This window comes from Mus musculus, chromosome X, assembly GCF_000001635.26.
Source record: "Mus musculus strain C57BL/6J chromosome X, GRCm38.p6 C57BL/6J".
Classification (NCBI taxonomy): Eukaryota; Metazoa; Chordata; class Mammalia; order Rodentia; family Muridae; genus Mus; species Mus musculus.
Window position 1 is genome coordinate 136,720,562 of NC_000086.7, and position 137,481 is coordinate 136,858,042.

Here is a 137,481-nt window from a genome sequence, read left to right on the forward strand (position 1 = left end):
TACCAGGTAGTCCCAGTCTTTCCCACCTGAGTGTCGTCTCCCCGTTGCCTTGGTGGCAGACTTGACAGAGTGTGTCCACTAGACAGAAAAGGGTAGTGCCTGCTCTGGATCTGAAGTGGTTTTAATGAGCTGGTGCTAGCTTAAGGCACAGGCTAGGATAAATACCACGGGTGGTCTGAGGTCAGGTTGCTCCATTTCAGAGTAGAAATGTATAATAAAAATAAAATAAAATAATGACATGCTTTCCGTACAGACAAAAGGGGGCATATCCAGAAAAGGGGCTGCACTCGGGTCTGCTCATTGAAAGCAGGATGGCTTCTGGCCTAGGGAAGGGGGAGAAATGCTCTGGCTCCCAGCAAATCAGAGTGAGAATAGAAACCACTTGCCAAATTCTGGAATGGAAAAGGGTATGGGAAATGGATGCTGCTGGTCATGTACATGTAGTTCGTGCACGCTGCAGTTCTGACACCACTGCTAAGCTTGCTGCCCGTTTTGATTCAGAAAAGGGTGGGTACGAGGAGGATTGTTGGGGAAGTGAACTGAATCCTGTGTAGGTGTCAGCTTCCTTTAGCAGAGGATGTGGGCATGTTGAGCACAAATGGGGAAAAAGGTAAGGGTACGGAATCGCTGTAGGTGGGTGTGAGAATGGCTGGTGCCTGATACTCCCTGGTGGGGAGGAGGAAGCTGATCATTTCCTAGACTGCATTCCCTACAATTTTGCCCCATCTCCTTGTTCCTCTTGGAACACACACACACACACACACACACACACACACACACACAGACACACACACACACACACACACACACACACAGAGAGAGAGAGAGAGAGAGAAAGAGAGAGAGAGACTTAGAGCAAAGGATTATTTTAGGTCCCCCACATGCCTAAGATGTATTAGTAAAGGTCTGTTAGGGACTTGGGTAATGGATGCTCACAACCTGAATTATTATTGATCTCTGTGGCAGACCATCACGAAAATCTCTTTCTCACTATACAATAGTCTCTTTAAGAGAGTCTGTTGCCACTATTCCTGGTATATTAACCAAGACTTAAAAAAGTGTCTTCACCCAATACCAAAGCCTAGAGGATAGGGATCTTCGAAATGTAGGAGAGGTAAACTATCAAGTGAGAAAAATAACAAAATATCCATGGGAATTCAAAGGGAAACACTTTCCTAATGAACTAAAACAAAAACCTGAAGACAGAATTATGCTTCTATAAAATAAGTAAAAATATGCCCTTTACTCGTGTATAACCCCTCCCTTCTCCTTCCTTTCCTCTCTCCTCTCTCATGCCATTTTGGGACTTGTTCGTCTCCAGGTCTCTGTCTTTATGGCTATTGCAGCCTGCCGTGTGCCGGTGGGGCTGGAATTCCTTCTGGAGTGAGGTTAGGTTTCTGGGCACGAGTGCCAGGTTTATAATAAGAAAGGGTAAATCCATCTCCTTAGCATTCAGAGGGAGCACTCTTACAGGAAGAACTTGCCAATCCTGCATTCCTCTGTATGCTAGGACTAGCCTTTGGGGTTCTAACCTTGAGGAGGCATCAGGTTCTTCAAGGCTGACAGCAGGGCTGTTCCACACAGATTTACTGAGAGGAGGCCAACTGTCTCCATTGAAGATCGGAACATGTTGCCCTTCTCCTCGTTGCCCTTTCTTCTTTGGGAATTGTTTTATAGGGGAGGAGAAATGCTCCAAGACTCCCTCATTAGAAACAAATGTTGGAACTGTCTTTAAATCACATTGGTGTCTCACTGAGTCTGACTAGACCACTTGGGATTACAGCAGATGTAGTTAGCCCTTCCTCTGAGTCCAGTAAAGTAGCCTCTAGAGTAACTGGCTAAAAATGAGGTTAGCCAGCTGACAAGAGCTCGTCCATCCCTCTCCTATCCATCTTGCTGTGAAGCTCAGAAGAACTTAGAATATGCCGTGACCTGTTTCAGTGATTCTCTGACGACTTGTCTCTGTATCTGCCTGGTGAAGACCATCTTCTGTCTGAGTCATCGACTGCTCAGAAGTACAAGAGACCCCAGAAAACTGAGCTTGCCTCTAAATTAGTGGGAAATGGTTGTAGCCTCTTGTTCAAACAACACGTGCACTGCCTGTAGAACTTGACTTGAAAAACAAGGCAATCAGACGATAAATTGGTATTTGAAATACTTCTTTCAAGTTCCTCACCACTTCCTTTCCCACGCAAAGGGCTAGTATCCCAATCACATGTCCAAGCACTGCTTTGCCTGCCCAAGTTCTTGATAGGAGATATTGGGGTCTTAGGATCTTAGAAAGCAGGGGTGTGGGGGAGGGTAGGGCGAAGCCATGTGTGCACTACAATCACCCTGACAGTACATAGAGAGGAAGATTCTATGATGAAGTCTTATCTAAGAACAGATAAGACTAATGCCCCTAGCCTTACTCAGCAGAAGGTATATGGATAACTGCAAGAAAAGAGTCCCCTGTAACTACCCTTACATAGATCACTCCCTAGGCTATTACCAATACCATGACTGAACACTACTAGATTGCTTGATGAATGTTTTCTTTCATGTTTGCTTACATTTTCTTTAGTCTGGTTCTGATTCTTATTACTGTTGTTTGAAGCTCCTTCTGCCTAAATTCTTCCCTCCATCTTTCCCAAGAGTGAGCTATGTAACAGTGCTTTCCCCATCTTCTCCTGATCTCCCTTTCTTTATCCATGAAAAGCCTCGTCCCAACTTCTCTTTGGTAGCTGTACAACTATATCTTGGCATATGCTTTTAGGAGGATCTGAAATGTAGAGGATTGGGGTACTTTTCACAGATAGTTTAATATTTTCCATTTCCATGTAGCTGTGCAAGTCTTCAGGGGCGGGATAGTGTAGTGGTTAAAAGTACTCAAAGGTAACTGTGAACTGGACTTAAGTACTAAGTCCTCTGCTGTTAGCTGCATCTCTGGCTTCTGAGTTGTTGCTGTCTTTGGTGGTGATGATTGAATCCAGAGCCTCGCCCAAGCTTAATGTGTGTTCACCCGCTGAACTACACTCCCACCTGGTTTGCTGCATTCTGAAATGGCCATGCTTACAACCCCTTAGGGTTGTTGTAACATTTAGATAGATCACTTAACTCCAACACATAATGTGCCATATGTGTCTTCTAGATAGATGAGGTCAGAGAGGGAGAAAAGATCCTACTAGGACTTAAAGCTTCCAATGAGTTTGGAGCTAGAGCTCATTCTAAACCTATGGAGCTCTAAGTATATATGCTCCAATGTGCTTTTAAATCTAGAATTTAAATTAAGGTTCAGGAAAACACATGACACCAATATGATAATTGTCATCTGCTATTCTTAACTCTCCGAATGAAATCTTATGATCATGTTTCTTTGCCTAAACATAATCCAACATATAATGTGTTCTGGAATACAGAAATGACATGGAAGATCATATCTGGGCTTTCCTTTTCTAGTCATATCATACTAACCCATGGATCACAACCCCTTCAGGTGGCCAAATGAACGACCATTTCACAGAGGCCACCTAAGACCATCAGAAAACACAGACGTTTACATTATGATTCATAACAGTAGCACAATTGCAATTATGAAGTAGCAATGAAAATAATTTGATAGTTGGGGATCACCACAACATGGGGACTGTTTTAAAGGGTCACAGCATTAGGAAAGTTGAGAACCACATAAAGGAAGGAAGAAGCAAACTTGGGAGGAAACACATGCTTGAGTGCAATGGCTACCTGCAGCATTTGATGTTCTATGTCGCCTTTCCCTTTAATTCTTGTAAGGAAAATTCTATAAAATAGTAATAATTCTGTTAAACCAGGAATAAATGGAACTCAGAGAGCTGTCTACAACAAGTCCTTAACCTAGTAAATTGTAGAGCTTGGATATTTTTCCAAAAGCCCATAATCCCCCCTACTTTGCCTTTTAAATATCACTTAAATATTAGATGATGACTTTCCAGGACCAGAGGCCTAGTTGGTTTAAATTCACAGGACAATATGTCAAATCTGAAGTTTCCTCTTATACATCAAAATGCAACCATTGTGAAATTAAATCCACATTTCAAATAGCAAGCCAGTAGATCTAAAACCTACAAGGAGGATTTGAAGGGCCAAGAACAGAGATATGAAGAGGGATGTTTTGATAAGTTTTTAATTTTCCTTCCTTGGGGTTTTGTTGGATGTTGGGGATGAAATCTGGGGCAAGTCTTCCACTGGGATCTATCTATCCCTAAACCAGTCTGAAGAGGATTTCTCTTGGATAGGCTTTTAAGGCTGAAGACTTGTGATGCTTTCTCCTTAACCCCACAGGTTCAGCTAAACATCTTGAAACTGAAATTAAGAGGCATAAGGAAATATTGTGTGTTTGTAGCATGAGAAATCGTATTGGTTAAAGAATGGAACTGTGTAGACGGAGTGCAGTGGACATGACTGTCTTGTGATCCGCCTGATTGTTCATCAAGAAGAAAAAGATACATGGATTTTCCTGTGTGCCAGAGATGGATCAGGGAGGAGAGCAAACTGCTTGGTATTGAAGCCTTCCAGAAAAATGTTTGGGTATGCTGTGAGTCTCAAGAGAGAACCTATAGGGAATGCATAGGTGAATGAGAAACAACAATAAAACATTTCTCTGTTGGTATACACATCTCAGTTCAGTAGCCTTTAATGAGAGTCTGCCTTAAGTAGCAAGTAGAACCAATAACTGTAAACCAATAACTTTGCTATCTGTCTTAGTTAGGGTTTTAGTGTTATAAACAGGCTTCATGACCAAGGCAACTCTTATAAGAACAACATTTAGTTGGGGCTGGCTTACAGGTTCAGAGGTTCAGTCCATTAACATCAAGGCAGGAACATGGCAGCATCCAGGCAGGCATGGTAGAGTCAGAGCTGAAAGTTCTACATCTTCATCTGAAGGCTGCTAGCAGAATACTCACTTCCAGGCACCTAGGATGAGGGTCTTAAAGGCCACACCCACAGTGACATACCTACTCCAACAAGGCCACACCTACCAATAGTGCCACTCCCAGGATCGAGCATATATAAACTATCACACTATGCTACAAGGCAAGAAGTTACAGCCCCTGCCCTGCTTACTTTCTCTTCACTACAGTGGTTGACAGTCCTGAATTTAAGTTAGCTAGGGAAGGAGGATAGGGCAAGAGAAAAACATTGGCACATCATTTTCCAGTGGAGGCATCATCTAAAGTTGGTGCAAGCTAAACAGAGAAGGTTTAATACTAAATCAAGTTCAGGAGGCCCTTTAGTATTTGGTACCGGGTATTCTAATCACTTAAGGCTCAATTTGTAATTTAACAAAAGTAATTGTACGGCTATTTGAAGAACAGAAAAGCATGGGCCTATCATGTTAACTAAGAGCTGAATGTCATGGAGTAAATGGATTCTTACAATTCCCCTTTACTTTTGAAGCCATCTGGCCAGATAAAACTGTATTATCTCTATAATTTCAATACAATAAAACTTGCTAAATTGGGAGTCAGGTAAGAATTTAGATATAATGGCCCAATTTTTTTTTTTTAATGAACAGGATGATTTAATTTAGGGCCAAATAAAGTACTCTGGGTCTTTCCTGAAGTTTCACTGAAACATAAATAAAGAAGAAACAAAGTATTCAAAATAACAAGAAACTACCATGAATTAAATTACATTGTCTGGCATTGCCATGTTAGTATCCATGCTGTTTTCCTTATAGTTCCTCTCATTTTCAGGATTATTAATTCATTGATGAAACCAAGCCACATGTCTGTAGACGGGAATGGAGGCACTGAAAAACAGCCAGTGAAGAAATCAGGGTTCATATGTCATTTCAGCGGCACAGACATGTAGGACCCAAGAAACACTGCTATAGCCCAGGGAGCTAAGTGCATCCACTCTTGACCAAGTGTCCCCTATTCAGAGATCTGGGAGAAAGGAACAATGATCTAAAGATATTGCATTTCAGAAAATGTGAAATGTATCACTAAATAGCATAGACAACTAATCATAGCAGGGATTATTCCAGGCCTCTGTGCCTGATAAGATCATAGGATGGATGGTTTGTGTCACTAGTAGAAAAGGGAATAACAATGAAATACATTTCCCACCAGTGTGTAATTTATTTAATTATTTTTTAGAGATTTATTTATTATACATAAGTACACCATAGCTGACTTCAGTCGAACCAGAGGAGGGCATCAGATCTCATTACGGGTGATTTTGAGTCACCATGTGGTTGCTGGGATTTGAACTCAGGACCTTCGGAAGAACAATCAGTGCTCTTAACCACTGAGCCATCTCGCCAGCTCTTATTTAATTATTTTTAAAGGTGTTTTGGAGACATGGTCTCATTATACTGACCTGGCCTGGTATTTTCTATATAAGCCTAGCTGGCCTTAAACTCACAGAGATCCTACTGCCTCTGCCTTGAATGCTGAGACTAAAGCCATGTACCACCACATCTGGCTGATTTATTTTAGTTATATATATTCATATATGTGGGTATGAACATATGAGTACAGGTATCTGTGGAGACTAGATGATAGTGTCAGATTCCCTGGATCTAGAGTTACAGATGGGGTCATAAGTCTCCAGGCATGGGTATTGGGAACTAAACTCAGGCCTTTTGCAAGAGCAGTATGAACTCATACTGCTGAGCTCTCTTCCCTGGTCTCTAAAAGCAATTTAAAAATGTAATACCTCTTTCATGCTTAAGTGTGTGAGATTAAACCCCATTCCTGGTAAACATCTCAACCGAAGTTTTAATAACAAATCCTGTGTATCATTTAGGATGCTTCATGAGTATCACTCATACAATGTTTCCTGCACTGGATTAGTCTTAACTCATCCGGTTGATCTAATGGTAACATATATTTTTGGCGATTTTATTGGGTTCTTATATCTCTACTTCCCTTCCAACCCTCATTCAACCCTAATCCCTTCCAACTCTCTAACATTAGGAGAGAAAGAAGGTTAGAGGAGAAAGGGGACATAGATCTCTTTAGACTACTTCCTTCTGATTACGGACATTTGTTCCTTGGGGCAAGTCCAATCTTTGTTGTCAGGATATCACTGACTTCTTGTAGTTGAACTGCAACAGCAACAACAAGCAGCAGCAAGAGGAGCAGCAGCCTTCACAGGCCCTTTCAGGGCTCTCTCATTTATACCCTCTTCAGAGTCCCCAGAATTAAACTATCTGCAGCTATCAAAAATCACGCCCCTGCTAGTGCACAAGGCAAATCATAGTCACCTGCTGTGAAGCAGCCTCTTATCCCATACCTGGGATTACAACAAAAACATATTCATATAAAACAACTGGGATTTTAAAGAAACCAAAACTCTTACTAGTCTAACCCTAGATCCCTCAGAGGATGTGAAGACAAATGATCTCCAAACCTGCCCATATAGTCACCCTTCAATCACCAACCAATTCAGAATTTGAATATCTTAAGCCATCTGATAAAAAGAATTCACCTATCTAAACAAGGCACTTGCAAACTTTATATGCCCCAGTACAGGGGAACACCAGGGCAAAAAAGGGGCAGTGGGTGGGTAGGGGATTGGGGGGGGTATGCGGGACCTTTGGGATAGCATTGAAAATGTAAACGAGGAAAATACCTAATAAAAAAAAACAAAACAAAAAAAACAAGGCACTTATTAAGCTACAAAGACTATACTCTAGTCATCAAAGACTCTGCATGTTCTTTGCACCAGGGTTAAAGAATGATGGTAATTAGGTAGTCAGTACAGTACATAGAATTATCAACAAAATGTGGCCCCCCATAGACTCATGCTTTGAATGCTTGGCCCATAAGAGGGGGTACTATTAGGAGGTATGGCCTTGTTTGAGTAGGTGTGGCCTTATTGGAGGATTATTACATATAATATATAGATATTATAACTGCCCAATTTCTTAATGAACAGGATGGTTCAATTTAGGGCCTAATAAAGTACCCTAGGTTTTCCTTGAATATTCTTTAGAAATTAAAAAAAAAAAAGAAACCAAGTATCCAAAATAACAAAATCAAAATATCCAGTAACAAAGTATCCAAAAGAACTCTTTTAATACCAGCACTCAGGAGGCAGAGGCAGGCAGATCTCTGTGAGTTTGAGGCCAGCTTAGTCTATCTACAGAGTGAGTTCCATGACAGCCAGGACAACACAGTGAAACTCTCCAATAAACAAAATAAAACTAACAAATAAACAAACAAAATACAACAACAAAACAATACACAAAAAAATGATTTACTTTGCCTAAGGCATATTTTTGTGTTCAGAACTGATTATTCTTCCTTCCCTTTCTCTCTTACCAAAAGATGTAATTTTGTCACTGTGGAGTCGGGCTTTGAACTTATATATGCTCATGCTACAGTCAGTAAGATACAGTCTCCTCCTTGCTCCCTCCTGATCAAGATCTAGAACTCTCAGTTCCATCTCCAGCACCATGTCTTTCTGGACACTGCCATGATTGACACATGATGATAAAGGACTAAACCTCTAAAACTGTTAGCCAGCCCCAATTAAATGTTTTCTTTTTTTTTCATTTTTTATTAGGTATTTAGCTCATTTACATTTCCAATGCTATACCAAAAGTCCCCCATACCCACCCACCCCCACTCCCCTACCCACCCACTCCCCTTTTTGGCCCTGGCGTTCCCCTGTACTGGGGCATACAAAGTTTACGTGTCCAATGGGCCTCTCTTTCCAGTGATGGCCGATTATCCAGGGATCCACCCCATAATCAGCATCCAAACGCTGACACCATTGCATACCCTAGCAAGATTTTATTGAAAGGACCCAGATGTAGCTATCTCTTGTGAGACTATGCCGGGGCCTAGCAAACACAGAAGTGGATGCTCACAGTCAGCTAATGGATGGATCACAGGGCTCCCAATGGAGGAGCTAGAGAAAGAACCCAAGGAGCTAAAGGGATCTGCAACCCTATAGGTGGAACAACATTATGAACCAACCAGTACCCCGGAGCTCTTGACTCTAGCTGCAAATGTTTTCTTTTATAAGAGTTGCTGTGGTTATGGTGTCTCTTCACAGCAATGGAAACCCTAATTAAGCCAGTCTCTTAACCTCAAACAACTGGAATTTTAGGAGGGCTAATTAACACATAGTATGTCTAGTCATTGCACAATGGTCATACTGGAACTGGGTTCTATTATTGTCTGACAAATATACTAAGTGAACACCTAAAAGCATGTTTAGGCAAACAGCTTAGTATCCATTAAAAAGGGGTGATGGAGATGACAGGACATTTTTTTAAAGAATTTATATCTAGGGCTGCATATAGCATAGACTTCTTTTAATCCCAAAACTTGGGAGGCAGAGACAGGCAGATCTCTGGGATTTCAAGGCTGTCCTAGCTAGGATTACTATTGCTGTGATGAAGCAAATGGGCAAAAGCAAGTAGGAGAGGGAAGGGTTTATATGGCTTAACTTCCACATTGTAGTCTGTCTTTTAAAGGAAGTCAGGACAGGAACTCAAGCAAGGCAGGCATCTGGAGGCATGGGCTGATGCAGAGGCCATGGATGGTGTTGCTTACTGGCTTGCTTCCCATGGCTTGCTCAGCCTGCCTTTTTATTTTTAATTTTTAATAACTCTTCTCTCATATACTACATCCCAACCACAGTTTCCCCTCCCTTCACTCCTCTAAGTCCTTCTTCCCCACCCTTCCACCCTCTCTACATCCACTTCTCCATTTCTCTTCAGAAAAGAGCAGGCCTCCCATGGATATCAAGCTAACATGTCAGCCTGCTTTCTTACAGAACTCAGGGCCACCAGCTCAGTGGTGGCCCTACTCACAATGGGCCCTGCCCAATGAATTACTAATTAAGAAAACGTGATGAATTACTAATTAAGAAAACGTGCTATAGGCTTGCCTACAGCCTAATCTTATGGAAGTGAGGGTCCCATCTCTCAAATGACTTTAGCCTATGACAAGGTGACAGAAATCCAGCCAGCACAAAGGCCATCCTGGTTTACAGAGCAAGTTTCAGGTCATCCAGGGCAACATAGAGAGATGCTGTCTCAAGAACTTATGTCTAAGATAAAGAAAAGCTACTTTTTAAAATTAGACTCTAAGTTAGTTTAGCTTTATTTTTCTAGTCCACTATTACTTATAGAAAAATCATAATGGATATCAACTATTTTATGGATTTATAACTGTGCTGTAGATATAGAACAGATTCTTTCTCACAATTTCCTCAATGTTGTTTCATCATGACGATAATGTAAATATTTATATTCTTAAATCTACCTATTTTTGATGGGCACTTTCCCAATAATCTAATATTCAGAAAGGGCATATCTGAATTGAGGGTATAAAAACCTCTATTTTAGGGCAGCAACCTTTGGTTTCATCAATGAAATGTCAACCATTTAGAATGTATTTTGTAGTAAAATGTAATGCAAAAAAAATCTAACATCACTCCCAGAAATATTTCCTCAATACATTTCTTGACTATATCATTCTTTCATTTATTCAAATGTTCCGAATTATGAAATATATATATATATATTCATTCCAATATTTATAGTCTGTTCCTCTATTGGTGGCTAAAATACTGTTTAACTGTGTGGCAATTTATACTGAGTTTTGCGATGCAGCAACTCCTTATTTTTTTTTTTTTAGTTTGGGTGTATTTTGCATGCATGTATGTGTGGTTCTCAGAAATGAAGTTATGGATGGTTGTGAGCCACCATGTGGGTGCCAGAAATCAAACCCATGTCTTCTACAAGAGCAACAAGTGGTCTTCGCTGCAGAGCTGGCTCTCTAGGCCCCTCCATACCTTTTTTTTTTTTTTAAGAATTTTCCCATTTGACATTTTACTTCCATTCACTCATTTTAAAACAATGAAAAAAAGAAACCATAAATTTGAGAGAAAGGGAGGGGTACATGGGAGGATTTGAAGAGGGAGCTTTTAAATTATAGACTCTAAAAAAGAAACAATCTTTTTAAAATAGAGAAAAGCAGCCCCCACCAAAACAATAAAAATAGGGTCCTTTTCTTATCAATCTGGGAACAAAATCACTTATATATATATTCTGATCTCACTTTATTAACATATATACTCATAATTCTATGGGTATATGCTAAAATATTAACTATAGTTATTTCTGGTATGTTAGACATCCTTGTGTTGTACCTGACCTCCTCCATTCAGCTCTTCTCACTCTGTATACACCAGGCTTCCCAATTAGAGACTACACGTAAGGTCTTCTTTGTCTGGCCTTTAGTTTGGCAAGAGGGAAGAGGACACTGTATGTTATGATATAGAAGTGAAACACTGAGTTTAGCCATTCCTTTTTATCTTGGCATCTCTTTTTTCAGAGTTTATATGTATATGACAACTGTTGTTAGATGGCCCTTTTTCCACTCAGGTGTATACCATTCCAAAGTAACCTTTGCCTAGGGGTACTAAATCCCATGGAATGGGCTGAATTTAAGTCACCTCCCCCTCATATAGCCCTTACAACTCAAAAATGCAGTTGTAACTTATTGAGGTATTTACAGAAATTGAGGCTTCAGAAAAGCTAACTCCATCAGCACCATAGCCCTTTCTGCTGCAGAAATGAAGAAACGTATTTCTGTTCACCCATCTATAGTAACTTGCTTTACCTGTACAAACTGAATATATAGTCCATGACTATATTCTCTGCCAAGAATTTGGGAAAAGACTTCAAGGACTCTGACTGGTCCTGTAGGATTTGATTCTTACTTCCTATTTGCCCTTTGTAATACTTTCCTAAATGTCAACAACTTGCTAAAAGCAAAAAATAATAGTTGGGGGTGGGGCGTGGCTGGGAAATTTGCACGTTAAGATTAGAAAAAAAACACGTATATTTCTGATAGAAGTTAACACATACCCCATGTTTCCTCTGCTAAGAATTAAAGCTTTGGGGCTAGGACCTGGGCATAGCTCATAAAAGAATGGCAAGAAGGGGCAATTAAGAGTACTTATCCTGGTGTAGAGGTCAGAACCACAGAAGTAGAGAACATCACTAACAAACCAGGCTGCTCCAAGTGTCACGTGTAAGCAATCTGCCCAGAGAAGCCACACCAAAGAGGGAAAATAACTTGACCTTAACTGCTACAGCAAGAATCTTTTAAAAAAGCTTTTGACTTTTAACTATGTGTCTGTGTGGTGGCATATACATGTCCACAGAATTACCTGAGATGGCCAGAAGGCACCAGATCCCCTAGAGCTGGAGTTACAGGTGCTTGTGAGTTACCAGAAACAAACTTGGGTCCTCTGAAACAGAACAGGCTGAGCAGTCTCTCCGGTCCAAGAAAGGAATTTTTCCTTTGAAAGCCAGTTTTCTTCTGTGCCACCCAAATACCTCGACCCTGTATTTGCTAGTCTCAGGAACATAAAAAGAACACCACACATTTTTTTTTTTGCTTTGAAATTTAGAAACAAGTTTTATTTAAGATCTGAAATACAATTCCTAAAATATCAACTTTTCAGAAAACTGTGGCTACACAATAATGCATTGCCTCTATCATGTTAGAACGTGCATTAGACTCAAATACAAAAACCAGGAAACAAATCACCATCCTTCAACAATTTGAGCAAAGATAGAATGAATGCCTAAGGAACAACAAAGATGGACTTGCAGAGGATGGGCTGTTTACAGACGTCAAGCACCATAAAAAAAAAAAAAGCACAAATGCATGGGTTTCCAGGTATATACATTAAGTTGAACCTTTGGCACTAGGAACCAGGGCATCTCATCACGTAGCATTAACACATATTAGAAAACTGTGTAGTGTCAAAGGGATAGAACCACCAGCATTCAAGCAATGTTGTCAACTAGGCAATAAAATGGTCTACTGAATTTCTTCTTTGTCTAATTACTGCATACACTGGTAGCAACTTTGAAATGAGGAAAGGAGCTGGGCACTCCTTTTATTTTCTGTCTACAACAGAACAGGAAAACAAACTGAAACATAAGCCCTGTTTTACACTGACAGTTTTAAAGAACATCAATTATACCATGAAAGGACTAAACAGAAGTGTTTACAGATACCAGACAATAGTGAGCGGTCAGTAGACCTTCACAGGGCTTTGCGATGATAGTCAGCAGAAGCCACTTTGTAATCACTGGCAGTAAACAGAGAGGCAGAATTCTTTGCCAGATACTTAAGGAAATCATGCAGATAGCCCAGCAATAATGCCAGGCTTTTCTCATCAAGGGGCGTATAGGCCAACATTGCCCCAATTCTCACGAATAATCTCAGGAGGTGTGGCGCCCCATAGATCTGCGACATCGGCGCATCAGGGTGAGCCAGCAGAATCTCAGCATACTGAGGCCTTTCAAACTTGTACAGCAGCTGAGTGCCCAGCATCACATTGAAATACTCTTTTATCCCTCCTACAACTTCATTAACTGCGTACTCCTTATTATCAACATTTCCCTGCGACTTCTTACAATTGGCATACTCCTCAAGAATGGCATCGACATTCTTTTTAGCAGGGAGCTGGAACAACTGCTTCTGCCTCGTAACCAAGTCCCAGTCCTCCACCAGCCACGGTTTTAATTCTTCAGGGATCTTCACCTTCACCTCCATCCTACTCTTGAATGCCTCCTCGCTCTCCACAGTGGGGTCAGCCCGTGCCCTTTTCTTCCGAGGGGGCTGGGGGACTTCACTGGTACTGCCTCCGTCTCCGTTGCCAGGAGCCTTCTGCTTGTTCTTCCTGGTCTTCCGCACAGAACCGGAAGGGGGGTTCTCAGCAGAGCGACCTCCCCATCTTCCGGGCAGGGCTGGATCGAGATTCTTTGGCTGCGAACCAGCTGACTTCTTTCCCGAGGCAGCTCCTCTCATCTTACTTCTCTGCATATTGCTTCGAGTTGGTTTCTTAAAGTTGTCTTCTTCAGCAGATTGTTGTCCACGAGTTTGAGAAGCCTGCTTTCTGGAACTCATTCAACCCTGTTTTTATTCCAACCACTGTAATACATAAAGTATTGTATTTGGTTGTTTACTATGGTGACTTAATGACCCATCAGACCACAACACATGCTAAAGTCTGTTGGAATATATATAGATTTTGGGTCCTATTGCAGAGGACCATCTGTAAGTGCTTTTCTGTCTTCTATCTCAAAATCCTCACTCCCACCCACAACTCTTGCCTCACCTAACAACTCAACAGACACACCCACAAATTCGTCTCTTGATGCTATTTAAAAGATAAGGATTTATTTTTAGAGAAAGATACTGTGACAAAACCATAGAAAAAAGCAGAGATGAAATCAAGACTTTGGAACAAGACTAAGAATTTGAAAGATATTTAAAAAAAAAGAATTTGAAAGAAATAAGGAAGTTGGAGGTAAAGTCTAGGTAGGCCTTGAGTACTGTGATGGCAACATACACAGACCTAACACCGAGGAACACAATGATCAAAGGTTAGAGTCAAAATGGGTTCTGTATGACTAAGCCCGGGTAGTTTTAGTAAAGTACAGAGTTTTAAAGAATTCGTTTGACACCATCAGTAAACAAGGCTAGTCCATCGATAGTTACATGCATAAAGGATCTCTTTTAGTAACTATTTGCTAGAAGAGATGAGAAACTGGGAAAGGAGTTAGTGACAACTTTCAGGCTTTAAGGATGGATGCTCTTGTATCACAAGTAAACTGCTTAGAGGAGAAAGGTACTTAGTTTTGGACTTTTATATCTGGAGAGTGCACTCAAACAGAGAAATGGAGATTTATTATCATGTAGCTTGAAGCATACACTATAAACCAGTGAACGTTTAAATAAAGAGAGAGAATTGCATACATAGAACTCCAGAAAAGATAGGGAAGAAAGTATTTGAGGAGTTAGCAAGAAAGAGACCACAGGTAAAATGGTGAGACTTTCATCGGAGAGTTAAGATTGTGACTTTAGAAGATAAAGAGGTTGAGTTTCAAGAGAAATAATGGTCAGTGAAAAGGAATTAAAAAACAAGCTTCCTGCTATGATGGCATGACTCATTCAACAATCCCCTTGACTTACACAATGTTCCTTCTTTCCCTTCCAAGGATTCCTAGTATTTCCTAGGATGGTCTGGAAAGATGAAGTGGGAATACAACCTAGAAAGGAAAGTAGGTATCTGCAATGAAGATGAACTTTTGCAAAAACATGTAAGAAAAAAATTGTAAATGTGCCTTAGATATATGAAGGAAATTAGTAAAAGAGCTTTTGATTTGCCAAATGGAGTTGAAGACATATATGTATGTATACTCTCAGTCTCTTTCATTTCATACACGAGGAACTATTTCTTCCTAGTTGTTATAGAATGTCATGTTACAGCTGAACAGCTAGCATAGTACTCCACAAACACTTCCACATGGGAATGTGGATAGTTCATTGAATTGGTACTTGCAATGAGGAACTGGATACACTTATTTATAGCTGCTTCAGTAGGGAGGATGATACAAATTATACATGCACACTACAGAATACCCAAATGAATTAAACAGAGGCCTATATATACTGACACGGAAAACTGTTTAATGTCCTTAGGTAAATAGGTAAGTAGAACAGAGAGGGAGCCTAAAATGGACAGGCAGGACAGGAAGAACTAAGCACAGCTCTTAGGAACAGTGTGATTCCATTTGCTTTAAATGTGTGCAAATGTATAAAACATGCGCCTGTTACATATCCAGGGTAGCCCCTCTCCCCCGAGGAGAGAATTGCTATTCTAGCTTTAATTTACTAAGGACAAAAGCATGTACAAATGGGGCTCCTGTTTACACAAGGGTTTGGAAAACCACAACCATTTTTCTTAAGAGACCAACACATTGTAAAACAAGCATTTCTTTTGAAGCTGTTGAGGGATGGGAATGTAACACAGTTAGGAGTACTCGCCTTGCTCATCAGCACTTACCAAGGAACTTGAGAATGACAGCTGAACTTATTTAAATAAGTTTTGTTCCTCCCCACTTACACATTTGAGGTAGGCACATATTATTGAATATTAGATCTCATCTTTAAAAAATCATTTAAAGGAAATCACATTCCCACGTTAAGGTTATAATATGCATCTTTTGGGCTATGACTAGACATTTCTTTTCACCCCAAGCTGATTTAGTGGATTCAGGTATAAATAACTATTTAAGGTCTTTACCATGGCACTAAATTGCTTACCCTTCAAAAACTCTATCTTATAAACCCATCCCCAATTTGTACATGTCTTTGTCCTTTTGAGTTGGCTCTTAGTAAATTTATCATTTTCTAGATCTCTTCAAATTATTTTTGACAAATGCTTTCCCTTGGAAGGCTCTTTAGTGTCTGATGTTAAAGGCTTTTAAAGCTCTTGGCCCCAGTGTTGTAGACAATGTTCTAAATATTTCATTACAAAAACTCAGTACTAGACACCAATACATAGATATATTAAAGAGCACTAGGTAAGTATCTCTGAAGGATATATTCCAAGAGGCCGTATTCAAGGTAGTTGCCTAATTGGTGATATAGCCCGATCACCAGTTAACTGTTTTAACTTGTATTCCTAGCCAAAACCGTGGCAAGTTAATTCTTCCATCTTCAAGCACACTAGATTCTACTAGTCCAATTATACCTCGAGTTTCAAAGACCTCTTCCGACCCCCCCCCCCAATTCCCCAATCCACTTTTTTGCTAATCTAACTTGTGGGGCATCTTCATTTGTATATGTAGGATTTCAAGCAACCTTTTATATAATCACCTTTTTTTCTTCCATAGGTATTTTCATTTCCTTTTGTATTAGGGTGCTTCTTATTTCACACTGACTCAGAAATTTTTTTTTTGTTGTTGTTGTTATAAGAGTTGAAGTGTGAGGCTGGAGAGATGGCTCAGCGGTTAAGAGCACTGACTGCTCTTCCAGAGGTCCTGAGTTCAAATCCCAGCAACCACATGTTGGCTCACAACCGTCTATAACAAGACCTGATGACCTCTTCTGGTGTCTGAAGACAGCTACAGTGTATTTACATATAATAAATAAAATAAATCTTAAAAAATAAGAGCTGAAGTGTGCTTAATATTGTCTTATGGACTGGGCCCACTTATATATCTCGATATTATAAAACAAACCTGGCTGGCTGCTTCTTTGTAACCTTTAGCTTTGTTTCACTCAGGGAAAATGATAGCCAAAGAAATGCCATAGAAATTAATTCCTATGCTATTTCTTAGCATGCTTTTAGTTTCTCCCAAATTTATAGCAATCTTTTATCAATGTTCACTACTGATCAGTCTATCCTTTTCTCAATGAGAAATGCTATTTTATAAATATTCATAAATGTATGTGGCTTAGAAAATTATGTTACTTTTAAGTCGCTCTCTTCCAAAGCTGAGGATGGCCTAGCCTAGAATTTACTCTAACCCTCTTGCTTTCCTACCACTGGAACTATAGGCATGAGCCACCACACCCATTTCTGGGCTCTCCTGATTATTCTGGTTGTTCTTGCAACAGTATCATAATGGTTCCATTATTACGGTTTAAAGATATTAATGTTGCTCTAGAATACTTGTTAATGCATATAAATGGTGGCTGACGTGGCATTATTTTAGCAGGAAAATACTGGGGTAACCCTCTAGTGACTTGATTAAATGTGATATACTCATAATTTGGAATATCATCTCAGCTAAAGGACTGTCACTGTGAAAGAAATACCACAAAAGTTAGATCTATGAAGGAACAAAGACATTCAAAGACTATTTGTTAAATAAACATAGCTAGTTATATATCAACACCTTAGTTTATACAAAGAAAATCATAAAACAACTTTTATACACATCTGTACACATTTTAGGCAAGATTTTAGTTAGGTCATCTAGAAGGAAATGAAGAAAATTAGTGACTGACTGTAGAGAGAACAAGGGGGAAATGAGAAAAACAAAAAACCCTGAGCCATATATCTGATTCATGAATTTTTGTGATGTGGTCATTCATGGATTTTACATCCTTTCACCTTTTACTTCAGTACCACTGTACTCAGATAGTCCCAAAGGTCCAAGGCAAGGGCCTTCTCTTTGAGGCTTTCCCATTTCAGATCTCTCTGGCCTCTGCTTTGCCAGTATCTATAGATCTACTATGGATCAACTCTCACTTATTCTCTAAATTGCCTCTCTGCCAGGAAACTGCCTTCCCCTTAAACACAGTCCTTACAAAGGAGAGAAATTAAGGCAATTATAGAATTCCTTTAAAAATGTCGCTGTGAAGAGACTGAGGCACACCCCTTCCTTTCATAGGTTCATGTAACCAGACTCCAATTGTACTTTTGTGTGTGTCACAAGCCCTTTAAAAGTGAGGGGGGCACATTAATTAGACCATGTTTTCATCTCTTGGTCTCTGCCTAAAATCAAGTACATATCAGCTTTCTCATATGGATACTGGAACATTCTACATGTCTAAAAAAATGAACATTGAGGAAAGATCTCATATCCCAGGCTAGATGCAAACTTCCTAGATAGCTGAGGTCAACCTTGACCTTCTGACCCCCCTGCCTCTATCCTCTAATAGATTGTAAGCATGTGCCACTGTCTGGGCCTGGTCTGGGCAGTGCTGGTGATTCAAACCTGGAGCTCCATGTATGCTGGGGAAGCAACTTTACCAACTGGGCTACACTCGCAACCCAACTGATGGTCTCCAGTCTGAACAAAGGAGGAAAATTACATAAAGATTGCTTAGCATGCTGGATATGGTAGCTAAAATTATAGTTCTTGGAAATTTCCTCATAAGGAAATAGCCTTAAAGCTATTTTTTAAAGATTGATTGGAAAAACCAGAAGTCTTAATTTCAGAAGTCAGTCCTAGTAGTTAATGGCTGCTTCTGGAAAATGAGAGAAACCAACAATATTAATTAAAAAAATAATTCCAAGAAAATATTATTTATTTCTCTACAAAAATGTGCTTTTATATATACATAAAATGTTTCATGACTATTAAAGCCATATAAGTATTATTACAGGAAATACTTTTATGAAGACATCTTGGAACAAAGGAAGTTTCTTGCTCAGAATTACACAGAAAGTCGAAGAGCCAGCAATCAAATCCATCAAATCTGTATTTGCTGTAGAGAAAAATAATGTAATATTTGGAAGTGTGAAGCCTTCATAGAGCACTAATTTTTAATTAAGAGAATAAGATTACGCATGACTATATTGTTTATCCTTCCCTTTTCAGAATTTAAAGCACTTTCTCAGATGGCAGCTTATTAATCTTCAAAATACTGCTACACATCTAAGAAGGTTGTGATATAGCTGGTCTGTAAACTGAGGCCAGAAGGAAGGCACTTACCCTGTATTCTGCAACCAGGAATGGTTCTGCAACCAGGGTCAGATCTCCTGATCCTTACTGTATAGCAAACTTAGCTTTTCTGATGATGACCTAGAAGGTCAAACAAAGAGATGGAAAAGGACATAAAAAGATATGAGATGGTGACTTTCCTTTCCATCAGTAAATAAAATTTTATCTCACACAAAGGACATCAAAGCTGATAATGTAGAAATTCTATTTTTCTTGTAGTTTTATTTTCAGATAAATGTACTTTCTTGTATGTTTATCAATTTTGGAAAAAAATTAATTAATTTCTATTAAGGATAATGTGAAATAAATAAAATTGTAAAAGAACAGCAGTACAAACGGCTGCGAATCCTTCATCCAGCTCCAACAATTACCAACTGAAGGCCATCTTGTTTCATCTGTAACCCCACCCACTGCTCCCCCCCCCACGGTTTTTTAAGCTATCGGGAAAAAAATGACTTCAGAATTCCAGAATATTTCAAATATATACCATGGGAAAAAAAGACAAATCCAGGAAACCCCATCTGCCCACCCCTCACTTTAAATGATTAATCTAGGGTCCTGATGATACCCCTCCCCTCGCTGTCTATCGCTGAAATTATCCTGAAGCAGACCCTAGTCATCCATGGATTTTGAAGCCATTTTCTGACATCATTTAATCCCTAAGCATTTCTATTTCTTTCCACAAAATAAAGCATTCTGAAAACAGAACCACATCGCCACCATAAGCATTAAAAAAATTAATAATTTGACACCGATTTCATTGAAGAATATTAATCCTGCATTTAAAAATCCCCGATACGTCTTCAAGAAAATTTTACAATTGGTGTGCTCGAATCAGGATTCAAACAAGGCCTACTCCTCGCATGTGCTTCAGGAGGTCGTTCTCAATCGCTTTCCCCCCCTACATCCTTTTTCTTTTTGACTTAATGTGGGAAAATTCCGACCCCCACATTCTATTAGCAATTATGAGCTAGCAATTATTTTTATCAGGAAGGCTTAATAAATGCCTGTCGTCATAATTTCTTCTAAGAAAGAGGATGATGTACAGAAAAAGATACGATATCGAGCAAATTTGCGTAATTTAAAATTTTTCATCGCCTCTAGAAATATCTTTAGTAACAATTGCTACTACCTTTCGGGGACAGGCTTCACACCGAATGCCTCACACGCACTATTTTACTAGGCACATCTGAATCCGCGTCTGAGATAGCTACTATTACCATTTTACAAACATGGAAACCGAGACACAGAAAAGAGCCTTGCCCAAGCTGGGCGTTGGCGAGCAGGAATACGAATTCCGCTTTTCCTGAATGAGAAGGCACGAGTTAATCCTATCCATAAGTCAAGAAGAAAAGAGGAAATCATCTACCCTTCCTCCCCACCCCCACCCCGAAACCTGAAACGAGAATCCAGCTCTCTCCAGCAGCCGACGTGTGATCACTGCTGCTCCTCCAACCGCCATAGTAAAGCCAGGTTTCTCTGGCAACTGATATCCATAGGCAGACACGTCACCCTGGAGGCGGGCTTAGCCCATCAGCCAATCCTAGCCGTCTTGTCTGAGTTTTAGAATGTTCCATACCCAGATGATTGGACAGCCGCCCCCACGTCAGCAGTGACACTCAGCCGCAGTAAAGGCGGGTGCTAGCAACCTGCTTCTTCATGCTTAGGGCCGACTGCAAACCAATTAGCATCCTTCTTCAGTGAGGGCTCCCGCCAATGGCGATGGTTCTTTTAGGATCTTAGCCCGCCCTCCAAGTGCGCTCCAGCCGTTGGGTCAGAAGTCTATAGGGCAGCGCGTTCACGTGGCCCGTCTTCACGACCCAGAGTTCCCCTGACCGTGGGTTTTTTTTTTCCCCCCCTCGCGCTCGCCTTCTCTCCTGCAGGGAGGCATTATGGGTTTGTGGGTCCGCTCCCCTCCCCCGCCCCCGCCCCGCTGGGAAAGGAAGTGCCGACGTGGCTGGCGGAAACAGGCTAGGCGGAAATGAGCTAAGGTTCCCGCGAGTGGGAAGAGCGAGGGCAGACCCGGGGCCACGCCCCCGAGCCTGTTGCGCAACTCGCGGACCTGGGGAGAGAGGAAAAAAAAACACCAACGCCCCCCCAAAAAAACCAAAGGCAAAGGAATGGTGAAGGTTTTGAGGTGTGAGGCGTGTGAGGGTGGTGAGTGCCACTGGGCGGATGCCTGGATGCTTTGGAGAAACGGGGTGTCTGCGCGCACGCGGGCGCAGGCAGGCTCGCGTGGCTGTGGAGTGTGGGTGTGGGCGCACAGCCGCCCTCGTGGCGCTGGCGATGATGGGTGTGCGCAGGCGTGCTGCCCTGGTGGGGACGGGAGGGGCCGTGTGTGAGTGTGTGTGTGTGTGTGTGTGTGTGTGTGTGTGCGCGCGCGCGCGTGAGCGTAGGCGAGGTCCCTCATTTTGGTGGATTTTTCTGCCTTTTTTATGTTTGCAAACTGCATTAATAAAACTGAGAATAACTAGGACAGTGCTAGTATCTAAAGGAAAGGGCTTCTGTAAGAAAAGGCCTGCCGATTTAATCAAATTCCTTTCTTTTCTTTGCCTTTTTTCGTTTTTTTGTTTGTTTTTGAGGCCTGTTGTAACTAGGTAGCCCTGGCTGGCCTGGAACTCGGAGATCCACCTGTCCCTTCACGGCCTTCGAGCGCTGGGATTAAAAGCATGCGCCACTCCACCCAGTCCGATTTAATTTTAGACCCTAGAGATGATCATTATTCCCACATTATAGTCCACCAAAATAAACTTCTTCCATGGTTAAGATTCAGAACTATATTAGTAACGTAAAAGGGCGTTTCTTTCAAGTTTCCAGTTGTACACCCCCTCCTCTCTGTCCCCAAGGCCTCCCCTTTGCCCTTCACCAAATTTACTGCGAATCTCCCTTATGCCCCCTCACCAGGTTTATCGCTAAATTGGCACACAAAATTTTAATGAAAACATAGGCAACTAAATTCCCCAGTGATAGAGACAACTCCAGTTTCCTGTGGGTGGTGAGCCTCACCTACCTTTTTTCCTAATCTCCAAGCGGAGTGATCAAATACACATTCGGCCAATTTTCCAGAAAGTTCACTGGCTGAGCAGTAAACCTCTTGAATCTGCCGCTAGATGTCACCAAATCCCAGCCAAAGGAGTTACTGCTTGGTTCCCAGGGATTGTGAGATTGATTTTTTTGCTCCACCCACTTCTTATTTTATGGGCTCCCTAATCTCTGGCTGACTCATATATATATCTTAAATTCCTAAAGATGAATAAGATCAAGTTCTGTGAAGTAACAGTACTAGGCAAGGAATTATATATCCGAAAATTCTGGTTAATTTCCTTAAGCAAAAAAAAAAAAAAAAAAAAAAGTCACCTGTTCTGGCACATCTTTTGTTTTTTCTCAGGATTGATAAATGGGCCTAAATTCTGATGCTAAAACCCTTCGTGAGCTGTGGCGCAGCCGCAGTATCAGCGCTTGGGAGGAAGAAGGGCCGCAAATTAAAGGCCAGCTTAGATTACATATTGAGGCCCCGTCACTACATAAATAAACCAATGAAAGAATATTCTTTTTGCTCACTTTTTTCCCCTCTTGAAATTTTTATCAGGTACGTGTGTTGGCCCCTCAGGTTTATGTAGTGGTTCTGTGCTGTCCGGAGTGAGAAGGTAGGTACTTAATATACCAAAAGTTATATTTTATCACGGTGAGAGTCATCACACAGTTAAAACTCTTAGTTCCTAACTACAGTTTTAAGCCTGTTCCCCCCTGAGGGAGCTCACCTGTGTGACGGACCTTACCTGAAGATCAGGCCTAGTCTCCGATGCAGGCGCCTAGGGAGACTCTCCAGCCACAAGGGCGGCTCAAGGTGTCTCTCCAGGTGTGCAGCGAAAGACCGATGCTTTCTATCTCCCTCCTTATATACTCACAGTCCAGCGGGCGTCATGGGATTCTTGTCCCGTGTCTGGTTATCTTAGCGACTGATGTCATTGGGGGCTGGTTATCAGGTACAGCCTTGGGGGTAGTGGAGTTCCTGACTAAGCTGTTTTTCGAAGACAAAGGGCATTTTCTCCCCTACTATTCTCGTTACAATTCCGAAAAAAAAAAAAACGTGGTTGTGTCTTTTAAAGTCGATAGTAAGTAGGAAAGCATTTCACTTAGGTTTCACAGCGCATAATGATGTCGCCTTGAGGGTTTTTTTTTTTCTCGATGTACCTGTGTGACCTGTGCATTTCGCGGCTAAAGTTCACCTTCATTTAGGTCTTTTCCCTCTGTTGCGGTTCACCCTATTTTCTATGGAAGGATCTCACTGAACTCAGAGTTTACTACATGGGCTATACTGGCTTGTCAGTGAGCTCCCAGGATCTGCCCATTTCTACCAACAGTCCCCCTTAAAATACGGGGGTTATAGATAGGTGCCCCATGTTCGGCTTTTATATACGTGCTGGGGAACTGAACTTAGGCCCTCATGCTTGAGCAGCAGACCCCCTACATCTCCCGAGTCAGACCATCAATTTTTAATATTTTCTCTATTTCAGATGTTGTTTTAAATCCTTCCCATAGGTATTTCTTTTTTCTTAACAAAATTCTACTACACTATAATCAGCCAAAAAAAAATAGGTTTTAGTTACTAATTATATGTATTTGTACACACGGGTGAAGGATTTTTAATTTTTTTAAATTTTACTGTTTTTAATTAGGCATACATCTACATGTGTGTATGTGACATGTGTTCAGAAGTCAGAGGCACTGGGTCCTCCGGAGCTGGAATTCCTGGCTGTTCTGAGACACCTGACATGGATGCTGGGAACCTAACTTGGGTCCTCTGGTAGAGCCGTCTCTCCAGCCACAACAGTGAAAGGTTGTCTTAAAGCAGTTCTCCAACTCAGACAAATCAGAAGCATCAGTAAAACCCAGTAAGTTATCAGAATATGAGATTCGTAGGCTCTACTTTACGGCTCATAAATCAAAGGCTTTCCGGGTGGGGCTTGGCAATCCACGCCAGTACAGATTGTTCTAGTGAATCCATGCACTCGAAAATTTGAGAACCACTGCTTTGGGCGGGGCGGGTGGGGGAGGGGAGCTAAAATGCAATACTTTTTTTTGTACACCACTAGAGGGTGCCATAGAATGTAAAGCCAAATGTGTTCTGATATACCCTGCATAGTATCAGTCTTGTTTTGCAGACTAAGAAATGTGTAGGTGTCACCATCAGTGTTCCCCTTTCAGAGTCTGAAACAAACTGGACGTTATATATTGTTCCCTGCTTTGACTGATGTTGACAAACCATTAAGATGATGATAGGAAAGCAAACCAAGTATGGCGAAGTAACTTGATGCTTTTGATGCATTTCCCCCTCTCTATTCTAGGGTATCACACAAAAGCTCAGGACTGTTCTCCTTATCTCTTACCTTTCAGTGCTCTTTCTATCCTGCAGTTACCATTTTTAGTCTATGTCATAATGTTTTATGTATGATAAACACAGTTTTGAAAACCCATTTATGGGTCACTCACTCTATTGCTCTATACACTCTAGTTCTACTAATAAGCTTATAGCTTAGGTGACACTTTGTGTTATTTTATAGTGATGAAAATGAGTTCTTGTATCCAGTTATTTCCATTCATATGTAATTTACAAGTAATAAATGAATACTTTTACTGCGTTACTAGATAATTCCTGGCATTTGGGATTCTTGTATTGAGCTTTCTAGTTCTCTGATTTAGATCCTATTTAAGTGATTTTGATTTTGATTTTTTATTTGTGATATATTGATGCTTTTTGACCCAAGAGAAAATGTGGAGAAGTTTTTCTGTTGTATTTTGACCAGTTTTGAATTTGACACCAGACATGTACCCTTTAGGCCTCCTCCTCTAAGTCATTCCAATGGTAGAATGTTGGCTCCTTTGAGCACTGTTAGAACCAGTTCAAGGAATTCAACATTGAGTGAAGCTGAACAAGTATTATGACACACCACATTGTGGTCCTTTTAGAATAACTGTGCATTTGAAAACAGATGTGTTTCAGATTTCAAAGTTATTCAAGTTTCAATTATTTCTTGCAACAAGTTCTCTTAAATTTTCTAAACTTTAGTGTCACCACCTATTACATGGAAAGAAACGTTTCATGATCTTAACAGCTACCCTGTATAATACCGTATGCAGCTAGCACATGTGGCTATTTTAAGTCAAAATTCATTAGGATAAAAAAAAATTGGTTCAGTATGGTTGTTCTGGCCACATAATGTTACTAGCTGGTGTCTAAATTTGGCTATAGATCATTTTCACCATCACAGAATGCTCTGCTGGGCTGCGCTGATTTAGGTGAGAGGAGGTGTATGTAAAAGAGCCTAGCATAGTGCGTTTCTCTTGACGGATGCTCCCGAAAAGGTGATTTTTTTTCTCTGTTTTTCTCAAGATCAGAGCTGGGGTACTTCATTTTATGGATAGGTTCAGGAGAGGGAGGAAAGCTACCCGAGGTACTTTAAGAAGGGGGTATGCCTGGCCCTGGAATCTACATGGCTGATTGCTGCTGCCGTATCCTAATAGGTTTAGCCTTGTGCTTTACTGAGTAGGATTGCAAGGGCAAGAGCGTGAATAGTGGGAATTGGTTGTACAGTCAGAGTGGTAAGGAAAAATGGCCTAGAGACAGTGTTTCCTGTATTCAAGGTAGCACAGGACTCAGCTTTTTCCATCCGTTATCTTAGCAAATCCTCCCAGAAGCCCAGAGAAGTTAAACAGTCACCTAAAGTTGCTCAACCAATAAATTGCAGAGCAAGGCCAGACTTGTTCCTGACTTTAAAGCCCAGGCTTTTTCCTGTTATGCTGTGTTGCCCCATTAATGTGAATGTCCCCCTGTAACCTTAACTTATTTATTAGTGGGATAAAACCTCAAGTAGATTCCTGACTTATCGTCAGTTCTCAGAAAATAAGGAATAGTCTTTAGAATTTACAGCCGCACTGTTGTCTTTACATGATTTCAACTGGAAAGGAAAGATAGCTTCATTTTGTTTGGTTCCGAGGCCCAAGGCCAGACAGAAACTATTTACGGTCTCAGCCTTCACAGAAAAGTCAGTGGCTCCATGAACCCTGTATTAATTTGCAAGGCTACCATTAGCTCATACAATGCCTTTGTGGTAATCAGAATCATAGGCCACCTAAGGGCAGACAAATTGCAGAGATCTGTGCACTCCAATGGAACAGGGAAAAAAATTCCCCTTTTCTTACCCCTGCTGACAACCTTACCCAGGCAGTTAGTTGAAAGACATGTTGGCCAGGACTTTTGCTCTCTTACTTGACTACTTTTGTATAGCATGTAACTTACCTGTCGGTATATATGGTTTTTACTTATATTACCTTGGGAATACCAAAACCTTCCTTGGTCTGAAAAGGTCGTGGTCAGTGTTGATCAGACAGTGTTTTATTGTCTATCCCCAGTGTCCTCGCATGCCTTAGAGTGCTTTACCCAAAGCTTTATTTGTTATCCTATCATATGTGTGTACGTGTGTATAATTTTCTTTATTTTACTTATAGAGATGCTTCATCTACATGTGTGTCTGTGCATCCTTTATGTGCCTCGTGCCCCCTGAGGTCAGAAGAGGACATATCAGAAGGAAACTTTGGAAGTATCAAGTAGAAGCGGGACAGATGGCTCAGCAGGTAAGAAAGCTTGTTGCTCTTGCAGAAGACTCGGCTTCAGTTCCTAGGCCCCATGTGGTGGCTCATAAGCATCTGTAAGTCCAGTTCTAGGGAACTTGACACCTTTTTTGTGAACCCCTGTGGGCACCAGATACACATGTGGTGTACATACATATAGGCAGGCGAAACACTCATGCACATACAAATAGATAAATCTTTAAAAGAAGTTTTTTAAAAATTGGTTCTGATTATCTTATCTGATTTCTTAAAATGATGATTATTTAATGTATAAGTTAAAAACTATTACAGCATTTCAAGGCCAAACAAAATGGCATTTCTATAATAAGGATGTCTTTTTTGTCTATTTATACTGCCTTAATCCATAGGAATTTCATTAAACGTGTCCTGCAAATTTTGCTGGATCTGTCTAGCCCATGGCAAAGCAAAAAATGGGAACAGTCAAGGGAGAAGGTTCGTCCTTTTAGGGTATTTCTTTTCTCTTCTGTAATTTAAATACCGCCTCATGGCTCTGTTTGACATCGAAAAACTTATTTCAAATGACCAAACAGCTGAGAATTGAACCTAGTCAGCGATGACTTTAGATAACCTTGAGATGCCAGACTTGCACAGGATCCCTTGTTTTTCTCCTCCTTAGTTAATAGTTTAGCTTGAATCGTGCCAAAATTCTGGTTTTGTCAGCAACACACTTGACTTAGAGGGATCATGTAAAGCCACCCATGGTATACATTAACTCAGAAAGATAAAGACGATTTTCGCCAGTCATTGTCGATGCCTGTAGTTTGAACTTTGCCTCACGTGGTTGCTTTGAATCGTTTTTTCCCCAGCTAAGTTTCTTATGTTGGTAATTTCCACGTATAGTCTACAATTTCCTAGAAGTGATAAAGTTACAGCTTTGGAAACTGTAATAGCTGCCATGTTTGAAAGAACAAGCCAGTTGTTCTTGAAAGGACATATCTAAGCTTTTTAATGGAAGATACTGGGTTGCTTGTACTATTTCCTTACTTTAGTTCTGAATGTTCCCTTAATAAAATAGTTCTTTAAAGAAGAAGTGATCAGTTATGGTTTAGACTACAAACATGGGTTTAGAAGACCACATATTAACCAAGACATGGAGTAAAATGTATATTTTTTAGTAGATATGGACCATGTCAGATGTAGGGAATGAGCCAGATTGAAAACAAAACAAAACAAACAAAACCCTTTTTATTAGAGTTTGATAAGGTCTCCTCAAAGGATCGTATCTTCACCAGATGCCATGGGGAGCTTTGCTGTAATGAGCTACTACTGTAAGCAGCATTTCACAATTATCAGGAAATTAGGACCAGAGAGAGGTTGAAAACCACAGAAAGAAACTTCAGCTAGTTGGCCAAATTACTAGCCAGAAGGCAGAACAAAACACAGGCAAATGGAAGCAAGGGGCAAGAAGGAGCTAAGAATGTATTGATGCTTTCTGCTTACCCTTGATGCAGAAGGCAAAGCTGGTATGGAAACAGGTCAGATTGTGGAATGTGTGACAGGGGGTGTCATTATCTATTTTTGGAAGATGTTTTTCCTACCTTGTTGACAGTTTTAAGAGTAGGACAACCATTAGAAAGCAAAGGCTGTGTGTGTGCACATGCACATGTGTGTGAAAGTGCAAGCATTTAAAGACCTTACTGCTCTGCTTAAAAAGGTAGATTCTACAAACTACACATTCAAATAGTGGTTTTGATCTACTTTCAGCAGTGTGTTACCATATGGATAAGTGAATGAGGGTGTTTGTACACTAGGGTGAGAGAGCAAATAGAGCTTAGGGTATGGGGACTTCGGAGGACATGTTCCTTCCAGGCCCTGAGGATGAGATAAGATGGTTAGTAATTAAGGACAGAGAAGCGAGTAAGAACAGCTCCTAAAAGGTACAAAGCTGAGATCCACCCAGCTGCTCCCAGCCTAGAGTTGCGGCTGGGACGTCGGGGAGATCCAGGAGGGTACAGCCAGCTTTCAATAGAGCTGGTCTGTGAAACTTGGCTGAGAGGACAGAGGAAAATTGATGTTTGCTCGAGAGTGGGACTGTCAGCTGTGCTTACTGCCTCATCAGGCTCCCAGCTGTAAACAAAAGTCCTGGCCCTTCATGGCACTGCAGAGCAGTCCAGGCTGGTGTAAGTCTCTGAGGACAGCTAGACCATTTTCTCATCCTGGCTGACAACCAGGAGACAGAAGAAACAATAGAAGGTAGAATGGGGGAAGGGGCAGAATTGCAAGGGGATGAGGAGCAGAGACTATTGGAAAGGAGTTGTCTATTTCAGATCTTAGGTCTTTGGATGAAATTAGTAGAGTTCTTTTGGGGATAGCAGACCCCTTTACTGTGTACATGTCCCTGATCATAGTAAGTTATGAAAGAGGTTTCAGAGACTCCAGTGTGTTATCCACCCTTTCATTTACAAACATACATGCTCATCACCATGCTATGTATCCTAGGTGATGCTAAACTAATAGAAGAGAACTCACATATTCGAAGGTTTTATAAGGAGTTTAGGGATATGTGTGAAGTTGAGTCTTAGCAATACCAAATAGAATTTTTGTTTGTTTGTTTTTGAGACAGAGTCTCATGTAGCCTAGGATAGCTTTGAACTTATTATGTAGCCAAGGATGGCCTTGAATTCTTGACCCTCTTATATCCACCTCTACGTGCTAGGATTACAGGCATGTAACACTATTCAGCAAATAATAGACCTTCTAAAATGCTAAGTGACAAATTTGGAATAGAAGTATTGAAGCACTGTTTCTGGCTATGATCCCAGAAGGTGGGATTTGAGAGAACATTAGTAGGTTAGACAAGATTTGGCTATGAAGAAAATACATCTGGAATTTCAGACAAAACAAAATTATTAGTAAAACTGAGACTTCCTCTGGCCAAAGCAGTAAGTTCATATGCCACATTTCTCACTCTCTTATACTTTTCATAATGGCTATACCAAAATTCAAGTCTCCCTTTAAGTGTCACTTCCTCACAGTGGGTCCTACCTTATCCCCAGGACCAAGTTGAGTATCTTGCTTTATGTTCCTATAGCACCCACTGCATTTGCCCTTCCAGGATGCCACCATTTTAACTTGATGAACTAAACTTTTTTTTCAGTGCATTTGTTCTCTATATTATAAGCTTAGAAGGGTTGTTTGATTGTATCTTCTCTTCCTCCTCCTCTTCCTCCTCCTCTTCCTCCTCCTCTTCCTCCTTTTTGAAAAACTCAAATGTCTGCCCCTTCCTTTGGAAGACTGTCCTACTCCTGCTTAGCTCTGGAGGCAGAGGCAGGTGGATCTCTGAGAATTTTAGGCCAGCCTGGACTACATAGTGAGCTCCAGGGCGGCCAGGGCTGTTCAGATAAACCATGTCAACAAACAAAAACTGTTTTACTCCTAACATCTCATTTCTTTGGATGTTTCTCTTTCGGTTCCTTTCTCTTCATTCAGGTTACAAGTCTCTGCAGTCAGGAAAGATTTCTAAGATATCATCCTTCCCAATTTCACCACAGCTAGATAGCCCATAATACCTGAAGTATTTTCTCCATTTTTCTACTTTTCTCTCTCTTGTCATACTATAGGAGCTCTGAGGAAAGGTTTTTTTTCCTTCACCGTGTTGTCTATGTATTTTTATAGTACTTAGCATGTGATGGCAAGTACTTCATGAACATTTGTGAATTAATCCAGAGGAGATGACACAATATTGTTAGGTAAAAGCCAGTCTAAAGGTTGATTGGATTCTTATGCATGAAGAGAAATCTTTGGAAGTTTTTCAACTGTAAGAGGAAAAAATTATTTTAAAATTGCTGTTTTATTTTGATAGTAGAAATTCTTATATATGTTAGGCAAGCACTAGGCTACAGTTCTAGCTCCTGAAGGACCACTGACCTTTGAAAAGAATAACATGAATGCAAACCTTGCCTTACTCAAGATATTTGCCTCCCATTGTCTTGTGGTTCCATGTTCTCTACCTCACTATCATTCCCATGACCCCTCACCTCCACAAACTGAGATTTCTCTATTAGTCCTCCTAACTAGAGAGATTGAGCAGTATTACCAAACACTCATGTAACTACAGGCACACTTGCTCATTCGGGCGCCATTCTTTTGCCTACCTTCATTTTACCAAGCATAGTACTGATAGCTACAGAGGAAGACCTTCCGTCACACTGGTCACTCAGTGGTTGCTTTAAATTCCTGGTGAAGGGATTTGCCTTACCTGGGTTCAGTGACGGACACTTTATAATACTAGATCCTGCAAAAGAAATTCAGTCTCATAGGTAGACCTTTTGTGTAACTGGAGACTCAGAGAATTGATACTTATGCCAGTTTACAACAAACTTTTCCCTTTCCATGTAGATACAGAATGGCATGGTATAGCATGTCTGGAAGGGCATTCGGGCAGGAGCTATTCCTTGTCCTTCTGAAAATGGTCTTACTAAGGCAAATGATCCAACAAGTTTTCTCTTTTTAAATCAAGCACAGTAGAGGAACTTACAGGAAAATGGCCTGGATTTAACAATAAACTAGAAGGCCTCCCTTATACTCTGAATAGATCCAAAGCAAGAGTATACTTTTAAAATAGCTTCCAAGGACAATTAGACATCCTCATACTGGGGTAGGTATTAATCCTAGGCTAGGGAATTGGACTGTTTTCATAACCACCTGTCCCAGGGTTAAGATGCTAGCAAATGAGGATGTCAAAAGGGTACTACTGCTGTCACCTGAATTTTTGATCTTAGCCATTCTGTCTGGTGTGAGGTGGAATCTCAGGGTTGTTTTGATTTGCATTTCCCTGATGATTAAGGATGTTGAACATTTTTTCAGGTGCTTCTCAGCCATTTGGTACTCCTCAGGTGAGAATTCTTTGTTTAGCTCTATACCCCATTTTTTAATGGGGTTATTTGAATTTCTGGAGTCCAGCTTCTTGAGTTCTTTGTATATATTGGATATTAGTTCCCTATCAGATTTAGGGTTGGTAAAGATCCTTTCCCAGTCTGTTGGTGGCCTTTTTGTCTTATTGACAGTGTCTTTTGCCTTACAGAAACTTTGCAATTTTATGAGGTCCCATTTGTCAATTCTTGATCTTACAGCACCAGCCATTGCTGTTCTGTTTAGGAATTTTTCCCCAGTGCCCAGATCTTCAAGGCTTTTCCCAACTTTCTCCTCTATAAATTTCAGTGTCTCTGGTTTTATGTGGTGTTCTTTGATCCACTTAGACTTGAGCTTTGTACAAGGAGATAAGAATGGATCAATTCTCATTCTTCTACATGACAACCGCCAGTTGTGCCAGCACCATTTGTTGAAAATGCTGTCTTTTTTCCACTGGATAGTTTTAGCTCCCTTGTCAAAGATCAAGTGACCATAGGTGTGTGGGTTCATTTCTGGGTCTTCAATTCTATTCCATTGGTCTACTTGTCTGTCTCTATACCAGTACCATGCAGTTTTTATCACAGTTGCTCTGTAGTACAGCTTTAGGTCAGGCATGGTGATTCCACCAGAGGTTCTTTTATCCTTGAGAAGACTTTTTGCTATCCTAGGTTTTTTGTTATTCCAGATGAATTTGCAAATTGCCCTTTCTAATTTGTTGAAGAATTGAGTTGGAATTTTGATGAGGATTGAATTGAATCTGTAGATTGCTTTTGGCAAGATAGCCATTTTTACTATAGTAATCCTGCCAATCAGTGAGCATGGGAGATCTTTCTATCTCCTGAGAGCTTCTTCGATTTCTTTCTTCAGAGACTTGAAGTTCTTGTCATACAGATCTTTCACTTCCTTAGTTAGAGTCACGCCATGGTATTTTATATTATTTGTGACTATTGAGAAGGGTGTTGTTTCCCGAATTTCTTTCTCATCCTGTTTATCCTTTGTGTAGAGAAAAGCCACTGATTTGTTAACAGTTGTGACAACTGAAGTACAGAATAGTTCAATAATTTGGTCAATGTCATGTAGTTACTGTGTTCTGGATTTTTCTCAGCCTTTGAATGAGCTTTTAGAGGAAGAACCTGAGGCTGAGAGAATTATCATTCAAACCTATGCTCTGTGTGGTACTAAAGCACCACACTGTCTTAAAACCAAAGTGTCATGAATAGAGCTAGTAAAATAGAGGGTAAGCTTACATATTCTCTAGATCCATTCTGTAAGACAAAATGGCCCCTACGTTTAGGTGATGGCAATATTTTCCCCTTATTTCAAGAAATTAATAGTGAGGTCTGTTTTTAAATAACACACTACACAGTACAGCACAGTAGGCACTTTTATAAAGCTTTGCACGTGTTAGCAGAGGATGAAAACAGGCCTACTCATATGACTTTTTTGGGTAGGCTTCATGTTAGTGGACTTTGTCTTGCCATGCGGAGAATTCTTTGTTTTTGTGAATTGGCTTAGAGGCCATTCTTCCCCTTGGCTTAAGACCTGCTAACAAGCTGTTCTGACTAATAAGCCTTCAGCCCATATTTGTAGCCCATAAATATTATTCTAGCTGGAGACTGTGCTAGAGCAGAATGTGAGGTTGGGAAGAACATTCTAATTCCTTTCCCTGCAGAGATGGCTGTCTCCTCAACAGAACCAACATGTAGAACATGGGGGAAGCCGATGGCTGTGCTGCTGAAATTCCCACTACTGGACTCATTTGTCACTGATGGTGTTTAGCTAAGTTGTTGGGATTCTAATTACAACCTGATCCCTGTCTTAATATGTATGGTATGTTATTAATGTTTAATAAGAACATTACAATTCTTTTTTTCAGTGATGTAACCTACAAGGTCATTTTAATTTTGTTTCTGTAGTACCTGAAGACCACATTGTGTGTACATATCTGTATGGACTCTTGGTTTTCTAAGATTTCTTCTGGATCTCTTTTTCTGTATTCAATAAATTAACAGAAAGGGAATGAACAAAACATATAATACAGTAAGTGGGAAGATAGGCTTTTATTCTAATTACACATATTGTGTATTATTAGGTGCCAGAGCTGTGCAGGCTAATGAGTTGTATAGAATGCATCTCTTGCCTTCAAAAAAAAAATGTATTCTACATTTCTCCCATTGAACCAGCGAGTAGCACCCTGTTTGCTGATCCCTGGCTGATTCCTGATCTCGATTGTTTATTTAGTGTTCCTTAACAGTGCGGCCTAACAAGATTAATCCCTGCATAGTGAAGTACAGTTTTTGAGATTTTAGTAGGCAGAAGTAATGAGATAAGACTAATAATGCCAACACTGATACAGACACTCAAGAGTGGTGGGAGAACACATTACAAAATCTAAAAGAAGTAACACATTCTGGGTACCATCGAGGCATTTAGATTGCTCAGCAAAACGAGAGCCTAACTTTCAATCAGCCTAATAGTTTAAACAGAAGAGTGTTCTTTTATGATAGGTGAGAAAATGCTTTTGGAAATGTTGAAGGAATAAATTTATTCAGTGTATTTCTTCCACTTAGAGAGCTGCTTTGGCTTGGCCTGTGAATTTGCAGAGAGCAAAAGGACCTGTTGTAGATTAAAGAAAAAAAGGAGGCAAAACCCCTGGCATTCCACAAGGCAGAACAAACTGTTAGGAAGATAGATACACCAATAGCCTTAACAACGGAGTAAATAAAGCCTTTCCTCTTGAAAAATACATTCATGAAATATTTATCTAATTAAATATTAACAAAGAATTAATGAAAATACCTGAAACACTTTGTCTTCATAGGACCCCGACACACCCCTTAAAATGTCTAAATCTTAGAATCATATCAGATTGATTTAGGCAGAAAATAGTTCAGGTCTCTGGATGGGTAAGTACTCTAGACAAGACTCTTATATTACCTTTTCTCAATTCATTGATAAGAAGGACCCAAGTTTAACAATTTTGTGATTGAACAGATTGCTAAATGTCAAACCCCTTCAGTGAGACCTAGCACTTCCCTAGTCTCTGTACGTATGTGGGAAGAATGACGAAAATGAAAGCCATTTGCTCTGGATCTAAGGTTGGCATTATGTAAATACTTCTCTGCTTAAGGGCTCCAGTGAGAATAGTACCTTCCACCTGGCATTAGCTCTGAGTGGCTTTGTGAATTCCTTTGGTCTATTATGTTGGTTGGTACTTTGGCTTCTTTGGCACCCAGCACCAGCTGATGCCCTGATCTGAGGCCCAGTTGGACAGGGTTTATTGCTCAGTACTGTAGCTGTCTCCAGGGCATTGTTCTTGAGACTTCCAACAGGGCAGATTTGTGCAGTTAGCCCATCTGGACAAGATCTGTAACAAGTAAAGCTCTGTGCAATAAGCTCATCTCCATAGTCCACCCCCACCATCCCCGCCTCCGGGCTGCAGCAGCCTGACACCCCAGCTCCATCAGGGACAGTATCAAAGAGATACTCTCTGCTCCTTTCAAAGGGGTTTTGCTTGTGGCTTCTCATCGATTGGCACTACCTGGGCAGAAATAGGAACATAGGGGCTCTCTTCCCTTTTCAATGTAATCTCCTCCTATAAACCAGTTTTTAACATTTGATTATTTGTATGAGAGTGCTCAAATGGCCAATAAAAGTATTTTCTAGATCTGAATATGGTAGTGCATACTTTAATCCTAATACTTGGTATGGTTAGACAGGAGGATTATAAGTCCAAGGCTAGCCTGGGCTGCAAGTAAGTTGTAGGCTAACTTTGGATATATATCAATACCTTTTCTCAAAAAAAAAAAAATCTAGGCCAAAGTACTTTCTTCAAAATCAAGGGAAACAAAAGGATATCTCAATGAATGCGAAAGGTCAGACAAATTCAGTATGTAAATAGAGAAAGAAGGCTGGTCTTCTCCTTGCACTATAACATCGGACTTGTTGACTTTGAGTTTAGAATTCTATGTGAAGCGATGAAGTTATGAGGGAGAGATGAAATTGAGACGGAGATGGGAAAAGAGAAGGAGGAGAGCTCTGATTACATACTTAGTTGTTTTTCTGGGTCCAGAGAAAAGGACTTTAATATTTTAAGATACTATTTGTTTGTGTATTCCAATTGCAGTCCTCATGCTTTAATCTTTCTCATCTTATTTTTGTGCTCTTCATGGTCAGATCACTTCAAAGAACTCAATGTACCAGGCCCTTGTGTCTCCATGAGACACAGCAACCCACTCTATTCTGACCTTTCCTGTGGCTTTACTGAACAATCCTATGGAAGAAGAAAGGGAAGCACAAAAGGGTAAAGAAACAACCCAAATTATGGCTCTCTGCCCTCTACGACTATTACCCAAGATAGATAGAACCAATGTTTGTTTCCCTAGAAGCCTAGGTAGGGACCCTATCCATGCCTACTTCCTCCTTAGTAACTTCAAAGCCTACTCTATTTCAGAACAAGGTTGTATGGCACTGTTATTTTCTTGCCAATAGGAGGTAAAGGAGAAAGAAGGTTCTGCAAAATAAAGAGAGTGGAGAAAAAGGAGAAACAAGAGAGCAGTAGTCTGTCTAAATAGTGTTTCTGTACTCCACTTCTTAGATTTTAGTATCTTTTATATCACCTTTCCTAATCATTAAATAAAATTCTTAAAGAATAAGCCCCTCCCCCTACCTTTTTCCTACCCAGCAGCATAATAAAACTTGTGGCTATGCTATTTGATTAGGGACTATAACAAATATGTCTGGAACCAAGAAGCTTACATAGATCTGGAAGGGTACAGAGTCCTGGGTTCTTGCCCCAGTTCTGAAAATGTTATCTTTTCTAGGAGAAGTGAACCTACTTCTGTTGGGCCATATAACATTTTCCTAGCCCAATGCAGCCTATGACTACATTGTTGTTAAGAGGTTCAAAACCTGTGTCTTTGTCTTCCTATCGGTAAGGATATCTGAGTAGGTCATTCAGGGCAGAATTTGTGGACTGAAAGGACAGTGGAAGGGAGAGCAGTGCCAAGTAAAAGCCAGGCTCTGAATACAAGTAGAAAAGATGCAGATAGTAAAACCAAGAATCCCACAGTCTAGATATTCTTCACAGAGGAGCCCCAGCAATGACAGAAAGTCATTTTGGCATTAGCCACGTAGACAAACAAAGGGAAATGGCAGAGTAAGCAGTCAATCTGGATGAGGGTATATAAGCCATGTTTGTAAGTACAGCTACTATTGGCACTAGGCAGTCCCCACATAGCTTGGGAACTGGTAATTGAAGTTATGAGTATGAGATCAGAAGGAACTGTTCAAGTTCCTGAGAGAGTCTGATGGAAGGGAAAAGCCCACCTGGGTGAAAGCAGGAAGCCAGCAACTGTACACTATAGCCTCCACCCTGTTCACAGTGCCTGGTGGATATCTTCTGACCTTAGTACTTTATAGACAACCCAATAGAAGATATTGAAGACAAGAAAAGTAAAAGGGAAGACAGCCCTGGAGATGGTGTCAATTCTCTTGGCTCGGTCCACATAGAGTTTCCTCATGGTTTCTCCTTCCTTTAGAAGAGGGGTTGGAGGTTGGGGACTATAAATGCTGGAACCTTCCATTGGACCTCCATCCCTTGCTTGTAAGCAGTGTCCTAGGCCATAGCCACGAAAATAGAAGCGGCTCTCTCTTATGATGTCTTCTTCCTATAATTACAAGAGATAAAAGGTGGTATGTATATGTGTGTATATATATGTGTATATATATGTTATATATAATATTTATGTATATTAAGCTATATGCTATGGTTTCATTTACAGCCATGCATTGAGTTCCCTTTGAATATGTGTAACAACATTTGGAGTCATCTAAAACCTACTGAAGTGCCAACATCTCAACGTCAAATTCTGTGACAGGTAAACAGAACAATAAAACCACCAGATAGTAAGGCTGAGATATTTTGACTTGATAAATTGATTTTAATTAATTTTAAAAGCTTTAGAAATAGTTTGTTTGTAGATAGTACATTTTAAAGCTAATTTTGAATGAAAGCATGGCGGAGGCACATTTTAAATACGCAGTAAGCAACATGACCATTACTACAATAGTTGGCTGACAACAGCTGGGAAGCAGGAAGCAAGGACAGGAAGATAGAAATCAAAGAAATTGAAGGGAGCAGGAGGAGGAAGTGGGAAGAACCATCCACAAGAGCTTTACTTCTGGAAGAAGCCCTCAGTCCCTCTACCCCACAACTTACTTACTCTATTTTCTCATTTTAGAGCAGATTTGAGAAATATATCCTTCAAATAGAAGATGATTATGTATATTAAAAGTGTTGAATGCTCTGCAGTAAAAGCTTCAGCTAAGAGATTGCCTGAAATGAAGTATCCTTTTGTCTGATTTCATCTACCAACTCAAGTGTGCCCAGCACTGAGGAGGTTCCCGAGTCTCTCATCCCCAACACTGGAGAAGTCCAAGGTAAAACAAGAAGAGTAAGCCACCCTAGCTACCTGACGTAGTTCTTTAACTTATAAGAACAAGGAATATATATGTATATGCAGAATGAGCACAAAGGTGTTAAACATTTTGTACAATTTAAAGGACACTGTGGGATGTATATAACAAGGCCTCTGCAGCTACAGAAATCAATGAAAAAGTAGTTGATGAGGTACTGGTATGGTTGGTAATAGTAACGTCTTAATTATGATATCACCCAAAACTGACCTGTTATGAGGACAAGCCTGAGCATCAGTGGCAGACAAACTCAGGCCACAAACCCTTTCTCTGCTGTCTGTTAGTTCATATATAGACAGATTCATTCCTATATTTCCAGTGGCAGGAACCATGCTTGGACCCTAATTGATACTCAGAAGCTGTCTGTTGAATAGACAACTGGGCTGATAAGCCACATGCTTCAGGATATGAGGAATGGAGTGGCTTTTTGTTCTTGGATGCCAATATCTTGTCAGGGTCCCAAACTAAAGAGTGTACTCAGAAAAGTATCTTGTTCAGTTATGAAATACTTGACAGGAAAAAACAATTATTATTTGCCCCACTATACAGTGGTTCAATAGCCTTTTGCTTCTGTAAATGGAGGAACACTTTTTAAAAATATTCATTATTTTTATTTGAGGTGTATGGGCAGTTGGCCTTCATGTATATCTGTGCATCATGTGTGTGTACTGGTGGGGCCCTGGAACTGAAGTTATAGATTGTTGTTAGCAGCCATGTGCATGCTGGGGATTGAACACAGGTCCTCTGGAATAACAGCTAGCCAGTGCTCTTATCCCCTAAGCCATCTCTGCAGCCTGTGAGGAACACTTTGAACACAGGAAAAAATTAACGTCTACCCACCAGAAAGCTTTACTGTCCTGTTCTTGAAGTATCGGGGTCTTCGTAGAGAATTAGATGTGTATATATCAGAGGCAGTTCACTATCCTGGCTTGTTAATCTTGAAAAGTTACAGTTTGGCAGCCTGAAGGCTCTGCTCATTTATCATTTTGGCCTTTTTTTAGTCAGAGATCTTTATTAATCGCACATGTATTGTATAATTAATATTCACACTCTTGCTACAGGGGAGATTTGCTGGGACCATTGGTATGCAGAATATCTCCTAAGGACTTAGAACTATGATAGGGGTAAGTAAAGTAAACAAATACTTGCTAGCATTGCAGTATAGCTGTACCGCACTGTAGTGCACTATTCACCTCGGCACCCAGCTACAAGACACAGCTACAGAGGCTAGGTACTGAGAAAACATTCCGAGCGAGGAACTTAGATCCAACTGTAATTGCTGTTTTTATAAATCCCATTATTTCCCCTTTTATCCAGTGAATCTAAGGAAATTGTGTGGAAATATTTCTCAGGCTAGAAGAAAGTAATTTTATACAGAAGAGAAAATATATCTAATAAAGTAAGCTATTCTTGGTTCTTTTTAGTTTTAATATGTATCTTTTTGGCTTGCACAGCAAAGATTAGTGCCCTAAAAGAGGCCTAAATTTGGATATTAGATACTTAAGACAAACTCTGAATGACGAGGGAGTGTCATTGGCTTGGGGAGGAACAACATGCCATTGAATATCCCTTTGCTCTTTCTATGGCTATTGAAAAGAGTTGAATTTGTTTCTACTTACCTAGGAGCCAAGTGCTGGAAGGCTAGAGAAGGAAGCTGGGAGATAATGCCCAGTGTAAAAGGTGGACTATGAAGACGGAATAGAGTAATAAATATGGAAGTGAGACACTCAGGGAGAAAAGATTCTGGACATGGGGCAGAACGCTCAATGGAAGACAGAGAGGTGAGCAGGGTTCTGAAAGTAAGGCCCTGAGAGGATTTGCTGGTATTTTGTAAATTTTCTAGTTCTTAAGTTACTGTATTGATAATAGCAAGGATTCTTGTCTATGCAGTTTGACAGCCTTTGCCTTTGACTGGTGTGCTCAGAGCCAGGGGCTAGGCTAACCCTGCAGGGGTGCTGAGAGTAAGGCTTTCACCTCTTCCTCTAAACTCCTTAGACCAGCTGCGAAGGCAAAGGGCATGTAAAACCATCGCCATTTCCTGCACTGCCACAGGAGAAGAGCAAGCACCATGCACGGGAGACAAGTGGTGGAGGAGGTGGTACTAGGAGCAAGATGAGTAGCACTGTAGTAACTGTAGTAATATTTGTTACTGGGACAGCGACACAAGTGTTTTAGGTAGGAAAGGGGCTCTGGAGTATTTGAAAACCTGTTCTTTCCTAGGAGTGCAAAGTTAAAAAACATTAAAAATCAAACTATGAATCGAAGAGTTTGGTACCTGGAGAAAAGTTTCATACAACTAAAGAAGAGGCAGAGATGATTATTTTAGGAAAGGGAGCATCCTGATTTTTTCATCCCCTAATTATGTACATGTTTTCCTACCCCTTCGATGAGGTAGGAAAATCTTATAGGCAGCTCTCTGGAAGAATGAGTCTTATTCAAAGATATGTAGTTGAAGATCAGTCCACTAGAGGGCTCACTCTTTGGGAACTATGAAAGAACTAAAGAGAGGAAAACTAGAAGAAGAATCTGTATGAGATAGGAGCCCCGTCTTCCCCAGAAAGGAACCATATCAAGAAATGTGAAGTCATATAGATTGTATGATCATTGGAAGTCATAATAGTGGTGTGCCAGGAGCAACTGAGGTGGGAGTTGAGAGTTAGGAGGAACAAAGCATCCTTGTATTACTATGTCTCAGGCTAAAGTCCGAGTGTGTGTGTGTGTGTGTGTGTGTGTGTGTGTGTACACGCGTGTGTGAGCACTCGTGCACATATTTGCGTGTGTGTGTTACTGTGGATCAAACGCAAGATTTATACATACGCTTGGCAAGCACTCTGCCACTGAGCTAGACCTGCTGCCCCCTAGAGTCAAGATTTTAACAGTGCGTTCAGGTAATTTGTTTTCTCTGCTCCAAGAAGTAATTTTGTGCTGTGCATTTTGGGTTTGAAGCCTCTGGATTAGACAGAAAACATGGAATCAAAGCTCGAGACACTGTCTCTGAAGATTAAGCAACCAGTACCAAGGCTTTCAGCTTTGCTCATAATTGGAGCTTGCTTGTCTCAGGGTAGCCTAAGCACCTCTGTTGTCATGACAACTTACCTAGTGCCTATTGTCTGGGCAATTGAGGGAAAACTGCTTCTGTTGTCATGACAACAACTTCCTCTTCTATCTCCCCTTGGTGATCACTCTGTTCTGGAAGAAATGGGGCTAACAAACAAGAGTGAGGAAGACCACCACCTCAAGCCTACCAACTCTGAAGTGCCTGATGCTCAAGATACATTCCACCAATCAGAAGAGGCAAGTAGTGGTCTTTCAATTTCAGTTCAAACATGGGGACCATCTTACAGTGCTCCATTTGAAAGGCACTGGTGTCTGACTCTTAGTTCTTAATAGAGGACGACTTAAAGTACCTTCCTTCTGTATGCGAGGAAAACCAAAAACACTATCATTAATTCTCAAAGCAATAACATCAATGTTAAGCCAATATATGGTTCTAATAGTGGCAAATATATTTTTGTTTGCTTGTTTTGAGACAGGGTCTCTATGTAGTCCTGGCTATCCTAGAACTTGATATATAGACCAGGCTGGCCTTAAACTTACAAAACCTTTAGTCTCTACCTCCCAAATGCTGAGATTATGGGCATGTGCTACCATGCCTAGCCTGGGCTAATATATTTTAAGCGTTTATTGCATGCATACTCTTAATTTCTCTACTGCCTTATAAGGGTTAATGTCTCATTGAATAGATAAAGGAAACAGTACCAGAAAAACTAAGTATTTAATTTAACTGTCAACAGCCTGGGACTAGAATTCCCAGGATTCCCAATTGCCTAGTCCTAGAGTCCTGGGTTGGGTTTATAGGAGGAGTAATAGGAAGGAAAGACTGCAAAGGAGAAGGAAAGTGGGCTCCACCCCTTCGGTACTCACCATACGCTGACGTCTCTGCCTTCTACGAAGTCTCATAAATTCCTTATGCTGACGAGAGACAAAATTGACTGCAGCATACTCAAGCAAGGCAGCAAATACAAAGAGCAGGCATACAGCCATCCAGATGTCAATTGCCTTTACGTAGGACACCTGCAACATCCATGAACAGAGAAGTTATCCTTTCTGGAGTCCTTCCATGGACTGTCCAGTGGATTTCTAATCCATATCAATTGCCTGCTATTGTTCAGTTTTATCCTGAAATTTCTGTGGTTTTAAAAAATTCTGTCCTGTTACATATCTTTATCTGAAGGCTACCCATCATCCTTCATCTTCCTGCAGTCTTCACCCTCCACTTTCATGAGCCTGTCCCCTTACTCTTTATTTCCCTTCTTTGTTATTCTTGCATGCCCGTTTTGCCTTCTCTCTCTTCCTCTTTTATTTCTTTTGATTCTTCTCTTTTAGTAAATAAAAATGATCAAATCACATTTGCTTGCCCTCTGGGATGCCCTGGGTTTCTCTTAGCCATGGGAGGTGTGTGGAGTCAGTTACGACTCAGAGAGAAGGGGTTTCAGCAGAGGTCACTTAGTTAAAAGGTGATACTAGGACTGGAAAAATTTGGAGCTTTGAAGTCACTGGCCTTGACATTTGCTTTGGTTCTAGCCTCACTGGCAGACTAGAATCTCCCCCGTTCCTGTTCGGCTGTTGACCCCGTGGGGTTTTCTGCTGCTTTTGCAAGAGTTACTGCTGAGGAGTAGGGTACAGTGGTGAGCTAAAGCTTCATCTCTCACCTTGGAGAGAACAGGGCAGGATCCTGAGGGAGTGCTACCTAGCCCTTCTCATGACACTTCAGTAATTGCAGGGCTCTCTGGGCACCCACTCATCTGCTTCCTGCCATGTTCCTCTTGTTACCTGCCTTTGGGAGCTTTGAAGAGCTTTTTTTCTCCCACTTGCCTGGTAAAGGTTGAACACACACAAACCTCCTCAGGAAAAAGGCTCAGCTGGATGGGTCTAAGAGGAGGGACAGAACTTCAATTTATTGAGAACCTTTCAGTTCCTTAACCGGAGGGATTTCCTGTGGAGTTTGAGCTCACTCCATATAGCTTCATATCAAGGGTAGGATTTGTGAAAGTGACTCCTTTTTACCAGCTTCTGTGTTATAGAGCACTGAGATTGCTGCAGACTCCAGCTATAGCAAAGGTCGCATGGGATACATTCTCTACTTACTGGCTGTCTCTGTGAGAGTAGAGATTGATAGTGGAGATGGCATCCAGGACTTCCTGTGTTACAGGCATAGTGCTTTACCAATAAGCTATATCCCCAACCTCCTATCTTATTGGTTTTTAAAAGAAAGTGTTCTACACACATGAGCATTTAGCAGTGTTTATAGGAAATTTTGGCAACACAATTTTAGAGTGGTCATAGCTACTGGCATCTAATGGGTAAAAGACAAGGGTGCTATAAAGCATTATAAAGCACATACCATTCCTCCCTCCAAACACACACACACATTTGTTCTAACTGACATGTGAAAGTTGGCAAACCCTGCTTTACTTCTGGGCAGCTCCACTGAAAGAGTAGGAATGGGTTACTCAGATTAGGAATTCCTTGGTGCAGTCTCCGATTCAATACCAATGAAGAAGGTATCCCATTTAACTGTCTATCTCCCAGACCCACTGGCCTCTCAAGGACGTCAGATACCTGCTATGAAGATCAGTAATGAGGCAATGATAAGGGATAGTCATGACGGGCTTTAGGCTATTAATGAAAAGGGCACCTTATGTATTTGTGGCTTGTTAATGATAAATGTGTCACTAATAAGGTTTTTTAAAAGATCACTGTGATCATATCACAACCCCTCCCACTACAGCTCTTTAGAGGTTCTCTATTAACCTTGTGTTCTAGATGTGTCGCACTTGCCATGGTCTTTGACCTCTCACTGCCTCTTCGGCCTCAGCGTGCCCCTTGTCATCTATGATCTTGCTGTAGTAAAATGTTTCAGTGTTTTTAAAGAAGTCTGTCTCTTCCTCTTTTCTCTGTGATCTGACTAACTTGCTGTTTAGCTTCCATCTTAGATAGCATATGTTTGAGATGCCTTTCCTGATCGTCCTAATGTGTGTTTTACTGTATGTGCTTGGCTTGCCCATAACTTTTTAGCATCCACCACACACCTGGCCAGTTCCTCCACTAGACTGAGCTTTTCCATGCCAAGAACTATTTTTATGTTGTTCTGTCCCCAATACTTGAGTGCTTGGCACACAATAAGTGTTTTGTTTTGTTTTTTGAATGAGCAGATAGAAGGTTTAGCAATGTGTTTGTCTCTGCTGGCTCCTACTTGCTGTCTCTGCCCTTCTTTCCTTTCTTTGCCTCACGAGCTAAGGGCAAAATATAGAGAATTGGAGCCTTCCTCCCTGGTGCAGCTTTATATCTTGTCATCCATTTAGCTTTTCCTGTCGCTGAGCCTCTTGCAGCTATGGAGATCAAGAGCCTGGCAAAGAGACAGAAATCAGTGCCTTTAGGGTGCTACACAAGGTAATGAAGGAATGCTTCCTGTAGACTATAGCGAAAGACTGCCCCACCTGAGTTCCCTTACAAAGAAATCCCTTATACTCTCTTCCTACACAATAGAGGTGTGTTTTGGATGGGAGTAGTGTTGCTATCAGATGCCTCTGGCCTGGCCTCATCAAACATGATGTTGCCCAAACTGAAGGATGAGCAAGATCTGCTTGGCTTGCTGGTTCCTTTGCTCCATGGCTCTACCTACCAAGACTGTTCATTTCAGGGTACATGGCCTGACTATTTTGCTTACAGACCAATGAGGCTATTAAAAAGTCATGAAAATATGACAAGAAGGTCCTAAATGTTGCAAACAACCTCTTGACAAAGTCTGTTTTTCCAAATGAGGAAACTGTGTGAAAACTACAAGCAGATGGACTGGACTCACTTACAGGAGAGGATGAGAAAGGAAATCTCTTGGCAAGAGGCATAAATGGCATTATCTTCTTGGGTTATGAAGAATCTTCTTACTTGACAGAGACAAAAACTTGGGGTAAGGCTCTTAATGCAGTGATCCAATAAAAAGCTATTATAGTAATGCAAGTATCATAGCCCAGGCTGGCTCTATGACTCTCCTCTAAGGACAGTCTGCCTCTAAGAGCCTCATTAACACCCCAGTGAATTTAGAAAACATACAGGAAGGGATCCCTGACTACTACTTCTTGGGTGCTTGATGTTAATCTGAACTTGACCACTGTTTATTTCTATAGGGGGGTTGGAATAACTTACAGGTTTCCTAGCAAATGAAAAATTACTAGGGGAAATATCTACTAGACTCCTAGATCCAATACTCACTCTTTTTTAACTCTGACACCTGATAATTGTAAAAATAATTAACATTTATTAAGTAATTATTATGTGCCAAACACTGTCCTTGCATGTCAATACATTAATTTATTTTTCACAGTAACCTCGTGGAAAGGGGTAGCATTCTTAGTCTCATACTACAGGCAAAGCAACTGAGAGACAATTTAACCAAGGTCATACTATTAGGAAATGAGGCTAGGATTTAAACCTAAGTCTGCCTGACCTACGCTACACTTAATCTCCCCTATAGCAATTTCATAAACCATCAATATCCACATTATACACTGCTTGAGTGTCCAGTGAAGAAGTCTTATATGGAACAAGGAATGAGAGGTTGTTATCTGAGGGCCAGGTTCCCAACAAATCAGAATAAGAGGGAATATAAGAGGCAAGATTCATTATGCTTTCATGACCAAGTACAGTATATAGTATGTGCTCAATAAATATTCGTTGAATGAAAAAAATGGCCTCACTCCCTGATTTGCTCAGAGCCTTGCTGACCATAAGGACTTTGAGGTGACCTTTAAATTCCCTACATGAATACACAATGCAGGGAGAACTGTTCTTAGTCCCATCAGCACAAATTTTTCTGCATAGTCAAAACATAAACAGGCCCCAGATGATCAGAGTCTACTGTCTTTAATTGCTATTATATTTGCAACCTCAAAATATTCTCCTTCCCCCCAAATAAATACTATATTTAGAGCACTTTGTAATAGCACCTTATTTGTTATAGAAAGAGGACAGAATTTAGTTCAAACCTCTACTGTCTCTTTGGTTCTTTCTGATCATCATTCACCTTGAGAAGGTCACTTAACCTGCAATCTGCATTTTTACCTGTACTATGAAATAATAGGACTATCTATGATAATGCTCTTTTGCATGCTTGTGTTTCCCAAAGAAAACTAAGTAAGGCAGAATTTCTAGTCGATCTGTAGCATTCATGTTGTTATGCTGTTTTAGAGAAGAGGAAATGTTGAGTGGCAGCTATTGCCATTTGCAGTTAAAAACCAAATGCAATGAATAGAGGAGCATAGCAGAGCATGCAATGAGTGGGAAATAGGGGGCTTGATGTCAGGCAGGTTCTTTTTGCATATCTCTTCACCTTAGGCAAAGAGGCCCTGGATCCAGAGCTCTGAGTTGTCATGGTGAGGACTGTGGTGATGCCAAGGCCTACACGAGCAGGGGCCGCATCCATGTTGATCCAGAAGGAGACCCAGGACAGGATGACGATGAGTAGGCTGGGGATGTACATTTGAATCAGATAGTAGCCCATCTGCCGCTCCAGGTGAAACTTTACCTCAATGCAAGTGAATTTTCCTGAGAAAAGAAATGAAGTATTTGGCTCTGAGTCTCCATACTGCAGCTTAGCCTGAGGGAGTATAGGTCAGGAATAGGGCAGCCCTGCTGAACCAACCTCTGGGATGCTCAGAGGATGCCCCAGATAGTGCCAGATTTCAAACTGTGAAAGCTCTCAACTCAGCCCTAAAGATTGCCTACTTGCTCCCAGAATTTTTACTTCCAGAATAAGATTTTTCATGTAACAATTACAAAAAGAGGACAAAGAGTAAGAAGGCCCCAGAATCAAATTCTCTGAGGTTGAATCTCAAGTTTCCACTTAATAGCTATGTGATCTTAACTAAGTCATCCAAAGCTTGTTTGTTTGTTTCTTATGCCTTTTGTTTTTGAGACAAGGTCTTTTTATGTGGTCCAGGGTGATATCAAATTTGGAATTCTCTTCTGAGCCACCACACCAAGTTCCACTCAAGTTTTTTGCACTAGATACTAGCTTAGAAACAGACTGATTAACTATAGCAACTCCATCATTGAGCTGTTAGAAAAGTTAAATGAAGTGCAGTAGTTCAGGTGCTCAGCACATAACTATTCCAGTTGTTAAAGCGTTGTTAAGAAGGGATTAGTTTGGACTTCATTTATATTATACCATTCTTCCTTGCACTTGCTCATATCCCAGAATCCCAGCTAGAATAAACTCTGTGTCTTAAGCAAGTGAGAACAACCATCTAGCATACAACTGGAAAAGATTCGCAACAGAGATCATCAGCTCTGGACCCTGGAAAGCAGGCTCCCATAGACCAGTGGTTCTCAACTTGTGGGTCGAGACCACTTTGGAGGTGTAATGACTCTTCTGCAAGAATCACCTAAGACCATCAGAAAACACAAATATTTACATTATAATTCATAGCAGTAGCAAAATTACAGATATGAAGTAGCAATGAAAATAATGTTTTGGTTGGGGGTCACCACACCTCGAGGAACTGTATTTTTAGGTTCACAGAAGTAGGAAGGTTGAGAGCCACTGTCACACAGTATCAGGAATCACTATTGTATTCTGCCATAAAACAATGCATCGGTTCTAGGCACACATCTCAGTGCTCTTCTTTTCCCCAAACCACCCCCCTTTACTTTATCCTGATTGCCATGGCTCGGAAGCCAAGAAAACAGTAATTTACAGCTTCTTTTAAAACCAGAGGCGTTTGATAACACAAGAGGAAAAGGAGACAATTTGTATAGCTATCTCTAAGTATCCACTGGGAGATGGCTTTCAAGATTCCCCTTACAAATACCAAAATCTGTGGATGCTCAAATCTCTTATACAAAGTGGCATCATATTTGTATTTAAAATATGCATACCCTTCCATATACTTTAAATTAGGTCTATATCATTCATTTAAACTGTTTATTTGTTTGTTTAGTGTGTTTGTACATATGTACGTTAGAGGACAACTTCAGTAGTTAGTTCTTGACTTCCACAATGTGGGTCTCAGGAACTGAACTCAATTCATTTACCCACTGTCTTAGTCAGGGTTTCTATTCCTGCACAAACATCATGACCAAGAAGCAAGTTGGGGAGGAAAGGGTTTATTCGGCTTACATTTCCATACTGCTGTTGATCACCAAAGGATGCAGGACTGGAACTCAAGCAGGTCAGAAAGCAGGAGCTGATGCAGAGGCCATGGAGGGATGTTCTTTACTGGCTTGCTTAGCCTGCTTTCTTATAGAACCCAAGACAACCAGCCCAGAGATGGTCCCACCCACAAGGGGCCTTGCCCCCTTGATCACTAATTGAGAAAATGCCTTACAGTTGGATCTCATGGAGGCATTTCCTCAACTGAAGCTCCTTTCTCTGTGATAACTCCAGCTGTGTCAAGTTGACACAAAACTAGCCAATACAACTGACCCCTTGTCAACTTGACACACAAACACATCACTAGTAAGCCTCAACCCTTACATTCTTATTCATCCCCAAGGTCTAAATAACTTTAAATGTCCCACAGTCTTTACATATTCTTAAAATTTCAATCTCTTTAAAATATCTCTTTTAAAAATCCAAAGTCTTTTTAAATTAAAAGTCTCTTAACTGTGGGCATCACTAAAACAGTTTCTTCCTTCAAGAGGGAAAATATCAGGGCACAGTCACAATCAAAAGCAAAAATCAATCTCCAACCGTCCAATGTCTGGGATCCAACTCACGATCTTCTGGGCTCCTCCAAGGGCTTGGGTCACTTCTCCAGCCATGCCCTTTGTAGCACACGCGTCATCCTCTAGGCTCCAGATGCCTCTACTCCACTGCTGCTGCTGCTCTTGGTGGTCATCTCATGGTACTGGCATCTCCAAAACACTGCATGACCCCTTCAGTCCTGGGCCATCAATTGCAACTGAGGCTGCACTTTCACCAATGGCCTTCCATGGCCTCTCACAGTGCCAAGCCTCAGCTGCTCTGCTCAATTCCTTCATGCCTTCAAAACCAGTACCACCTGGGTGACCCTTACACGTTACCAAGTCCAGCCAGAGCACAAGGTACAACTTTGGCTATATCTGGAACGCAGCAACTGTGCTCTCAGAAAACACTTCCCAGAAGATGTCACCTCAATGATGCTGGTCTCTTCTTAATCACCGCTAATTTCTTAGCTCCAGCTAACCAGCATCAATAGTCCCAGTAATGCAAAGTTTTTGCTTTAGTAGTTCTGGTATCTTGTTAATCACAGCTGATTCTTCAGCCCCAGCTAACCAGAACTACAGAATCTTCACAATCAAAACAGCAATGGCCCTGAAAAGAGTCTTTAATTTTCCCTCTGAAATTTCACAAACCAGACCTCCATCTTCTGCAGTGTTCTCAACGTTGTCTTCCAAGCTCCTACACAACATCCGACAGAGCTCTTAACAACGGATGGATCTTCAAGCCCAAAGTTCCAAAGTCCTTCCACAGTCCTCCCCAAAACATGGTCAGGTTGTCACAGGAATACCCCACTCTGCTGGTACCAATTTGTCTTAGTCAGGGTTTCTATTCCTGCACAAACATCATGACCAAGAAGCAAGTTGGGGAGGAAAGGGTTTATTCGGCTTACATTTCCATACTGCTGTTGATCACCAAAGGATGCAGGACTGGAACTCAAGCAGGTCAGAAAGCAGGAGCTGATGCAGAGGCCATGGAGGGATGTTCTTTACTGGCTTGCTTAGCCTGCTTTCTTATAGAACCCAAGACAACCAGCCCAGAGATGGTCCCACCCACAAGGGGCCTTGCCCCCTTGATCACTAATTGAGAAAATGCCTTACAGTTGGATCTCATGGAGGCATTTCCTCAACTGAAGCTCCTTTCTCTGTGATAACTCCAGCTGTGTCAAGTTGACACAAAACTAGCCAATACACCCACTAAGCCATCTTGTCAGCTCTATGATATAACATAATAATGATATGGAAAAAGTCTGTACATATTCACACAGATGAAATTTATGATGAACACATATCTTTGCTTTGTTCTTTTTTTATTAGAAATTTTTTATTTGCATTTTAGATGTTATCCCCTTTCCTAGTTTCCCCTCTGAAAATCCCCTATCCACTTCCCCCTTTCCCTACTTACCAGCCCCACCCACTCCCACTTCCTGGCCTTGGCATTCCCCTATATTGGGGCATAGAACCTTCACAGGACCAAGGACCTCTCCTCCCATTGATGAGCGACTAGGCCATCTTTTGCTACATATGCAGCTGGAGCCATGAGTCCTACCATGTGTTTTCTTTGATTGGTGGTTTAGTCCCAGGGAGCTCTGGGGGTACTGGTTAGTTCATATTGTTGTTCCTCCTATGGGGCTGCAAACCCCTTCAACTCCTTGGGTACTTTCTCTAGCTCCTTCATTGGGGACCCTGTGCTCAGTCCAATGGATGGCTGTGAGCATCCACTTCTGTATTTGTCAGGCACTGGCAGAGTCTCTCAGGAGACAGCTATATCAGGCTCCTGTTACCATAATATAGTCATACTCTGTACATAACACTGAATCTTATCCTTTTTTTCTATTTGTACTTTCCCATGAAGCTATAAGAACTGTAAAAATATCATGTTCATGACTGTATATTATTTTACCAAGTAGATACACTGCCTTAACTTACTTCTACCATGTGGGTGAATTTTTAGAACAATTCCAAGTTTTGTTTGCAATAATAGGAGAAATGTAACTAGAGCCAATGAATATTTTGTAATATTTTCTTAAAATATATTCTAAGGAGTGGAAGTCCTGTATAAATAAGCAGGAAAAAAATAGCTTCCTAAGTACTGTTTTTCACAATACAGTGTTTCCTGAACTACCTACACACACCATAAGCCTCATGATACTTGTTAGCCATGCAAATTTCTAGGCATTTCCTCTAGTATATATAATCAGGATCCCCGAGAGTTACAGCCTAGGAATCAATATTTTTAAAAGACTCCCTAGGGGAATGAATATATTGAGTAAAAAAAGCTTGGAAACAATTCATCTACATTCAAATTGCCATCCCCCCTCCCAAGTCTCTACCAATTTCTACTCCCAGCTGCAGTTTCTAAGTTCAAGGAACTGTTCCCCCCACTCCCACACAACTAAGTTGCTAAAGAAAATGAAGACCCAGCAACTCTTGGGAAAGCTGAAGTAGTGAGCTGTCCAGTTTGGAAAAAGAGTTCCTCTCCACTTCCCTTGCTCTACATGCAGAATAAGAATGTGTTCTGATGTTCAGGAGAGCTAAACAGTGGAGATAACTGTGGGAAGCATGCATACTCAGCTACCTTTTCCCTCAGGCCTGTTTCTTCTATTTGAGCATAACTATTGACAACTCCTAAATGTAGATTTCCTGACTTTCACACAGAATTGACCCTAGGAAAAATAAGACATTTTGGCTGTTCATTGTCACAGAGCCCTTTAATTTGCAGTATATGAGAGACATACAAACATGGATTGTAATTCTGAATCTATTAGCTGTGTGACAACTAATTCAAACTCTCACCTCTCCCTGTTAACTTTCTTTTTAAGATTTATTTTACAGTTATGTGTTTTTTCGTGTTTCTGAGAGTATGAGCATGTCTCAGTGCATGTGTTGAGGTCAGGGGACAGCTTGTAGGAGTCAGTTATCTCCTTTCATCAAGTGTGTTCTGGGGATTAAATACAGGTTGTCAGTTTTACCTACTGAGCTATCCCTATAGACTTTCTGTGTTCTTTCTTTGAAAATGGTGTTGATAGCATCCTCCACGATGGAATAAGGTTTAGGAAACATAGCTCAGCTGTTGAGACTCTAGTAGAACATGGTTGCCTTATCCTGTTGTCTCTGAACTTGAGACCTTCTAGTGCCTCACAGATAATAAAGACTTGCCTGATTCTTACCTGTATTGTAGTGCTTGGTACAATACCCTAGATCCTTCTCATCCCGCAAAATAAATTGGGGTAGAGTCAACCCCTCAGCCACTTGGACAGCAGGAGCATCTTCTAGCCACTCAAACATGAGGTCATTCATGGTGTAGCCAACTGCAAGTGACAGAGACATCAAAAGAGTTTCCGAGTGTGTGTTTGGGGTGAAGATAGAGGTGGAGTTAAGGTTAGCAAGGGTATGGAGTTGAGTGACAAGATTTGGGGTTTAGAAATGACATACTCAGCTTGGAAAAGGAAATGATTCTGAAGAGGGAATTTCCTCAGTTGTCTCATGGGCCTGTACTAAATGAGCAACTCAGAAAGATCCAGACTCCTCTACTAACGTGGATCTCAAGCTTGGGAAATGCTTAGAGAGAAATTACTCTGGCAATCTTGGAATGTAGGCCAAGAAGGTTGGAAAGATGTCAAGGACCCCAGCTGGGAACCTCCTGCCACATCTTAAGCCCAGAGGAGTAAGCATGTGTACTAACCACATGTCCTAAGCTGAGCCTCAGAGCCAGGGCTTCTGCCACTTTTCCTCAGGGAAGAGAGAACTATTTCTGTCCTTCCAGTCATGCATGGGAGAATGTGCATACCACAGACTCCTAGCCAGGGACTTGAATTGGAAAAAAATTGAGAGTTGATAGCTGAACATGCCAAGTTGCTCACAGATTGCTTGCAGTTCATGAAGGCTTGTGTCCCAGACATGACCGTATTCTCATGTGTAAGAGGAGACTGATGTTTACAGAATGTAGTATAAATCCTACTGTAGTTGTGTGACTTGAGGTGAGTCATCTACTCTTCTGTAAAGTGAGGCTAGTAGAGCCTGTCCCAACTAAGTTTGTAAAGTTGTTGTGAGGGATAATGGGATCCTGCTTGTGAATATGGTGTATGAATTCTAGAGGGCAGACAAAAGAGCACTTTGTTTGCACCTCTGTTCCCATGTAGTAGAAACAATGCTACAAGTTTTCTTCTCTGAGGAATATCTCCCGTCCTGATCTTACAGTTTTACCTCTTGAGCCAGGTGATAGGTGAAGAGTAAATGGTGACCCATCCTTGCCATCCTTTGGTGTCTCTGCACATTTGGCAGCCCATAAAGGTTGACACATTTCCCAGAAAGGAGACTGGCTGAGTTCACCTCTCTAGGCATTTTCCTATACCTGAAGCTGTCCTCTGATTCTTTGCAATCATTATCTGCATTCATAGAGAATTAGTTCCATGAATACTTTTATATATGAACATCTTCAATGTCTTAATTCTGAGAAAGTAAAGGTGAAGCTACTGTAGGGATTTCAGGAATAAATTTGGGCACAGGAGGCACCCTTCAGATAGTTTCCCATGGCCAGAAGCACATTTGTATACATGGCTGGGAGGTATTTTGTTCTTCAGCCCTATGGAATGGTCAGCCCAGCAAGTAATGTGGGAACACAAAACCCACACTGGGCTGGGTGTCAAGGAGCCTTGGCTTCTATTCTTATCCACAACAAGAACTGATTGTGTGTACTTGGGAAAATGTCTAAAATATCATTAACTAGCTGTTACTCCAGGCCTTGCCTTGTGATTCATTAGAAACACTTACAGCTTTCCAGCTGCATTGTACAGGTCTGTATGTCCATTGGGAAGTTCTTGAGGTCCATTGGGCAGGACAAAATGAGGGTCAATCTGGTGGGAACAGTAAAAAAGTAATGGCATCAGTTTGCTGTGTTCCAGCACTGTACAGCATGGACCGTCTTCCCACCCTTCTACCTCCATCTGGCTTCTTCCTCTTGATACAGAATCTCCTTGTTATACACTAGGTGCACCTGATGCTGTAGAGAACATTTCCATTCTTGAAGATGCGCAGTAACTTGTTGTCTGTGGTCACCTCATGGAAGTTGGCCCCTTTCTCATTGGCAAAGAAGAGGTCTGGTTTCCAGATAGAGTCGAGCATGGATGGGTCTAGGTCGAGAGAGTCATCTGGATATTCTCGGTAGGCCAGACGTGGGTCATTCCACTGCTGCCGCAAGAAGACATTTACCCGGTAGTCCTAGAAGGGTAGAGAGGAGGGCCTATCAGATTCAGTGCTTTTCCCAGGGGTCCAATAAAGCTAACATGAGCAGAAAGGCAATGAGCAGGAAATGATGGAGATGCATCTTGAGAGCCAATAGGCATTTTCCAGTGGAGAAAGTCCAGTTTGCGAAAATATGGCAAAGATGGGAAGTCATAAGATATTTATTTATATCTTACCTACTATGTGCCAGACTCACTGATAAGAGCTTATTGTTTACTTTTGGTAGGCCAGGAGGTTGAACCCAGGTTCTTGAGCATGCTGGGCAAATTCTCTATCTCTACCACATCCTCAGCTCTGAGTGCTTTCCTCGTACACACCATTTTATTTAAACCCTGCACCAATCTTGTATGGAGAATGGTTTCATGTTCTACCCTTTCCTTATGAATAACAACGTCCTGGGAAGATTGGTGTCCACCTGCTTAATACAGATAGTAGGTGCTAGAGGTGCAATTTGAACTCAGGTCTTTCTAATTCAAAAGCCTGTGCCCTGCCTCAGGTTTCTTCACGTATTTGATGAACATTTTTTAGGCTAGTTTGCATTTAGCTAGGAAAACTCTGGACTAAGAATAGCCTCTCAGTCATCAACTCAAATGTCCCATGGCTAAAGCTATGATCACAAAGCAAGAAAAGGGCAGCAGAAGGGAAATTCTTGCAATGTGGTAGCACACTGGAATAGGAAGACCCCTTACCATGGTGGTCTCAGTGACGGAGCCAAAACTGTTGATGAAGATGTTGCAGGTCACATTCACAGGTGGACCTAAGGGTAGCAAAGCATAGCCCGTTGGCAGGGCCTTCCAGAAATCTCAGTGTAGGTTCCTCAAGTCCCTCTCTGAGCTTCAGATCAGGCCACTGTGGAGCAAAGACTGATAGCTACACAGACCCACAGGCAATGGGGGTAGAGGCTTGTTTTGAGCTCTGAGATCTAACCTTAGACTTCCAGCCTCTTTCCTTAAGGGCATCGAGCAAGTACTGCCTAAGGAATGTGCCACCCGAAACAGTAAGCATGGAGGGGATGAAGTACGTGGACCTCTCTTACCTTTGAAATTGGGCCTAATCCTAGCATCATATCCAGATGTTCGTCCCATAAGCTTGTCCAAGAAATCAGAGGGGGACATAGGCTGGGATCCTTTGAGTCCAGATTTGACATCCTCTTTTGCCAAAGCCACACTGGATGGGAGAAGAAAAGAAGTTTGAGGATGGTTGCACAGCTTGTGCTTTCCTGCCCTCATCCCCCTTGGGTGGATTTGCCCAGCACACAGGAAGATAAGCGAGAATGATTCTCTGGTGTAGTAAATGAGAAGAGCCAAGCAGTTACGAGCTTACATGGCTGTCTAACAATAGTTCTGGGAAGTGGCTTTCACATAGGCTAAGTCTTTTTACTCTTAATTCTCACTACATGATATTAAGGCTGTTGTCTCCATTTTCCAGGCAAGAAAATGGGCTTAAGAGTTATAGAAACAGAGGAAGAGTGGATGGGGGGGGGGTGAGAAGGAAGGCCAGGGAGGAATGGAGGGAGGGAAACTGCAATCAGGATGTAAAGTAAGTAAGTTAGTTTACTAATTAATTATTTTAAAGGTAGTTACTTGCCCAAAGTCTCAGAACTTCTGAGTAACGCAGTCAGGAATCAGTCACTGGACTAAAGACCTACTTAGTGTTCTATTCCCGAAGACACTTTGAAAGCATTCAAAGAAGAATGCCATCTCACCCAGTGTGTTAATGTGGCCTAGCCAAGGATAGGAGGAGTTTTAGAAGAAGCAGTTTCTCTGAGACCTGATATCAGTTGCTTGGGCTTCCTGTAAGATTTCCAGGAGTTAGGACCCAGCTTCTTTGGGAGTAGGTCTCATTTCTGCCTGCCTGCCTGCCTGCCTTTTTCTACCCCCTCTCTCCCTCCCTCTTCTCTCTCTCTCTCTCTCTCTCTCTCTCTCTCTCTCTCTCTCTCTCTCTCCCTCCCTCCCTCCCTCCCTCCCTCCCTCCCTCCCTTTCTTTCTTTCTTTCTTTCTTTCTCTCTTTCTTTCTTTCTTTCTTTCTTGGCATAGCAAGAAGGTATGTTTAAGTGTAGTGTCATGGCCATTACAGGCAGGTGAATTCAACTATGGTAATAACCAGGGATAAATAGCCATGGGAGAATTTCCCAATAGAGTGATCATACTGAAGTAAACTCCCATCTTTCTCTACCTAAGATCTCGATTTGGGGGAGATGTGAGTATGTTTTGGCCTGGCATCGAATATAGCCTCTTTTCTTTTGCCAGTCTTCCTCCTAAGAACTGAGCAGATGAATCAGTGCTGCACAAGCATGAGGAACAGTGTTCAGATCCTCAGCACCCAGATAAAACTCTGGTAGACATGGTAACAACACACATGTAATCCCACCTCTGGGGAGCCTAGCTTTCTTGTAACAGACTCGAAACTGGATAGATATAGGTTCAGCAAATGACCCTACCTCAATATGTAAGATAAAGAATGGTCAAAGAAGACACTTGATATCAACCGTAGGCCTTTACACATATATGCATACATGCATGTCACTGTACACCCACATGTATTTGTGCCTACACATATATAAACATGTATGCATACATACACTTAAATTTCCCCAGTAATTCTGTGTTCTAGTCAGTGACTGGTGGAATCATTAAAGAAGCAGAGGTACCGCATTAAATGTTTCACAGGCTTTATCTAGGTTAGTTCTCATGTCAGTCGTCCCTGATTATCTCTGTTAAAATTGGTTCTTTGTATCCAGGAGACACTGTTCCTAGGACCCCTCTATGGATAATATATAAAGTGGTATAGTCTTTGCATATAACCTTTGTACATCTTCCTGTATACTAGTAAATCATCTCTGGGTTCTAATACCTAATGCACTTTAAATGTTATACAAGTAGCTGTTTAGGGAATAAAGACAAGGAGAATCCAAATATGGCCAGCACAAGTGCTAATAAGTATTTTATTTTGAGTCTGTGATGTTTGAATTTGAAGATGTGGACAACTGATGGGTAGGAAGACCTAACTGTACATAGACTATGAGACTGGGGATCTGTAAGGTGTAGGTGAAATGACTTCTCTAAGGGCCTATAGCTAGTGGTAAAGCCAGAATTCAGAACCAGAGCCAATAACTTCAAGACTTAATGTATCTATCCCAGTACTTGTCACAAGACAAGCAGCCCAGGATGTTCTATTAAAGAACCAGAGTGAGGAAAGGCCAAGACCTGTCACACTGACTTCTTAGAGTTAGATCTTGGATTCTGAAAGCAGGAGGAATCCCTTGCCCTGGGGACAGAGGCCACCCTGCCCACTGGCAGGAGAAGCCAGAGCAGGTGGCTTAAGTATATACTATGGAAATCCAAGGAGGTCGGTGGGGAAGGCAGACGTCTGTAGCTTCACCACAGGATATCCACACCAGCCAGGTGCTTCTGCTGCTGCTGCTGCTGCTGCTGCTGCTGCTGTTGGCCATCTGCCACCTGCCTGCTGGGAGGCCACATGGCCCTGCATACAGAGCAAGCAGACCTCTACTGTCCTCAGCCTCACTCAGGTCACCTCTTCTCTGGTCCCTGTCCTAGGACTCTAAGATAGGCTGGGAATCTTCTGTCTTCAGTCCCGAAGCCTGTTTTGGTTACCAGAATCTGAGATTATCTTGTCTAAAGAACTAAGACTAAGAATGACCATTTTATCCACCCTTTAGTTCCTGGAAAGTTCCTAACACTGACAGGACCTAGAAGGGTCAAGAACTGACAATCCCCATACAAGGTCCTGGGGTGGTATGAGGAGAGAATTTTGATTAAGCTGTGGGCTACTTGGTCAACCTGTAGCAGGTCACTACCCTTCTCTATGATCCATTTTCCATATATATACAACAAATAGCTTGAAGCTAGGATTCTCTAAGAGCCTATCTTGCTCTAATGACATCCACTTGTTCTTGGATCCTGAGGCAGCCTCCCCTCAACAAAGGTCAGCAAAGCCCAACCCAGTGTCCCCTTTATGTTTATATCCTGTCAGCTCCCTCTATGCTGCCAGTCCACTTTTAGCTGTTTTTTCTTTCTAAGCACACTGTCCCACTCTGTGCCCCTTCCTGCCTGCCATCATGTGTCCGCAAGCAATGGGGCTGAAAGTACCTCAGAAGCAAGATGCTCTGGGACACTCCTTGTGTTAAGAGGGAGGAGACACGGCTCTGGCATTCACTCTTTTCACTTTGTGAGGCGTTCCTTTGAAGACCACTGTAGCTGAGCCATAGCTATCTTGTCTATTCAGCATATCCTGTCAACCTAGACCAGCTCTTGTTAAAATGCAAAAGGAGCAAATAAATGGTCAGGGGACATTCAAAAGGAACCCCAAGAATTCTTTACCTGCAAAGCCAGGAAATAACTGCTACCTAGTGCCTCTCAAAAGGACAGTGAGCAGCCATGTGTAAAAGGGCAGGGTAATTGCTGAAAGCTAAGGTTCAGGCATCCCAGCTCCAACATGCTGTGGTCCCGTGGCAGTCCTGTACCACCTGCAGCCTATTTGGCAGGCATCTGGTAGAGGTTTCTGTCATTTTGAGAGGTCCAGCTGATATGGAGATAAGGTTCAGTTACAGGATGAATGACATCCATTTTAGGGCTCAGCTACCTAGCCCCTACCCAGGCCCATGCAGTTCACCCATACAGATGCTCCTATACCCTCAATGGGGCTGCACCACTGTACTGGACAGCTCCTGGTCCTGACTGAGGAGGGTGTGTCCTCCCCTGATGCCCTCCAGACGAGGTTTGTTTTTTCAAACTTAGAAGAAACTGTGGCAGCTGCCCAATCTGTTACCACCAGCCCCCAGTTAGTGTTTGCTCCTCCTCCTCACCCCACTGAACTCACCTGAGCAGGACCTTCCCTGGCAAGGTCCAGAGAAGAAGGAAGAGGCTTGCTGGAACAAGAGTTGTCATTCTGCAGGGACCTTGGAGTCCTTTCTCAGCTTGGCTGCCAAGGTGAGAGCAGGTATCCTGTCGGAAAGCCAATAGTATAGAGCCCCTCTCCAACTTGGACTGGAATAAAGAGCCTGTGTGGCTGGGCTAGGAGTTGAGCGCTCTTTCCTCTCCTGCTTCTTTTCTGCCCTGTCCTTAGCAGTCAGGGTCTAGAACTATTCCCCTGAATAGATCTGAACCTGACACAGATAACCCTACCAGCTCCGGCTTGAGCTTGTCTTAGACTGAGAAGGGCCTCAGCCTGCCTGCCGGTCAGGGAACCAGAAAAGATTCTCTTTGGGTAGCAATCACTCTCCAAACCCTGGAGAGTCCTGGAGGGGAGGGAGGAAAGAGACCAGTAGAAAGATGTTTCTCTCCCTCCCACATCCCCCTAGATGCACCCTCTGAAAGCAGCAATTTAAAGGCACAGTCGCCAGTAGCTGGAGTGGGGTTCCCAGCTTGTCTGAGTACTAGGGAGGAGCTTGGGCTGCTGAGCTGCCACTTGGGGAGAGCCTGGGGTGTTAGGTCCAGCCTCCAACTCTAACAGGAGGAATGCTAGCTCATGTGTAGTCAGTAGTCAGCCTTGTTACTCCTGTACCCAGCATCCCGCTTTTTAGCCTGGAGTCAAAGTGGAGCCCTAGAGTTAAAGACTTAATGCTTTTTCTAAGGGAATAAAGACCTCAGAAGGCCATGGGGCGGCCACAGGGTATCCTGAAGATGAAACAGGTCAGAGGTGTGGAGTCTGACTCCAGGGGCTGCTTTTCTGTATCCTCTGGATGGAGGCCTGGGGGATGACAGCCTACAGTCTGTCCTTCTCTTTACCTGCCCAGCTCTATGGTTCTCCTGTTCCCTTCAACCTGTAATGTGTGCATTCTCTTCCCTCCTTGGTTCCCCTCAGTCAGGTACTCTTTGTGGAGTCCTGTGACCTCTCAAAGCTCCTTCCTCCTCAGTGTCTGTCCCCCAGGGCTACTTGCGGGAAGGGACAACTATCCTGGGTGCTCCGCTGGGCCATTGGCTTTATCAGCCTTAGAGGAATCTCAGGTGGGCAGTGAGATTGGGGGCAGGCCGCAGGACCGAATGTGACCCTTCCTCCCTTGTTTTCTGCACGTTTGTCTATGGCATCCAGACGCTTAAGCAGCTCCACTGTCTCCCTCCTGCCTGCTTGCCCAATCTCGCCTTCTGCACCATCTAAGGGAGCACCAGGACTTGCCCGAGTACCCGTCCCTGCCTGCCTTATTCCATTCTCCTCCTCCTCCTCCTCCTCCTCCTCCTCCTCCTCCTCACTGAAGCTTCCATCATCCACCTTTCCCGTCTCAGTCTTACTCTGTTCCTTCTCTGCCTTTCCCTTCCCACGACTGTCTCCCTCCTTTCTTTCCCCCCTCTTTCATTGTTTTCTCTCTCTAGCTTTCCTGTATCTTAAATCTTTCACACTCTCCTCCTAAATTATAGCAGTGAGGAACTTTTTCTTCAGTGGAAACTCCCCTACCGGCTCTGCAGAGTTGGCGTGTGTGCTAGGGGAAGGGATCAGTACCATTGTACACTGGTTAATTTGTTGTCTGGCTGGCCGTAGCCTGTCCAACGTAATCAGAAAGAGGTTGGGGAAGATTGGATGCTGTTGCTCAAGGGTTCTTATTGCCTATATAGAGGGATTAATAACAAGGCATCCATGTGGAGAACTTGCTCAGCATCCCCCGCCCTTTTTTGCTATGTTACTAAGGAAGAAGATTTTTCAAATTACAGATGAAAGCCAAAGAAGAGAATTTTCAAGAATCAATGCTAAAATATTGATGAGTAAGCTCAGTCTTTGGAATTGGGACTGAAGAATGCGACATGCTTCACTGCTTACATGGTGGGCAAAAGCAAAATACTGATTGCCCTCGTAACATGTTTAGCCTCCCTTTTACCTGCTCACCTTTCCTCCTTATTTCCCTTAAGCATTACATAGCCCACTTTTAGGCAGAAACCAAACCTGGCACCTTTCAGGGTCCCGGGGAGCTGAGAAGGTTCCCACTTGTCTCTTTTCTGTAATTTCCCCATCCTTGACAACCCTGATCCTGTCTCTTCCTTTGCCCAAACAAACAAGTACCCCTACTTCTTTCAGGTTACAGGACAAGACCCTGCAGAATTATCTGGCTGTATTTTTCATTCCACTGATTTGTCTGACACTGTCTGTTCCGTCTTCCCAGCTCGGTTGTATTTTCACGTGTTGCCTACAGAATACCCTTTCCTGTATCCTTACCTGTCTGGACTCAGTGTTCTTGTTACTTTGTCAAACAAGTCTTAGGGAACACCACCACTGCCCTTAGGTGGGAGTCAGGAGAGCCTCCGTGGATTCTCCCAGATCTCTCTTTTCCATCTCCTCAGCATACCACACTCGATGATTTCCTTGCTTCTTCCCAACTCTGCCGAGAGCTCCCTGAGAGCTGAGAGATGTTACCTGACAAATCGATACATAGCACAGGATAGGCAACTAGGGAGCATGTTTTAAAAGATGCACCCTTGGCACCCAGATTCGCAAGTTTACCACCTATGAATCACTCTCTGTCAAGATAGAATGATAAGTTTGACATACAGAGAAAGGAGCAGCATGAAGCAATGGTAATAAGGAGAAATAAGAAAGCATTTTTTATTCCCTTGCCCCTTGGGTCTGTGGCCTCACATTCAGTCATCTGGAATTCTTGGCTAATGGAAGGCATAGTCCCCTGGAGACTGGTCCATTGTTGTAGGTCTCACCTCCTTTGTGCCCCATGGGATCACTGAGAGCTGGAAAGCATGGCAGGGTCAGCTTCCTGGGAGGACAGATTCTTTCTTATGAGAGGCTGCAGCAATGAGCAAATGTCTGGCTTGGCTGATGAAGAGGTACAGCTTTCCTAGGGTGCCCAGGGGCAGACTCTGGATAAAGAAGGAAGCCAAAACTGAGGAAGCTGCCACTTGGTTTTGGCAAGAATTAGCTGAGAGGCTAATTCCAAATTTGTTCTACCGACAAGAAAGCCGATTCTCTGAAATGATATGGGGGAAAGGTACAAAGTTGTGTCTAGCCTTGGCCTGTAACTGCTTTTCCTTCTCACTACCATGAAGCCCATGAATCCCCATGTTCTAAAAAGTACTGTATCTTTTCCAGTTTAGCAGTTGGATGCTACATTGCCATGAGAACTGGCTTTTGTGAGTCCTTGAGGTGGTATAGAAGTTACAGTAAACAACCTGTTTTTCATATGTTGCTTTGAAAAACATTACTCCCATAAGTATAGCTTTGTAAGTGCTAAAAGTGCATTAGACACATTTTCACAAATGTTTAATTCCACAAAGGGAAGCCATCAGTCTCAATCCTATACATTGGAAATTGCAGCTGCACCCTGCTGACAAGCAGAGTTGCAGAAACTTCTTTGTGAGGAGCAGTGTTTCATTATTGGAATGGGTATTGTTTGTGAATTCTGTGACTTCTGGGCTATACTTGGGGAGGCAAAATTGGAGAAGGGTTTAGCATAATTTCTTGAACCTATTCCAATAACCGGGGATGCTATGGTTTTGATACTTCCCATTTCCCTTACTGACGTAGAGAATGGACTGAGACATAACTCCAAAAGGCAGGCTGTATTCACAGTCTTGAGAAAACTCCCAGGCTTAAGCAAGTTTTGGAGGCAATGGGGTAGGTAGTTAAAAGGGGGTGTGTATGGAAATAAAAGACAGAAACCATTTTTTCTTAAATCTGCTGCTGCTGCTTCTGACCAGAGCGTTTCCCTTAGATATCCAAGGAACAAGGCTGTGTCTTTTTTTTTTCCTGTATGTGAAATTTTTCTTTTCAGAGTCATTTTCAACTTCCAAGGATGTATCAGTTGACTTGAAAGTAGGAGCTCTACTTCTGGTGCTTGGGAACATTGGCAGCAGAGGTAGGAGGCCCCTAAGCCCTCTAGATATTAGAAGATGGGGCAAAGAGTATGCAGAGTACAGTATCAGGGATGCCTGGAGTCTCAGATGGGGCAAGGAAGAACAAAACTGTATGTGTTAGATATGTTTGCAGTTCTCCCCAGTTGTTGGAGAGTGACTGGTTCAAATTCGATGCTTCAAAAATTTGACCTGCTTTTAAATTAACTATTTTAGGCATAGATTTTATAGGAATAACTTGGAACTACAAACTTCTGGGAGGACCGTGGAAAGCTTAGCTGAGTTCCTTAAGTCTTCAAAGACAGGGCAGCTCTCAGCACCAGAACAGCATCAGAGAACAACCTCTGCCTTTGTTGCTGGCTTCTGTAGTCAGTGCCCAGGATATACCTGTTTGGCAGTGCTCTAGCTAGAAGAGAGGTATTGACTAGCCCTGAGGTTCACATCGTTTCTCTCCTGCTACATCCTCAGGATTATCGTTCACTCCATTAGTCATGTGAAGGCAATTTACTGGCTGGGCAGTCGTTTGTGTAGGTTTCCCGCAGAGCTTGCATTGACTATCCTCATCTCTTGGCTTTCATAACTCCTTCACATCCATATTCAGAGTTGATAGGACCATGTCATGACTCTCCTCAGAGCTTATTTTGTTTTGTGTGTGGCCATGCCTGTGAATTTCTTATTTCTGTCGTTTGGGCATTGTTGATAATCTGTGGCTGTGTAAAATGAGAAGTCCTTACATAACAAAAAGGACAGAACTTGGGAAAATAAACATTTACTATATCAAGTGGATTTCATTTCTGCAAATTCATGTACATGTTCAACAAAGACGTATCGTGCAAATCATACTGCAGATGTTCTAGGTGCCAGAGATATGATAGTAAACAAAGCAGAAGTCTGTGCTCTTGTGTAGTTTGTACTCTAGTGGGTTAGTAATATAATTCCATTCCAAGAGGGTATCTGCATGGCTTATCATCAGGTCCAGGCCTGAGAGCCTCTCCTAGCATTTGAGCAGGTTACATATTACAATGGCATAGAAACCAAACAGCTTTTCAGTAAGCAGTAGTGAGCTTCATTTCCATCTATCGTGGAATATACCTGCCGGAACTGACATAGCTCATCACTCTCCAGAAATGTTCCCAAATGCTTGTACTGTCTTCAGTAATCCAGCCCTAAACACATTCTCACTGTGGGACCTCTCTAAATGGTTTCTAATAACTCAGGGCTCTGGTTTCTTTCCCCCTCCTTTTCCATCTTTATTTTTAGTTTTTCTGTCTGTCTTCCTTTCTTTTTTTTTTCACCATGATGTTGCCGATACTGCAGGAGTAGGTGTCAAGGAAAACTTTGCTTGGTGACTACATGGAATTATGTACAAAGTTGAATTCGCAGTAGCTTTCTCACTATTATAGACAGAGCTAAGTCTAAAAAAACCTGTGGGCCAAGAGTTAGAAATGTAATTGAATGAACATTGTATTAGCCCAGCCTTGTACTCTTGTTTGGCTCATTGTCTGAGTGTGCACATGTGTGTGCATGCAGACTAATATACAGACAGTCCCCTATTTCATAATCTAAAGGTGATACTCCTGCTGCTAGCAATTATCGTCCAAGAGTGACTTGCTGTAGGGGAAGAATTTGGGTTATGATGAGCAGACCTTTTGATTTCTGGCTGTGGTTTCTATATATACTGTGCTAATGAAGCCCCTTTGGCTGCAGTTACTTAGAATAATTAGAATCCCTAGGTAAGATGCCAAATTGAACCATATTTTGTACCAGAAATGGTTATTCATTTTGCAAAGTTATTGTGTATATGGCTCCAAATGAAAATTTTTAATAAAGATCAAGCACTTCAAAAAAAATCAACAGAGATGCTAATCAGACAACAGGCTACTCCAAACCTCAGCAGGTCACATACATCAGCTTTTGCTGCCACCACCTCCTGCAATGTCAGCAACATTGTTGTTAGACACTGAGTATTTCTCTGAGAAATCTGACTTCTCTCCCCATTGTCGGTTTCTTTCTGTAACCTTCACATTGCCTTTCTACCATGCATTACATCCCACGTGTTCTATAATCCCCTCACTTTCCACAGCAGTGTGCCCACTGCTGAGTCAAAGGCAGGTGCTCTTTCACAACTGCAAACCCAGTACAACTAGCCTCAATTATGGTTTGGTTTCAGGAGAGACAAATAGGATGCTGAGGTCTTGATATTTCCAGGCAACCAGGGGCACAGAGGCAGGAAATCTGTTCAGCTGTATTGTGTTAAGCAAGGAGACTTGGGGGACCATGTGTTTCCATGTATATCTCTAGGTCCCTGAAATGGTAGAATGGAATAGAAGACTCACTGAGTAGGGATGAACATGTTAGCAGGGTGGAGAAGTGCCCAGGAGGAAATTGGCAGTGAGCACAGGGGAGCTTATGCAGGTATACTAGAGGGAGAGAATTTCTTTTTTCCCTTTTGCTATCAGATTTTTTTTAATGGTTCTAATGCCAACAAAATGTTTGCTGTGAATTCATTCAAAATAAAAAAGCAGTCCGCAGCAGTCAGAAGAGAAAGATAAATAAGCCTCGGATTGGCATGCACGCCTGCGTTCTCAGCACTTGGGAAGCAGAAGCAGGAGGTTAGTATGTTTAAGGTCAGCCTGGGCTAGAGAGAGAGAGAGAGAGAGTATGAGGCTAGTTGTGGCAATATACCAAGATCCTGCTAACAAAACAAAACAGATAATTAAAACACACACAGACAAACAAAACCAACAAGAAACATTTCACCACCACCAGTATACCAGGACCCAGTCACCTGAAGAAGCTTTTAATCAGTACTGAAGTGGGCAGTATCTGGGGGTTTTTCGTTCATGGCAGTTGCATTAATTGAACCCTACTGCAGAATTTGGTTTACTATACCCTCCAAAGTATATTCCCCAAGCCGCTGGCCTGAGTGGATTGCTTTATCCTGTAGAGACTAAAAAGGAAGTGTAATTATTGTAAGAGACATTTCAGGCATTGTATTCAAATTATCAGGGGTGAAGAAGTCTTTGCTCCAGGTTGGTGGGATATGGAACAATTATCTCACACATTTCAGCATTCTGTTACAATATGACATGCTATATCATCAGTTCTTTCGTGACTCATTTTGCAGATGGGCAAACAAAGTCTCACTATACTATACATGTATATTTAGCTTCTTATACTTCCACTATTATTGCACTTTGATTTCCCCAAACACAACTATATAATGTTTACAAAATGACAAAAAATGAAGATAGACAATAGAAGAGATTTATAAAGCACCCCCTCCATAGCTAGTGGTCAGGAAATCCATAGCTATCTATGTTCCATTCTCCGCTATGTCTCTACTGCTCTGTACTAGCAAGCAGCTGTTCCAGAGTATCAGCTTCCAGAGATGAACTGGATTTTTCTGATGCCTGGCAAGGGTTAAGTATAACCTTTTCATTTAGCAAATCAGGCAGTAGGAAGTAGAGAATGTTTGATTCTTCTTGTGTATATCTCCAGTGGTCTTAGAGTGTGAGTGGAGACAGCATTCAACTTTTGAAGGAATCTAAAGCCACCCTGGAGGCTCCTCTACAAAGGAACTACACCTTCCAGCCTGGGTTCCCCAGAATGTCGTTGTGGAATACACCTTTTTTCCACAGGTCAAACGAGTTACCATGAACTCAGGAGAAATAAAGCCAGTCAGGCTTTGACTAGCTATTCAAGGTCAAGTGATAATAAACTGGATTCTTAATGTTTGCTTAAAATATGAAGGGCCAGTAGTCAGAATCAATGCCTGATTCCTTACCAAACTGCTGTGCTTAGTGATGACGTTGTCTCAATCCCAGTGAAGATATCCTTTCATCCACAAGATGAACCATGGATACAACTAACTAAGTTCTTCTAATAGTCTTCTTTTCTCTACAAAGTTCCAAGCCCATGATACTAGTTCTCTTTACTACTGCCTACTACCTTGCTATACCTCCAACCATGACCAGAAATGTCAGTACAATTACCTGTCCTCATAGGTGATTTAGACATGCCTTTTACCTTTGTTTGATGGCTGAAACAATGTTTTGGTGGCAAATGGGAAGAAAGGTTAGACTTCCCTTAACTCTTTCAAATCTTCATACAAAAATCAAGTAAGATGTAGCCAGATCTTGAAAACCAAATGCAAATCATTCTTTTTGAAGGCCACAGGTGTGCCAGTAAGTGAAAGGCTCGAGATGATCCGAGGATTTAGTGAAGATGTTAGAGGAGACTTCCGCTGTTTTGGTTCCTGCATTATCTGTTTCTTGTAATTGTTCCCTCCCAGCAAAAGCTCAAACTAGTCTGCTTTATGCTCTTTGACATTTCTAGTGTTTCCTTCTCCAGAATACACGCGTGTGCATACCTGTGCTATGTACTATACTTCATAGCCGTAGTCTCCTCTTGGTACAACACAAGTTCAGGAAATCTGGCCTTCCTGAGTTTCTAGTTTTTAGGAACAGGCCAAGGAAGGTATTTTATATTGAGTCACAAGTCAGTCAAATTATGCATCCTCCATTGTTTAAGAAGTAACTTGTTCTAAAAAAAAAATCAGAGCTGAGGTAAGAGAAGAGAAATAACAACAACAACAAAAAGAATTGGATGATCAATTTCCTGCAAATTTCTTGACATTCTTCCCATTTACCCAAACCATAGTGTGTGTGTGTGTGTGTGTGTGTACATGCCTTCTGTCTGTCTGTCTTCTGTGTATGTGGTGGTTTGAATGAGAATGACCGCCGTATGCTTGCATATTTGAATGCTTAGTTCCTAGTTGTTAAAAACTTTTCTAGGAAGGATTAGGAGGTGTGGCCTTATGGGAAGAGGTGGTACACTGGGGATGGGATTTGAGGGTTCAAAAGCCAGTGCCAGTGCCATTGCCAATTAACTTCTTTCTCTGCCTTGTGCTTCCAGATCAGATGTAAACTTTCAGCTACTGTTCTGATGCCAAGCTTGTCTGCCTGTTACCATGCTCCTCATCATGATGAACGTGAACTCATTCTCTGAAACCGTAAGCAAACCGCCACTTAAATGCTTTGAACATGGTGTTTCCTCACAGATATAGGAGGTAGAATTTTATATATATATATATTATGTGTGTTCTGTTTTTTTTGTGTGTCTGTATATGTGTATATACACATATACATAAACACACATACATATACACACACACATAACACACTCAGACACACACAAAAGAGGACACCAGGTATCTGGAGCCAGGGTTTCTCACTGAACTGGACTCCTACTATTTTGGCTCGGCCAGAGAGGTCAAGGATTGCCTGTCTTAGTACCTCAGTGTTGGGGTGACAGGCATGCACAGCCATGTCAGACTTGGTATGAGGGTGCTGCACAGTCAAGATCAGGTCCTTGTGTGTGTACAGGCAAGCACTCTTACGTACTAAGCTGTCTCCTCAGCCTTCTGAACCACTTCCTTAAACAGGACAACCATCTTTTGCAGCTATAGCATCCATTGTCTCAGTACTGTGATGACAATAATGTCTTGGCAGTGTATTTATCTAGCAACCTCCTCAATATGGTTTTGGAATTTAATATTGTGCTCCATAGTGGGCAGAGAGGCTCTTTAGCAACAAGAAGTAAGCAACCTGTAGCAATGTGCTTCCTTCTCAGAGAGACAAGTAGGTACTTGCTATGGGCAACTTTTGAGTTTCCCTGCTTTAAGAAAGCCCAACCTTACTAGGTATGGTGGTATAGGTCTGTAATCCTAGCATTTGAGAGGTAGAATCAGGTGGATCAGGAGTTCTGAGCTGCCTCAGCTAGATAACAAGTGTGAGGCCAGCCTAGACTACATGAAACCTTGTCTCTAAAAGCAAAACACAAACCAAAGAAAGTCCACCCTAAGAACACTGGCCAGTGTGTTGGGCCTTGCTAATTCAGGTCATAGCCTGCCCTTGTCCTGACAGCTCTCTTGAGCTCAGTGTGAAATAGAGGGCTGACTCCCTTTAACATCAGAGCTTCTCCTTCTCTGACCTTGCTGAGGGGAGACGGAAACCGCACCCTATCCCTGTGGAATGTCACGTTGCCTTGGGGATATTACGGGTTTAGCTTCCTTTCTCCCCCTACAAGAACCTGTCCAGCAAGCACCTGGATTCCTGGAATGCCTCTCCATGCAAATCCTGTACCCTAAGCTGTAAAATGATAAATACCTACCCTGGAAATTCCTAGCTTCTCCCCCCCAAACTATGTTGCCCTTGATTTACCAGGATTAAAGTAGATCTGCCTCTCTGCAGTTGATCCCAGGAATCATTCCCGTCATCCTCCCCTGTGCTGTTAGCTCTGTTCCCTTTGTCCTCGTGGCCTGGCAGCCACAGTCCCTGGGACAAGGGGGGACCACAGCCCAGTACCTGCAGATCCATTCTATGTCTGGGAGAATACATCACCCGTTTGTTATATTGAGAACTTTCTTATGTAGAGGGGATTCTGTCCCTACAACGTTGACTTCTGTCTCCTAGACACTTTATATGGCACTTCCGTAGCCATCATTTTCTTTGACTCATATCCTTATTCCTAGAAACAAGCTCAGAAATGACAACTAAACATCCAGGTCCAACAGACAGGGCTTTTGGCCCCTAACAACTTCTCAAGTATATGTAGAGCACTGAGATCACCAGAGCCCGGCTTATAGGGAACACTAATTGTATGCGTGCTTGTTGAATAAAGAATGAGTGTTTGCAGGAACTGTCTGAAAAAAGAAGAGGCTCACAGATAGGGTTCCTACACTCCTTTTCTGTGTTACTTCTCCATGTGCGTAAGCAAAAGACATGGTGTTTGGTGGTGGTGGTGGTGGTGGTGGTGGTGGTGGTGGTGGTGGTGGTGGTGTGTGTATGGGGTGCAGGTTTTCTTCTGTTTATTTTTGTCCAGAACACATTCTTCAAATAGTGCTGATTAGTGTATTTCATTTGACTCCATTATTCTCATTAAGTAAGTCAGGACAATATGCTCCTTAACTATCTTCAGAAAGTAGACAAAGTGGGCAGGCTTTGGGTAGCCCACTAGGGTTCAAATCCTCCTGCTATTTATTATGTGACCTTTTACAGGCATTCTAACTAACTCAAGTTCCTGTATCCCCAGTTTTGTCTTAGTTGTTTTGCTTTGTTTTTAGACAGGATCTTGCTATGTAGTTCATGCTGGCCTGGAACTCTCTGTACTCCAGACTGCCTTGGGCTCATGATCTTCCTGCCCTGTCCTCCCAAGTGCTGTGATTACATGCATGCAACACCATACCCCATTCTCTGCCCCTGTTTTTTAAATGAGAAAATAAATCACTCTCTCAGGGTAGGTGTAAATACTAAGTGGACTAGGAGATATTAACCACTAGAGCAGGGTCAGACACACGATCACTTGGTACATGATGATTCTAATGCTCAGCCCTTCTTTCCTTTCATTTGCTCTGTGATCTGAAATGGCTTTGCTCTAGGTGTCCGTAGCTTAGTGGTAAGAAGATACCAGAACCCAGAAGGTGGGCAGTACAAGGAATACCATTTAGAGCAATACTTACTAGGCCATTGATATTATAGCTGGTAAAGCATCCTGAATGAGGGTGTGGCTCTGGCAGAAGAGAGATAGAAATATTGCTAAGGATACAGAGGCCTAGGAATTGAGAGGACACAGAGAAAAAGGAGACATAGTGGGGAAAGGAAAAAGGAAGAGGCAGGAAGAAAAGGTTTGTAAATGATAGTGAAGGGGTAGAACTAAAAGATACTAAATTACTCCTGGAACATGAAGCATAAGTGAGGGATAATAAAATCAACATCTTTAATGACGAGAAAAACAAAGTAAGACCTACCTTGTTTCTGGAAAGCTCCTATAGAAAGGAGCAAGTGCTGGAGTCCTTTGGAGGCTGGTTACCGTGGTGATGCTCTATGTCTTCTATTACCTTGTGACTCTGACAGCAGATGGTTTCTTTCTGCTTTAGTTTCTATTATCCGGGCATAGCCCTTGGTGAAGTACTAGTGTTTCCATCTCCAACACATTTGTTATGCTCTGAGACCTACTGACTGTTGTCTAGCTACTTTTTGATAAGTTGCATGCCTAGGAAGACAATGGAGAAATGACATACTGGGAATCCAGAAGCAGAAGCCTTTGTACCTCTTTTCAGATGAACTGGAAGGCATGTTTAACAAGCCAGGCGCACGTCATGGGTGGGGAGATGGGAGAACATTTTGTAACACCTTCCTTTGTAAGATAAAGTAAGGTGAGCACTTCCCTAGAAAACTTGGATCAACAAACATTTTGGCTTGTTGAAGACTGAGGGATTTTCATGGAAACAGAATTTTCGATATTATTATAAAACTAAGCAGATACTAATCAAACCAGGATTGTTGGACCTCATATGGGGGAAAAAATCCCTAACTTTCAAGTAGACACAAAGATTAAAGAAGGCTCAAGAGGATGGAAGGAAAAGCCATCCAGAGACTGTCCCACCTGGAGATCCGTCCTACATGCCACCACCAAACCTGGACGCTATTGTTGATGCCAAGAAGTGCTTGCTGACAGGAGATGGATATAGCTGTCTCCTGAGAGGCTTTGCCAGAGCCTGACCAATACAGATTAGGATTCTTGCAGCCAACCATTCGACTGAGCACAGGGACCCCAATGGAGGAGTTAGAGAAAAGACCCAAGGAACTGAAGGGAACTAAAAACAATATGAACTAACTAGTATCCCCAGAGCTCCCAGAGACTAAACCACCATCCAAAGAGTACACATGGTAGGACTCATGCCTCCAGCCACATATGTAGCAGAGGGTGGCCTTGTCAGACATCCAGGGGAAGAGAAGCCCTTGGTCCTGTGAAGGCTCGTTGTCCCAGTGTAGGGGGATGCTAGGGCAGGGAGGTAGGAGTGGATGGGTGGGTGGGGGAGCACCCTCATAGAAGCTGGGGGAGGAGGATGGGATAGGGGGGTTCCGGAGGGGAGACCAGGAAAGGAGATAACATTTGAAATCTAAATTAATAAAATAACCAATACAAATTTTCAAACAAAAGAAGGCTCATGAGAACAGTTCACAGTTTGGCTGTGGTACACACATGGCCAGTGATTGGGTAGTTCAGTTTCTGCCATCACCCTTTCATCTTCATCTTACTCATTATATGTAAGGTGATTCTCAGAGTTCAAATACTGAAACCAAATGCAATGTGAAAACTGAAAACTTCCAGACCCTATTGTGATCTGCCTAATCCAAGTTTCGGTGACAGTGTAGCCCAGGCATCTGCACTTTCAAATCTTCCTAATGATAACGTCCACAAAATCTGACAGGAATTTAAATGGGGGAGTGCTTTCTAGACTACTGAAACCCAAGGGACACCCAGACAGCAGAGAACTTGATTTCCCCGATACAAAGGGTTTACAAACACATTGGCCCCAGAGTGGAGGCCTGCTATGCTCTCCATCTGTACTCCATTCCCCTCCACACTTGTCTGAATGTTGCTTTGTTTTTCATGGGAAGGAGGCTTAAATATCATCTCCACTTTCCTGGCCTCTCACTTATCTTATACCGTCTTTGTTTCATTGCACTAGTTGGAGTTTGTAATCCCACATCCCTGTGTACCAAAGTGCCCCTCCCTACTCGACTTGGACTCCACAGGGTTGTGGCCAGGCCTGTTTGTCTCACTCGTGTGCACTTGCAGCATCTAGCACGGGAACCATGACAGAGTTTACAAAGAAGCACTGGAGCTTATCTCAGCCTCTGGAATAATGCTGGAAGGCAGTGTTTCCATGGGGCCAGTCCTAAATGCTCTCTTTGCAAGGTCTCTAGCAAAACCACCATGCCCAGATGGGAAGATGGCTACTGGCCCAGTGTGTACTGACATGGGGGGAGGGGAGAAGGAAAAGAGTGAGACTCGCAAGACTGTTCTCTTCTCATGACACTAATCCCATCGTGAGGACCCCACACTCATCATCTCAGTGAACCTCATTAACCCCCAAAGTCTTCAATTTTAAATGTCAGCATTCTAAGTGACAGTAAGCACTTCAGCGAATGACTTTTATGTCCACAAAACCATTAATGGGTCTGGGAAGATTGTTCAGTGAGTTACAGTGCTTACATCACAAGCATGAGAATCTGACTTCAGGTCCACAGCACCTCCATAAAAAGTGTGGCATAGCTGCACCTTTCTGTAAGCCCAGCCCAGGGGGAGGCCGTGGAAAGAAGGGGATATTGTGTTTGATGGGCTGCTGGCATTGTAAATAAATTTCTAGGTCCAGTGTGAGACCTTGTCTCTAGAGAATAAGACAGAGAGCATTAGAGGACACTTCTGGCCTCCACATTTGTACCCCACCCCCCACATACACAGACAAGCATACACCACACACATACACATAAAAAGTGTAATAATGGGTTGAAGGGGGATAAAACAAACAAGAAACAGACCCAAAGAAAAAGTACAGGTAGAAAGCAGCCAGTGCTGGTCCCCTTCTCTATAGATTCCAGGGTTTAAAGGCAATTCTTATATTGTACCCAGAAGCACAGCAAAGAGTAAAACCAAAGTCTTGGAAAGGAAAAGAGGAGACCCACAGCTCCTGCTGGCCAGGTAAATACCCGAGGGCAGGGGACAGTATTCTGCTTGCTCTACCTCTTAGCTTGCCTACTCAGCATTCTTGGCCCCTGAAAGAATGCTCAGTTTCTTGTGTGCAGTCTGGTGACAAATGCGAGCACTGGTCCCCATGCAGAATTCCCAAGGCTGCATCCATTCTGAAGGGCTGCCTCAGGCAACTTGCAAGAGAATGTCATGTTCCCTCTGCAGAGACAGCTGAGAATACCTTGAAAGGTGAAGCTCTAAGGATCAAGGGCCTGTGGCCTCAGATGAGCATCCAGCATTTCTGAGTATTCACCGGGGCCCAGCAGGGGAAGCTGCTTTAAACATGTTTTCACCACTCTTGGAGGTAGGAGCTACCGTTGACCCTCTTACAGATGAGGAGACAGTGAATGGGTTGTCACCATCACACACTCGGGAACAGGAACTGGACTGTGATCCTCATGTTCTATCCATAGAGCTCAGGATCAGAACCCCTTTCTAAAAGTGTATGCTACTATCTCATATGTAAGGCTAGGACTCAGGCAAAGGGAGGCCAGCCGTGGTCCTGGATTCAGTCATCCAGTTAATGCTAGAGCTGTAGTCAGCAATTAAATCCCCCTGTCCTCTTCAGCATCTCTCCATCTAATGACTCCGGTGTCTCTACACTAGTGATAACTTGTCCTTGTGATTCCAGCCACATAGAGTACAACCAATCTAGATGGGCCACTGAGGTCTCCCAAATCTTTGGGCTACATCAACTGTGAGTGCGCTTGACTCTGGGACTGTGAGTCCATGGTGAGAGCACGCCTTTCAGTTTGGACCAAAGTACTGGAGAATAATCTCAGCCCCAACCAGTACCATGGTCAGCACACAGTTGTTTTGTGGCTGCCATCTTCCAGAGGTTCCTTTAGCCTTCCTTTCTTGCTTAGGAGACAGCTGCTAGCCCTGCCACCGTCTGTCTTCCTATTAGGCTTTCTCTTTGGCTAGCTTTGTGACTGGACCTAGACAGAGTTGGTTACCCCTACCCAGGGCCTTTAATGAGAAAGACTTGATTATACCCAGGCAGCAAAAATGAATAATTCAGCAAAGGAAGCCCAGGAATGTTAGTGTTTCAGAGCAGAGTCCCTTGAGAGTAGGAGAAGCGGAGACACACTGCATCTTATGGGGGTGGGGTGACAGAATACTGCTGGACTATTTGATAGAAGGGGTGTGTGTAGTGTGTGTGTGTGTGTGTGTGTGTGTGTGTGTGTGTGTGTGTGTGTATTGAAAACTTAGATTTGGTCCTTGTGTTTAGGATATTTATAGGTAGAAAGGTGCATTCAACCACCTCCAAGTTCTCATCTGAGACGCTTTGGCCAGACTCAGACTGGTTTGCTAGAGTTTAGAGCAAAGAATGAGGCTAAGGAACTGTCTGTACTAAGCTAAGTATCATGTCAAGTTTCCAATTAATGACGTTATTATCAATGGCACCTCCCTATCACCAGAGCTGCAGCAGAGGGAAGCTTTAGAGTCTTAAGGAACTTGAGTTTGGTGCCAGGGTCTGTCATTTAGTAGTCATACTGAGTTTGGAAAAATACTTACTATCCTTGAGTCTCATTATTTTTATCTGTGGAATAGAACTAATGCTTTCTACTTCTCAGTATTTCTATAAGTGTTGCATTGGAATGTACATATGTCCTAACACATAGTAATTGCTCAGTAAATGGAAGATTCAGCATATAGATGCTGTTGCTATCTAAAATGATCAGTAAATTGCTTTATATACATAATAGACTTAATAATAAAATCTTCACTAAATATTTATTGTATGCCTAGAGTACTAGAGACAGTGGTCAGCCAAATCATTTGCCTTTGCAGAGTCTAATAACTCTCAACAAGTGTTTGATGGAATAAAGCTAGATCTCACACATGCTTAGAAAGTAATATATGTAAACTGTTGAGGTCCTAGAGGTTATGTATGGTTGAAGAGATTGTTGTTTTCTACACTGTGAGATTCAGGTATTCACTTAGGCTGTGAGAATAGTATGTAGATTATGTCAGTCACTGGGGGAGGGGCACAGAGGAAGGAAGATGCATGTTTAAGGAGGAAGCTATGTCCGTTTGTAAATGGGGACATCAACTCCATTAAGAAAATAAAATAAGCAAGTGACCTTTATTACCTGGTAACATGAACAAACCTTCTAGGCTCTTACCCCTGAGGTTTTATTCCTCAACTTACAGCCTTGTTAACGAATCGGGTTTGGGGACATTAGGAATTAGACCATACCTCTTCAGTATAGGACCAATGGGAGTGACCCAAGCATTAGCTTCATGTCTGATTTATAAGTCAAAGGCCAGGTCATAGTGTGACTCAATGAATCTCTTGCCCCATGCCTAGTTTCAGCCCCAATCTCTTGGGCCAGGAGGTTACCTAAGCAATAGCCAGTAAGAATAATACAGCCTCTGACATCCCCTTAAAGAGGTAGCTCTCAACCTGTGAGTTGATACCCCTTTGAGGATTTAATGACCTTTTCACAGAGGTGGCATATTAGATATTTGTATTATGATTCATAACAGTAGCAAAATTACCATCATGAAGTAGCGATGAAATAATTTTATGGTTGGGAGTCACCCCACAACACAAGGAGCTGAGGACCACTGCCTTGAAGACTGTCCACCATGGCACATGCCTATCCGTCCATGAAGTTCAGTGCTCTATAATGGTCAAACAGAAGCACATGAGGGCCGTGGGAGTGGTGCCTTTTGGAACATTGGTGAAGGTCAAAGAAACTAAGTTGTCATGAATATTTCCAGAGGAATGCTTCTTCATTTCTTTTTTTTTTTTTTTAAACTTTATTTCCTCGTCTTGTTATGGAAGGAGCAAGTGGCTCTATGTGCTACAAAGAGCTGAGTGGCCACCACACATGGTGCGGCATTTCTCTTAGGCTGTAGAATCTTTCTTTTGAGATTTAGGGAAGAAAAATGGTCAGGGTTCATCTTCATCACCAGGACTATTGAATTTTGATACAAGTTAGCATTGGGGGCCCTCAGCAACTTCGCAAGAGAAATCCTTGGAGATGCTGTCTGACAGAAGCCTGCCATTCCTTACCTCAGTCTTCCCTTTGTTCTCTCTGGTGTTTCCCCCTTTCAGTTTTCATATATCCCCAGAACTGGCTTAATTTTAGCCAAGTATTGAAATCGTCCCAGGAAAGGCAGAGCAGCCAGCCTCTGCTCTTCACTGTCAACTGAGTTGAAGACTGAGGAAGCCTGGAGGCTTACTGGTTGCCATGGTGAAGAGTGGGCCCTGAGAGTATTAAGAAGCTGGGAGCTAGAGCTTTTTTGTTTGTTGGTTTTGATTAGTTCTGTTTGCTTTATACCCCGACTTCTCCTTCTTTTTCTCCTCCCCTGCCCCCTACCCCTCCAGAGTCTCAAATCACTAAAGCAGGAGATTACTAGGGGCAAAATCAGGTCCCAGGCTACATTAAACCCAGGCTGCCCTGCTGAGGATAATTGCAGTGCATTTGGCAATGCAGACTCTTGGGAGGGCCAAGTTTGGAATTTAAGTTGTTATACCTTTGTGCAGGCATGGTGCAGCATCCTGAGACAGAAAAGGACTCCTGTGGAAAAAGAGAGACAGCTCTGTTCTGGAACTTTTGGCCTGTGTTTTCATAGCCCAAGGGATTTGGGCTTTTGTTTTGTTTTGACAGCTCCTAGCATCTAGTCCACACAATTTTCCTCAATTAACTCTCTTCTCTCCCACTGCTGACCAGGTAGAACATATTTGTAGAGAAAGTGTGGGTTCTGGAAGAACCATGCACATATTATGTAATAATTATTGTTATCCCTATTATTATTTCATAAATAATTCTCCTCACTTCAATCCGTGTTTCTGAAAAAGGGAGACAGCTGACTCAGGAAGATTTTTGTGGACTGGACTGCAGTGAAAACTGACCTCGCTTCCTTTTTAATTGGTACCCTGGGGCTGAAGGAGGAGCATTATGAAGGGAAGGAAACCCTGGGCACACAGCAAAGGCGGATCATGGCATATGTAGGAGTTGCAGTGTCTCTGCTCTCTTGCATTCAGTGCTAATTGCATAATGCTACCTGGACTGGATGAGTATGGAAGAGCAAAAATCTCAAGAACCTCATATCCTTCGTCCAGCCATTTTTTCCATCCATAGAATGCATAGGGAACGGGCATTCTTTTTTAACTCTCCAAATGTGGATTCTCAGCTTCCAAGTTCCTTTTTTCATTTGCACCTATTTGTGAATTTGTGACTATATAATCTCAAATCCTTTTCTTGTATCCATGTTTATTATCCCTAATAGATGGCCTGATTCCTGGAGGCAGGTTTTGTACTATCAAATCTATCAGAATATCTCTTGAGGGATCTAAATAGCATAGGGAATATGTCTTACCTTACTGCTTATAGTTTGTGAGGCACAGGGAAGGCCTGTGCTGCATATAATGTGTGATATTAGAAAAATGTGTTTATTACATCGATAAAATAAGGCTAAATGCTTATCACTTGCTAGATGTAAAATAAATACTAGAAATAATGAAGACTTTAACATGAGAGGCAAAAGTGTACAATTTTTTAGTAGAAAATGTATGTGAATTTCTTTTCTGTTAAGGTTTAGAGGTTTTCCTTAGTGTGGAAGGCACAACCCATTAAGGAGAAGGGGATGAATTTTTTTTTACTGTAGTCTGTTAAAAGTAAATATCTCTGCTCCACTGAGGAAATAAATAGGCAAGAAAAAGGAAAACAGATAAAGAAAGCAACAAATGTACAAACAACTTAAAAGAGGGAAATCCGAATAAACAGAATAAGCCATTCCCTTTCATAAGCAGGGATAGGTGAATTAAAGTAGCTCCAGGATGTGATTTCATTCACATCAGACTGCAGAAGTATTTAAAAAGAATAATGTAATAAATGTTGGAAACATAATATGGGAATTGGGATCCTCATATATCTCTAAGGTTTATGCAAAAACATGCAACCATTTTGGAGTGAAATTTGGAAGTTTGGGGGGAATTTGAATTTTTATCTAACCTGTGACACATCAATTCTATTTCTGGTTATACACACTAAGAAATAAATTCAGATTACACTAAGTGGCTTGCATGAAAATGATTTTTGTACTTTATATAACGTAGATTGGAATCAACCGAAATATCCACAAACAAGAGAAAAGATGAGTAAAATTCAATATGGTGTGCAATGCCATAGTTCAAACAAACACATTAAATCCATACATATCGGTAGAATTAGCTCGATAATCCTTATACTACTGAAACAAACAGTAAGAGATACTCTGAATAATACTACTTATGCAATCCAAATAGACAACAGTATCCCCCAGAAAGTCCGTATAAATAGGAACAATGATTAAGAGGGAAATAAACAAAATTGAAGAATAACTAAAAATAAAATCAAATGAAATGGGCTATCAATGAACCAATAGTAATAGTGTGACTTTACCAGAGTTTTAATAATTGCAATCATGGAAGAAGGCAGGACAGAGAGGAGGAAGGAAGGAAAAGAACAGATAAGATACAATATAGGAAAATACTCAAAACAGTATCTGGTGCCAAGTGTTTGCTTTCTCCTCCTGCACCTCTTTCCTTCCAGCAATAAGTAGGAGTGAAGAGGGAGTAGGAAAAGCGGGGTCCATGAAGCCAAGCACCTGGTAGCTTAGTATATGTCGTGCTGCCATAAAGGGGGAAACTACCACAGACTGGGGGAAAGCCAGAAAACTTGCTCACAGTTTCCAAACTAGGAAGTTGAAGTTCAGGTGCAGCTGGGTTCAGTGGTCAGCTCTCAGGTTATCACCTTGCTGTTGCATTCTCCATAAAAGACTATTAGTTCTTCCCATAGAAGAAAGCAGAAGAGCAAGAAATACTGAGTTCACCCCAGCAGTCTTTTTATAGTGTTGTTTATCTACTCATGAATGCCACCTCCAAACGTTTTCTTCTTAGACAATGAAGTTTCTAGCACAGGTGTTTGGGCTAAAGAACCTGTATATTTGGATATATTCTTGGATTCAGTTCATCTCTCTAGGGGAAGTGTCTCTGTTGAAGAGCCCCTGAAATGAAACAAGTTGCTTTAGCTAAAGACCTTTAAGGACCCTCTACATCCTGTATGTGTCTCATTAGAATGTGAGTTCTGGTTTCTCATGTTCCCAATGACTCTATCTTTGTACTAAGTACTTGAGTTCAAGGCCAGCCTGGTCTACAGAGTGAGCTCCAGGACAGCCAGGGCTACACAGAAACCCTGTCTCGGAAAAAAACAAAAAAACAAACAAACAAAAAGTGGCCTAGTCAGTAGTATCTGACAATCCCCTTTCAGTGAGAACAGCATCTTCAGTTGCTCTAGAGAAGGGGGAAACTTTAGCTGCTTTCCTAAAAGAGCCAGTGCTATATCTGCCTGGAGATTTCCCTGGGGTGAATGGGTGTGTGTGTGTGTGTGTGTGTGTGTGTGTGTGTGTGTGTGTGCGTGCGTGCATGAGAGAGACAGAGAGATAGAGAGACAGAGAGAGAGCGCACACCATGAGCCTCACAGCCAATAAACTTGACATATCTTTAAGGGAACTACTCTCTTTATATGGGGACACAAAAAAAATGTCCCCAAGCTGAAGAGTCTCAAGAAGGACTTGCCTCAGTCTTTATTGTTGAAACTCCATCAGTTTGGGCAAGTCTGACCCAAAAGTGGTTCTGGGGGTAGAAGCCCCTAGGCCAAAAAGAGAAGTGATGGGATGACCCCTCATTCCAAGGACATAGTTTAAGTAGACCAATCCATGAGACCCTGATTCATGGCAAAGGAGGTAAGCAGATAGTAGTGCATAGTTACAGTCTGGCCCTGGTCTGTTTTTATATCTGGGGAATAACACTCTGTTGTGGTTCCAAGACAGAACTAAGCCAATTTCCTGCAAATTTGGAAAACAGTATAGACTGGAACGGAGCAGATAAGCATACATGGGGGCATAAAAGGCAAAAGCTTCTAGAAAGAGCAGTTGCTTCTCATTTTTTTCCTTTTATTTCTTCTGAGTCAAGTGCTCTGGTTAGGATTCACGCTGAACCCTTGTAAGGACTTGACACTGACCTTGATTTTTAGATGTACTAAGAGAAACGCCCTATATGGCAAAGTGGTCACCTGTCTTTCTGCAGGAAGACAGACTCGACAATGTCTTAAGCATCCATCTTTCTGTACATGTGTCTCCTTGCCTCTGTTTTCCTCTCCACCTCTTCCCCCAGCTCCTAAGCCGTAAGGCCCTCAGTCCTCCTGGCTCTACATCTGTCGTCTTTCTGTCTGTCTTTGCCTCCAAGGTCAGACGATTGGGATTTGCTGATTTTTAAAAATTTGTAAATATTTTGTAGGCTGCCTGCCCAGGAACACAAATGGCACAGGGAGTACCAGTCCACTTTGGATACTCTTTTGCCCAATGTCCTTGGTAGATTATGGGAGGGAGGGAAGGGGGCTAGCAGCAGATGATAATAAGGGAACTCTGCCAGTAGTGTGTTGCAGAGCTTAGGGAACAGCTTTTGTAATCAAGTTCCCCTCTTGCTCCTCCTCGCCTTGTGGATTCCTCCTGGAGAGAAGCACTGGGGGTAGGAAAGAGCAGAGTGAAAGAAATGCCCATCGAATTGTGGAGTAGAGTCGCTACAGTGCGTCTATAATCGTGATAGGAACTTTACATCTGTTTCACTTGGTGCTCACCTTGGCTCTGGGACGTCAACCTTTTCCTGGGTTATAGTTAGGAAACTTGAGCTGCTCGGGCATGTGGTAAGCTTCCCCGTCCAGGGCTCACATGAAGCTGTGATTTGAACCCAGATTTGTCTCACTCCAGCTACATTGCCATTAACCACAGGGCATTGTTAGGAGCAGTAACTTACATGCCTAGCCATGCCACAAATATGTGTGCCTAGTAATAGAACATTCTCCCTGGGTCTCAGGTCCTCTGCTATAACATAAGGAGAAACAGCCTTTGTCCTCCCAAACTTGGGGATTATAGTAAAGCCAGAGTTGCGGGAGTAAAATAAACACTGCTCCGAGATCTGGCTGCCTGAGTTTCAGTGATGCCATCGCCCTTCACTGTTTCTGTGGTGTTTAGTGAATCACTGTAGGTTTCCAGGCCTTGGCATAAAGTGAAGAAAGTGGCTTCAAGGGCACCAGCCATTCCTTTGGCTCTCTGAGCATCTCACTTGTTTTGGACAAGCTATCTGATGCTGGAAGGACTTGGTCCCATTCAACTTTTCTTTGGTATGCTTCATAGTTTGGAATGAACAAGAAAAGACTAAACAGGTCCAGCACTTGCTATTGTCCCTATTATTACCCTCTCCTATGCGTCTTGATCTTAGCAATTACCCTTACTCACCTCCTTGTTATTAATCAGTGCCTTGGCTCAAATATATATATATATTGGTTTTCTGTTCTTTGTTCTATTGGTCTCTTTACGGGAGAATGACCTGCACATGGACAGGGCCAAAGCCATCTAGAAGAGGTCTCATCCCAGGCTGAAAAGCAGCTCTCAACAAAATCACACACACCTGGAAAGTGGTGTCTTCCAGGCCATTCCCAGCCAAGTCCAGAAGCACAGAAGCCTTCCAGCTGCCGCATGGTCTGAGGCAGTCCTGGATGGCCCCAAACCACCACCTCCTTTGGGCCCAGAGCAGGACAAATAAAATTGCAACAGGGACCTGCCCTGTGACATAAAATTACTCATTTTCCACAGCTCCAGAATGAAAGGAGTAGTCATCCCCCCCCGCATCAGTACAATGTGTCAGAGAGGAGCCATGGGCAACATCATCAATATCTCGGCCTTCCAGTCTCTGCACATCGTTATGTTGGGCTTGGACTCGGCCGGCAAGACCACAGTGCTCTACCAGCTCAAGTTCAACGAGTTCGTGAACATGGTGCCCACCAGCTTCAACAAAGGGAAGATCAAACTGTGCAATGGCACAGACAAGGGCTTCAGCTGCCACTTCTGGGAAGTGCGCGGCCAGGAGAAGCTACAGTCACTATAGAAGCTGTGGCCGCTGTGGAAGTCCTATAGCCGCTGCACAGACAGCATCATTTATGTGGTGGATTCAGTGGACGTGGACTGGCGGGAGGAGGTCAATTTTATATCTTAATGCAATTGCACTAAATAGTATAAGTTGCGTTGGTTGTACTGGCACATGCCAGTAGGATTTACTAGTAAATATAAATTGGACTAAATAAATAAATAAATTGCACCAAATAAAAATGAGTGTCATTGTCTTCATTTGATGTCACCTGATGCTGTTCTTAGAAAGATGGGAAAGACCTAGTCTAAGGCTTGGATTATAAAATAAACACATGACAATCATACATATCCTAAAATGTTATGATGCTAGGCAAATATTTATATCACGCAACATGATTCTGTGGCATGACTCAGAGATGACCCTGCTTGCCATCTAGAAGGGAACTATCTTATCAGGCAGATACGAAGCTTCCTAGCTGGTGGCAAAACAAGTGAGTCTCCTGGCACATTGTAGCATTCTGTGTACTTGACCAGGACCTTCAGAAAAAATATCTAATAAAAAAATTTGTTTAGAATTAAAAAAAAAGATTGTCTCTTATCACCTCCTCAGAATCTTTTAGGAGGTAGAAGAGCATCATCTTCATTTCTCAGATGAGGAAACTAACCCGCTTAAATGAAACAATGTGCCTATGAAACTTAGAGATCCCAAAAGACTATCAGCTGTCAAGGTGTAAAAGTGTGTGATCTACAGATTCCAAACACAGAATGATGAGCCACAGAAAGAGAAACATGGGAACGGTTTAATGTTAAGCTGTCTTATTCTTCAAGAACTGGGGATTACTAAAGTGTGAGCTACACACAGGACTGAAAGGGTGCAGAGCTGGTGGGGACTGAGCAAGATGAGCAGAGTCAAGAAAGAGTAGGACTTCTTCCCCTTATGCCTAGTGAGCCTGACTTTGGGTACAGAGATAGAAATGCACCGGGCATCCTACAAAGCTAGCCTTATAGTGTCTTGAATGAGTCAGTCCTGCTGAGCAGCTGATGGTTTTCTCAGCATCTGGCCTCATAGGAGGTGTTCTCTGAGCGCCAGGAGTTCTGCAGGTCACCCAGCCCCCAACACTCGGGTTTCTTTCAAAAGCAGAGCTGGAGGGCACATCTGCCAAGTTCCTCTGCTAACAAGCAATCTCTCCTCTGGTAGCCCTTCTGCTGGAATAATTGAGCACAGCAGCATGTGCATGTGCTAATGTGCATGTGTTTGTATGTGGGGAAAGTGGGGTCAGCCGCTGCGAGCCTGGGGTGAGGTGAGGTTTCTGTCTCCTTTCCAGTTACCTTGTGAACTGCTTCCTTCTCCAGATATTTGATTTCCCTCCCTCCCTCCCTCCCTCCCTCCCTCCCTCCCTCCCTCCCTCCCTTCCTTCCTTCCTTCCTTCCTTCTTTTTCTTTTCCTGCTCCTTCTCACATTCCTGATAGGGGATTTCCTGTGCCCCTAAAGCCACACTGTTCTAGAACCTTACCAAGGTAAATTCTAGGACTTCCTCTGAAATGGAAGGTACCTCCAGGAAATGGGATGGGTTCCTGGAGCAAAGACCAGTAAGACTAACTCAGAAGGTAGAGGGAACAGAAGGGGCATTCTAGCCAGGTGATGTCCATAGTCATTAGGGGTTTAGAGGAAAAATATCTGAGTAAAAACGTGTTTTATGTCCTCCTGGCTATGTAACCTTATACTGCTTCAGTTACCTCAGCCTTTAAATTAGGAGATAAGAACAGTATCTTCCTTGTGTAGCTTTCCATGGGTTTAAGTAATTTGGGTCTACCTTTTTTGGGTGAGGCTCTGGAGAATTTGTTCCCAACTTCCAAGATCCAGGAGCTTTCATTGGACACATTCCTGCCCAGGTGAAGGGCCATGACAACTCTTAAAGGTTTCTGTCTGAGGATCAGAGCCTCAGCTGCAACCCAGTGGACTCAGCATTGAAGCTGTGCGGATCTCTAAGAAGTGCGTCCTGGGGCCAGCTCCAATGCTGTCATTGTTTGAGTGACTTCTCATCACAGCACACATAATAGCCTCGGTTATGGCAGGGTCCGTGAGACTTGCAGGGACAAAATAGGGGGGAGGTGGTCATCGCGTGCAGGGGCTGAGAAGCTGTCCCTCTCCTTGGTACGAGCAAGTTGTACAACAGCATCTATCAGTGTAGTTCACACAGAGGGAAACCTCAGGAGGTTTGCCAGCCAGAAGCTGAAGGGAAGGCAGTAGCCTCGAATCAATGCTAACTCCAGCATAGAGAGAAGAGGAAAAACAGATGAGAGATCCAGGCCAACTCTGAGAAACAGAGAATAAAAATAGCTGCCGGTCTCTCTCTCTCTCTCTCTCTCTCTCTCTCTGTGTGTGTGTGTGTGTGTGTGTGTGTGTGACACAAAACTTTTGCAGGGCTCTAGTTACAGTGCACTGATACAGCACTTGCCTAGTATTAAGATCTTAGCTTTGATCCCCAGCACCACAGCAAATGTCAGGCTTCTGCCGATGGCCAGTTACCCATCCACATACTGGCAACACGATGTGGAGTCAGTTGGATTTTTCTAACAACATAGGAAGTTGAGCGAGAAGGCTGGTAGGGAGTTGGGGAGGACTTGGAGAGGAGAGAACAGAGGATAAGAATCATTAATAACTTACCTTTTAAATCATAAATAAAAATTCTTAAAAGGAAAAAATGTAAACATTTATTCTGCTCTCTTTAGGAATAGGTAGGTGAGTATGAATTCAACCTTTTGTACCGTGTCCACAGGAGCCATGTAGCAACCCTTGATCAGTGAATCCCTTGCTACCAGAATTGCCTTTGCAGTAACCATACTCCCTCAAGCTCTGTGCCTGCAGTAGTTGTGAGTTCTGTTCTTTGCAGGCTGCTTGGGAATGCCTTTGAGGAACTGCCAATGGCATCATGTTGGCTGACACTTAAACTGCCCACAGCTGATTCCTGGCCAGTGTGATAGCATGCAATTGAAGACTGAGAGTGGAAGGGAGAAAGAGAGTCTTGGCCTATCCCAACCATAGGAGGCATGTCAAGAGGACTGCAGAGGATGCAGAGCTGAGAGCCCTATGGCTAGAAGAGAGACGACATTTACTCCACAGAGCCTTCTAAGGAGATAGGCTTTTTGTTTTGATCGAAGCAGAAGGAGGATGGAACATGAGCATTGACTAGTTCCTAAGGATGAGGTAAAGAAAGATACTGCTTAGAAGACATTTACCAGGAGGAAGCTGGGACGGCAGTAATTGGAATAAGAGCATGCCAGGCCAATCACTTTGTTATCAGAATTGGGAAGGAACCACAGAAACTATTTTTGCAAGACCTTAGTACTTAGAATCATTAAGCATCACGGCCACCTTAGTTAGCCTCTCCCCCCTTTGGTACTTTTATTGCTTATTTGGGAATTTCATACCATGCACCCTGATCAGACTCACTTCCTATCCATCTCACATCTACTCCCCCTTGTGACCACCCCCAAGTAAAAGAAGAAGAAGAAGAAAAAAACACAAGTCCAATTTGTGTTGCCCATATACTCACTGGAGCATGGTTAAACTCCCAGTGGCCAGTCTGTTAAAAAAAAAAACTGACATTCCCCACCTTCATTCCCTCCAGAAGCCATCAATTATGGAGAGCTACACTTCAGCATCCTTGTCACAAGTTTTAAGAGTTCTCTTCAGTGGCTTACTGTCTACATTGTTACCTTTTTGGTGTGTGTCTGTGTTTGGGGGGGGGGTGGGAGGGGGGATATGCAGCCAAGATCCTTTGCCCCACAGTGGGCTGGGCCATTTTATAGCAATTGACAATGAAGACAGTCCCCCACAGCCATGCCCACGTGACAGTATGATCTGGGAAATCTTTTGAGACTACCTTCTCAGGTGTGACTCTAGGCTTTGTCAAGTTGACAGTTAAAAGCAAGCAGGACATGTCCGTACTGTCAATTTCTTTGGGCTAAACAGAACTGAAGCACTTCTGCTCACATTCTGGAGATAAACCAGCCCCTCTTTGCAAGGGACTCCAGCCCTTCACTATTCCACAAACGGAATTGTTATTCTCTGAAACCCGCTTTGGAAAACTCTTCTCTGTCCAGTGAGGGGCTCTAATAAAATTTATCAGTTCTTTGGGGGAATATTTTCATTCGTTTGTAATTGATAAGTTCTTTCCTATTCATTATTTGTTTGCAGGGGAAGTGAAGAGGGGTTCCTTTTTACATATAGTTTATTTTTGATTTATATGCACTGGTGTTTTACCTGCATGAATGACAGTGTAAGGATGTCAGATCCCTTGGAACTAGAGTTACAGACAGTTGTGGGCTGCCCTGTGAGTGCTGGGAATTGAACCCAGGTCCATCTGGAAGAGCAGCCAGTGCTGTTAGCCATTGAGTCATCCTTCCAGCCCCAAGAGGTCTCCCCTTTTTTGAGACAGGATCTCTGCGGCTGTACTAGAACTCTCAATGTAGACCAGGCTGGCCTTGAACTCACAGAGATCTACTGTTCTCTGCCTTCCCAGTGTTAGGATTTAAAGGCATATGTCAGCAGGTCTACTGAGGTTCCTTTTTTAAAATGCAGATCACCTTCACAAGATCAAGCCAGCCAAAACTCCCAATATGGATGGAGTAGAGTCTCATGAGGCCCCATGTCTAGCTGAGAAGCTATTGGCAAATGGATGTCCACTGAGGAAGAGTCACCTATCTTCAGAAATACGAGCCCTGAGGTTACCCATCCTCCAGTAGATGATCCCACACTAATCCATCCATTCAGACAGTACTACATGAATTCAGTAGGGATTATTTTTTTGTAAAGTGCCTGAACTTGGTAGGGAGAAGTGGTAGAATAGATAGAAGAGGAATTAGAAGGGGTAGAACTGGGGGTTGCTGAATCAAACACATATGCATAATGAATAATAAAATATTAAATAAACAATACAAACTACACAGTGTAAGCTGCTGGAGAAGGGCAGTGAAGAGGTGTGTCTTTGTTGAGATTGGAGCTTTGCACTGGAAGGAACAGAAACCCGACTGGTAGCTGTATGGAGTGGCTATGAGATAAACAATAGAGTAGTTGTCCAGATGGACAAAGTCAGCCCTCCTCTCTAAACTATGACTGCAATATGGAGGGTGAGATCTCTTAAACATATAGGGCATCCTACCTATCCCATGCTTCTCCTATGCCTGCAGTGCTCTCCGATTGTTTAATAAAAGAGCCATGTGAAGGAAGTGTATTCGTCTATGGTCTCGTGAAGAGAAGATCCTCTGTTCTTATAGCCTCCCCATGTGACATCTACCTAGCACAAGCCCTGGCCCTACATCCACAATGCCTTCATAGGAAGGCCCTGAATATGGTCTTCGGGAACCGCCAATCGCACTGTCTCAGCTGAGAAAGATCCCTTGTATCCGAACTAGCTTGTTCCCTATTGACTCCCTCTGATGACTCCAGACCATAGACTCTGTCATAACACCTTGCATCACAGTGGGCTGGAGGCAGCTTCAGTTCTACTCTAATGAAACCCATCACCTGCTAACCAAGCCAATGTAAACTGAAGAAGGGTCAAAATAAGGTATTTCGAAATAAAGGCAGCTCCAGGCACACACCCCCCACCCCCTACTTTCCTGATCCACATTTCAGATTGCCGTCCCTAAGGCTCTGCTGAATCAACTTTTGGTTTTCCTCCCCATGTTCTTTTCTAGCCATGGAAGATTTTGTGCACAGTCATTATCCTAGGTCAATGAATCTTGCCACTTACCAAAGTAGGAAGCCCGTGGCTGGGGTGTGTGTGTGGGGGGGGGTCATGCCTACATAAACCCACTCATCCATCCATCCTCCCTCTCACCAAGAGAGCTTCGTTCAGCATGCCAACACTTAGTCCCAGTTGTAAAGGAGAGAAGAGAAAGTTTTGCCCATTGGGGGGGAGTCTAAAATAAGCTCCTTAGAGCAGAAGCCATGTTTTTCGCTTCGTCCTAACCTGTACTTCTTGTGTCTGTTCCAATGTAGACAGGAGGCTGACAGCAGTGAGGCTTCACTCCATCCTTGCTGCAAGCCTAGCTGTAATTCTCCTCCATCAGCACTTACTAGACATTCTGCAGTGGTAGCTCTCGCCCCTCCCTTCAGTCTCCCTGGAAAGTCCTGTGCTGAGCTAGCAGCTGCCTCACTGTGGCCTGCAGAGCTCCATAACCTCTATCAGCACCCACCTTGAAGAGGCCTGGGAAAAAAAAAGAGAGAGAGCTTCTCCTGTTTTTATACTGTGCAGATATGGTCACAATAATTTTATAAGCCAGGTAAAACCCCAGAAGAAATCAGGCAGCACACGAGTATGCATCAGAATTCATAACACACGTACACATGAATGTGGGTATCCACCTGTACCACGTTCCCCTTTTATACTTTTGTGGTTAGCATTCAAAAATAGGTTTCATTTTGACATCTCCCTACATTTAGGTTTTTTTTAATCCTTTTATAGTTCCCTTTCAATTTATATGTCCTGAATGAGTGTGTGTGTGTGTGTGTGTGTGTGTGTGTGTGTGTGTGTATACATACATATTTGGAAGGGGTGGAGGAAGGTAGTTTTTTTTGTTTGGTTTTGGTTTTGGTTTTCAAGACAGGGTATCTCTGTAGCCCTGGCTGTCCTGGAACTCACTTTCTAGACCAGGCTGGCCTCGAACTCAGAAATCCGCCTGCCTCTGCCTCCCAAGTGCTGGGATTAAAGGTGTGCGCCACCACTGCCTGGCAGGAAGGTACTTTAAAATAGACTATACCAGTATCATGTATTTAAATCTTAATTCTGCATATGAAGAAAATATACAACATTTGTGCTTTTATACCTTATTTCATGTTCTATGTTCTCCAGTACTCTACATTTTCCTTAATTTCGTTTTCTTCACTACTGAATAAAATCGCATTGTATATATGTACCACATTTTCTGCATATGAATACCTAGACTGGTTGCATATCTGGGATGTACACACAGGCACAATTTAATGATCCACTACTGTGATCAAGGCTAATTTGAGCATTTAAAATTGCTGAGGATAGACTTTTAAAATATTTTTTTTATTATTTAATTTAAAAATGTGTGTGGGTGCATATGGGAACAGTGCAGGTGTCTACAGAAGACAGAATAGTGTGTCAAATCATCTAGAGTAGGAGTAACTAGGAAGTTGTGAGCCACCTAATAGGAGTCCTGGGACCTGAACTTGAGTCCTCTGGAAAAACATTGTGTACACTTACCTACCAAACCACCCTTCCAGGCCTTGGCCAGGCCAATCGTAGAGTGTTTAATGTGAGCTTAAGATGTAACTTGTCAAAAAAGAAAAAAAAAGATGTAACTTGTCAGAAAATAGAAGTTTTTTGAGGAACTACCAGAAACATAATAGAATTTCCTAATAATAATAGAATGTACTCTTTTAAGGGCAGTGTAGCCTAGTGCAAAGAGCCAATCCTAGATTCTTGGGATTCTTAGTTTATTTGATGAATAATTTGAAGAAGTTATTTAAATTTGGGGTCTTGTGTTTATTATCTGTAAAATGGGAGCAATAAAAGGGCAGTAATATATATGTTATTCATTGCAACAAGGGAGAATTAGGTTATACCTTAGTAAGATTGTGTGAGGGATGCCATATAGGATTTGGCTTAATGTGATTTTGAGGAGGGCCTATGGAAAGAGAGCTTTACTCAATGTTGGATGCTTTCAAGGAAGCAGGGTCTCAAAGCATGTGGTATGTGCATGAGTGTGCTCCGCCTACACAGGTGTGTATGGAGACCAATGGCTGAGGTCAAGATATCTTCTACAGTTGCTTTGACACCTTAATCTTTGGGACAGGCTCTCTCACTGAACCTGAAGCTGACCGTTTTGGCTAGGATGGTTCATCAGTAAGCCTTGGGGACCCTTCTGTCTCTGTTTTCTAGTGCTGGGTTACATCAATGTGTTACCACATCAGGCTTTTCCTTGGATGCTGAGGATCCAAACAGATCTTTATGTTTGCACAGAAAGTACTTTACCTACTGAGCCAATTCCCCAGACCTAAACTTTTGAAACAGAGTTTCTCATTGAACCTGGGACTTATTGATCCCTTTAGGCTGGCAGGCTGATGAGCTGAAGGAATTCTCCTGTCTCCATTCAGGATGCAGGCATTTGTATAATAAGGCATCTTAGTAATGTTGTGCTTTATGGAGAACTATGAAAGTGAAAACAAATGAGCAGCAATTCATCTTAACGAAGATAGTGGCAAGTTCAGTCATGCCCATGCTTTAAATAGTATTCATATTTTGTCTGTGTTCAGATCTTGTTACACCATAGTCTTGATCTTTCATGGTCACAGAATGGCCTCATCTGATGTTGACATTCTATGACTTTGTTTACCAGGGGACTGGAAGAGCAAACTGGTAAGACCAGGACAGATTCTAGCTTTAGGAACTATTTGGTTCTTTCTTACTTCCTTACTTATTCCCAAAGACAAACATAGACTGTAGAACCCGAATCTGTGGTAGACAGGCTTTTGATACCACTGAGATTTTGCTTAGAGAACATAGCCTGTGCTAAGAATACTAGTCTAATTAGTTCCTTATGTTGCAGGATGAGCTGTTGAGACCTCTCAGAAGACAATGGGTATGCAGCACCAACAGTGTTAGTTAATTACTAGCAGTTTTCAGAAATGAAATGATTGGTAGTTTGGGAAACCTACGTTTCAGTTATTTTATTTACCTCTTAGCATATAGGCATGGCAAGAATTGTTTGTTACCGCATAAAATTTCCTTGACTAGAAACCCTGTCTCAAAAAAAACAGAAAAAAAAAATTCCCTTGACTAGTTTCGAGGAAATCCATGTTAGTGAGGACAATGTTGACTGCCCATAAAAACCGTAAATCCTGAATTTAGAATAGCTTATTGTGTTTTTAGAGTAGAATGTTAACTTATGAGTAAATGTTATTTAGGGGTCAGAAGTAATCATTTCTGTTAGTTGTATTATTCCTACTGTGAGATTCACAGCTTGTATAGTGGGCATGAAGAAACAATCAAACTTCCCTTTTGGGTTCTAAAAAGAATCCCATGTGTGCCTTATTTTGGCAATAGTTGGGTATTTGGGGAGGGGTAATTAAAAAAAAAAGATATCCAGGTGTGGTGATACATGCCTTTAATCCCAGCACCTGGGAAGCAGCGGCAGGCACATGTCTACATACTTGAGGCTAGCCTGGTCTACAGATTTCCAGTTCATACTACATTCCAGAACTACATAGTGAGAACCTGTTTTAAACAACAACCACAAAAAAAGTTTTTTTTTTCAAAGCATACAGGATAAAGTAGGATGTTGTGTGTCTAATGCTCAAAGTTAAAGAAAGACATAGACTGTATTGGGAGCAAAAGCATTATCTGTGACAAGTTGAATGGACCCAGTTTCTATCCCTCTAAGTTAATGGACTTAATGGTGCTTGGGATGGAGCCCAGAGCTTTGATCTTGAAATGTAAGTGCACTGTCTACCTCAGTTACTTAAAATTTTTAGTAGAGTTAGCCAGTTCCTGTAAAGCAGTCTGAAGTCTCTCTGAAGAACTACACAGGCTAACAGTAGTGACTACAGGGTGAAGAAGCAGGCTTATGTTTAGGGCACACCAGCAAGTGTGGAAGAAACACTGATGATGTTTCAGAGGTGTGGCAAGAAGCTGAAGAGTCAGGGATGAGAGTCAATAGCCCCGAGTTTGCACAGCACAAAGAGCTAGTGGTTTAGGAGCAAGCTAGGGCTCAGCCAGTTGAAGCTTTTACATGTCCTGCTGTTGCTATTATGGCTCTTAGATAATAGCTATGTCTTCTTTCCTACATCTGCTGAAAGCTTGAAATAATGTAATAGCTTCAGACCATTCCCGACAAATACATACCCTTAGCACCTATACAGAAACTGTGTAAACAGAAATGAAGTAGAGGTTTCTGATCTAAAATCCCAAGAAACAGATTTTGGCACACCGATATTTTACAGTCTTTGTGTTTAAATATAAATAATGTTTTTTGAAAGGTATGCAGTCACTAAAATAAGCTTCTGTTTGCATACTTATATCTGGTGGATGAATTCTACTTTTAATTTGTCGGGTTACTTTGATACTGTCATACTGATTATGACAGGCAAAAGTCTTGATGGCTAGATTTAATTCAGAGAGAAGCTTAGATAAACCTAGTTATCTTTTTACTCATTCTTTAATAGAGCAAAATGTTTAATCGTTGTGTCACCTAAATGGTCATTTTAGAAAACCCAAAGATAGCTTAGGCATAGAAAATATTTTAATGATTTTATTGTTCTGGGCTCAGGAAAGTGTATTAGTTACATTTCTGTTGCTGTTATACAATACCATGACCAAAACCAACATAGAGAAGACAGCGTTGGTTTTGGCTTATGGTTACAGATGCTAGAATCCATAGTGCTGGCAGGGTAATGGACAGAATGCTAGACCACAAAAGATGTTTACCGAGCACTTAATATTCTTTAATAACTGAGCTCTTACTGATTACCCCAGCACTGGCCATTTTCAGACTGGAAAGGAAAATTTTCAATTTCCTTCCCACCCCTCTTCCAATGAAAAGTGTAAAAAGAGCCTCCTACGCCACCATTTGGGGCTGATCTCTCCTCAGAGTCACTGCCATGTTTCTATCCGTCTATGGTGTTAGTATCTCTTCAGATAGAAGTCTAATAAAAAGGACAGTCTGTCTTAAACTCGAAGCATGAAACCTTTTCATCAGTAAATAAAAGACCTGGGTCTAAGGTAGAGATAGTGCAGGTGAATGCTGACCCACCTCCATTTCTGTTGGCACCTCCCAGGCAAACGGTTTGACACCGTTGAATTTGTCACTTGCTACTTGAAGGGGAATGCATGCAGTGGGTGAGAGTAGGGCGTTTCCTTTGCTGTAATGAACTACAAACCTGGCTTCATCAATTCCATGTGTAGGACCTTTGACTGATGTTCATTGACAGCATGTGCATGTGAAACCAGGCAGCCAGCAATCAGGCTTCCGTGAACCCTCACTAGATGGGCAACATCACTTGAGTTCTCTGATGCTCATATTTCTTCTGTTCATTATACTTAAGGAAAACATCCACCTTAGCCTACTGTGAGACCTTGAAACAAAATTTGTTAGCAAACAATACAAAAAGAGTCTGATCAGTAGACCGTATTTAAAATAGCGTCTACATGAAACAACTCAGTAATACTGCGAAGTAGTGACTCTGTAAGGGTGGGCTTTGCTGCTCAGTTTTTCGATGCTGGCTCTTGAAGGTGGCCAGAGAAAGTGGCTATAGCCCACAGCAGGCAGACTCCTTTCCCTCCCAAGGAACCCACCTCGCTGGGACTACCTCTCCACCTACCACCACTGGGGACATTTTTTTCTATAGTTGCCTTTAATACATAATTTAGTGTTTTCTGAAATACTTTTCCTGCAGCAACTTCCATGGCTAATGGACAGAATACTAGACTTGAAAGAATTAGGGTTGAATTCTAGACTTCCCAGGACTACTTGAGAAAGCTTCAGTTTGCTCATGTGGGAAATAGGTATAACAACTCTGCCTCATATGTTGCTGAATCCCGTATTGATTATGTTTGTATAGAATGACCTAATAGAAACATGATTATTTCTTCAGCTCACGTCAAACTTTTACTTAAGGAATTTCGTTCCTGAGGTAGGGTAGGGCAGGACTGTGACTGTAGCACTTGGGGAACTGGAAGAGAAAGATCTCAAGTTCAAGGCTAACTCCCAGAAAACTACCTCAAAGGCTACCTCAAAGTAATGGGGGGAAGAATCCAATGAAAAGGAGTAGATTATAGTACAATATGGAGCTAAGATATTATCCATCAAGAAGTGAACATGGATTTGTGGTGAGCTAGAGAAAAACCAAAAAAGGAGAGACAAGAGGAAGGAGCAGGAATGAATCTGTAGACAGATATTGGAGTTTCCAGAGAAGTTTCAAGTTAGAATGGAACATTAGTAATCAATTTTTAATTGTTTACATTGTAATATATCTTCTCCATTTCTGTAAACCCTTTCAATATGTCAGTTGCAAAAGCCTTCAGATGAAAGGATTTTTAAAATGTATAAATCAGGGAAGAATAATGTTTCTGATGGTTCTTGTCATCAAATAATAATAATAATAATAATAAATAGAAGATGAACTGTGGAATCTGAAGTTTATTAGAAGCTCCAGTTCTGAACCACCTAAGATTCTGAACACTGAAGATTTCAAAGGAATCTCTAAAGAAGACATTAAACTTTCCTGACAAGGGTAATGGTGGGGACTTGGGCCAACTTTATTTGAATTCGAAAGGACAGGCTGCCCCTGTACTTCCTTCTGTTGAAGTATTCACCTAACACAGGCGTACTCCTTTGTGTCAGTTGTCTCTGGCTCTTTGTTTGGCTAAGTGTTTCTAGTAGCCTTTCCAGCTCTCTTGACAAGTGCTACAGTGACACACCATCCCATTTCTCTAAACTTGCCAGGTGCAAGCCAAGAAGGGGAAAGAAAACAGAGATTGGAGGAATGTAGGGATCTGAGTATTAACAATAATTGCCACTTGCTGTGCTATGGGCTAAGCTGAAGTGGGTTAGGAACCCAACCTGGTTGACCACAAAGCCCCAAACATTGTGCAGCCTGTTTCAGGGCCCATCTCAACGAGCTTCCCTAGATGAAAAGACTGAGAGCCAGGGGCAGGCCCATTGGGTGAAAGAACTGGGCATGAAATTCAGAATTGAATATCTGTCTACAGGGCACTGTATTTTTTTTATTGGAGGTTTTCTTTAGCAACTCTCCTGACACCTTCCACAGAAGCCAGCTTGGCTTGCCATTGCCAGCTGACTGCCCTGACACATAGGATTGCCAGGTTAACAAATCAAAAGATAGCCAGTTACATATGACTTTTGGGTAAATAATGGGCTTTTTAAAAAAATGTGAGCATGTTCCATCCAGCATTTAGGGCACACATATTAAACAGTAATTCAATTTATCTCGAATACAAATTCAATTGTGCATTGTGCATTTTATCTGGCAATCCTGCTTTGACTGGATATAGTGTTTCAGAGAGTAGAGGGATGAGGACTTTGGGAATGTCCCATACAATGGCCTTAGCACAGGGAGCCTTTGTAACCTGCTATGGCTGGCAACTCTTGAGACAACTGCTTTAAGTGCAGAGATTGGATAGTTCTCCACCACTGGTGGAGCCTAACCAACCTTTCTGAGGTTCCTGGTTGTACCCAGTTATCATACTGAACGACCTACATCTTGGGAAATACTTTTTGCTGGCAAATTGACAGTTGGTGACAGGTTTAAACTTCAAGGAGCTGGAAACATTGGAAAACAAATGAATTCTGAAACTGCTAAGTGAAACCCAAGACATTTTAGTATTTTTATGGAGCACATATCCTAATTGCTGTTTTAAAAATAGGCAAGTTTGGGGATATCTAAAAGTCCTAGATCTGACAGTTGTCAGTGGCAGAGATCACTAAAGTTCTGCTTCTTTATCAGGCACTTCGAGAGTGTCAGCCCCTCTCATGGTTATTATTAATATTGTTTTTGTACCTCAGCATAGGCAGTGTATTAAAAATGTCATGTTCATTATTTTGTATAAGCCCTGATGGGTCCTGTGCCCTATAATAATAACAATAGAAGTGCAAGTCGGGGGGGGGGGGGAGTGTGCATGCCTGTAATCCCAGCACTCAGGAGGCAGAGGCTGACCGATCTCTGTGAGTTCAAGTCCAGCCTGGTCCATAGAATGATTCCTAGGACAGCCAGGATACAGAGAAACCCTGTCTTGAAACGAACAAACAAAAATATAACAATAGGAAGAGATCAATTGTGAAATCTGAAGATAGTAACCATATGAGGTCACCACTATTATATCTTTTCAGGAACAAAAAAGCAAAGACTAAGAGGCTCAATCATTGCCTAGTGTCATAGAGCTGACTAACCAAATCTGTGGATGTTTTGAAGGAAGGATGCTGGAGTCTTTGTTTTTAATGATTGCTATTGAACCAAGGGCTTTGCTATGGCTGGCATGCCATTGATCACTGCTCCAACTTCAGCTCCAGAATCTAGGTTTGAAATCACTATATGCTATGCTCATATCGATCCCCGACCAAGTAGAAGGCTACTTGATATCTAGCCAAAATCGTGAATGCTACCATTCAAAGACCCCTTCCTTTTGTTTCGTTATCATGGAGGATCCTCTGAGAAGAACACTTCTTTGACTTTGCAGTTTTTCTACAATTGTTCTTTTTAAAAGAAAACATTTTCCCTTGCTGGTCAGGGTCCACACAACGCCAAGAGTTAGGCCAGGATAGAGGATCTATTAGCACCCCCTGATTCAGAGGGTAGCCCTCAACTTGGCAGGGCCATGAGATAAGTTGAGCTTCAGGGCCCAGGGTCCCTCATCTCACTCCTGGTTTCCCAGGGAGAAGCCAACGAGAGTGAAGCTCTTTGACCAGGAATCATTGGCAAATGGAAGAGCCCAATGCAGACAAAAGCCCCTAACCCCACATCCTACCTAGAGACACAGGTCTTCTCTTTTGCCTGTGCCAGCTTATAGGATGTCACTTGGGCCTAGACTTGTGGGCAAATTGGCTGCTTAGACAGAGCTTAGCTGGGGCATGAGAAGGAGAAAGCGAGGGCTCTCTGTGGGGCCCACTTGCCCTAAGCTCCAGCAAATGATGTGTACTTACCTGAGGCACTTAACTCTCAGCAGGGAGGATTGAGGCTTCCCTTGCTTCTTCGTACTATCTGTTAGCCTAGTTTCCCAGGAAAGGGACTTTAGCTTCAAGGTTAGACATTCTGTTCTATAGCACACCAAGTTTAGATTGCAGTGCCACCACTCAGACTGACCCTTCAACTGGCTATGCAGCCAGATACTTGCCTTTGTTTCTCTGAAAGGCCCAGAAAATTCTATCATCATTGCTGTTGTTGCACCAGGAGGAATAGGCAGGTTTATCTCTGTAAAGACTGCCCGGGGCTGTGGTATCAAGAAGTGGCCTAGGCAACTGTTAGAGCTGATTCCGCAGTGGACAGATGTAGCCCACAGTATTGGTGGACCCTATAGAGAGGTAGAAAGGCTTTGTGCCTCTGTCACACTACCTCCTGGGTCTTCATCCTTTTGGATAGCATGGATGCTTGTTTTCTCCTACAAGAAGCAGAGCTAGGGCACCCACCCCTTCCCCAACCAGCTGTGCCCTAAGGGAGTTTCCAGGGGGTTCCTACTCCCAGTAGCACCCTCATTGGCTGTATATAAGAATATGGTTGTGGGCAGGGTGAATGTCAAGTGGGACAGTGGGGGCCAGCCTAACCAGTGTACTGAGGGCTGCCTGAGATCCGTGGAAGAGACTTTAGTGGCCTGCGGACTGCTGTATTGAGGAAGTTTTCAGATGAAAAGTTAAATAAAATAAGCATGAGATCCATATAATTACCAACCACAGCCATGCTAAAGGATGTAGAGTAAAACGGCTTCCCTTAATCTCCAAATTCCCACCCCTTTCTCCAGAAGCAGCCATTTTTTAGCAGGCTAGGTGTACCATTCCAGAAATAGACATTCCCCCTCGGGAAGGTTCTCCTTTTTGTTTCTGGCTTAGTCTGAATTTTAACTGTGATGACTCTTCTTTTTTTTTCTGACTTCATATTTTAATCATATACAAAGGAGAGAAAATAATAGAACAAACCTCCATGTTCTCATGTAGTTGTAATAATTATCAACATTTGGCTCATTATTTCATTAAATCTTGTTATTACATTTTTCTGGAGTGGGCAAAGCTCAAGGATTGTGACATTTGGCTATAAAGACTTCTAAAATAAAGACTCTTTAAAAAGCATTCTTGTGGCCAGGGATGCAACTTAGTAGTATAGGCATAGAATACTGAGAGTCTGAGTTGGATTTGCAATAGCACATAAACTCAGTCAGTCTTGGTATTATAGCCACACCTAAGAAGCATCCCAGCAGTCTTTTCTATCGATTGTCTCTTCTGAATCCCACTTATTTGAAGCCCATCAAGATATATAAAACCCACTACATTTCAAACATTCACTTTATATTTTGCTTAGAGGAGTATGAAGGGTTAGGAACTTGGGTCATAGCAGCCAGAGAAGCTCGCTCGCCCATCCTCCCCTTTGCTATTCTTGTTCAGGAAAGAGGCTCTGTATTCAAGCATTCTTTCAGAGCAGAACAATTGTCCCAGCAAGTTCCAAGCAATGAATCTGGACAGAGGTATTTTCTAAAGGTACTTTTGTCTTTTGCCTATTAGGTGACTTCTGTGTACCCCATTACTCAAATGATAAAAATAAGTATATCTATAGAGTTAGGTGACTATTGACAACCAGGGAATAATTTTATTTTTGTTGTCATTAGACTTCATACATCTGCACTCTCTAATAGGGCTACCCAGGCAAAGCCAGCCAAGTTTTCAGGGTTCTAAGTGGGTTACATGGTTTCTTCCCACTGGATATTTGGCATTTCTCAGGTTTGAGTGTTCTGAGTTTATTTATCTGAATATTTTCTCTTCTAAGCGACTTTCTTACTCTATCCCAAGCTATTTGCATATCTCCCTTTTACATAAATACACAATTTACAAGTCAGCCCTGTCCATCCTTACATTGCTCCTTGAGTTACCAGAAGAACAACACCCTCACTCCCCACAACACACACTGTGCATGACCAAAGAATGCGACATCTCTGGCCCTCAGCCCTCAGTTCTCTTGGCCAAAAAGGCATGGCCAAGCCAATCGGCATAAAGTTGGGTGTGGAAAGTTCTATCTGCAAACACACAACACTTGATACATCGTCTGCCACTCTGCCAGTATTCTGTGCCAGGATTGTGAAAATTTGTAAAAGCCAGCCACTCGCCTTTCCAAATTTGGCCTGTGATGACACAGTATTGGATGGGACAAGAAAAGCCTCAGCTCTAGACGCTCTGGATGAGCCCGAGAACTCAGTCATACTGGGCCTTCTCTGTTTCCTTGTCTATCTTCCAAGTGAACATTCAGAGAAGTGAACCATCAGATTAGGCACTTACGAGCTTATCTACTTTTCAGGGAGCAAGTCACTGGACTTCTCAATGCCCTGGTTCAGTGGAGCAAAGAAAACTTGTTTGCTTTCTGGCCTTCCAGAATCTGATATGACAGGGGAGAACATGGAGGTACTATCCAGATGTTTTGTAGTTCATTGAAGACAGTTGCACAACTAAACTAAGCTGTGATCAAGGGGGCCCACGTTTTCTGGTTTACTGCTAGAACTGCATGAAGCACACTGTTTACTGGTATACTACAACCCTGCTTTGTTCTTCCTCACAGGCTCCCAAAGCAGGCAGCAGACTGCAACCATGAAGGCTCTTGGTGCCCTCTGGAGGAATGTTCAGGCATTGCAGAAGCCCAGCCAGAATGGAGACTTGTTTTTTGTTCAGCTCACTTAAGAGACCCAATGAAAGCAGAATCATAGACACAGGTAGGGTGGATGGGGTTTTCTTGGGTCAGGGAAATTCTTGAAGACTGGAAAAAAAAAGTCCTCTGAGGACTGTAACAGGAGCTTAGAAGAAGGATGCAGAGGGACTGTGCAGGCAGACTGTCATGTCAGATAGACAGAGCAACCGCAATGCACTAGATCCGAGGGAGCTGGGAACCTTAGGGGACAGGGGAGGGTGTGACATAATCGCCTGGCTGAGCACCTTTCCTAGCCATTAGCAGAAGAGCATTGCAGAAACAGAAAGATCTGCCCCATCAGTGAGGAGAGAGAAAAGGAGGGACAAGAGAAAGAGAACAGAAAATCAAATTCAGAGTAAGACAGTGGAGATGATAGAAAGGAGCAAAGAGGCCTCGGGGAATATGGTAGATAAGTTTGTGTCTGGGAGTTTACTGGGGAATTATTTCCTTCTGAGTAGCATAAACAGTCCCAGAGATGCTGCTGAGAATGGCTGAGATGCATCTGAGGAGTCAACCTGAGCGATTCCCCCCACACATAGATCAGCTTTGGCTATTGGCTTTTTGATTTCCCCACATCAGAATTCCCAAAGTTTAGGGTCAGTTCTTTTTGCCATCGTCCCTCTCCTCCAGGGCTGTCAATATAAAGAAGACCTACAGCTTCACTTCCATGACAGGCCGAGTCTGTGTCTGGAGAGCAGACCTAGGAAGGCATGGGTCTTAAGATCCTCAGCAGTCAGTCATGGCCTTAGTGTAGGATGCCCTGGGAAGCTCCTACCATACTGTTCCTCATGAGGCAGGTTCAAGGATCCCTTACCTTTCAAGTTGTACAAGAGCAAAAGATTTGTTTTAGAACCAGCCTCATACAGTCTACAATTCTGGAGTCCAGAGTTGTAGGTCCTACTCAGTTTTCCTCCTCTATTGTCTCTTATCTCAAGACAAAAACCACAGGACAAGTTCAGGAGGACATACCTTATTTTTTAGAGGTATAGAAATGACAAGTTCCACAACTTTCCTTAGAGCCATTCAGCAGTAGAATCTTGCTTCTAAATCAAGAGGGTTATGAGTGTGAGGCTTCTGAGGTGAGAGAGAAGATAGACAAAGAAACCACATAAGCGCTCCTTAAGGTGCACCTGTTTTAGAAAGGACTAGAAAAGTTTGCCTAGCTAACATCACCTTTTATATTTGGTTCCTTCACAGACGTCAGAAATCACTCTTACCATTGTAAATGGTTCACAAATACTTCCCCTCTTTTTACTGCTTGGCCATATTTTTTCATAGAATCCTCTTTGAGACAAGGACTGTATTTTCTTTCTCCCCCCCCCCCCAACTCTGACTGCTGCTTTCCCAAACGCTCCTTCCGTCTCCTTAGCCTCATCTTCACTCTGATGGGAACACTATTTCCTGGGAAGAGTTTTGACTAGCTGCTTGCCAGTTTGTGATAATGTCTTGTCTCAGAGTTCATTTTCCTTGAAAATTGCCTACATGGTCCACTCTGGCCTTTTTGTCCCTTGTGACCTTGGCACAGGTCTTGCCCTCTCCTTTGTATCTCTGTTATCCAAATGTACTCTCATTGCACGTCTGGCTTTTTTGAGCCTGGTCACACACAGTCTGTTCATAGAATCAGCAGCTGGTTCTATCTGCATTCTTCTAAAACCAAAGCTTTTGAAGAAATTATTTTAAATGACTTTTTTTCTTCCCCATTGTGTTTCCAGTGCCAGGAAGAGAAAGAATGCTTTTTTTGCTTACAGAGGAAAGGAAAGGTTCCATGGTCAAGGGCAACGAGCAGTGAGAGTTGGGTGCGGTGTGTTTGGTAGTATAGTAAGTAGGCTTTTGATTCAGACCCCCTTCTCATCAGGGCTACTATTTCACATGACTTTACATGCTCAGACCCAGGTATGACACATTTAAATGGACCCAAGGATCATTTGGGAGGATTCAAGAACCCCTCCATTTAATTTACACCCCTAATTCACACTTCCTGATTTATTTAAAGCAAAATGAAATTCTAGAGAAGCTTTAGGGGGGAAAAGAGAGAGAAAGAAAAAAAACAATTGGGAGTGAAAAGGCATAAAGAGAAGATGGAGCCCTTAAAGAAGGGAGTATCCCAAAGGAGGTGGGGACAAGGGGAGGAGAAGGGGAGGAGGAGAGGAGGAGGGAAACGAGCCTGTCTCTTTAAGGGGGTTGGCTGTCAATCAGAAAGCCCTTTTCATTGCAGGAGAAGAGGACAAAGATACTCAGAGAGAAAAAGTAAAGGACAGAAGAAGGAGACTGGAGAGACCAGGATCCTTCCAGCTGAGCAAAGTCAGCCGCAAAACAGACTAGCCAACAGGCTACAATTGGAGTCAGAGTGCCAAAGACATGGGTGAGTTTCAAAAACTCCAGCATCAAAGATGCAGGCACAGGAGTTCAACTTTGGGGCTTTGGGTTTCCAGTGGCTTAAATAAGTTGTGTTTTGGCACTTATTTTCTGTTTTAATTTCTTAGCATTTAACTGTATTAACCCCTTCTCTGCTGTGCTGAGCATACTGCTTCACTGCCAACGAATCCTGGCAGTACATGTGGTGTCTTCCAGACCTTTGGAAAATGCACACAGGTTGGCTATGATCATGTGGCTTCTTACCCCTCACTTCCTTGTCCTCTCTCCTTTCCCCGATCTTAAGGCCCTGATTATGGTCAGGTTGTGTGGGACCCCTTGTTCTGCTGGAGGCAACTTGAATATTGACTAAGCTACAAATGCATTAAGTACTTGCTTCCCTGATACAAACTTCAAAGCATGTTTTGCATCAGTAGGATGTGGAGGAATGGGGAAAATTGGACTCAGACTTGGCAGTGCCTATAGTGGACATTCCAGGTTCAGAAAATGAAAATACAGTTCACAGTGGTTTTACCATGCGGAATAGATATGGATTGTATGTGCTTGTGTATGCTTGTGTGTACGGATGCATGTGAGCACACACATATAGGACAACATTTCTAGTATCATGGACTTACCCTTAATCCCAGATATAACAAGGAGGCTTCTATCTAAAGGCTTTTGTTAAGTTGTCTGAGACCTGAGGGTTTTTCTATGTTCCACAACTATGGAAGATGTAAAATTCTGCTGTCCAGCAGTGCCTGTTCAGAGTAAGGTGTGTGGGGCATAAGGGTCTTTGCCTAGGTAAGATGCTGCAGAGATAGGTACTTATTGCTCACATGTGGGGAAGATAAAAGTAGCAACTTGAACACATCCTGAAGGAGAGGAGATTCAGTTTTCCTGTGTGTTCACCGTGCAACTTTGTAACCAGTAAAAAGATCCACAGAAGTAGTTTTTCAATTAGAAACTGAACTGTTGTTAACCTTGGCTTTTTTCATCTCAAGTCACTGAGGGAACTGTTACAAGTATATATGTAGGCAGGATAGTTAAGAGGGTGGCGTCTTAGACTACTGGTCCAAACAACCAGGTTTGGATCTCAGCTCAGTCTCTAAGGAACTCTGCAAAATTAGGCATGTCACCATGAATCACCATTTCATCATCTGGTAGACAGGGGCAACAATAACTGTTTTGTCTACTTTCAGGGTGGAAGATCAAGTAATAAGGATGTGGCAGCCCTGTCAGTGTAGAGAAGTCCTATAAACCCTGTAAATTCTGATGACAACGACTACTCTGCACCAGTGCATATCTAGGCTAACCCTTCCTCTTTGCAAGGTTGTCTTTGTGCATACCTTGTATGTAAGAAACATTTGATCTCGTAAATGTAGCAAGATGGGAAAAAGTCACTTCCTGCTCTGGACCCAGGAACCCTATCTAACATTCATGTGGCTGATTAAATAGGTTGTTCTTTCAAAACAGAGGAGGAGTGTAAGTTGAATTACTTCCTCAGGGGATAAGGCCCTGAAGAGATAAAGACAGGAAGAGAGAAAATGACCAGAGGAGCATGTTCTTGTAATGGAGGCTGAATGATCTCCCCCAGAGGATGTGGATGTGGGTGGGTAAGCAATACATGGACTAGGGATACAGGACAGAATAGCCACTGTCTCTGCAATCACTCAGTAACACAGTATCTGAGACCATGTGAATTTTCAGCCATTTCTGACCAGGCAGTGGAATGCTATTGCTTCTGATGTGGAATGCTGTTCAACCCTTGCAATAGACCAGTCAAATCATAGAGTTTGGAATTGAAAGGAACATTGGAACGTATCTGAGGTGGAGTTCTGTGTGGTGTCACATGCCTTTAACACCATAGGAAACTGAGATGGGAGAATCATTAGAAAAGGCTAGCTAGACAACATAGAGAGACTCTGATTCCAAAAGAAGTTGTCTGAACCAACTTTCAATGCAGAATTCATTTCTCTGACTAAGATAAATATACATATGTCTCTGCTTAATCGCCTCCAGAAACAGGCAGCTTATTACCTCAACCAGAAAATCTCTTAGGATTGGAACTGAGCAAGACTATTGGGTCCGGTGATACCTGAGCAAAAGGGTTATGGGCTGTGGAATAGCTTGGCAAGGAGACACTTCACATGAGTCTTTGGAATAGCAACGGAACTGAGAAAGCCAGAGAGCCATAGTGAATATTTTTCTGCTCAGTAACAATGCCATCAGTGAACAGCAAGACACCTGGTTCCTCGAGCTTTTTGTCATCTGAGAACAGCAGCCGTTACCCTGGCAACCAGACTGTGCATCTTAGATGCTTCCCTCTAAGAGTGGCTTGAAAGTACAAAATGTGGAGGCAGAGCAGAGGCTGAGAATTCTACTAGGTACCTGAGGACTATCTGGATGCCATCAAAGGCACCACAAGAAAGCTAAGACTTAAGAAGAAAGCAGGTTTAGACCAGTACATTAAAGGACTCTTCCTAGAGACGCTGACTGAAGTGATCAAGGGCAGCCTTCACCACGCCACTTCTTACCTTGCTCTGCCTAGCTAGAAGCTCTTGAAAGACTAGAGAGATTAAGCAATTTGCCCTGCTTTGAGGGGCTTTACCTTAGCCCTGAGCCAGGACCCCAAGAAACCTAGTCAACAATAAGGTCCCCTCAGAGCTGTCTGAGTAGTGGTATCTTTAACCCAGAAAAGAGCATAGGAACTGTAATATCTTCAGGTCCCAGTCCAGCCAGTGACATCTTCCCTGTTGTTTGTTTGTTTGCTTGTTTGTTTGTTTGCTTGTTTGTTTGTTTAGTGTGTATGAGAGAGGGGGAGGAGAGGGGGGAGGGAAGAAGGGAAGGGGGGAGAGAGGGAGGGAAGAAGGGAGAGAGAGGGAGGGAGGGAGAAGAAAGGAGGGAGAGAGGGAGGGAAAGAGCTCGGAGAAAGAGAAAGGGAGGGAGGGAAAGAGCTTGGAGAGAGAGGGAGGGAAATAGGGAGAGAGAGAGAGGGAGGGAGGGAGGGAGGGAGAGAGAGAGAGAGACAGAGAGAGAGAGAGAGGGAGGGAGGGAGGGAGGGAGGGAGGGAGGGAGACAGAGAGAGAGAGAGAGAGAGAGAGAGAGAGAGAGAGAGAGAGAGATTTATACCCTTGAAAATCATTCCTCCGATATAGTTCTTTTGTTTTGAAGGAAAACAAAACCACAAATAATCATCTTGGTTCATAGAAATTTGGGTCTAGAAAAGATCAAGCCAGGACTGTGACCTGATAAGGCAAGGTCCTAAGTCCCAAGCTCTGCCATGCAAGGCTTTGAAAAAGAGTCAGTGGCATCCCAGGGAAGAGAGTGGGATTCTACAAGTCACCTTCACACTTTAACCAAGGAAAGAGGGGATCTGGTAGCATAAAGTACAGCTACACTTGTCGCTAGTGACAGATTGTTCTTCATTTCCTCACAACTGGACAAGGTTGAGACAATGTTCCAGGAACAGATTTTAACAATCACCCTTGTATTTTGGCCTCCAAATGTTTGCACATGAATTGGTATTTCTCTCCGCCCCCTCTCTGTATGTCTCTGTATATGTGTTTCTGTCTATCTGAAAAAGAACATAGAAAGTAAGGTAGTCCAGATGCTGTCCCTGAAGGTGGTGGTGGTAGTGGTGGTGGTAGTAGTACTAGTCACCATAAGTAGTAGCAGCAGTGATACTAATACCTGCCTAATAAGGCAGTGGGAGTTCTTGTTTATTTAACCTTGTCCATATGACTTGACTATCAAGCAGGCTTGACTCCCCAGACCTTGGTGCCTTTAGAACCCATTTGAGCTCTTGAATGTGGTATAAGTGCTAATATCATACAGGAAACACAAAGTCATGGGCAGGCTTTGTCTTAATAAGATGAGGCCAGAAGCAAAGTCTTTGTGTCTCTGTCACTGCCTGATAATTGTTTTACTTGTAGAACTCACACCCACTCATCAACATCTAGCCCTAGTGCCAGTCACAGCTACTCTAGTATCTTGGCCATTTGAATGGCTATAGGCCCTGATCAAGGCAGCCTCTGTTCATAGGTTGAGGTTAAGGGGTGGATTCTGGGAGGAGGGGAAAACTGCAGTGCAGATTCGAGACTTAGGGAGATGGGACCAGTTTCTCACTCAAAGAACTTGCCTGTTGTTTCCTTCTATTGTATAGGGCTCTTCTATCTCTCCCTTTGTCAGCTGGATTCAAGAGACAAGCTGGGAATTGTGTGGGGTACAATTGGTCTCTTTCTACCATTTCTTTCTATGAAAGCCCTTCCTCTCTTCCCTTTGATGAGTTTCCAGATTCGCACTGAATTTCCATCATGGAACTGGTTCTTGAGGTGTGCCCAGGGCATGGGAATGGAGGGAGGGCTGTAGAGCACTTGGCTCCTGCTTAAAGAGACAGCATCAGGATCAGGAGAGTCAGTGGGATGGGCCTTAATCTGAGACTCACAATAGTACTGTTGATCTCCAACTGAGAACATTGATGAGAAGAGTTCTATTACAGATTGGTTACACTTGGGGGGTGGTAAAGAGATGAAAATAACCAGTTCTGAACTGATGTCTTTGATTATATTTTGACCACAGGATTTGGTAACATCCATTTTAACACTAGATAATAGGTAGCTCTGGTTTTCAATTTAAGAAATAAATTTGTTCTCCCAAACAAAATGGGAAGTTTTCTGAGACAAGCAATTGGGCTCCTAATTTCTTTGTTTCTTGCAACATCTTTGTTATGAGTAATGTGTTTAATCTTTGTTCGCAAGCCATTCAAACACAAAGGAAAAGAAAGCATTAGAAAAGGTCATTAGTTTTCTCTGTGATCACGCATTAAAATGAGACATTTAAATCTCATTGAGTAGCATTAGCATTATGTAATTCTTTTATACTGACGCCATCACATCACAGTTTATACTTAGCTGGGAAATGACAGAATGCCTTTTAACATTCAAAACCCTGTTGAGCCTGAGGTATTCCGAAACAGAGAGCTTATAGTTTTAGACTGTTGTTCCCAAGTTCATTTCTTGGACTCTGAAAAATCGAAGTGAACCCAATGGACTTTTAATCAGTATGCTTTGACTGTCGACTACTTTGATGAAAGGACAATCTCTGTATGTTCTGAGTTTTCCTGTTAGAATTCACATTTTGACTTTTGCTTGGGCAGACTAGCTGAGATTTTGCACTTCTGTTGAACTTAAATGCCCTTAAAACAAACATTTTATCTGAATTTTGAGGAATTTAGCATCGGATGCTTGTCTTGATATTGTTCAACTATCTTATAGCCTGTCTTATAGATTTATCTAAGGGCATTTGTGTTAGAGTTCACGTTAGAGATGCAGCAAAGTCTATACCCTGGTTTCTTGCTTTGAACATCAGTAGAGCAGAAAGGGAATGTTAAATTATTATCCGAGCTCTAATAGAATAGATAAGAATGTGTGTTTAAAAAGGTATCGGGTGGTGATTTAGAGTTGCTTCCAAAGTTCTGTCACCCAGTAAAAACACCAAAGCTTAGATTTTTCTGGTTATTTTGATGACCACCAATGATTATATGTTTAAGATGATAAACCATTCCTTGTCCATTTCATTACTTGATGAGAAGATAGAAACCATCCTTAGTGTAGATGATATAGAAGGACAGCAGCAAAAATGCTGAGCTGATTTCTCTGTTTGCCTGGCCATACCTGCCTCACCATTAGACCATCCCATGGTGAAAATGCTGGGGTGAGTGAATGGGAATAGAGTGACCACTTGCTAAGGTAGATGGATCTTCTTATCCTGGGCTAAATAAACAGTTCTGCCATTGTTTACTGGATCTAACCCCCTCCCCACCCCCAGGCCTGCAGGGCCTTGCAGAATACCAATGAGGCTCCTGAGATCTCAAGAGAAAACAAGGCTTCTTTGTCTGGGGAAGTTATGGAGGGCTGTGTCCAAGGCTTGACCCTTTGCTGGGAAGAGAGAGGGAACAGTGGGGTCACTGACCTCCCCTCCCCCACCCCAGACTTCAGAGACCTTCTTTACTAGAAGAGTCTAAGAGTTGGAGGGTGGAGAGGAGTTAAAAGGGCAGAGAATGAAGATAGGAGTCCTGTTTACTTCCCAGCACATTTTCTGGACTTACAGGATACATTTAGTATCTTACCCTAATGATAAAAAAGAAGAGCAATTTCTGGAGTGTCTCCACAAAGACAGTGATCAGTTTCAGCTGTTTCCTTTTTCTCTTCTGGACACATGTCTGTATTATACACATTTGTATACATGCAGGCACATACATACTTTTGCTTGGGCTTTTGAGCTCCATCTCTAATGCCAGTGCATGTACAAGTATCTTCAAAGAAGACACTCTCTGAAGACCAGGGAAAGGCTGCCCTTTCAATGAATGGTGGGTAGTAGTACTCACTTATTCTATGGCTCTGATAAAAAAAATTGCCTCTATCCCAACTTTACCATGATACACATAGTTTGATCTTTTAACATCTGTTGACATTTCTCAGGGTAGCATTTGGGGTTTTAATAAAAACTGAGCTCATATTAAGGGAATAAAGCAGTGGATTTCTATCCCCCTAGTACCCTATTGTAGATCATTGAACTTGGCTTGGAGAAATACATGAATATAAAAGTGCAAACTTTTGGGAATTGTTTTTATCCGATAAGGAGATAAAGAATTACAACATACTTATCACAAAGTACTATCCTTGGGCATAGTTTCTGATTATTTGCATGTACATGATCTGTAGGAATAGATGTATAAAAAACAAGCAGCCAATACATACATGTGTGTATATAATACATTCTAAGCATGTGTGCATATATATTATATATTACATATGTATATGCATATATTTGAATATATTGTATCTATATGCACTGATATATCTATATATGCACATATATCCGGTGCTAGTTTCTGTCTTCTCTGGGTTGCTCTCTTCTGTCTAGAATAGGAAGGATTTTGCATTCCTTGCAACAAGTTTACATTATGTGAAATACTCTTTCTGTTCAAATTGTGTCTGAAAATATTAACACCTATGGTTAGTACTCATTTCATCTGGAATTCCAAGTATATTTACCCTCTGTAGCCAATTACTCTATTTCCTGCAATTATACATCTACTTCACTTATTATTCCTTAGTAAACTAAATATTCTAATCTGGTAAAGTTTGTACCTTTTCTGTTTCTATATCCCATGTACAACTCAATAGTTGTTGAATAATTAAACCTAGTCAACAGACTAAAACAGTTAGTGTTGTACCCTGAGTCCACAGGAAACCTAGACGAACCCAAATATCGTGAAGTCTGCTGCAATTCGCAAAAGTCTTTTATTGTTTCAAGTTCGAACTCAGTTCATCCACCTAGCACTCACTGTGTGAATGCTGGCAAGTAAGCCTGAGTCGGGAAAACACTGGGTTTATATACACTATAGTTAGAAATAGTGTGACTATTTACAGAAAAGGGGAGTAGACGATGGGATGGTACTGAAGCGGGAGGGGGTGTTAATGAGTGTCTGTTTAAGGACTAATTTTATGGCTAGTCGTTACTGTCTGAGACCAGACCTCTGTTTACCTTTTACTTTTCCCATGGTCTCCCTTGAGCTTGTTATTTCTCTAAGGTCTCAAGGACAGGCACTTGGAGAGTTATCAGGAGGAGTGTTGGGTGTTGGTTTTTGGAGACACACAGGTTGGGAGAATGTCTTGAGCTAGGGGAGGTAGAGGGAGCCCTGGGCTGCCAAAACAGCTGTCTGTATATCATGCTTGCCTCTGGGGTGGGGATGCGGGTGGGGGAAGGATGGGAGCCTCTGGTGGGGAATGCAGAGGCAAACTGTCCATACAATTCTGAAGTCTCTCTAATATCAGTAATTCGTGGTTACAATATAAGAAAAAGAGGGACTCATCACCTCTTTGTATTACTACTTGAATTATTTGAGTCTTTTATAAAACCCATACATTCTGAGTATTGTAGGCAAGGGTTCATTTTTAAGAATGGGACAGCTGGGACAAAGTAAGCATTCTGGATCAGGCTCATCTTCCAAAAGCTAAAACCTGTAGATTCTTCTTTATAACTCCCAAAATAACCACACTCTGTGCTTGGTAACATGGGCTGCTTGGCCCAGCAGTATAGTGTGAGTGGATGAGTTACCTCGTATGCGTACCTGACTTTCTCCTTCTTCTTCCCCAGGCTTGTTAGAGTGTTGTGCTAGATGTCTGGTAGGGGCCCCCTTTGCTTCCCTGGTGGCCACTGGATTGTGTTTCTTTGGAGTGGCACTGTTCTGTGGATGTGGACATGAAGCTCTCACTGGTACAGAAAAGCTAATTGAGACCTATTTCTCCAAAAACTACCAGGACTATGAGTATCTCATTAATGTGTAAGTACGTCTTCACCCCACCTCCAGACTCATCTCTTTTCCCCTCCCCTCCCCCTCCCCCTGTCTTGGAGGTACAAAGCTCATGAGCACGGAGCAAGACAGCATCCCTGACATAGCCCTCAGTGTTCAGGTTCTACCATGTCATGTTGGAAGCTCTACGTAAGGGGACAATGTCCGATTTAGAATGGACGCCTGCCTCCTCTCACTCCTCTCTGTTTTCTCACACATGGCCTGATTTCTGCTAAGTAGGTTAAATATTGCCTGAATTTTCTCCACAATGGCAGGTAGCGGTCTAATGACTGGGCAGAGTGGAATCCCTGGTTTTGGTCTCACACTCTGCTTATGTGTACTCAGGCTTAGTAATAAGTCCGTTCTGCTTCTAGAGCAAGTCGGGCTACTCTCCCTTCATGCATCTCTCAGTTTGTCTATGAAGCAGCACCTCTGAAGGGTCAAAAAGAAGCAGCAAGCTTGGCTCTCTAGGACGCAGGGTAACAAGGGATATGGGGAGAAGCTATGCTCTTGGCCACCTGCTGTGTGACTTCATTTACTTCAGTGAGGAAAGGTGAAGGAACACATGAAATACCTAGTTATTCCTCTCAAGAACCCCTAGCCACCCAGGCATGTGCCTTACTAACTGACAAGAAGAGTGGTGCTCTCTGAATAAGGTTATCTGGATTTTCTGTCTGTCCATGCAGGATTCATGCTTTCCAGTATGTCATCTATGGAACTGCCTCTTTCTTCTTCCTTTATGGGGCCCTCCTGCTGGCTGAGGGCTTCTACACCACCGGCGCTGTCAGGCAGATCTTTGGCGACTACAAGACCACCATCTGCGGCAAGGGCCTGAGCGCAACGGTAACAGGGGGCCAGAAGGGGAGGGGTTCCAGAGGCCAACATCAAGCTCATTCTTTGGAGCGGGTGTGTCATTGTTTGGGAAAATGGCTAGGACATCCCGACAAGGTGATCATCCTCAGGATTTTGTGGCAATAACAAGGGGTGGGGGACAATTGGGCGTGAGTCTGTAGCCTCATCCCCACCCAAGGTTGGGTCCTCTCCTGAGGCCTAGCTTTTGAGTGAGGAAGCGATGGCTACAGCCGAACGCTATGGTCAGGAAGAACGTGGTGCCTGGCCGGCTTAGCCTCACCTTTCGAAGGTTCCCTGGAAATTTTCATCTTAAACGGAAAAGCATCAATTTTATAGGATGCTTTGTTCAATAAGACCATTTCTAACCAATCTGTTGGTATCCCTTTACTTTGTTCCTAGCAAGGAAAACAAGAGTGGGCCCACACTGTACAAGAATCTTAAATGCTAGTTATGGAATGGAGACTTAAACACATAACCTCAAATGTATGGTGGATCATAGAAATTCAAGAATTGACTCCAAGTCCCAGGATTCTGGGATTCTATGCTATTAGGGGGTCCCAGAGAGACTTAGGCTAGATCTGCATATTTCATGCTTATCTTAGCTGTGTTTTAGAAAGACATACATTGTTTTTCAGTCTCTAGACTTAAAGATCTTTGGGGGTCTGAATATGTGTGTGTTGTGGAGATGACTTTTTGTGACCAGCAGTTAGCTTAGAATGGTTTTAGATCTGAAATTTAAATCTCCTATTGGCGTTGTTCAGTGACTGGGGAACAAAAATCCTGTGGCAAAGAACATCTTGTAAGCTCAGCCTAAGGCAAAAATGGCACAACTTTCTTTCAGGACTTTTTTCTTTTTTACTTTTTTACACCTTCTCTGCCCTCCAAATTCCTTGAAGCCCCCTCTAACCCAGGGATCCGCCTCACTCCAACTCCCACCCACTTCCCCTACCCTCCATCACACTTGGGGCAAGTTATCTGAGAGATACTGCCAATGACACTTCACAAAAGTGCCCTGCTCACTAATGTCATTTAAGGGAGATGCCTGGAATTTGACTTCATTGGCACATGCCACTCCAGCATCTTCCAGTTTTTGTTTCAAGGTCTGCAAGTTGATGCTGATTTTTAACCACTCCATGTCAATTGTTTTAGTTTGTGGGCATCACCTATGCCCTGACTGTTGTATGGCTCCTGGTGTTTGCCTGCTCGGCTGTACCTGTGTACATTTACTTCAATACCTGGACCACCTGTCAGTCTATTGCCTTCCCTAGCAAGACCTCTGCCAGTATAGGCAGTCTCTGCGCTGATGCCAGAATGTATGGTGAGTTGAATGTGGGATCTTTAGATTCCCTAGCATCTATAGAAGCAATGTGTACTTGTTTTTGTCTTAGGGTGAGGAGGATGGTGATTATGAAATTATTGTAATGATGAATAAATGCTTCTTAGTTTAGTAAGTTCTTTCCACTGAAACTAAGGATGCTCTCCCTGAAAGGAAACATGGAAATTTGGGGATGTTTTTATTTCTCCTCCTCCTCCTCCTCCTCCTCCTCTTCCTCCTCCTCCTCCTCCTCCTCCTCCTCCTCTTCCTCCTCCTCCTCCTCCTCTCCTTCTCCTCCTTCTCCTTCTCCTTCTCCTTCTCCTTCTCCTCCTCCTCCTCCTCCTCCTCCTCCTCCTCCTCTCCTTCTCCTCCTTCTCCTTCTCCTTCTCCTTCTCCTCCTCCTCCTCCTCCTCCTCCTCCTCCTCTCCTTCTCCTCCTTCTCCTCCTCCTCCTCCTCCTCCTCCTTCTTCCTTCTTGGCTGTTCTCACTTTTTCTCCGATTGACTGATATTAACAACGCAAAGCAGCACATTTCAATAATATAAAACTTCACAATTAGTCAATAGCACCTTTGTTCTATGTAACTTTTTAGAAAAAAAGATGATGCATACTGTCAATATCAGGTTTACAGCCAGGATAGAGAAGGTAGAAAGCTATGTAGAACGTCTCCGCATGGCCTCTAGCCTTATGAAGTTTACTCTGGCTGCTTTTATGTATCTTAGGTGTTCTCCCATGGAATGCTTTCCCTGGCAAGGTTTGTGGCTCCAACCTTCTGTCCATCTGCAAAACAGCTGAGGTAAGTGAATGAGAAGAGTGCTTTTTAAAAAATAGATTGGCTAGACATGGAGGAATTTCTACCTATAATAGAAGTTTCTCCTTATGAACTTAAGTTTTAAGGATTATATTATTTCCTTATTGGACTTTGTATTAGCAGATTTCCCTTCTACAAAATAATGGTGAAATGTACTTGAATCAATGAGCATACTTATTAAAAGTCAAAGTACTTATTAACCCCAGAGCTGCACTAGAAGTCTTCCTTTCCCAAACTCCTCTCATTAAAAGAAACATGTGTAGCTTTAAGTAAAGATAATACTTAGCAGTAAAATTTCCCAAATGAAAATTTTCATTTTGGTTAAAAACGTACCAAGAAAATGGGACATGCACAGAGACACACATGGGCTCTATAAAATGCTTTTAATTTGGAACTCCTTAATTTCCAATGAGAGGTGAAATAAGTATATTTGAAAAGAAAAGAAAAGAAAAGAAAAGAAAAGAAAAGAGAAGAAAGAGCTTCATTGAGGACAGACGCATGCCACCGCAGCCAGGGAATAAGAAGCAAATCTTGGGGAGGAAGTCTGAAACCGTCTTTCAAGGGAAAGTATTGGCTTTGACCTTTGGGCTCCAGGTTCCAACTGTAGGAAATGAGTTCATTATGTGGGATCATTAATCACTTTTCTGCATCTTCGAGATGCTGTGGGGGTGAGGTACTATGATAGTAGCAAATGGGAGGTTGACACTTAGGGAAGTGAACATTTAGTTAGAGACACAGAATCAACATACAGGAATGGGTGTCAGCCCATCCAGACAGCCGTGTTCACTGTTTACAGTGGATTGTGCTTGCTTTTCTGTTCTAAGAAATAATTCTCTCTCATACATCTTCTTGCAGTTCCAAATGACCTTCCACCTGTTTATTGCTGCGTTTGTGGGTGCTGCGGCCACACTAGTTTCCCTGGTAAGTTATTTTAAGATAATATTAGAAAAGAAGTGGTCCAGGGATAGCATTAGGCCGAAAGACTAGCAGAGAGACTCCTTACAGCCTTGAAAGGCTGTAGGCAAGCTGTGAGAAGGCACAGCAAGGTGTGGGGTTACACATCTCTGCCGTGAGTTGTCAAGCATTGACCAGGGCATGGCACTGTAAACATGATCTACTGTATCCTAGGGTTCTAGATAGTATAAATGCTCTCGGTAGTCTCTGGTGGGAAACAGGAGGGACTCGTCATATTAGAATTGTTCTGACTATGATGCAGTCCTGTGGCCCAGGTCCTTCAGGTAGTGTTAATGTAGTGCCAATGCAGTGTGCTCCTTGTGCAGAGGTGAAGCCTTAGGTGCCAGTGTGCAAGGTGATGTATCTACCTCAGATCTCTGAGGTAGCACTTAACTACAAGGAGGAGCTCACAGAATCCTCCTCAGTACGGCAGAGGGGTTCACAAAAAGCCAGCACACTTGCACTTTGTGAAATCAGTTGATTATAAGAGAGTGGAGGGCTATGGTGCATGAAGTAGCTGTGTGTGTGCAGCACATGCATAGCCAATGTCCTTCAGGAAAGGTCAGTGGTTAGCAGAACTTAGCTGTGGAATACATTGTATGGATATGTTAGTTAGGAATGGGCTATTGTGGAAATGTCTAACAGAAGATTTCTGTTCACAAATATAGACAAAAAATAGGGACGTGTTTTTAATTTTTATTTATTTATTTTTTTGCAGATAGACTATTTCCTTTTATTTAATTGTGATTTTGCTTCAGCTCTCCCTCATTCCCAAAAGGTTTTGAGTAAGAGAGAGCTTCTCTTCTTACTGTCACTTACCTTCTTTTCTCTGTTCCCTACAGCTCACCTTCATGATTGCTGCCACTTACAACTTCGCCGTCCTTAAACTCATGGGCCGAGGCACCAAGTTCTGAGCTCCCATAGAAACTCCCCTTTGTCTAATAGCAAGGCTCTAACCACACAGCCTACAGTGTTGTGTTTTAACTCTGCCTTTGCCACTGATTGGCCCTCTTCTTACTTGATGAGTATAACAAGAAAGGAGAGTCTTGCAGTGATTAATCTCTCTCTGTGGACTCTCCCTCTTAGTACCTCTTTTAGTCATTTTGCTCCACAGCAGGCTCCTGCTAGAAATGGGGGATGCCTGAGAAGGTGACTCCCCAGCTGCAAGTCGCAGAGGAGTGAAAGCTCTAATTGATTTTGCAAGCATCTCCTGAAGACCAGGATGTGCTTCCTTCTCAAAGGGCACTTCCAACTGAGGAGAGCAGAACGGAAAGGTTCTCAGGTAGAGAGCAGAAATGTCCCTGGTCTTCTTGCCATCAGTAGGAGTCAAATACATTCTCTTTGATGCACAAAACCAAGAACTCACTCTTACCTTCCTGTTTCCACTGAAGACAGAAGAAAATAAAAAGAATGCTAGCAGAGCAATATAGCATTTGCCCAAATCTGCCTCCTGCAGCTGGGAGAAGGGTGTCAAAGCAAGGATCTTTCGCCCTTAGAAAGAGAGCTCTGACGCCAGTGGCAATGGACTATTTAAGCCCTAACTCAGCCAACCTTCCTTACGGCAATTAGGGAGCACAGTGCCTGTATAGACAAAGCGGGGCGGAGGGGGGGGGCATCATCTGTCCTTATAGCTCATTAGGAAGAGAAACAGTGTTGTCAGGATCATCTCACTCCCTTCTCCTTGATAACAGCTACCATGACAACCTTGTGGTTTCCAAGGAGCTGAGAATAGAAAGGAACTAGCTTATTTGAAATAAGACTGTGACCTAAGGAGCATCAGTTGGTGGATGCTAAAGGTGTAATTTGAAATGGCCTTCGGGTAAATGCAAGATACTTAACTCTTTGGATAGCATGTGTTCTTCCCCCACCCCTATCCGCTAGTTCTGGCCCCTGGCCTCTGGCATAATATCTTCACAATGGTGCTTTTTTTCCTGGGGTTTTATCCATTCACTCATAGCAGGTGATTAGACGATCTTGATTAGTTTCATATTTCCCAATTGTTTATCTCTTGTTTGGAGTTGTATCAGAAAGACCTGGAGGATGATTCTTTGAGCATAGTTCTTTTTGAAAACAAGAAAGAGAAACTGGGCAGAAAGCATCACAAAAATATTTGAAATTGTACGGTCCCATGAAATTATTGGGAATTCCCCCAAGTAGTCTACCATTTGTAGAACTAGGCTTGATAAATTTGAACCTCAATTTGAATAATTGGTCTGGTATTTTCTTTTCTAATAAATGACAGATGATTTTACTTGCTAATATTATCTCAGCATTTTGATAATTTAGGCTTACCATAGAAGTTACTGTCTCTTGGTATATATAGGTCACATAATAGATTCTGCCAGCTGTTAGCTGTTCAGTTCATAAGCTTCCATAGAGCTCTGGAGCCGCAGAGAGGACAGGCAGAATTTGAAACCTAAAGAACTCCCAGATTTCAGGCTTATCCTGTATTTGTTAACTTTGGGTGAAAGAAAGAAAGAAAGAAAGAAAGAAAGAAAGAAAGAAAGAAAGAAAGAAAGAAAGAAAGAAAGAAAGAAAGAAAGAAAGAAAGAAAGAAAAAGAAAGGAAGGAAGGAAGGAAGGAAGAAAGAAAGAAAGAAAGAAAGAAAGAAAGAAAGAAAGAAAGAAAGAAAGAAAGAAAGAAAGAGAAAAAAAAAGCCCCTGATCGAATTTCCTGGAGGAAAAGTTATTGTAGCTGTTTCATTGTAGATTTGTGCTGTCATTCCCCAAAGTGCTTTCTGCTGTGTTGAAAGAGATATAAGAATTTACAAGAAGACACTTGAGACTTGTTCTTGGGCCAATATATAAGGTAAACAAGCAGGATGCACAAGAGTGAGGAGAGCTAAAAGGACATGTAAGAAACCAATCAAGATCAAGGAAGGTGAAATAATCTATATCTTTTATTTTGTTTTGGTTTAATATAACAGATAACCAACCATTCCCTTAAAAATCTCACATGCACACACACACACACACACACACACACGTACAAAGAGAGTTAATCAACTGCAAGTGTTTCCTTCATTTCTGATAGAGAATTTTGATTTTAACAACATAAAGGATAAACTTTTAGAAACTCATCTTACAAAATGTATTTTATAAAATTAAAGAAAATAAAATTAAGAATGTTCTCAATCAAACATCGTGTCCTTTGAGTGAATTGTTCTATTTGACCTCAATAACAGGTACTTAATTATAGTTAGCTCGAGGTGCTCATGTATCTTTCAGGCCATGTAAGTTATTCTTATACTACTTCTATGAAAAATGTAATAGATAATGCATTATTATTATTATTGTTTCTTTTTTATACTAAAGATATGAAAAAATATATGCAAAATGCAAAACAATTACCGAAAGAAACTCAGTAAATACTTGTCTCAAATTGAGTATGTTTTTCTCTCTCTCTCTTTATTTATTTTTTTTTTTTTGAGCCAGGGTTTCACTATGTATTCTTGGTTGTCCTGGAACTCTCCATGGAGAGAAGGCTGACCTTGAACTCATAGAGATCTTCCTGCCCCTGCCTCCTGAGAGTTGGAATTAAAGCCATGTGCTGTCATGCTGGGATGAACTCAGATCCCTATACCAGTTCATTTTGTATTTAATGGTTTAATTTTTCTTGGATTTCACAGTGTTTTCTTATTCTAAATCAATATGGTTTACTTACCCAGTGCCGTTGTGGTACCCCAGCTCCTGTTGTATTTAGTAATAAATTATTTTCACCTTTTTTTTTTCAAAATTGTTTAGCTATTCCAATAAAGATACTCTGGTGCTTACATAGTTTCACATGAGAAGTATTAAATAAAAGGTTTGAAGTTGAATGTTTATATGGCAGAGAAGATATAACAAGGATAATGTGAATTAAATATGCTGTGCCCGTTCAGGATTAAAACATTAATGACAGTACTACCCTGAACTGCTTAGTACATGAGGCCACCTAACATACCATAGACTGTGCTGATGACCAGCCTGAAGAAAGATAACTTTAAATTAGCTGTAGGTTTGTCTAATAGCTGTGACTGACAAGCAACCTGAGAAAGGACACTAGCTGTAGGCAGCATGTTAGTCATCAGTTAAGGGGCTCTAGTCAAAAGTAGTTCAGCTGTAATCTCCTGATTTCTGCTTTATCACAATTAATATTCGGCAAGTAAGTCTGGTTGAATGGCTTTAAGACAAAGGGAATAAAAATATGACTTATTTTTAGACACTGGAAAACAAGGGCAGAGCACCACATTTTGGAGAATTGACTCAGGATGCTCCAGAGTGAATGTATTTTTGCCTCAGAGAAGCAAAAGCCAGCTCCCAAGAAGCTATGTTTTCCATCTGTCCTTATTTAGTTCTGCCCTCTGGGATGGATCTATAGATGGACTTTCCAAGCTCTCAGAAGCTGAGAGCATCTCCAGTTTATCAATTGAGCCCATTGTTCTTAGCTCTCTCCCACATCATAAACCTTCTTTCTCTGAACAGAAAAGAGCTCTCTTTGTACTCAGATCAGCTAAAAATTAAAATACAGCAGTGTAAACAAGAAATTTTCTTACAACATCAGTTGTATGGCTTTTCTTCAGGGTCAGTATTGAGTGCAGTTTTTCTGTGTGTGTGTGTGGAAGCTGCCATTTTGTTTTCAAAGAGACATGCATTCATTCTGTGCATATTCATTGAGAAAAATTAAGCTTTGTGCTAAGGCCTGGGAGGTTCATGTTTGGGGGCGTTTGAGGTAGAACAATCATAGAGAGATGGTCTTCCACTCAAGGCCCTCTCTCACCTTCAGCCATAGCAGAGGGGTCTCCTAGAGTGGAAGCAGGGAGCATGAAAAGACAATCTCTGGTTGGCTGCTCTGAGCAGCTGATCCCTCTCTACAGTATGTGGGCGAGGCGGTGGTTAAGGGTCAGGACTTCGTGTGACTTTGGTTTTCTGGGACCTTGATAAAAACAAAACTTCAATTTAGAGTTCCTGACAACTTGTGACTTGCTTTATGTCGCCCTGCTTCTCGCCTTACATGTGACAGTATTTATGCATACACTGGCACAATGCATGTTCTTGCTCCCACCCACTTAGTCATTTGAGGAGTCAGAGAGCACATGGTTGAGTATTCTGTAAACACGGCTATTCAGCCTGCCTCTTTCTCTCTGTCAAGGCTAAATATGAGAAGCAAAGGAAACAAAGGGTGACATAAAATAAGAGAAATATAAGTATGTATGTTGAGAAAAGAGGCCTGATATAGTATGGTGCTTAGCATTGAAAAATGTTTATTAGCCTTAAACTGTTTTTTGTGCCAACACGAAAACCTGGATAGGAGTTCCAGAGCTTCATTAATTACTGTTTGTAAGCACTGGCTTACAAACATCAAAAAGGGAACTTACAAAGTTGGATTCTAAGGGTTGAAGTACTGAAAATAAGCTAATTAAAATTTGAAAGTTCATAGCTGAGTTGAGTCCTAATACATGAGGAACGCACATACTGAACAAATTTTAAAATTAAGGGTAATGTGACTTGTCCACATTAGCAAAAAAAAAAAATGAGATTTTAACAAGTATTACCCTATATCGAGAATACACAGAACCTGCCCCCTAACCTCTGTAGGCATGCTGTGCCACATGTGCATACCTGCACTCCTGTGTACATTATTCACATAAACATAATAGTAATGTAAAAAATTAAAAAGAAAAGAAAAAACTTTAAAGGTGTCCAGTACAGTAGTTTGGAAAGTGAAAGCCTTACATTCATGAGCCTAATGACCTGGGTTTGAGCCCACATAAACGTGAAAGAGGACAGGTATATGACTCCACTAAGTTGTCCTCTGACCTACATACATGTAGACGTGTCACATGAGTTGTGCAAACTCTGACACACACACATACAGTAATATCAGAGTTTAAAAACTTGAAAAATAAATGTACCTTCTACAAGTGGCCCAGCTAATTATTGTTTACTGAGTTTGTGTGTGTGTGTGTGTGTGTGTGTGTGTGTGTGTGTGTGTGTATGTATGTATATGTGTTTGTTTCTAATAAGGGAAGTGGTATTAGCCAGATTAGATATTTTTCTCAGCCTAAAAAAAAAATTTAGTCATACTCTGGCATAGTAATACGTTGGTTGTTCTTTGTCTCAGTGTTAAAGAAAAGTAAAAAAAAAAAACTGTCTGAACATAATCATTGACTATGCCATAGACAACCATTTCCAGCTATAATAACTGCGCTTTACTGAGTGCAATTATTATGATACTCTATAAGATACCAAGCACATATTATCACAGCTCAGTCCAGTTAAGGCAGAAGCAACAGTCATCCCTCAGCCCCATGCTGGACCGTGTGCCCCTCTTAGTTATTTCCATTCCCACCCAGGGATGTTGATCTTATCCCAGCTCCACCTACTAACAAAATTTGTAACGTAACGGTGGAGACAGCATGGCAACCAGACCAGGAAGCTTAGCGTTCAGATTGGTTAACACAAGCATGAAGCAGAGAGAGTAGACTGGAAGTACGGGCAGGTTATGTAATCTCGAAGCTCACAATCAATGACTTCCTTAAGCAAGGCTACACCTCCCCAAACAGCACTACCACCACCTGGGAACAAAATGTTCAAATACCTGAGCATATGGGGGGGGGGGCATTCCGGATCCATCACTGCAGTTAAGAACTAAAAACAGTGCCTGTAGCTCAGTTTCTTCCAACACTACCAAGAGAAGCAAAGAACTGTTGTCAATTCATTTTTTGTCAGCAATCTCCAAATATATTTTAATTGTACAACCTTATCAATAAACATGACATTGCTGCTTTAAAATGTGGTGTGAGGATAAGTAGAAGGCAAAATTTGGCAATATATATCCCAGGATAACTGATATATACATTAAAATTGGGTTTTTCAGCTGGGCGTGGTGGTGCACGCCTTTAATCTCAGCATCTGGAAGGCAGAGGCAGACAGATTCCTGAGTTCAAGGCCAGCCTGGTCTACAAAGTGAGTTCCAGGACAGCCAGAGCTACACAGAAACCCTGTCTCGAAAAACCAAAATGGGAGTGGGTGGGTGGGGGAGTGGGTGTGGGACTTTTGGGATAGCATTGGAAATGTAAATGAAATAAATGCATAATTTAAAAAAGAATAGGTAAGTTTACTCTAATCATAATCAAAGGAATTTTGTTACGACATTCACACTGAACTCTGCTGTTGAAAGCACAACGGTTTTGCTGTGGAGGCTGTGGAGGAGCATCTCCTCTGCTACTTCTGCACTAAGTCTGAGCAATCTGAGAAAACTTGGTGAGCAGAGCCTCTGGATTGTAGGGTTGCATCTGAACAATAACTCTTCCTGTAAGTCACTGACATCACAAAACAATTTCCTTTAAAATATTTCCATGAGAGACACTGTGGGGCCATTCCAGTACGATGCTACTTGTTAGTCTGACTTAAATCCAGAAGGTATTTTAGGCTCTAAGCTTTGCTTCTCAATCCTTTGGAGGCTGGGGAATAAAATGAAAACAGGAAGTCTCCATGCCCACCTGAACATCCAAGGCTTGTATAGACAAGTACAAGTTCATTTTAAAGTGCTACTGAACGTTCATGGTTACTGGAGTTACTGTTGTCACGGTACTGTCAAGCCTTTCCTCACAGTGGCTTCCACATTTGATGAGCAGATTCCAGGTTTTCCATGTTCTCCTTAACACTTGCTACTTGACTGTTTGAGTGAAGCAATCTCATTAAGAATTTCCTGACGACTAATGTCAGACTTAAAGATGTCAGTGCGTGTATTTATTTAACAACGTGTAGCTCTTTAAGAAATGCCAAATACCAATTCAGTAGTTTGTCTATTTTTAAATTTCTAACTAATTTCTATTGATTGGGACCCCCCACATCATGCACCCTGACTGTGCTCACCCCCAAGTCCTCCTATGTCTGCCCCCTCCTCCTTGTCCCTCCTTATACCCCCAGAAAAAAAGAAAAGAAAAAACAAGTCTATTTTGTGTTGTCCATATGCTCACTAAAGCATGGTGGCCAGCCCCACGAGGGAAGGTGAGCCTTTCTCCACCTGCACCAGAAGCCATTAACTGATGAGAGAGACCTGCTATGGTGGAGAAGAGTAGAACCAGTTCCCCTGTGCCCATAGGCATCAACATGGCTTCAGGCAGCATCCCAAACCATGAACATCCAAGTGGACTTCAGTAACAATACAGGCTACACACATCAACACAGCCCCTGGCCATATCAGGGCCACTGACCCACTTACAGCCTTCAATGGCTCCATGGACCATGAGCCTCAACATGGCTTCAGGTGGCTACACAAGACACTCACATTAACATGGCAGCAAAGTCTGGACATCACTAAGGAAGGCAGCAGGCAGCATCACAGGCTGATACACACACACACATCCACATGGATCTCAGGCTTCATTCAGGAATATGATATGGTCCTTCAAAAAGGTCCAATCCAGAAAGTGAACCTTGTCCAGGGGTTCCCACAGCTGGCTGCCATGGTCAGGTGTTGAGTCTGCATCTACACAAGCTCCAGGATGTTGCACGCTGCCCATATCGACCCTACTGGGCAATGACAGTATGTTGACATTGGCTCTCTCTCTCACCTGTCACTGCCATCATGTCTCCAGTTCTGCCTCTCTCCATAGCTCATCCACCACTCCATTTTTTTTCTGACTTTCCACCTCTCCATCACATATTTTTTCATCATGGTCTATCCACACCACCTAGTTTGCCTATTTTTTAAAATATTCATTTATTTACTTATTGATTGATTGATTGATTGATGTATTTATGTATTCATTTATTTAATGTATGTGAATACATTGTTGCTGTCTTCAGACACACCAGAAGAGGACATCTGATCCCATTACAGACGGTTGTGAGCTACCATGTGGTTGTTGGGAATTGAATTCAGGACTTCTGGAAGAACAGTGGAGTGCTCTTAACCGCTGAGCCATCTCTCCAGCCCTAGTTTGTCTATTTTTAAGTTGAGTCATCAATTATTTTTTTCCACAAATTTTTAAAATAAAATTTCCCCTTTTATTAAAAGTAGATTCTTTCTCATATAATTGATGAAACTGATTACACTTTCCTCTCCCTCTACTCCTCCCAGTTCATACCCACTTCCCCTCCCACCTGGATCCACTCCCTTTCTGTACAACCACTCTGGAAATCAGTCTGGCGGTTCCTCAGAAAATTGGACATAGTTCTACCAGAGGATCCCGCAATACCTCTCCTGGGCATATATCCAGAAGATGTTCCAACTGGTAATAAGGACACATGCTCCACTATGTTCATAGCAGCCTTAATTATAATAGCCAGAAGCTGGAAAGAACCCAGATGCCCCTCAACAGAGGAATGGATACAGAAAATGTGGTACATCTACACAATGGAGTACTACTCAGCTATTAAAAAGAATGAATTTATGAAATTCCTAGGCAAATGGATGGACCTGGAGGGCATCATCCTGAGTGAGGTAACCCAATCACAAAAGAACTCAAATGATATGTACTCACTGATAAGTGGATATTAGCCCAGAAACTTAGAATACCCAAGATATAAGATACAATTTGCTAAACACATGAAACTCAAGAAGAACGACAACCAAAGTGTGGACACTTTGCCCCTTCTTAGAAGTGGGAGCAAAACACCCATGGAAGGAGTTACAGAGACAAAATTTGGAGCTAAGACAAAAGGATGGACCATCTAGAGACTGCCATATCCGGGGATCCATCCCATAATCAGCTTCCAAACGCAGACACTATTGCATATGCCAGAAAGATTTTGCTGACAGGACCCTGATATAGCTGTCTCTTGTGAGGCTATGCCAGGGCCTAGCAAACACAGAAGTGGATGCTCACAGTCAGCTATTGGATGAATCACAGGGCCCCCAAAGGAGGAGCTAGAGAAAGTACCCAAGGAGCTGGGGGAATCTGCAACCCTATAGGTGGAACAACAATATGAACTAACCAGTACCCCCAGAGCTCATGTCTCTAGCTGCATATGTAGCAGAAGATGGCCTAGTTGGCCATCATTGGGAAGAGAGGCCCATTGGTTGTGCAAACTTTATATGCCCCAGTACAGGGGAATGCCAGGGCCAAGAAGTGGGAGTGGGTGGGTGGGGGAGTGGGTGAGGGAGCGTGTGGGAGACTTTTGGGATAGCATTGGAAATGTAAATGAAATAAATACCTAATTTTTAAAAAAGAGAAAAGAACAGACTTCTAAGGGAATAACAACCAAAGGTAACAAAATAAAATGCAATAGGCTAAGACAAAAAAAAAAAAAAAACATCACAGCAGTGTTGGACAAGGCAAACCAATGGAAGGAAAAGAGTCTCAAGGCACAAGATTCAGAGACCTACTGATTCGCAAACTCACGCATGGAGTCCAATAAAAACACTAAGCCGAAAGCTACAGAGGACCTGCTCAGACCCATGTAGGTTTAATCTAATAGCCTGAAACTTTACTGAATGTATGTATTAGCTGTAATGGATTTTATGATTTCTTTAATTTTGTTTAATGTTGGGTAACATTTATGAATTTAAAAAATGTTCATAATATCCTCCTTCCCAATTTGAATGTCTCTCGTTTCTTGTCTACTGGATATATTTAGGATGTATTAGAGTGGCTTAGAGGCTGTGGTCCAGCTAATCTAACAATGACTCCCAATGCAAAGATCAAGAATTATTGTTCAGTTCACAAGACTAGATGCCTCAGTTGGCCTTCAGTGTATATTGGAATCCCAAAGATGTAGGTTCTGATACCAGTGACGGGATGCTTCAGCAACAGGATAAATGTGCTTGCCAGTGAGAGTAAGAAGTAGCAGACACAAACCAAACGCTTCCTCCTTCCCTGTTTTATGTGAGCTGCCACGTGAAAGATTCACCTAGCTTTAGAGTGGGTGTTTCCAGGTCAAATGATTTGCTCAAAAAAATCCCTCACAGGTGTGTCCGGCTGCTTGCTACCAAATGCAGTTAAGTTGACCATCAAGACTGCCATCACACTTGTCTAGGAAACCATCCTGTCAGTTTTTGAAAGTAGGTTTACAAATACCTGCGAAAGTGCTAATGCCTGGACTGTGCGTCTCCAGAGTGTTTGGTCCAGGAGACCTCACTGGGTCTGAAGAATGGACATTCTAACAAGCCCCTCAGTCGATTCTGCCAGAGTGCTTTGTTCTTTTTACCTCATTTCTTTTGTACATTTTCAGCTTAAAATCTAAATATATCATTCTAATTTGCATAGTCCTTTCTCTTTTCCTATCCATTGTTACTTTCTTACTGGTCACCTGTCTATAGTGTCTCACTCCACTCCCGACCAAGACCTGTCCTCCTATCCTCCACATCACTAGAGTATTCAGTCTGTAACATGGGCCTATATCTTCTCTCTCTTCTGCTTAAAACACATTCTATTCTCCATTGTTTTAATGTAGCATAAATTATTCTTTCTGCTTTTGCTTTCTTCCACTTTCCACTTTGAGTTATTTATTGTTGTGCCTCAAAAGCACCTGGCATTAGGTTTCCATCAAAGAAATATTGACTTCATTAGTAGGGTAATAGGATTCTTAAATATGTTTAATTGGAGGGTTTGCATATAATTCAAGATACAAGAGTGCTATCTAAACCAGGGGAGGCAAATGTCTGTATTCCCAGCATGCAGGAGACTGAGACAGAAAGAGTGCCAAGAGTTTGAGGTTAGTCTGAGCTACGTAGTCACTTCTAGGCTAGACTGAATTCAGAGTGAGAGATTTGTCTTTAAAAAGCTCAAATAATGGATGATAATGAAGATATTCATGATGATATCTAGGAAGGAAAAAGCTGTCTTGATTTAAGTGTCCTTATGACCAAAGAATATAAGTCCTATAGAGCAGGAGTTTTACTCAAAAACAGTCATCGCTGTTTTTACAAAATGTGGTAATAGGCTTTGAAAAGAGCTGTTCAGGTCTGTCACCTAAACCATTTCCTTATTCATTGTATGACTGTGTCAGGCATCTAGTAAAAGTGTTTAAGAAGTGGGTAGAATTAGGAGAAATTAAAAAAAAATCATTCATTTTTGTTCTTTCATTTGCTTGAGCCCAGGGCCTTGAAGATAATAGACAAACATTCTACTATGCTACATTCCACACCCATGACCTCTCATCTTTAAAATAATTATGACAATGGCGTTGGGGAACAGGTCATAGAGAGACAGACCTCAATGGTGCTACCTGACATAGTCTGTGGAGCTTTCAGTGATCTCTGTGAAGCCAAAGGATTCCTTTCTACTGCAGAAAGGAATTTCAGAGTGAGCCATTAGGAAGCAGAGTTTAATTTTATTGGGAATAGAGTTTAACACGGCATTAGCCCTGGCAGTTAATAGAATTAAGAGAGGTGCTCAGACTTGTGTGCAGGTGAAGCTTCTTAAAGAAGTCTTACAAGTAGCCAGATATACGTATGATTTTGATGGCTTTCAAGATAGATCTCAGATAGATGCTAAGAAACATGTTTGTTTTTTCTTTCTGCCCTCATTTATGGTAAGTGAGATTATGGACTAGCTCCAGAGATGTCTTGGGTAGGACTAATAAGACAAAAATATGGGTCACAAGGGTCAGACAAAGGGGTGATTGCATTCATGGCTTTTGCTGTGAATGGGTTTTCTTGTGAGATTCCTAGTAAAGGTTAAGTTTGGGCGGGAAATGTAGTTCAGTTGGTAGAGTGATTACATAAGCATCCATAAAGTCCTGGTTTCAATCCACAGCACGGCATAAACTGAGCATGGTGATACATGAATGCAATTTCAGCATTCCTGAAATGTAGTCAGGAAGAGCAGAAGTTCAAGGTCATCTTCAGTAGGTAGTGAGTTCGAGGACAGTCTGGGCTGCACCGAGAGGCCAAAAGCAAAAAGAAAAAGAAAAGGAATGAAGGAACAAATAAACAAACAGTAAAAGTCTATAGGTCAGAAAGGTAGAAAGGAGAAAGGTCTCTATATAACTATATATGCTTAGGCCTTAACCATCATTCCTTATGATTTTAACACTCCTTTTGAAATATGTCTTTGTAAAAGGAGCATTGTCTTTAAGTGGTTAGTTGTGCTAGAATTATTGACTGCCTTTTATGTTGTATATTTATTTGATTTTTAGAATTTTTATTTAAAAACATTTTTCATGCACTCAGATGTCAAGAGGCTTCAAGCAGATTGCATCATTTGTGGGTCCTTTCCATCCCCATGTTTCCTAAATGTTCCATTCTTCTGACTTGCCCCAATAAGATTACATGGAGGACATAAAGGTGAAGTGGGAAATGAAAGAAAATAAACTCTGCATTCCAGGGAAGCAGCAGAATGTGGTTGTTGCCATACATATTTCTGTATCCACGAATACCATACATACATACATACATACATACATACATGGGTTGTTACTTTTCCATACTACAGAATAAGTCTTTGAAAGTATCTCCTATTGTTTCTTTAGTGACCCAGAAAGCAATTTTGGCCCTTACAACAACCCAAAGGCCCTATTTCCAAATATGATCAAACAGAGGACAACATAGTCAACAGTTAATCAGAACTTTCATGATTGATTTTTGCCAACAACCATTTTTCTTATTTTATCTTTACATAAAGTGTCATATGAGAGAATGGAGGGTAGAATCGTGGAAGTCATCCCCCACCAGGGATTTCTTTTATAAAGTTTTGTCTGAAGCCTAAATGATACTTTGCTTAGAATTGAAAGCATCCTTTTAGTTGTCTGTCTTGTTTTCTTCCTTCCCAGGGTGATCTTTTTTCATCTTTCCAAAGACATTCTTAGCATTCTGGATCTTCGTGCTTTACAATCTGTTCCAACATTTACTCTAAAGTGCTATGCACGGCACTGTGCTTATGATGGGGCCACTTGTCCCTTTTCAAAATTTCCCTAAATATCATCTTTATTTAAAAGAGAACATTTTGTAACCACTAAATACTGCTTTTTTTTCCCCCTGCTGTTACAAGACTGTAGTTAATGAAGTTCATTTTTGTTTTGTGCTATTAGGGTACCTAATGTGCCTTGTGAAGTCTAGGGCATGGAATCTTAGGCATATGCCTTACCGCTGACCTGGCTCACCAATTCCTGAGCTGGCTCACCAGTTCCTGAGCTAGATCACCAGTTCCTGAGCTGGATCACAAGTGTCCCCCCCTTCCCCCGTAACTTGAAGTCCCCTGCCTCAGACTTCCAGGTATCTGACATTACACACTTGTGCCAAGGAGCCCAGATGGAAGTTCTTTATGATAAAATGTTGTCTCTAAGTACATTAAAATCCAATATAGTATAGCAATAACCACAAGATGGGAAAATATATTATGGAACCTTCAGCTTTAATTTTTAGTATTAAAAAACACATTCTAACACCAGCGAGGAGTGAGTGGTAATATTTTTCTGTTTTGTTTTGTTTTGTTTTGTTTTGTTTTGTTTTGTTGAAAGAAGTTTTGGGGCTGGAGAGATGGCTCAGCGGTTAAGAGCTCCTACTGCTCTTCCAGAGGTCCTGAGTTCAATTCCCATCAACCACATGGTGGCTCACAACCATCTGTAATGGGATCTGATGCCCTCTTCCTTGTGTGTCTGAAGAAAGTGACAGTGTACTCATAGAAATTAAATAGATAAAATAAATCTTAAAAAACAAAACAAAGCTTTACTATTTAGTTCAGGCTGGTCCTCAACTCACTATGTGCCTGCCTCAACTTTCTAAGCGCTAGGATTTCAGGCATGTATTATCATACCTGGTTCAGATTCATATCTTGAAGGATAAGACTAATTAATGTCTCTTGTGTCTATCATTTCTAGTAATCCTCACACCAATGGGGTACAGAAGGCATCACTTTCTCAAGCTGAACAAAAAAGTCTAGCAAGGCTACGGAGTGATCGTAAGATAAATCATACATTGAATGTCAAGACTAGATTTGAGCTGGGAAGGTATGTGCCTCTACAACACTGTGACTATAATAAATATAAGTGAACCGTATATTTAAGTATTTAATGCTATCTGTAAGCTTCACCTCAACATATAAAGATAAAATGAGTTTTACAAATCAGAGGAAAAAAATGTGTATTTACAGTTTGAGTCAGTTTAACTAAATCCTAGTACTGTGAATGGGAAAATACCTTGTTCACAGGTTTCTGTGACCTTGAACTTTTTTTTTTTTTTGGTTTTTGTTGTTGTTGTTTTGTTTTGTTTTGTTTGTTGTTTTTTGTTCAACTGCTCTAGTGTTTAGTTTCCTTGTATAGAAAGTAAGAAAAGGGTAGGGTAGCTAGGCGCTTTCTGTGTGCTTCTTTGGCTTGAACAATCCTTGCTCTAATGTCTAGGACAGGAAACTAGCAAGTCTTTATCGTCCCCTTGTGGGTGAAAGCTGAAGTTACTCTCACTGTAATTTGCATGAGTTAAGAGCAATCTGTTTACTACAGCAAAACTAACCCAGTTCAAGCAGCTGCTGATCTGGTATAGAGAGGAATCTGGGGGGAAGCGTGTTTTGATGTCTGTCTGTGCTTTTTATTATGTTGACAAGTGTACAGACCCACAGAATTTCTAAGGAATAATAATGCCTCCATTCTCAATGTGATTTGGAGCAAAAAGGAAACCAGATAGGCATTTCCCTGATTCCCCATCTATCACAGTGTTCTATTTTATCTGAACATATGCAATTCCAGTAATTTTAACATATTTCAAAATACCATCAGCAGAATGAAAAAGGGAGAAATATGGGGAGGGATTTCAAAAAGGCAGGAATATGGTTATGACCAAAGGTTAAAACCCACAAGATAAAAGTGGATTCCTAAAATTCTATAAAAAAAAAACCTGAAACAAACAAAATGAATGCTGGACCTCAGAGATAAGACTGCTTGCCTAGTAGGCACAGGCAGGATTCTATCCCAGCACAACAACAAAACGAAATATGAAAGAGACAAGTATGATGCCCCACATTTCAAATAAGCTAAGTAGCATAATGGTTCATTTACTTAAGAAATATAAAAGTGATCAATATCTCTATCTATCTATCTATCTATCTATCTATCTATCTATCTATCTATCTATTTATCTATATGCACAGCTATTGCTCTCTAATAAATGCAAGAGCAAACAAGACTTTTTACTGTCATTGGCTGAAGTCGATGTGTTTAAAGAAGACAGTATGTGTAGGTGTTTGAGAAAATCAGTCTCTTACTATACTAATGTTGATATAATGTGGGACAGCTTTCTAATGGCCAATTTATTAAAAAATATAAAATATTCATATTCCTTGATCTAGAAGTGTTGCTTATAAAAAATAAGCACAGATCTGAAATAAGCTCATTAGTAGTAACCTTCTCTTCCCTTCTATTGTCTAAAAGGACACAATTTCATTATGAGTATTACAGTGCATTCTTCAGTAGAAAATTATGCAAACATTAAATACAATTCCTAGAAGAAAAAACATGATTCATGAAAATACTCACTGTATATTAAGTGAAAAAGATGACATAGTGAGTGTATAGTATTACCACCAGCTTTCTCTGTATATAAATATATTAAAAGCCCACACAACTAAGATAAATCTGCTCATCTTAGAATAATGTTATTAGAAACAAGTTATTATTTTATCCTACTGTCTATTTCCTTTTCCTGGCTTTCCTAGCAGACATATGAGTCTTCCTCCCTTTTACTCCAAATAAAAGCAGGCTTCAAAATGTACACTGGTGGCACTGTTTCTTTCCCCCCAGAACATTAGAAAAGGAGATTAAAAGTTACCAACACATGTTTATCTATCAGCGGGCTGTTAAGCTATATTTTCCAAGAGAAACGTGTTCTTTTTAAGGCAGCCAGGGTCAATGTAACAGACAACAGAAAATCTGAGCCTGATTCTTGCTTCATCATCAATGCTCCACATGAAGTTATGATTCAAATTTTTACTCTAATCATTATCATTCAATTGACTTATTTATTTCATTACATAGCATTCCCCAATTCCTTTTTTTTTTTTTTTATCAGCCAATTCAGAATAAAGAACATGGCTTGGCAGTCTGGTTAAAATTCAGGAACTTGTCAATAGTTGGCAGGGCAAGAATGGAATTGGCAAATTACCTGAAAAATACACATCGGTACACACAAAGCATACTGCTTTAAAAAGCCCTTGTATATGGTTGCATAATAATCCTCTATGTTTCCTTAGAGCAAACAAAAAAAATTGATGAAGATGCAGGTTATGCCTGAAGATGATAGCTTCTCATCTCCATCTATGGAGAGGCTTAGTTTCACAGGGACAACACTGAGTAGCCTCTCACTCTGTAAGGCGAAAAAAAAAAGCCTTATGCCTAAATCACTACAGCCATTACTAGCAGCTAAATAAAAGGCAGTTCGCTGATTATTAGTGTGGGTAAACTTATCAATAAGATGTCATTGAGTAGTGTTTAGCTTTTAGATTTAGTATTTCAAAAATTATTTCTGTGCATGTGTGTCTGTTTGTGGATGTAACTGCAGATGCCCACAGAAATAAGAGGCTTCCAACATCTAGGGGACTGGAATTACAGGTGATTGTGAGCCACCTGGCATAGGGGCTAGGGAGTGAACTCAGGAGCTCTCTGGAGAGGAGCATGCACCCCCCCTTTTTTGAGGCATTAAATTTTTTATTAGATATTTTCTTTATTTACATTTCAAATGTTATCCCACTTCCTGGGTTCCCTTCCAAAAACCCCTTTCCCCTCCCCCCTCCCCCTGCTCCCTGATCCACCCACTCCCACTTCCCTGTCCTGACATTCCCCTATATAGAACCTTCACCGGACCAAGGGCCTCTCCTCCCATTGATGACCAACTAGGCCATCCTCAAGCATGCACTCTTAACTACTGCTGAGGGACCCTAAGGGGGTTTTCCAGTCCCACACCCTCCTTACAGCTTCCCCCTCCCACCTGGGGTCAAGGCTAGGCCAGAATCTGGAAAGAACCTCTACCCCATGCCCCCACCCAGCACTTCGGTGCAGAAAGCAGACTTAATTGCCCTCACCAAGGCTTTACAACTTAGGGCCAGCAAGAAAATTAACATCTAAGGTGCTTCTCAGCCATTCCAGGGGAATGTTAGGACCAGGAAGTGGGAGTGGGGGGGGTTGGGGAGCAGGGTGGGGGGAGGGTATAGGGGGCTTTGGGGATAGCATTTGAAATGTAAATGAAGAAAATATCTAATAAAATGCCTTTAAAAAAGAAATAATAGAAACAACAACAAAAAGAAAATTAACATCTACACGGATAGCAGGCATGCCTTTGCCACAGCCCACATTCACAGGGCTATATACCAAGAGAGTGGATTGCTCACGTCTGAGGGAAAAGAAAAAAGAAGCAGGGAATCTTGGATCTCTTGGATGCCCTGATGAAGCTGGCAACTATGAGTGTTGTTCGTTGCCCAGGACACCAAAAGAGAAGAGACCCAGTGGCCCGGGGCAATAACCAGGCAGATCAAGTGGCTCAAGAAGTGGCTAGGCAGGAGCCTATACTGGTTATGAGCCTGCAAGAGACTCCTGCTGGGGAATGAGACTGGACTAAGGGATGACCTCATTTACAATATACTGAAGAAGAAAGAACTCAGATTGCTGTCCACCCTATCAACTACAACCTAGAGAAGGAAGGGCAATGGCTCACACAAGAAGGAAGAACTATACTCCCCAGAAAACAAGCTGAGGACTTACTTGACCAAATGCATAGAAGGACTCAGTTAGGGGATAAGAAGCTCATCCAAGCAGTCAAGGGATCTAAGGTACATTTAATGGACCTTAGGTTTTTAGCCAGAGAGACAGTAGAACAGCATAAGATACGTCAGTAATTAAATGCTTATGCAGCCAAGAGCAAACAGGGCAGAAGACCTAGAGAACAGCCTGGAGTATATTGGGAGGTCAATTTTACCAAAGTTAAGCTAGGGAAATATGGTTACAAATACCTTCTAGTGTTTGTAGATACTTTCTCTAAGTATCTGGGTTAAGTATCTAAGTATCTGGGTTAAGGCTTTCTCCACCAAGCAGGAAACAGCTACTGTGGTAGCTAAGAAGGTATTAGAGGACCCTTTTCCCAAGGTTTGGAGTGCCCAAGGTAATTGCTTTTATGTCTAAGGTAACTCAGGGATTGACAGAGATATTGGGGACTAATTGGAAGCTCCATTGTGCATAACCGTCCCCAAAGCTCAGAGCAGGAAGAGAGAATAAATAGAACCCTAAAAGAGACCTTAACTAAATTGTCCATGGAGACTGGTGCTGACTGGGTGATGCTCCTTTCCCTGGCCCTGTTCTGAGGCCGGAACACCCCCCTACCATTTTAACCTGACCCCTTTTGAGATCCTGTATGGGACCCCCACTCCCTTGACCCCAGCTCTTGACACCCCCCCCCCAGAGTGACTTTACAGGCTGACAAGGATGTTATGGCTTGATTGCAAGCTTTCCAGATCAGCCACCAGGAATTGTGGCCTAAACTTAGTGCCCTGTATAATGCAGATATCTCAGAGGTTCCACACGAGTACCAAGTTGGAGATTGGGTATATGTTAAGACTCATCATGCTGAAAACTTGGAAGCAAAGTGGAAAGGGCCATTCCTGGTGTTGTTGACCACCCCGACCTCCATTAAAGTAGATGAAGTAACAGCCTGGGTTCATGTAACTCATGTCAGACTAGCACCTGTGCCTAAAACCAACTGGATATCAGCCAGACACCCAAACATTCCCCTTCTGCAAGGCCAGAGAAACCATGAGACGGCTATGGTATATCTTCAAGCACTGAGCCTCAGCAACCCCCACAACCCTACAAAGTGACTTGGCAAGTACTCTCAGCCACGGGTATAGTTTGGTCTACTACAGAGGAACACCCACCTTATATCTGGTGGCCGGACCTTGTCTTTGATCTCTGTAAGTTAGTGGTGGGCCTTGACTCCTGGGATATCCCCACCCTAAAGACACAGGGAGAGATTAACCAACTTATGAATCTAAACCGTGTCTCAGTAGTGGCCTTGGAGGGTGAGACTTAGGGTTCAGACACCCAAAGTTGAGGAGTGTCCTGTGAGAACCCCCCATATATGTGTGCCCCCTGAGATGGGAGAAGCTGGCTTCAGGTTCATCAGTGTTGGGGGCCAACCACTGTTTCTGTGCTACCAGGGGTGTGAAACATCGGGAAGCACATACTGGAGACCATTCCTGGGGTAGTTAAGAATTCAATAGCCAAGGTGAGAGAAGGACTAGCCAAGCAGAAGAGAGAGAGAACAGAGTCAGGGCTGGTTCAAGTCTTGGTTTAACTCTTCCCCTTGGTTAACCATATCCAATCTTGCTAGGACCTCTAATTGTTCTCCTGCTATTGATTACCTTTGGACCCTGCACATTGAGCAAGCTTATAGCCTTCATAAAAGAGAGAATAGGAGCAGTGCAGCTGATGGTCCTGCACCAACAATATGAGACCCTGAGGACAGAACCTGAAGAATATGAGTTAGTTACTCATGACCTCTGAGTGTAGCTCCAGGATTGGAGCTTGTATAAGAAAAAGTGGGGAATGAGGGACCCTATGGGGTTGTCTAGTCCCACATCCTCCTTACAGCTTCTCCCTCTTGCCTGGGGTTAAGGGTAGGCCAAGTTCCATTCTCTACCCACAGGAACATTTTTGAATACAAAAATTCTCAAAATGTACTAATAATCATCTGACCCTCTGGGAAGTCCCAGGTAGAGTTCAAATGCATGTCATGATCTGCTCATGCTTGCTAGCCAATATATTTAAAAGTCAATATGCTTAGCCAATAAGTTTGAACTATAACTTTGCTGATGTAACTTGTGCCACTAAAAAGTATAAAAACTGCTTGTAATAGCCATTTGGGGTCGCCTTCTTAGTAACTCACCTTGAGGGACTAGTTGAAGGTCAACCCTGATGTGCTGGAAAATAAACCTCTTGCTTTTGCATTGATCTGCGTCTTGGTGTCTCACTCAGGGGCATCTTAAAGTAAGTACCACTGGCCGAGGGACGGGGGTCTTACACTGCATCATCTCTCTAGTCACTAATATTTCTTTCAAAAAAATAATATTTATTTTATTTTGTAAAACATGCTTAGCTTCTGTCATTCTCCTTTATCCTCTTAAAAAGAGTAGAGTAAACAATAAAGGCTCTGTTGGTGTGAAAAGTAGGGTTAAGTGAAGATATTTGCTTGCTTGGAAGAAGGGAATATTAGTGATGACACCCAAAATATACACATATTTTGGAATACATGGATATATGCTATGATCCTAATGTTTATGCTCATTCACCCCCTAATTCATACTGAAATCCTAATGTACCAGATGATGGTATCAGGAGGTTGGGGCTGGATGAGGTGATTATGTCATGGGACATTTATCTCCATGAATGGGACTAGTGCTCACCACACAATAAGTTGATGTCATTTGTAAATGAGAAAACCACCACATACAGACTCTGCCAGTACCTTGATATTCGACTCTCCATCTTTCAGAACTGTGAGAAACAAAATTTTGTTGTTTATAAGCCACCCACCTTATGGTATTTTCTTGTAGCAGTCTGGACTATGACAGTATATCACAGTTTATCTTCCCTGAAATCAAGTAAAAGAAAAATCACTCTCTGTTACAAATTCTGTCTCTCCCTAGCAAGGAAAGAAAGATGTGAGTTGAGTACCTAGATCACTGTACACTGAAAAAATATTGTTGCAGGATTGCCTTAAGTAATTAAAATGAAACAGAGATGGTGGTCTCAATTCCCATCATGAAATTATTATGCCTCAATTTCCCAAAGTGTTTTTAATATTCAATTTTAGGATAGAACAGAAACCATGTTTTGCATATATTCCATTTTCTGGAAAAAAAAAACCTCAGGTATTGTCCCCAAAATGAAACTTCATATTATGTCTTAAGACATCAAGAGGAAACTTTCCTGTAAGTAATGATTGGGGCAGAACAAACAAAACAAAACAACAGACAGAAAGATAGATTCCTGCTTTGAAAATGTCAATCTGGATGACAAAATTGATCGCCCTCCCCTCTTTTTGTTCAGTGATGTGGACCAAACCTAAGGCCTCAAGCACATTACAAGCACTCTGCCATGGAAAAGTTATTGTTTAAGGTTATTCTAATTTTGTGATATTCTGTAGTCTCAAAGCCATATCATTATAGAATTTAGAGTATAAGTATGGTGTAATAATTCTGGAGCAAGCAAAAAGAGTATTTTTGTCTTCCCCAAAGTTCTAATAACCAAAAGCATGTGGAATGGATGAGACTGTTAAATCCGTAGCAGATGGCATCATTGTGATGAATCATGTATGATGGGGAGACTTGCATCCATAATTTAAATCTTGCTGGACCAGCAAGATGGCTCAGCTGGTAAAGACACTTGACATCAAGCTTGGTGACCTGAGTTTGAAAATTGTCCTCTGATCTCTTCATACCTACCATGACATGCACACACACACACACACACACACACACACACACACACACACACAAATAAATAAATAAATAAATAAATAAATGTCATTAAAATGTCACTATTATATCCGTTCAAGCCATTTGATGCTTAGTGTAACATTAATGGCCAAGAGAATAGAACATTTTTGTCTTAAAAACTATCTGTTCTGACCTGTTTTATCTATATTTTCATATGTTTAATGTCTACGTCATTTATCAGTCAAGAAAATAAAAATACTGTGTATAGTCTATTTATATTTACAATATTTTAATATTTTTAAACTATGGTTAAAAATAAAGTGGAGGATTAAGGTCTATATTCTGATTCCAGCACTCTCTATGCATTACAGAGGGATCTAAAATAAAATAAAATAAAAGGAATATCTAACTTTAAATCTTTTGAGTTTGTTTCTCAGTCACTACTGCAAGAAAATTGGGACTGCCATTGGAGTATCACATAAAAAATGATCCAGAGACCACAT

The 137,481-nt window shown here is 42.0% G+C and overlaps 3 protein-coding genes and 1 long non-coding RNA gene across 18 annotated transcripts; 2 read left to right on the forward strand and 2 right to left on the reverse strand.

The window, feature by feature from the left end:
* Positions 1-12,380: 12,380 nt before the first annotated feature.
* Morf4l2 (mortality factor 4 like 2) lies at positions 12,381-23,125 on the reverse strand. 8 transcript variants are annotated; one of them, NM_001168228.1, is made up of 4 exons: positions 23,032-23,125; positions 19,244-19,333; positions 14,985-15,061; positions 12,381-13,940 (listed from the first exon to the last, which is right to left on the reverse strand). In NM_001168228.1, exon 4 carries the CDS (start codon positions 13,914-13,916, stop codon positions 13,050-13,052), a length of 867 nt encoding a protein of 288 aa, NP_001161700.1. In that variant the 5' UTR covers positions 13,917-13,940; positions 14,985-15,061; positions 19,244-19,333; positions 23,032-23,125; the 3' UTR covers positions 12,381-13,049. The 8 variants fall into 8 exon arrangements, with proteins under 8 accessions (NP_001161700.1, NP_001161699.1, NP_062742.4 ...); NM_001168227.1 differs by lacking the exon at positions 23,032-23,125 and adding an exon at positions 22,263-22,357; NM_019768.4 differs by lacking the exon at positions 23,032-23,125 and adding an exon at positions 20,832-21,048.
* On the forward strand, positions 22,396-82,803 carry BC065397 (cDNA sequence BC065397). The gene is made up of 10 exons (NR_033324.1): positions 22,396-24,147; positions 26,762-26,887; positions 35,933-36,059; positions 37,540-37,635; positions 37,999-38,197; positions 39,295-39,357; positions 39,857-40,014; positions 41,430-41,527; positions 67,960-68,056; positions 82,291-82,803. It is a non-coding gene; the product is annotated as a cDNA sequence BC065397 (long non-coding RNA).
* Glra4 (glycine receptor, alpha 4 subunit) lies at positions 33,954-59,580 on the reverse strand. Of its 2 annotated transcripts, NM_010297.2 has the most exons (9): positions 59,075-59,160; positions 55,272-55,402; positions 54,925-54,992; positions 53,988-54,211; positions 53,765-53,847; positions 52,162-52,302; positions 46,623-46,837; positions 42,158-42,307; positions 37,113-37,425 (listed from the first exon to the last, which is right to left on the reverse strand). In NM_010297.2, the coding sequence occupies exons 1-9, from the start codon at positions 59,140-59,142 to the stop codon at positions 37,135-37,137; spliced, it is 1,371 nt and encodes a 456-aa protein (NP_034427.2). In that variant the 5' UTR covers positions 59,143-59,160; the 3' UTR covers positions 37,113-37,134. The 2 variants fall into 2 exon arrangements, with proteins under 2 accessions (XP_017173873.1, NP_034427.2); XM_017318384.2 differs by lacking the exon at positions 54,925-54,992 and having other exon boundaries at positions 33,954-37,425; positions 59,075-59,580.
* Positions 82,804-99,586: 16,783 nt separating the features above from the next.
* On the forward strand, positions 99,587-118,021 carry Plp1 (proteolipid protein (myelin) 1). 7 transcript variants are annotated; one of them, NM_001359119.1, is made up of 9 exons: positions 99,587-99,714; positions 99,869-100,019; positions 102,210-102,356; positions 110,510-110,696; positions 111,392-111,653; positions 112,707-112,875; positions 113,594-113,667; positions 114,538-114,603; positions 115,479-118,021. In NM_001359119.1, the coding sequence occupies exons 3-9, from the start codon at positions 102,353-102,355 to the stop codon at positions 115,548-115,550; spliced, it is 834 nt and encodes a 277-aa protein (NP_001346048.1). In that variant the 5' UTR covers positions 99,587-99,714; positions 99,869-100,019; positions 102,210-102,352; the 3' UTR covers positions 115,551-118,021. The 7 variants fall into 7 exon arrangements, with proteins under 7 accessions (NP_001346048.1, NP_001346046.1, NP_001346049.1 ...); NM_001359117.1 differs by lacking the exons at positions 99,587-99,714; positions 99,869-100,019 and adding an exon at positions 101,600-101,887; NM_001359120.1 differs by lacking the exons at positions 99,587-99,714; positions 99,869-100,019 and adding an exon at positions 101,600-101,812.
* Positions 118,022-137,481: the final 19,460 nt, after the last annotated feature.

Excerpts from the sequence above, each read along its gene's own strand:
- Plp1 (NM_001359119.1), top strand. Across the intron at positions 111,654-112,706 it reads GGCTAGGACATCCCGACAAG|TTTGTGGGCATCACCTATGC; the intron begins GTGATCATCCTC and ends CAATTGTTTTAG. Across the intron at positions 112,876-113,593 it reads CGCTGATGCCAGAATGTATG|GTGTTCTCCCATGGAATGCT; the intron begins GTGAGTTGAATG and ends TATGTATCTTAG.
- Morf4l2 (NM_001168230.1), bottom strand. The coding sequence starts at position 13,916 with ATGAGTTCCAGAAAGCAGGCTTCTCAAACTCGTGGACAACAATCTGCT.
- Glra4 (NM_010297.2), bottom strand. The coding sequence starts at position 59,142 with ATGACAACTCTTGTTCCAGCAAGCCTCTTCCTTCTTCTCTGGACCTTG. Across the intron at positions 54,212-54,924 it reads CCGTCACTGAGACCACCATG|GACTACCGGGTAAATGTCTT; the intron begins GTAAGGGGTCTT and ends CTACCCTTCTAG. Across the intron at positions 46,838-52,161 it reads TACCAAGCACTACAATACAG|GAAAATTCACTTGCATTGAG; the intron begins GTAAGAATCAGG and ends TTCTTTTCTCAG.